At 43.2% G+C, this 144,179-nt stretch overlaps 1 protein-coding gene across 2 annotated transcripts; it reads left to right on the forward strand.

The window, feature by feature from the left end:
- The first annotated feature begins 15,766 nt into the window (after nucleotides 1-15,766).
- Nucleotides 15,767-54,130, forward strand: BCL2L11 (BCL2 like 11). Of its 2 annotated transcripts, none has more exons than XM_063123916.1 (4): nucleotides 15,767-15,900; nucleotides 17,326-17,750; nucleotides 33,589-33,701; nucleotides 48,280-54,130. In XM_063123916.1, the coding sequence occupies exons 2-4, from the start codon at nucleotides 17,345-17,347 to the stop codon at nucleotides 48,367-48,369; spliced, it is 609 nt and encodes a 202-aa protein (XP_062979986.1). In that variant the 5' UTR covers nucleotides 15,767-15,900; nucleotides 17,326-17,344; the 3' UTR covers nucleotides 48,370-54,130. The 2 variants fall into 2 exon arrangements, with proteins under 2 accessions (XP_062979986.1, XP_062979987.1); XM_063123917.1 differs by having other exon boundaries at nucleotides 17,326-17,735.
- Nucleotides 54,131-144,179: the final 90,049 nt, after the last annotated feature.

A 144,179-nucleotide genomic window follows, 5' to 3' on the forward strand; every position in this document is an offset into this window, starting at 1 on the left:
GAAGCCTTAGAACAGAACAGCAATACACTGTCAATAATATTGTAAGTCACAGAATAGTTTCCTTTTGATGAGAGAGCACTGGAATCTTACAGTATCTTTATAATATTTGCTTTATTTACAAAAAATAGTACTGGACTAAAGTACTTGACACAGCTTTTTCAGCACTTTTGGCGAGGTGGGTGAAAACCCTCCCCAAAGATTATATTCCCTGGGAGAGGAGTTGCAGATTTTAGGATGAGACATTAGGCAAGAGTTTTTATAGAATCATAGAATAGTAGAGTTGGAAGGGGCCTATAAGGCCATTGAGTCCAACCCCCCGCTCAATGCAGGAATCCACCCTAAAGCATCCCTGACAGATAGTTGTCCAGCTGCCTCTTCCCTCTAGTGTGGGAGAGCCCACAACCTCCCTAGGTAACTGGTTCCATTGTCGTACTGCTCTAACAGTCAGGAATTTTTTTCTGATGTCCAGCCAGAATCTGGCTTCCTGTTACTTCAGCCAGTTATTCCGTGTCCTGAACTCTGGGATGATCGAGAAGAGATCATCTTTATGTTCTTTTTAAACTAAAAACACACACTCATCCACTACTTAGCATGTCAGCTTCTGTTCCTTTTGACAATATGGACCAGACGACCCCACAGGAATAATGCTGCATCAGTATCATTCCTAGAGTCATTCTTGGGATGTGTGGGAGATTAGCCTATTGGACCAATGGCCTAGCTCTTTTTTTAAAATAAAGGGGAAAGAACATTGTGTCAAAATGTACATTCACTCCCCACACAATAGCTGCCCATCTCCCAAACTTTGTTGGTATTCCTCACAATACATGGGAGGATGAATGGTTCCACAAAGGTGGTAGTGATTCCATAAAGGTTCCCATCCCTAGCAAAAAGAAAGGAGAGCCTACTGGAAGCAAACACACGCTCCCTCACTAAGCAGCAAATCTTGAATAAGTGCTTCCATTCCAGCAAAGTGTACCTCCACCCAATTCCAAAAACTCTTTGTCTCTGGACTCATCTACACCAAGCAGGATATTCCGCTATGAAACCAGTATGAAAGCAGTATATAAAAGGCAGGAGCTACACTACTGCTTTATAGCGGTATTGAAGTGCACTGCAGGATCTATACTACTGATTTATAGTGGTACTGAAGTGCACGGACAATGGTTGGGGCCCATGACACATCTATCCCAAGCAAGATATGACACTATGAAAATGGCATGAAAGCGGTATATGATATGTGTCAATGGGCCCTAACAGTTGTCAGTGCACTTCAATACCGCTATAAAACAGTAGTGTGGCTCCTGCCCTTTATATACCGCTTTCGTAGTGGAATATCCTGCTTGGTGTAGATAAGCCCTCTGTTTACTTCAGGTAGATGTTTTAGGATACTATTAAAGGGCAGCAGATTGTTTTCTTGCTCGTGGTGGTTTTTCTAGATGAACATGACAAGCTTTGCCAAGTCATGATGTCTTTTACTGATTCAGGAATTTCTATTGAACATATTTTAAGTATGACTGTTTTCTGGGTGTATTTTAGTAGGCCCAGTTTCTGAAAGTTTTCTGTAAATTTTTTTGCTGTGATCCCAGTGACTGATGAGAATGTTTTGTAACCTTTTCCTGTTGCCATAGTTCTTTAACTTCCATGGCCAGTAGTGTATTTTTTCTCTTTTCCTTTTTTTCTACAACACTTTTGTCATTAGGTTGTATTATTATTATTATTATTATTATTATTATTATTATTATTATTATTTCAAGTTTGCGACTTCAATTTTCTGCAAGAACCAACATGTCTTGACCTCTCTCTACTTATAAGCCTTATAACACTGGTGATGGCCTTTTGGTGGTCCATTATTGTAAGTCCTTCTGAGTAAATATGCTTTAGGGTGGATTCCTGCATTGAGCAGGGGGTTGGACTCAATGGCCTTGTAGGCCCCTTCTAACTCTACTATTCTCATTCTATAAGAGTGCACTCTAAGGTACTGAGCCAGTAATATTAGGTTGTCCTGTGCCTGCCACAATTTACCCTTTTGGAGTGGGGAAGGGATTATTTTTTCCAGATTTGGTGAGTGGAGGAAATGTCCATGTAAATCCAGGTGCACAAACTTTTTGGCTGCAGCAGCCACATCAGGTATCTGTTGGTATGGTGGGACTTGCACATGTGCATGCACGTTCACATAGAACTCAATCTCACACATGCACACCACTCACTCATACTGTGCTTGTCTTGTATTCATTCTAATATTTTAAAACCTTCAGCTTAAGATGGGGTCGACAACATGTGCTGCTCGCCTTCCCCTACATACACCAAATCACCCCCTGAGCTCTTCCGAGGCCTTATCGGTCATTCCATGACCAATAGAGTGTCATTAGGTAACGGCACATAAGTGGGCCTTCCCAGTAGTGGCACCCATCCTCTGGAACACTCTCCCACATATGGTTTGAGAGGTGGAAACTGGCAAGCTTTATATGCCTCTTGAAAACACCTTTGTTCACTCAGGCTTTCTCTGCCTTTCACTCATGACACTGCTCTGTTTTGCTGCTTTTGTTGTAATGTTTTTAAAGTATTTATGGTTTGGACTGTTTTATAGTATAATGTGTTTTTATGTAAACTGCTCGAAAATCCTGGGATGTCAAGCAGTAAAGAAGCTGCTTAAATAAATAAATAAAATCCATTGGGGATAATCTGTCAGGGGCCAAGCGCTCCTATGCCCCCCTCACATCCCCAAACTACCACCACTCACATCCCCATCTGTCTGTTTCTTCTCTCACTTACAGACACACACCAACTCACTCACAGCTTTAGCCCTCCCCTTCCCTCCACAGCAGGGGAAAAATAATGTTCCTATTATAGAAGCCTTGTTCCTAGAGCATCCAAGGAAGCTGGCAGGAACCTTTGGGCACTGCTTTCTAGGATGCTCTAGGAATGAGGCTTCTGTGGCAAGAAACCATAGAGTCTATTCCTACAGTGTGTTTCCCTCTCTCTTTTTTCATGGCTGACTGTAGCCTGCACATTTTGGACCGCTGAGATACACCCTAGAAAACAGGAATGTAAGGGACACTTGTGATAGGTGCTGGAGAAGTGTAAACGCTTACAATCTGTCATGATATGACTAATAGGCTGTTGCAACTCCCAATTGCTGAGTATTTGGGGATTCCATAGAGGAAGAAGCTTTGAAGGGGAATTCTGCTTTCTCATCATGCTCAGCAATCTTCAGACTTGAATCATTTGGACTCATACTGATTTTCTCTCTGTGTCTCTCTTTCATCTTTATTCCTGTAATACTAAAGTCATTTTCATAACTTGTCTCCTCCCCTTCCAAATCCTAATGATCAAAAACTGAAGGAATCTCTTTCTGAGCGAACATGGATCAGGTCGAAAGATCACCCCCTCATCTGAGAAGATGAGCTCAAAATAGAATTGAATTAATTGAATGGCATCTTGGAACACTGCAGCGGTCAACTCTGAAAAACATGAAAATATTATAGGGCAGTCAAATGTATGGTGAGAAAAATTGGTGGATTTTGCTTCCGTACCAAAATTCAGCCGCGGCTTGAATGGTGTCGTGGGCCATGCAAAAACTGATCACTACTTCCAGGAAAGGTAGGTGGCAGAAGGAAACCAAGCTAGACGGAAGAACGTACCTGCTGCTGTTGGAACAGGTATAAGCTACCAATTAAGAATCTATCAGGAGTTACATAATTTTTTATTATTATTATTATTATTACTATTATTATTAGTCAAAGCTGAACTTTGTCTAGCCTGTTTCGGTCTTGTTCTCTCTTTCTCTCTTTTTCTCTCTGTCGTTACGCTGAGTCACTTCCTTGTCATCATTCAATCTGTGCCTTGCCTCTGGGTCACTGAGTTACTCTCATGACTGCATTTTTAATCCTTACTTGATTCCACCTACATTCAAGGCCTTGGCATAGTGCCCTGTGATGGTGCCCCTCCTTCATCAGGGGGCCCATGAGCTCCTGACAGTGGCAGCAGCAGTGGTGTTGGGCAATGGCAGCAGCCAAGTGCTGAGGACTGGATGGCTTGAAACCACTATTTCCCCACAATACCCCAGAGCAATACTAGCTCAGGGGTGCTCAGGGGCATTATAGGACATTTAAGTGGCAACTCCAAGTCACCTGGCACTCAGCAGAGCACCTGAAAAGGGGCTTCCAGAGTAGGCTTCAACGGTGCCGTAGGATACTAGGTGATGTCAGCCTGGCCTGCATTGATACAACTGCTAAGCAGTGGCTGAGTAAAGGGAAATAACTATTCGATGCAGGTACAGTCATGTGTGCAGAAGCTTCTAGGGAGTCTGGTGTTAACCAATTATATCAATCAGTTCATGCTCGGGTAGGGTAGCCATGCATCATACTTTACAAAGGACATTTCTCTATCGGAAGGTCTGTTAGCTGTAGGCAGGACTGAACATGATGGAATAATAATTGTTTGACACAGTTTAAGACAACTTCCTCTATTCCTAAATAGCATTAGTTACTCTCAAAAGGGTTATGTAGGAGGACGGCATGCATCATTTTTGTACTGTTCAGAAACTCTTTATATCTGCCTTCCCCCACCTGGTGCCCTCAAGATGTGTTGGAATACAACTCCCAACATCCCCAGCTAGCACATCTGGAGGGTACCAGGTTGGGGAAGGCTGTCTTAGATACAAGAGTACTTCCCTCATCATATTTTTCCACTACATGGACCATGTTCAGTAAAATGATGGGAGGAAAATCCAGAGTTCTCTTCAGCTCTGCTTCCTAGAGCAGGGATGGGCAGAAAGTAGGTCTCCCAGATGTTTTGGACTTCAACTTCCAGCATTCTTGACCATTGGCTATACTGGCAAGGGCTTATGGAAGCTGAAGTCCAAAACATCTGGAGATCTAACTCTTGCCCATCCCTATCCTATAGCGTAAGTAGGCCTTCTACGGTGGGCAGTAGCACCATAGGTAGGAGTGGAATGGGCATTAATCTATTGACATTTACATTAATAAAAGTTCAGAAGTTGGGAAGAGGTATTCTTTCAAAAAAAGTCCATACTCTTGCACACTTCTAATTTTAACTAATTAAGTTACAACAACTTAAAACACATTACAAGGGCAATACTATACATGTGTACTCAACACAATGCCCCACTGAGTTTAACGCAGCTTACTTTCAGAAGTGTGTGTATAGCACTGCAGGTTAACTGACCATAGCCTCAGTTTTAAACCAAATCCAACTTCAGCCTTCAGCCTGAAAACTTCCTAAATATAAGCCATTCAAATTACTGACACAGGAAATTCAGTATTACAGGGAGTTGGAGCATTGCTTATGAAAACTGTTATCCTCTCTTGGGGTTGAAACATGGGGTTGACCATAGTGATTGGTGATACTGAGGGCATTTTTACTTTTTAATCTGTGGTGAATCTTGACTCTATTTACACAAAAGTCAGTCACCATATCACAGTGTCTTTCTATTCCATAATTTCTAATTGGTTTGTAGTGGATTAGTAGCAATGCGCAGTGAGCTGACATTACTGGCGATGGGGAGGGAGAGAGATACTGCATAAAAATGGTTTGGTTGCCCACTGACTACTCCTTGATTTTTATTCCTTGCAAAGTGAGGGAGAACTTTCTTACCTGCGTTGAGTTGCCTTTTAAGGTGTTACAGCTATCTGTAATAACAGCTCAGTACCATTGGTCTACCTTACAGGGCTACTGTAAGATAATGTAGGTGAAGTGCTTTGAACACCTGAAATGTAAATGGTGTATAAATGCTAAGTGTTATTGCCAAAACCTGGACTTCTTGCAGTACTAGTATATACAAGATATATAATGCTCAAGAATAGTAGAATTTTAAATTTGTAAGGACACCCCTAACCAGATTTTGAATTATCAATCCCTACTGCTTCCTTTAATTCTTTTAGTTCAAACTCCATTGGAGATTCATGTAAGGTAGTCATTTCACAGCCAAAGTTCTTTAACTTTGTCCAAATGTAACCCCTTAAACTTGGTTGTCCTGCATACCACCAATCACTGGGTTTACTTCGGGGTGTTAACAATCCTTTGGGGCCACTTTTAAAACCCCACCCAATTAGAAAATGCAGACGGTGGTGTTTGCATGATTAAAGTAATTTCATTAAAGCAATTTCTGCTAAGCCATATTACACCACAGCTTCTTTCACCTTTTCTTGGACCGTGTTCCAGTTATTAGGTTGTCGTCCTTCCCACATGCCTAATTTAGCCTTGCAATAGGGATACAAGCCTAAACAAGCTAGTGGTCCAAGTGCAAGCTTGCACAGTAGCATTTTGGCCAGAACAATTTCTCCAAGAACAATTTGGACCAAAGCGGCGCATTGCAAATATACCAAGGGGTCTCCTATTTCTTCCTGCTTTTCATTGATTAACAATCTCCACCTTTCTCTAGTTTCCAACTGTAAGCCATGTTTCCTAAGAAATCTTAAAAGAGTCCACTTTGTTTTTACTCCAGCATCAGCAGATGCCTCATGGACACTAGTGACCTTACTGGAGTTGTTCCATTTCTCCCCTCTCTAGGCTTATGGACTTTGTATAATCCATAAAACTTACCCATGAATCCCTTAGTAGGACCAATCTCCTTAGCAATTGTAGTGATATCGGCAGAAGATAGAGGAATAATCGTAGGAGTGACTCCTTTTGCACCATCTCCTCCCAACTCTGGTTGTGTGGTAGATTGTCGTGTCACCACCGCCATAGATGAACTAATATGATTACAACATGGGCCATCCCAATATTTAGGATCGTCACAAAGTGAAAAATCAAACCCATCACAATGGTCTTCGCTACTCTCGCTACCTGTAACACAAGCTATCTGTTATTTAGCATGTTCAAATTTTCTCTCTAAGTTCTTCGTTTTAACCTTACACCCACAAGATCCTAGGGATGGTAGGTCTCCAAGATTAATCCCAACATAGAGGGGACGGTGCGGGGTTTCCGGTAGCTATTGACATGCCAGGCATGCTTCTGCCCGCCAACCCACAGAACTTACCAGAGACCTCCGCATGCACTGGGGAGCCACCCGGCCTCCTCTCTGAGCTCCCCACCTTGCAGCCATTCCCTGCCACGCCCTCCTAGCTGCTGTTGACCCCCCCACTCACCTGTGGGACTTACCTGAGGCTTCTGTATGAACCACTTTTGCAATGATATGTTTCAATGCCACCGCCTGCCCCCCCAACTGTGTTTATATATGCTGCTGCTTAGCAACACAACACAAAGTCCTTAGCTTGGAACCTCCAGCATGACATGCATTGCTATGTGCCACACATTGGTTTAGCCTGTCATTTATATAGATGTTTAGCTGAAATCTGCTTCCTTGCAACTTCCACCCATTCATTCTTGTCCTGCCCTCTGCTCCATCTTCTGCATAACAGACCTTCGGATACTTTAAGGCCACTCCCAGGTCTCCCGTTAATCTTCTCTTCTCCAGGCTAAACATTCCTAGCTCTTTTAACTTGGTTTCCAGCCTCCTCACCATCCTGGCAATCCTCCTCTGGACACGCTTAATGCACTTCTTAAAATGTGCCCTCACTGGACGCAATACTCCAGATTAGTAGGACCAATCTCCAGCGCAGAATAGCTGTCTTCAAGTATTGAAAAAGTGCGTAGAGTCTACACGAGAGGAGGGGGAAAGGGACAAGCATACTAGCTCTGCCCTGGCATGCCCTCATCACCCTCCAAGTGTAGAGAGCAACTATCTGCAGCAGGGAGCTTCCTCTATCCATGGAGGATCAGATCTCCACACAATTTAGAACTCTGGAAAAAATCAGCATTCAGTCGTGTGGAGTCTCCACAGATAGACAGTCGCTCTCTACACATGGGGAGTGACAAGGACAGTTATTTGGGCAGGGGTGGTGTGGGGACTAGTAAACTTATCCACACTCCCGCTCATCACCTGTGGACCCTACATGCTTTTTCAACTCCTGAAGAGGGCTTATTACTTCTTGTGATTGGAATACTGTGCTTCTGTTAACACAGCCGAAGACTGCATTTGCCATTTTAGCAGTTGCATGTCTTTCAGATATCTCAGCTTGGTTGCTTCACCGTCATTTGAAACTTAATATGGCAAAGACTGAATTGCTTGTTTTTCCTCCTAAACCTTCCCCTCATCTCTCATTCTCTCTTACTGTCAATGATGTTACGCTCACTCCGGTCAAGGAAGCTCGTAGTCTTGGCTTTATATTTGATTCCTCGCTCTCCTTTATTCCTCATATTGAGGCAGTAGCTAAATCCTGTCGTTTTTTCCTGTATAATATTGCCAGGATTCGATCATTTTTGTCTGTCTCTTCTGCCAAGACTCTTGTTCATGCACTGGTTATTTCTCGGTTGGACTACTGCAACCTTCTTCTCACTGGCCTTCCCTCACATCAGTTCGTTGGTTTCTGTTCACCACTCTGCTGCTAACATCATCTTCTTGGCTCGCCGCTCTGACCATGTTACTCCACTTCTGAAATCTCTTCATTGGCTTCCAATTCACTTCAGAATCCAATATAAACTTCTGTTGACCTACAAAGCTTTTCACTGTCTAGCTCCTTCCTATCTTTCCTCTCTCATCTCACACTATTGCCCTGCTCGTGCTCTTCGCTCCTCTGATGCCATGTTTCTCACCTGCCCAAGGGTCTCTACTTCCCTTGCTCGGCTTCGTCCATTTTCTTCCGCTGCCCCTTATGCCTGGAACGCTCTTCCAGAACATTTGAGAACTACAAGTTCAATCGCAGCTTTTAAAGCTCAGCTAAAAACTTTTCTTTTTCCTAAAGCTTTTAAAACTTGATTTTGTTCTGACTTTTATACTGTTAGTTTTACTCTACCCTGTGCCTGTTTGGTGCATTCTCTTCCCCGCCTTATTGTTTTATTATGATTTTATTAGAATGTAAGCCTATGCGGCAGGGTCTTGCTATTTTATTGTTTTACTCTGTACAGCACCATGTACATTGATGGCGCTATATAAATAAATAAATAAATAAATAAATAAATAATAATAATTGCATCACACTACTGGCTCATGTTCCCACATATCCCACAACAATCCTCCGGTAAGTAGGTTTGGCAGGTTTCCGAAAACCTGCACACCCTGTCTGGTGACACCAGCACAAAAGAAACGTGTCTGTGCACCACGGGAAGTGAAACGTCTCACAAAACCATCTCGAGCTCTCTTAAAACGCTATTGTATGACTCTCAGCAAAATCAGAGGTGTTCAACATCTTCCAGAAGTTTTGTAAAACTTCTTGATTGCTTCTGGCTTTTCACGGATCATCACATCCTTCCATTCCAAATTAATTAATCCAGAATCATGGTTTCATGCTAAAGGGGAATTAGAATCTCTCTCCCTAAAATAAATGTGCAGGATGTGACTCACCGACACCTTTTCATGTCACGTTGTTCACAGGATGGCTTGGTAGGCTTTGGAAGAAGTAACTTCTCCGGGTTGAGGGTATGTGTGTATGTGCTGTGGTACGACGTGACAGCGCTTTCCACGCAAAAGATTCGAGAAGAGCAACGCGAGGGAGAAACTCCGCGTTGTCCAAGGAAAGGGCTTCTTGATCGTAGGAGGGGGAATTGTGGAGCCGAGGCGAGGGCGCCTGCTCTGGGCTTTTCCCGCTAACGTCTCCCAGCTTCCTGGCGGGGACTTGTTGACACCGGCTGGCTCGTCCTTTCCCCTCCTGCAAACACACACAACCCGCTTGCTTTTGTTTAGGCGGCAGCGCTGGCCTTCTCTCCTCAGGCGCGGCTCCGCCCCGCAGGTGACTGGCGCACGAAGCCGGGAGTCCCGCCAGAAGCAGGCAGAGTCCCGGGCGGGCGCCTTCACCTCAGGCGAGCGGCGCGGGCTGGGAGCAACGGCAGGCAAGTGGCCGGGAGTCCCGGTGGCTTCGGGCCTTCGCTTTCTCTTCCCCAACCCGGAGGAGCCGCGGCCTGTGAAGGCGGCTGTCGCGGGAGCGGAGTGTGCGCCCGTCGGTCCGTCACTTCTTCCTTCTCCCCTCGGCTTTAGCCGGCTGCCGAGTCTTTCTGGCTACCACCAAGCCGGCTTCCTGAGGCGCCTTCCGTGCGCCGACTTTCCCGCCCGCGCTGCATGTGGGAGGGGAAACCGGGTTGGGGCCATCCATGATAAGGCGGGACGCCGGGAAAAGGGTCGCAAAATTGGGTCAAATCGGAAAGAGAGACGGGTGTGCGTAGATTAAAATGGAGCGAAGTGTGAGGAGCTGCGCGACGGGGCGAAGGGATGAGGCGAGGAAAGGGGAGTTGTTTTCTTCTTAAATGTGACATTTTGTGAGGAGAGCCCTTGTGGGAAGAAAGAAGAGGGGGGTGCGAGGGACAGCCTCTGAAGCAAGAGGGGCGCTACGTGATCTTGTGAGGTGTAGGGATGGAGTTGCAAGGCCGGTCCTACCATTAGGCGGACTGTGGCGGCGGCAGCTGCCTCAGGCGGCTGTTTTTTGTGTCAAGAAAGGGCAGCAAATGGTTACTGGTTTAATTTATTACTACAACCGTCTAATATTTTTTTAACTGCCAGAGCCGGGTAGAGGCGCCTGTGGGACTTTGTGCCTCAGGTGGCAAAATAGTTTTGACTGGGCTTGGGTATTATTATGGACCTTGAATGTGCCGTTTGCTGCTTTGACTCACGCAGTAAAAGGTCTTGGGTATAGGAGGAAAGGAGGTGTCGGGTTTTTAGGTTCGGTTTTTTTAGGTTCGTTGGTTGGTTTATTTAAAGGCATTTGTATCCCGTCTTTCTAGTCCAAGGTCTTCGAGGCGGCGCTGCAGTGCGGGACCGGGGGGTGGGGAGAGGGAGGGCGAGCGAGCTTTGTCCCACATGTAAGATTTCTAAAATATATGGGATGGGGGGCTACTAGATGAGCCATTTGTGTGGTGGAGTGGGTGGGGGTCTCTTGGCCCACCCCCTCTATGGCGCCTATCCGGCGCTGTGGTAGCGTTGAGGTGGAAAGGCGAGGAGGGAGGCTTGATTTGGGGCATGCTGTGCCTGCATGGTGAGTTCGATTTGAGTTAAGGAGTTGGCTTGGATGATAGCCGAGAAGGACGATTAAAAAGCAGCACAGATTACCTGTTACGTTTACAACGCATCATTTGCAATGCACGTTCACTCAAAAGTAAGCCCCGCTGTGTTGGTTGGGTGGTTAAAAGGGTGCTGTGTGTTGAAAGGGTTGGGACTGGAACGGATCTAAGTGAGTAGAATGAGTAATGCATTGAGATGAAGCAGTTGGGAGAAATTGCCTCTGTCATTAGGCGGAGTGTAGTAGCTGCCTCCGGCAACACAGTTTGGGCATCATTAAAAAGCGTCTGTCCTTTACAGCACGATTCTATGCATGTGTACTGAACAGTAAGTTCTATCGCTCTCAACAGGCCTTACTCCCAGGTAAGTGTGCATAGGTTCCAAACCTCGTGTATTATTGCATTTTTAATAGGGGAAGGAAGGAGCAGCGATTTTCTGCCTCAGGCATAGAAATGTCTGGGACTTGTCCTGCCTGCCTGTCTCTTCCCAACTCCCTCTCATTTATTTATACTAAAAAACGTATTCCACCAGCTAGTTTAGCTATTAAGTAGTATTGTTGTGATAAAGGAGTGCGAGTATAATGGTTAAAATAGAGTAAGGTGTGACAAGGTGGTGGAGAGGGAAGAAGGATTTAGGAGAGGAGGGTTCCCCCCTCCCAAGTGTTACCCACAGAGTAGCTGGAATGAAAGGGTGGAGCTAAAGCTAAGTCAAGGAACTTTATACTTGTTCTCAGGTATGGAAAGGATTACTTGGGGGGTGGGTATTGATAGCAGATGTTTGTAAGATTAGGAGAGGATCTATCGGTATGGCTAGTTAATTTATGTGGCAGGAGTCACCAGCAGTCCAGAATATGGCCTGAGGGCACATGATGCAACTACCTCTGTGAAACTAAGCGGGTCTAGTCAATGACTGTAGTGCCACCAGGGTACCTTATATCTGCCACCATCAGTTCCATGATAGAAGGAAGATAGGATACAAATATACTAAATAAATAAATAATTCAGACTATTCACCTTCTGCTTGGTAGGCACCTACACCTGCTCCCTTTTCTATAGTTAGTAGATTGTTAGCATAAGAACATAGGAAGCTGCATTATAACTGAGTCAGACCATTGGTCCAGCTAGCCCAGTATTATTGACACTGACTGGCAGCAGCTCTCCAAGGTTTCATGCAGGATTCTCTCTGCACCCTACCTGGAGAAGTCTGGGATCAAACCTTGGCCTTTCTACATCCAAAGTAAGTGTTCTATCACACTGAGCTATAGCCCCTCTCCTTTTCTTCACCTAGAATTTAATGTGGTACCCACCTGAATCCGTCATCCCTTTGTCCCCGCAGTGTCAACACACCATATTTCCCCTGCCTGCTCTCATATCTATCCCTCCTTGTGCCACATCATCTCCAGTCCCATTCATCATTTTCAGTAATCCATGCTAGTAAATCCTGGCTATAACACCCATATGATAATTAATTGAGGGAAAAGGCACCTGGACTTAATGATATCCCGTAACATATCAGCACTGTGTTTGGATAGGCAGGTGGCCAAGAATACGCCAGTAAAAACAAAAGAAAGGCCAACAGGGTTGACTGTTTATAGGCCTGTTACTGATAAGGGATGCAAAAGTGTTTGTACCACCTCTCCAAATATGCGCTAGTTTGAGAAGCAGAAAATTAGGGCATCATTTTTATCTTTTACATATGTATTCTGCCTATCCTTCTAAGACCTTAGAGCAACACAATTCTGTGAGTCAGGTGAGATTGAAAAATAGATGAGGCCAGCCCTCAAGCTTTATAACTAGGTGGGGGTTTGAACCTATATACCTGAAACCCAAACACCACTGCACCACATTGGATTTCATTTCAGAAAGATGTGTTAGGTTTGGCAGTGGATCGGGGGTTCTATGTGGAGGAATGTGGATGTAAATTGTGAACCGCCCAGGGAGCTTCGACTGTTGGGCGGTATAAAAATGCAATAAATAATAAATAATAATAAATAAATTGTGGGACCCACATTTGAGTATTTGAAAGGGTTTGGTGGAGTACTGGGGGTGATGGCATGATGAGATATTGCATGTTTGGTTGGAGAGGAGAGGAGAGGAGAGGAGAGGAGACTTATTACCCTGCCTACCCAGACAATGGCTGAGTTCAGACAACTCCCTAATCAACTGTTGTTTCCTATTCTGTTCTTATTCCCCCCCCCCAGTTGATTAGCATGTTGTCTGAACTCAGCCAATGTCTTCTCCAATTTGTAACCTTCCAATGTTTCCCCACCACTTCTTCCATCTTTTTCTTAAAACAGAAATCCTTTTAAAGAGGGAAGGATTGAATATCTGTATGATATGTTTTGATTGGTAGCACTAGGAATTGCCCTCAGTCTGGAAGTACAGAGTTGTGGTGGGGATGGGACAATGATGTGTAATCTGTGGGAGCACAGCTGCAGTGCTTTGAAAAAAGCTTTGCAGACATTTCTTCCAGGCATTTTAGTTCTTCAATTTTTATTGTCTTAAAATTGTTGTGTTTTTAGATATTTACACTGCTGCTGATTTTAACTTTGATCTTATACTGTAGTTTTAATTTTAAACTTTAAAAGTTTTGTATTGTGTTTTGTCATCTTGTTGTATTTTATGGTTGTAACTGTTGTGAAAGTTCTAGAAAGCTTTGGCTATTGGGCGTAAAGAAGTATAATGAATAAATACTCATAGCGCATGTGTGGTGGAAATGAAAAGTAATGCCAATGTGGTAAGGACTGGAGGGGGTGTTGTGGAGCAAGAAAGGAAATGTGGCAGGTTTTGTGGAACTTAAAACTGGATGGGGTGGGAGACGTAACAGACAACTTGTGGAAGTTGGAGTCAAAGGGAATACACTTTGGGGATCTTGTGTAGGTTTGGTAGGTATGCTACTACTTTCTAAAGCAGAATACTGGCTTGATTCACAAATAATGACAACCCAGAGTACGGCCTAGTTTGCACATAATGACAACCTATAGTATGGGTTGCGTATGGGCTAGTTCGCATGTAATGGGTTGAATCATGGGTTGTTGCTTTGTGCGAGCCTTGCTCTATGGTTTAACTATGACCTGGTTTACACATAGGATGAGTTCGGACAACATGCTAATCAACAGTTGATTTCCATTTTGCTCCTATTCCCCCCCTCCCCGGTTGATTAGCGTGTCATCCAAACTCAGCCATAATGTCAACCCAGAGTACTGGTACCAGAGTACTGGTACCATTCCTAGGTTGTTCATGGTTAACAACTCATTGGTTCATATGTAATGACAACTCAAGAGTATGGATTGTTGTTGAATTGTGTGGGGTATTACGTGCGAACCCTGTGCTATGGTTTATGGGTTGTTAACCACAAACAACCCAAGAGAATTCACAGTTTGTTGTTGTGTGGTGAATTCTGGGTTATTCGTGGTTAATAAACCATAGACCCTGTTTAGACATGCTAAGCCATGGTGGTTAAGTATTTTGAGCTAAACATCATGAACCAAACATACCTAACCATGGTGGCTACATAACTATGGTTTAAACATGCTCACTAACCATTTGCTGCAAAAGGATTAGTGGCTTAGCATGCTGTCTGAACAAGCCCAATGTTAAACCATAATGCAGGGTTCGCACTTAATGACAACCCCCGATTCAACAACAACCCATACTCAAGCCTGGGTTATCATTACGTGCGAACCAGGTCAGTGTCTTTTAGCTGTAGAAGGACCTGTTTGCAGGAATGAGAGGACTGCTGTTGCTAGATGCTGGTGGGATGAATGGGGACATCTGTGTGTATCTGACAATGGCAGTGAGGACAGCTTGACTGTGCTTGATGGGGTGAAATGGGGACTGTAGAGGGCATGCTTTCAGATAGGTAAATAAAGTGTAATAATCTGGGTAAGGATGACATGTGTTGGGGGCAATGGGGGTTGGGAGCAGAGAGTGAGGAATTGTGGACAGAAAGGGAAAATGTGTGCCCCAGGGGAGGAGGTTGCACTATACATGGTAATGCAGACTGTTTTAAACCTGCGATTTCAGGGCGGGAGAAGTGGGCGTGGATGCTCCGCGTTAACGGGGTGAAGAACCTTGGGGTGTGGGTTTGCAGGGACGCTCGGCAAAAGCGGAGTGGCGTCTAGTGTTTTAGGTAAGACGCCAGGACTGTGGGGGCAGTAGGGAATGCCGCGCGACGCTGCTGCGTCCGTGGCTTTGCATCTGACGAAGCATGGCGCTCTTGCCTGCGAAAGGTGGTACCACGCCGCGGTCAATGTGTTGCCAGGCTTTCGGGGAGGGGGCGTGCCTCTAGACTCTTTGCTATTTTTGCTGCCATGATAGAAAAAACAAATTGGGGATGTGGGTCGTCGGGTGACCGGGCGGGCAGGGCTCAGGGTGGAGGCTGCAGTGCAGCCGGTGGCGCTTCTTGATCGCCGCGGCTGCTCCAGGAAGCTCCTCAGGACATAGATAGGGAGGGGGCGGGGGCGGGGGCGGGCCGTGGCGCTGAGCGGGGTTGCGGCAGGCCGCGCGGGTGCGCGCGCGTGTGTATGTGTGCCTCTCTCGTTCCCTGGCTGAGTTTGTAAACACTGTCCTCGCAGCGCCGTGGGCGGAGCAGGGCCACCCTTGGCGCGCCCGGATTGGCCTCGTTGCCTCAGCCAATGCTTTTCACTGGTGACGGGGACGGCTCCCTCTCCTCTGCTTGGAGAAGCAGTCAGAGCGCGGCGGCGGTGCCCTCCTGGCTGGCGAGTGTTGTGTGTGCGGGCGAGCAAGCGGCGGCAGCGGCGGCAGGGAGCTGCTGTCCAGGCGCGCGCGCGCGTGTGTATTGCCTTCAGTCTCGGTCTGCGCGCGGAGGGGTATCAGCCGGGGGGACGTTTTGGAGTTGCCTCGGGGATGACTCAGAAGCCATAAAGCGTAAGTAGCGGCCGGGGGAGGGGTTTGTGGGCCGGGGTCTCCTGGTGTGTGCGCCTGTGTCTCCACCCTCTCTTCTTTTTATCCCCTCCCCCTTTCTCTACTCTCGGTCTGTTATTCTCTTGCCGTGCACTCGCTCTCCCTTTGTTGGGCTTCATGTGAGAGGGGATTCGTCCTGCACGTTCCTGGTCGTGGCTCGGTCTCACCCGGTGTCGTTTGGCAGGGAGCGCCCTCCAGACCCAAGAGGAGTAACTTGGACTTGCAATTGAATTTCTTTTCAAGTCACAACAAGGGGGTGTTTGGCCTGCCTGCCCCCTCCCCCGAAAGCGCCTTCCCGTATATAGGCTTCTGTATGACTACCCCCTCCCACCTTTTTGTTCCCTGCTTGTAATGGTTTTGCCAACTTTGTATGTTCGCATCGAAAAATTGGCATTTTTTCCCAACCTGTTGTTGCTTTTGTCTGCCCTACGGGGCAACGATGGAACGTTTTGCTTAGTCAAGTCACAGTATATATTTTGGAAAGAAAGAAAGTAAATAGAGGTGAGTTGGAGCAGGGGTGGGAAGGGTAGTGTTTCTTCGTGCCGTGCTACTGGAGTGACCTGCCGTGGTTCGTTTCTTGCTGTCGCTTTTTTCCTTTGACTTTGCCACCCTCAAAACAAAATCTAATAACAGACACTGCAGCTTCTTGGGAGGTTCCAAACTGAAACGTTTTCGTGCGTCTTTCTCTTTCCGTGTAGCTAAGAAGAAGGATTTGGGGGTGGCAAACCAACTGTAAAAGGATGAGGGGAGGAGGAGTTGAACAGAGGAGCACTTGCAGTGTACAAACTCTATTGTGACGCACTTTACAACTGATTGCTCTTGCCAAGCCTTCCAGACTTGCTGTGATCAGCATATTCGGTAGAACAATGGAGCGAGCCTGGCCGACTTCCCCGTCCTGCACAATCACAGCATCGACTCCTCACTTAACATTTCAACACTGTATCTGATCGTCCTGCCTAATTACTTGGCGAGGGGGTTGAGGATTTGGGTTCAATGTTCTTTGTTTTTCTTTTTCTTTCTTTCTTTCCTGTTTTTTTTAAGCCAATTGAACCATCTCTCCTCCCAAACATGACTAGACTTTGAACACTGCTCAGCTGGCTAGCAAGTTCTGCCTTAAAACTTTTTGTTGTTGTTTTCTTTTCACCAAGGCTTTTTCTGAGTGATGTTGGACTGGATAATACACCTTTAACCATATTTGATCTTTTACTTTTTTACATTTTGGCATGTAGGTTAATTAGTACTTGAAATTCTGAGGAGATGTAAAATGCAAAATGATTAGCATGGTTAATATTGTAGTCGTGATTTCATAAACTCAGGTACTGCAAGCCATTCTTACCTTGTTTTACATGTAGTTTGAGATTATTTTCTTCTTTTCCCCCCTTTTTTCAGGGCGGAAAAAAAAGACCAAATGGCAAAGCAATCTTCTGATTTAAATTCTAAGTGCGATAGAGAAGGTGGACAATTGCAGCCTGCTGAAAGGCCAGCTCAGCCTCAGCATCTTCGGCCTGGGGCCCCTACCTCCTTACAAACTGAGTACCAAGGTAATCATTCTGGCGAGCGGGACGGTTCATCACCCAGTAGCCCTCAGGGACCATTGGCACCACCCTCCAGCCCCAGTCCGTTTGCTACCAGATCCCCGTTATTCATATTTGTACGAAGATCCCCACTGCTGTCTAGATCCTCCAGTGGGTATTTTTCTTTTGACACCGACAGGAGTCCAGCACCTATGAGTTGTGACAAGTCCACACAGACTCCAAGTCCCCCGTGTCAAGCCATCAACCATTTACTAAGCGCAATGGGTAAGCAAGACCATGGTAAGAAACTTTTCCACTCTTGTTATGAATATAACTTCCTTCTACCCACCTGTCAAGCCTGGGCTCCTTCTTGTGTTTTTGTCATTAAGTTTGAAGGAATCAATGAATGTATTGTAGTAGTTTTTTTTAAAAAAAGAACTGTGAGCCATCAGGTCCAATATTCCTTGAAAATATTCCAGAAAAGCAGGAACTCACAATATACTTGGCCATATACTTGAGAGGAGCTATGATACTTATACTTACACTCCTTTATTTAGAGTAGTCTGTAGGGCTATTTCAAAGAAATAAGGCCCAAACTACATGACACTAAATATATAACCTGTAATGTGAATGTTTTTAAAATGTTACATATTACGTTTCAAATGGAGGTGATCAGGGTTTAACCCTTTCCTCCTGTTCCAGTAGAAAATCACACCCTGAAGCTGCTGTTAGCCCTGTGAGGAAAGTTCCTATTGGTGCCAATGGGAGCTTCCATCCTGGGCTTAATAGCAGCTTTGTTGATGGGGTCATCCAGACCATGGTGACAGAGCACCCCTCCTTCCACACTGAACCTGATCAGGCATGTGCCAGCTAATTAACATTTTTTAAAAATGCCCCAAACAGAAGTGATGTAGAGTCCCATGTAGTTTGGCCCTAATTTGAGGACGATAGCCCAAATACCCAACCTTTGAATATGAGGTTTTTATTTGCCCCACCCCCCTCAGCCATCAGGACATGGCAGCTGTTTTGTTGCATTCCTGGGACAGAATGCCCCTGGGAACAATGCTATAGGCAAGTTATTGCTGGAAGCACCAGCAAATTCTGTGGGCTTTTTAGGAAAAGCAAAAAAATGGCCATCTTGTACTTGCCCTTTTATGTACTCACCTGAAAATTCTTGGTACTCATCGGCCTGAACATTGCTGAATCTTCTCCCCCCACCCCCGCACACACTTTAGGGGGATATTTTGCCAAGCTTCACATAGTACTGAAATGCACATGTGATTAATATTAGTTTACCAGTGTCCAGACCAATATGAAGTTAAAAGTCTGCAATATTTAATGTGGAATGCAAATCTGAAACTGACAGTGTGATGTACAGACCACTTAAGGCATATCTCACTTTGTTCTACTTTGGCTGGGTAGGCATAAGCTGTTATAGTGCATCCTGTTCCCTGTGGTTTAACATGGTTGGTTTCCTGCTCTTGAGTGCTGAAGTGTCCTGAAGGAAAAGGTAACATCCTCTTTCAGGGATACTTTCAGTAATCTAATTTTTGTGTTATACAGCACTGAACCAGGAGTATGGGAAGCTGCTGCACAGGCATATTTTTAAGCCGGCAGACTTGCAAGTGCATAAATACCTTTTAAAGTAGTTTAGGGATCTTAGTAGGCATGTTTATCTTTCCATTTTTACCATGGTAACTGAAGGCACTTCCTGAAAATTCTACCAATCAGAATCTAGGGGAAAATCCCATACTTTTTAATATTCTCTTTGGTTTGATATTTTAAAATTTATTAGGGCTTAGTTTTCTTGCTTCACTGAAAAAGTAGAACATAGAACAGATTTGGGAAAATGTCTGTGCAGCCTGTTGTTTAGGTAAATAGGACAGTAATAATAAACATCAAACCAAGAACAGTGTGTGCCCTGCTTGCAAATAGTTTTACTATTGCTGCTAAAATGTGTACAGTACATTAATCTTTTTTCATGATAGAGGCTTTGTTGCCTTTTAACAGTTGACTGACAGGTATAAATTCAACAATTCTACTTTTCCTGGCATGGAGATGATTTCTTTGGGATCTCTGTCTACAGCTGTTAAAAACAGAGGAGCTTTTTTTGGTGGTGGGAAGAAATGCAACACTGCTAAAGAATGAAATTAACAGGTGAAAGGGGGCTTTGTACAAACATAAATTACCAAATACTTCTAGTTGTATTGACATGGTTTAGTAAACAGTTTAACCAGAAATGACGCTACTCTTGGGATTTATTTGGTATTTTTTAAAAAAAACAATTTATTTTCTAAGGCACCAGGGAGTATGACATCACATTATAAGAAGGTAATAAAATTTCAAGGATACTAAATAATCAAGAATTGACCTTACCCATTTAAATTGTGTTACTAGCAGAGTAGTACCTATGGTCCCTGAGAGAGTGTCTCTCCCCACCCCGGGCTGCAGACACTATTATGACCTTTGGAAGAGGAATCCAAGATTGGATCGTTCCCTCTCCCCCACCTTCTCTGCCTCACAAAGCACTGTAACCCCTGCTCTTCCAAGATGATAACAGCAATGTTGGAAGAGCTTGAGAGGAAAATGGGGGTGGGAGGGAAGGGAGGAGAAGAATAGGGCAGGATCCTAAAGTTCTTTGGTGCCTGTCCTGCTAACAAGGAGGTAGGTCAGCTAGATGAGCTTCTCAGCTCATCTACTTGAAAACATAAAGAGGAGGAACATTTTCACCTCTGTCCTTCTCCCACTATGCCTGACCTGCCCAACGGACATAGGATAGATAGCGGGCTCCAATCTTGAAGCCTGGTGTCTATTGAGCAGCAATCCCTTAGGATTCCACCCTAAATAACAAAGCAACCAAAAATCTGAACATTCTTTTGGCAGATGGACAGTAGAATTTAACAGGCCTCCCATGGAGAGAGAAATCCACAGTCCTGGAACAGCTATCAAAGATGCCACTCTTTGCTCTGGTCGCATAGATGACTTGGCTGATCTTTGATCACTACACAAATTTGTTCAAGTTCTATCTACTGGTGTTATTGAAGCATGATCCTGTGCATTTTATTTGGAAGTAAGAGCCATCCATTTTAATGGGATGTACATTCTAGTTAGCATAGAGAGGATTGCAGCTTGAGATTGTTGTCCTGAGCTGAAGAGTTTGTCTTGCCTTTTAAGGGTTCTTCTGTTAGTTCAGCCCTGGTGCATTAGGGCAGACTTCTATAGATAGGTGCAGGGAACTTTCAGGGGAGGAAAGCTCTTCTGTGATGTCACTCCTGCCTCCTGCATGTATTCTAGAAATAGGGTAGGAGAACAAAGTATGCATTCGTTAAGCCAGTTTCTTACCAATATGTGATATATATATACTACATAAGGTTTGAATGGTACTGCTTGTGGCTTGCAGCCTCTGGTTGGAGTCTTGGGAATTCACAATTATATTTTAAGTGTAATTTTCCAGATAAATTAGGAAATACGATGGTAAAAACATTTGAAAAAATGAAAATGGGGAGGTGGTTTTTTAAAAATTCTGCAGGTGAATTTTATGTTTTACTTTTATGAATTCTAACTGCATATCATATGAACACAATCATTTCAAACTAACACTACTGTAGAGCAAGTACAACATGTCCATCTGCTGTAATTTGAGTTTCCTGAGGATAACACACACACAGCTCAAATCCAGCTAAGATGTGCAAACTGGTCATGGCCCAGTGGCTTATGATAAACTCCAAGTCCCCCCAAGTCCCTTTTATAAAGCAGCAAAGGAGGTAGTTTTGGACCTCGGTTTCAGCTCTGGTTGATAACTGTTCTTTTGATGGTTTTATAAAAGTTCTCAGATTTTCCTCTCTGCATTTAAGTCTGCTACTTGCTTTTTTGTAAGTAGTGCTGCTTTAATATTAAGGGTTGCTCATAATTGTTGTTCGCCATGTATGCATGACAGATCATGCAGAATGACCCATTCATAATTGACTAGGCAAGTTAGCCACATTAGCTGCTATCAAAAGTGAAGTTCAGTCCTATAATAATTTATGATGACCATTATCTATAGTGAAGAATTGACTTTTATATGTTTTTTCTCTTAAAGACCGATTTCTGAAAACCTGTATTTTTTTCCCAGCTTCAGGCAAAGTTTACATCTGAGTTTACAGTGGTGAAAGGGAGGGGGAAGTTTTCTGCATTGTGCAGTTTATATAACCACTTCCCTTTCTTCATATTCCAGGTGAAAGTTGATTTTATGTTTGACTTGTTGTCAGTAAAAGTCCATTTGTTTATATGTCTGCACTTCAACCAAGAAATAGTATCAGTATTTCTTTAGATAGGATGAGATAGCTTTGTATATTGGAAATTCTCTTTAAACAGTAAACTCAAATGTAAGCATTGCAGTGCAAAAATCTGTGCACAATGGTGGCGAACGTTCAAAGTAGCTATTGTAAAATGCCCTCTAAGAAAGTCAATGCAAGTTTCATAAGCTCACCAAAAGAGAATGCCTGGTTGAGACCAGTGGTAGGTAATCCAGTGTCCTCCAAATGTTTTGCGCTATAACACCCACGATTCCTGACTATTGGCCATGCTTGCTGGGGCTGATGGAAGCTGTAGTCCAAAACATCTGGAGGGCAGCAGACTCCTATTCCTGGTTTATCCAAAAATGCATTGAGTGATCTTTAAATTAAGACAACACATTGTTAATGCTAAGTTACACACTGATATGCAACACTCCAATATGTTGGAGAAAGGGAATAAAATCCGTGCTGCTTTCAGTTCTTGAATTATTTTTTAAAAAAAACACCACTCCTATCGGATGGATACTATTCTGTATATGTTCTCCTCTTCCTAGAAGATGTTAAAACTTCCTGCAAGCTGATTTGAAAATTTTGTAGTAAGCAAAGATAATATTCTCCAAAACCTTGGCAGCTAAACAGATTGATTGTGTAGAGTTTTTATGTAATAATGGTGAGTGGCCTCCAACATTAACATTTTGAAGGGAGAGTAGAAGTGCAAATAGCTCCTGCATCCTCTTTTTGCAATTCTGGTGTAACACCCAAAGAGGGAAGCTGCTTATCTCCCTGTGGTGATGTCCGCAAGCCATACCTTCATCTGGTGCCCACATCCCTTGAGTGGGACAAAATGTGCAGCTTTTAGGTGTGCGTGTGTGTGTGTTATACCTCAAGATCATAATGTCTGAATTTTCACCCCTAAAATGTTGAATTTAGTCTGGGTAGAATCTTCAGAAATGTGGTTCATTCAGATTAGAATCCATGAGAAAGTAGTTTTATACTTACTAGATTTCTCCCTGTTTTTAAAAAGTAACATATTCTATGATACTGTTGTTGTTGTTGTATCTTAAATTCTACTTTACAAGGGCCTGATTCTCATAAGTCTGTATCTGGGCTGTACTATTTTAGACTCCAGATGAAAACACTCATGATCAAATGCTTCTTCCATATTAAAAAAAAATACCCATACATAAAAAAAACTAGGAATCATGGAGAAGTTTAGGACTCTTATTCCTGTTAACTAATTTTCTCTGTTGATGGTGTTGTTTTTTATTGTGGAGGCATTGAAGCCTGAAGTGGTAGAGCCCAGACACAGGCAAATACTGTCTTTGAGGCAAGATCTAAATAGTCACAGTACAGCTCTAGGTAGTGTGAGCTTTATTGTTATAACTCTGCTTTAAATATAAACACTGTTTTTCACTGTATTGATAAAATAACTACTTCCAGTTTGATTGGGGGATGTAGCTTGCATCAGATAGTGTTGTTGTAGTGTTTTCCTTTCTCACTCCTGGGTTGCTGCTGCTACACTTCCTGGAGTTCACTAGAGGTCCTTCTGACTCCAGTCCAACATGTGCTGGCAGTTGGAAGTAGTCACAGTTTTGCTTGCTCCACAGGCAGCTAAATGACCTTTCTGCCAACTCTCTTACCATTTCTTACTCCTTTTACCGTATTGTGCTGTGGAGAAGAACAGGGAGGAGATGTGCGAGGCAGAAAGCATGGTTAGCTCAACTAGCTTAATAGTCAGCCCTTGGCTCGCAGAAAAAGAAAAATACAAGTACTCTCTCTTTTTTATCACTAGGACTTTTATACTCTAAAGAAGAAAATATATGGGTTTCTTAGGTATGCATTTGGGACATGGGAAAAACTGATACATATTGCTGATATACTTAGTAATGCTGGATTAATTGAAAAATGAGATGTCTGTTTGGGTTTGGAAACATAAAATATAGGTCATGTTTAGGATTTAGGTCTGTTCTGGAATGTAGTGAAACTTGATATCCTTCTGTAGTTTTGGTGCATATAACAGAATATTCTAATGCAATGTTGCAGTTAAACAAACATAGTTATTTGTTGAAGTAGAGTGATACATAATATATTACAGACGTTCTAGCATTGCTGTGAAAATTTGCATGTGTTAAATTCTGTGGGGGAAACCTTGCCTCAGTTTATGAAAAAGATGAGGACACTTAGCACTTGGCTTGAATAGATATAACAAATCAATGACTACCGGTGTTTAATAGGGTTTTAAATTTGACATGCAGACTCCATGTCAACCTCCCATAGTAAAGAAAAAGAACAAAACGAAAATAGCTATTTCCAGAAAATAATGCTCAAGTGGCTGTAATTTTGAGCCACCTTATACTATTCTCTTCTTTGTGCTTTCGAGCTTGCTTCAAATATTGCTTGCAGAGGATTTTAAAATACCAATTAAGAGAAGTGGGTTGTTAGTTTCCACAGCTCTTAGTGATTGCTTTCAGAAGCTTGGGTGTGACCCAATATGATTTATAAAAAGTAGTAATTTAAGGCTGTTAGCCATTTGTGGCAAACAGAAAATATTTTGGGTCTCCCTTCCCCCCGCCCCAGCAAGAAATAGGCCAGGCTAAGCTAAATTCATTACATATCTGCAAGGATTGGGGGGAATTTTCTGAACTTTAATACAATCATATAAATAGTTTACATCTGTAATGCTTCTATGTTGAAGAGAGAGACCAGCACATAACTGTACAGTTTTTGATGAAAAATGCGTATTTGTAAAAATTCTGTCTGCATGGTATGTTGTAGTTTTAAATTGTATATGAGGTTTTTCAGTGTAGGCTAGTTTCGCTGATACTGTGCTATCGACCTCAAATGTTCAGAAACTATGAGTCAGGCATGGTACAATATTTGTATATTTGGTTTCTGTGTTGCTTAAAGGCACTCCAGTCTTTTACAGCTCTTCTCAGAAATTGTGTGATTTTAAACACTTTTTGATCAAGTGAAAGTTGACATTCTCTCAGTTTCCAAGTAGGGACTTTAAACTAAATATTGCAGTCATTGTGATGCAGTGTTGTGAGATTCTGCAAATGCTGCTAAATAATATTTTGTGAATATTATGAGTATTTACTTTTCCTATATCTCCTGTGATTTACCTAGACAATATCTTTCTGAGATTGGAAATAATTCTAAGTGTTAGCAAAGGCCAAGTAAGCAATTCATTCTAGAAGCATAAAGAGCCCAGCTGCATTACTCAAGACTGATGACCTATGGCATCACATTCCAGCAGCTGTTCTGTGTGCTGTCTTAAAATTTAATGTGATGGCTTGAATTGTCAAGTACACATGGACAGTGTACTGAGAATGTTGGAGACTGTCCGATAGCTCGTATTTTTCTTCCAAGTAGCCAACGCACCGATGGCCACTGGTTTTTCTTAGGTTTTTAATATGATTGTCAACTATATATCATGTGTTTTGTAAATTGGAAGGATGATTTTAATTGTTATATTACTGACTTTGTTGTAAGGCACCTAGAACTCTTCAGAAATAAGGCAGGGTATTGATGTGTCACATAAACATTTTCAATGACTTTGGGTACACACTGTACCTGAGAAGAGATGTTCTGCACTGTTCAAATAGAACAAGTAAGCAGTATATAACTTTACTATTGGAGATGCTCGTGTTATGTAGATAGTGCCTGGTGGGTGCAGAACACCTATGCTTCCTTCCAGAAGCTACATTTTATTTGGGAATAAATATTTTTGGTACAAGATCTTGTAAGCTATCAAATTTTAAAACAGCTTTGTCTGTTCCATGTCAGTCTGTGGTGTGCAAATCTGCCAATCCTATTGATTTGGAAATCGTACATTAGCTATCATCATGAAAAAAATGTTTGCCACCTTAGAGACCTGTCTTAAAGCAGTTGTGGTGATGTGGGAGTAATATCTTTGCATCGCCAGTGTAATGTCTTGCACTGTACAAATGAGTTGATAGTGCCCTGTCTTGTGCATTTATGCTGGCACTTCAAGCTTCAGGATTGAACAGTTACACCTGAGGCAGGTTTTTGAGTTTTGCTGCCAGTCAAAGACAGATTTATATTAGCTAATGAATGCTGAGATGTAGTTGTGATTGCACTAATTATTGCAAGACTTCTTGATATTATGAGGTAATTACTGAACATACGTGCAGATGTTTTTAATTCATATACTTTTGCACAAAAATGCTTTCGCAACTAGCAAATTGGGATAAGGCACAACTAATGGTGAAGGTACAATTTGTTATTTTTAAAATGTATAAGTAAACACTTTATAAGTTAATTTAATTTTGATAGTCACTGTTGAATACATAATGCTGAACTAGATAAAAGTTTTCTTGTGCAAATGCCATTCAAATTAATTGGAGCTGTGCTAGAGCAATTATGTAACAGACTGTTTTTATGAGAGTTTGACTGTCATTAAAGACTCCACTGGATATTGTAGTAATGTTTTAATATTTTCTCTTTGATTATCTTGAGAACTACTGACTTCTTGTCTAAAGCAAAATTTAGGCTCTCAAGATTTTGCCATGAACGTCTTACCTAAAAGGGAAAAGTGGTACATGGGATGCCTGCTGGGCATCTTTGCTTTACAGCAATGACTTAAAATAGGTTTTCTTCAATAATGATGAGACAGCAAAACATACCTTGTATTGTTTGAATATGACTTCAGTAAAGTGTGTTTGGAATGGATTATCTTAGATATGAAGGTTGAAAATGTATCGCTACTTTGCATAGCTAAATGACTTGACACTCCTGATCTTTTTGATCTTGCAGTACCACAGAAAGTCCTTTATGAAAGCCTCAGTTTGATTTCACTGTTAACCACATGAAACATTATATTAATTTCTTGACTTGTAGAACCTGTCATTTGAAGTCAGTATAGGTTTTTCATATGTACAGTCCCTTAGGTCCCATTATGTGTTTTTATATTTTTTTGGTAGTAAATTGCACAGTTCTGCTTTTGTGTGCTTATGTGAAACTAACATCTTGTTAAGTTTTGTACAAAGCTTGAGCAGGTGGCTCCTCAAACATCTATCTTCTTGGGGGTCCTCAGTATGTTGAGTCTTGGGTAACCTGCAGAACTTCCACTTGCTAGTTCTGAGTATCTGGCTTAGAAGTAACTTTCTAATTTAGCTCTTAGCTGAGGAGAAAAGCACAGTTCTTCCCCAAACCTTTATCACATCATAGATTTTCCTCATTCCTGACAATTGTGTACTTTCACAAATAGCCAATAGCATGAGAGTTCTTACATGGAAGCCGTTAAATTGTGTGGGCACTCAGTAAACCACTGATATATGTGCAGCCACTCATGGCTAATTAACACACAGAGGTCACACAGTTTTCAGCACAGAAGTGAGTACCGTATAAAAAAATCTTGTCTTCTGTGAATTGGGCCCTTTATTACTGGAATATGTAATACATTCAGTGTGAAAAGGCAGTGCTTCTTTTGTCTAATTAATATGTTTGTACCCACAAACCTGTTGGCTACTTATAAATAGATTGAGGGCTGGTAGGGAGAACGCATCTAAAGCTACACTTTATTTGTCAGGCTGCCTAGACACCTATCTATATGTACATTCCCACTGGCAGAAGGAGGAATATTGTTTGGGCCAAGGTTATGCTAAGATTCGGTTCTGTTTAGATGTCACCTTTCACCACATTTGTGGCTCTGTTTAGTGCCTGTCAGCATTGCCAATTAGAAGTTTCTGCTGCAAGCATCAAAATGTTTTGGCTGGCATTAGGTGTTGATGTGTGTATAACTTACACTCTACATTGGGTGTCAAAACTTGCCTGAGTGGCATTTGCAGTCTGGGGTTTTCTTAGGATTAGCTTCATACTGCCATTGAGTGAAATGGATTTGGTCTGTTTGGAGTAGGAATTTGTGTTTGGGGAAGGATATAGATTTGATCCTCTGTTGGCCTGGACATGATTTTTGTGCTAGATCGATGTGTCTTTTCCATGTCTCCTACATTTTGAGAACTGTGTTGATTTGTAGAGGGGTGTGATTAGTTTGTGGTCCATCTACTCTTGCACATGTTTTGAGGCTTGCCTATTCAGGTATACGTTGTGATGATCAAGCGGAGTGAAATAACTGTATTTTGGCTGAAGAAAAACGAAAAAAACTCTGGCATTCTAAGATACCATTTGTGGAGCATTCCTCCCGGGATACACTATAGCAAAACAATTTTTGTTGGTTGGTTCCTCCATTTTTGTTTTTTAAAATGACTAGAAGATTAGGAACTGAGTAAGCCATTATTGCAAGGACTTTGCGGAATGAATTTCAGCAGCTAAAAAAGCAACTAAAATTGAGCCTGATGCAAACTCTGTTTTGAAAACTGATAGGGTCTTTCACTACTATAATGTGACTATAATGTGAAAACAATACATCTGTAAGCCAAGCAAATGTTAGTTTGGCTCTAAAATAAATTTTCCATCCAGATTGGAGCCAGGCACATTTGCTTAACGTTTTCACTGCTCTGCTAGCTTTTGATTGTTGTGAGATTGGAAGCTATGAGTATTCCCCTATGATACCGTTATGGTTTTAATGCCAAGTTTGTGGAATATTCTGTGTAAGAAGTGCTGTCATGCTTGCTGTCATTGCTTCACGTTTATTGAAGGGGAGAAAAGTCAGGCCAGGATCATAGAACTGAAAAGAACTCCAAAGTAATCTTATCAGAACCCCTGCAGTGGTAGTACTGTGTTGATGGAAATAATTTCTGGGCTACATCCAATGTCATGTGAATGGATGTCCTTTTCGTCTCCTCCCCCTGAACACCTCTCAAGTCTACTCCAGAGGGTCTCCCAACTGTCTGTAGCAAATGAGGGGGCACAGGGGAGGAGGGGGAATCCATTCCACCAGCAGGGTCTGTTCCACTGGTGGATGGACACTACTAGATACAACTCTCTGGTAGATATTTGTACAGTTGCTTCAAAACATTGTTATTTGTGGGGCAAAACCTCATTTCACTCTCCAAATTATATGGAAGTTGTACAATGGTTTTATGCTAACATTAATATTTGCTGCTTGCTACTTGCTCTGTTAGGGAAATTTATGTGTTCCTGTACATTTCCATGACAGGGCAAATAGCAGCTTTAGTGGGGGAATTTTTAAATTGAGGAATTGGCCTAGGGACAACGAGTTAACCAACCTTCCCTGCCCCATAACCTCTATGCAAATCTTTCTCATATATATTGCACTCCTACAGCACATTCTCCCTCCCTCCCCCCTCTCTCACACACACTTCATTGTGTGGAAATAAGTGGCAATCAATGACATATAGGAAAGTTCTCCTGTTTTATTGCATTGTATGTATTTTATCAGCTTTGTTAGGAATTGTTACATTTTAGTGACCCAGTTTGCACAAATGGGAGAGAGTGGACACACTCCTGCAGTGCATCAGCCACTTCCACTTTGAACTAACAACCTACAATTGGTTGGGTCATAAGTTGTTAAACATGACATGCAAACCCAAATGCTGGTTTGTTCGAGGGCAAAACAACCCAGCAATTAACCCATGGTTCATCGTTGGATTAAATGCTGGGTTGTGTAGCCCCAAAACAACCCAGCACTCCAAGTTCACATGTCACGCTCAACAACCTACAACATTGCTGATGTAGGTTGTTGATTAAAAGCAGAAGTGAGGAGTGCACGGGATGCAGCTCACTTGTTCACTCCTGCTCGTGCATAGCAAATCAAGGGTTAATTAACCTATGAAATGTTGTTATGTGCAAACCTGGTCATTGCTTAGATCGCCTTAAGTACTTATTGAGCAGAAGGGCAATCCAGAAATATATCAAACAAATAATGAGGATAGTTCAGCTCCTTTCATCCATGCACTCCTTTTGCACTCAAAATCTTTTGCACCACAAGAGCCAGGTGTGCTGCTGTCATGTCTCATTTGGCCCTAAATTTGTACTATGTTGTGGAATATTTTCTGTGTGCCTCCGGAGACAGCTTCATTAATACTATCATTATAGTTAACACAGAGGGGACAAAGCAATTGGTCAGTTTAAGTAGTCACCAAGTTGTTCCCTAATTTTGAAGGGCCAAAATTGTATTCGGGATTGAATTCATTTCTGATTCACCTCATACTTATTGACAAACGCAGTAGTTAACTACTGGGCTTAATTTTCAGGCAAAGTATAGACTGTTTTTGTTCATGTGGCAAGATTGAACTAAGATGGGGTGGCAGGCAGAGGGGAGGAATCAGGTAATACTTACAATATTAGTTGATGTCTTGAAATGTTACCAACTATTGCCAGTGGGAAAGGTTGTGATGTGTTGCAATTATATTACATGCATTCCCATTTGAATACTCTTCTGCTGTTTCTCAGATCAGCCTTCTAAAGTGCAAGGTTATACATCTATCATAAATCGTTGTTTTGTTTTGAATTGGTTTGTCCCTTCTTATCTCATTGTCCACATGCAGTAAATCACTGCAAAGAGCAAGAGGAAAACTATTAATATTATTATTATTACACTATCAGTGTAAATGGCACTCTACAAAGTATAAGAGGAAAGGTTTCTGCCCTGAGGAGCTTATGTTGTTTGTTTATTTATTTATTTATTACATTTCTATACTGCCCAATAGCCAATGCTGTCTGGGCAGTTTACAAGCTATTCTGTCTAGGGGAATGGATAATGCAATCTGTTCTACACAGGGAAAACAGAAGAAGGTGAGGTGAAGCGAGGTCAACAGGAAATAATATGCAATTGAAATACTTGCACATACATGCTTAGATACTTTACTGCAGTCTTCCCTAATCTGGTGCTCTCCAGATGTTTTGGGTGTCAGCTCCCTTCCACTCCAGCCATCATGGCCAATGGTCAGGAATGCTGAGAGTTGCAGTCCAAAATGTTTGGAGGGCACCAGGTTGGGGGAGGCTGCAGTAAAGCATGGAACTAGGGGTTGTGCCTAAGGCGTCATAAAAATATGTGCTTTGAGGAGAGGTTTATAAAGGACATTCCAAATCAGTGGTACAATTTCCAGTGGCTTGCTACAACATATACTTGTGAGTATACTTACTTGAGACTAGGTGCTTGAAATGACACATCTGTGCTTCCACTCAAATTTACTTAAAGAGAAGCACAGCAGATTCTTCTGAATCCCACGGGGACAATCCTTTCTAGATTCAAGCACCATGCTGTTACTTTTTTCCCTTTTGACTAAATATATTTGAATAGAGATAGCAATGTTCAGCTCAAATTGGCACATTGCTGTGCATTCTCTGGAATAGATTTACTTGAGAGAAGACAGCAGCATGCTTCTTGAAAGATCACAGCAGTACACCTTGTAAAACTAAGGATAACATACAAGCGTTAGTACCTCTTTTTTGATGCACTAAACTTGGTGGATGAAGATATATTTGAAAACTACTACTTTCAGGTGTACATGCAGCTATTTCTGTTGACCGTCAGCCAAAGGTTGAACAATGCAGTTTGATTCTGCTTGTATGATTGTATACTGCCCTGACAGTCCTGTCATTGAAATGTGAGGGTTCTCCTACAAAGTCTTTATTAGTTTGGTGCAGTTCAGCCATCACAAGGAAAACCCCTTACACAGATAGTTTTGACAAAGTCAAGAAATACATCTTTGTTGTTTTTCAGAGCCTATAAACCTCTCCCTTTATGAAACAACATACGTGTACATGGCAGATGAATTTCCTCTTCTGAGATTATGAACATAACCAATAAAATTTGTTTCTACCTGAGGCCTGTACCTAATAATAATAATAATAATAATAATAATAATAATAATAATAATAATAATAATAATAATAATTTATTTCTTACCCGCCTCTCCACTTGGATCGAGGCAGGGAACAACAGTGAATATAAAACACATTAAAAACATGACTTCTGCCTTTTAAAATTCCTTACTGTGTTGCTAAGTTGCTAATGGCCATATTTACATTCTCTTCCCTTCACACAGGTGGCAAACAAGCCAGGATTCAGCACTTAACCTTAACTTCTTGTAAGGTGTGAACTCAGAATTATGATTACATTTTTGCAATTAAAACCTAGCTTTAAACCAGGATTTGAGGTTGGGTTACAATTCCTGACTTGTTTGCACACGTTTAACTATAATTCCTGATTTACACATCAGTGATGGATCCTGACTTGTTAGTTTACTCACATGAAGGAAGGAGCAAATGTGGATTCATACCACTCTTTGACTTAGACACTGTGGCCTTAGCTAGACCGGGCGAAATCCTGGGGCGAACCCCGGGATCACCCCTGTGCATCCACATGACGCACAGGGGATCCCGGGTTCAGGGAGGGATCATCCCTGCCTTGCCCCGGGATCGCGCCCTCCCCTTTGGGCCCGCTTTTTCCATGGTCCCAGGCTAAGCCCGAGACCGTGGAATGTGTGGCCTGTTGCCGCAGTTTTACCCTGCTCTGCGCAATTCCTCACACGGAGCTGGGAGCTGCACCCATCGGGGGTAGGGTGAGGGGAGCAGGAAAAGTAATTTTTTAAAAAAGCACCTACCTTTGCGCACAAGCGTTCCTGCTTTAAAAATTAAAAAAATGGCAGACACGACGCCTCTCCCCCTGAGGTCGTCGCGCCTTACATGTAAACGGAGGAGGGATCTCGCGATAATCACATCACAGGATCTTCCCTCCTCCGTCGTGGATTAAAAGGTAGATCTAGCTAAGGCCTGTGACATGTGAACTTGGTCAAAGACTTAAAACAACAATATCTAGTGTGTTGGGCTTGGATGAGAAAAAAACTAGGTTGAGATCACTGTTTGGCTAGGAAGCTCGGGTAAATCATTCTCTCTCAGCCAAACCTGTGTTCCACTGGTGATGTTAAGGTTAAACATCACTCTGAGATTATTGGAGGATGGGCAGGATACAAATAAAGGGTTTGTATTAGGGCCAAAGTAAATATTAAACACAGAGCTACCACCAAAAATGCAGCTGCATGTCTAGCTTTCCTGTTCTCTTCCTTAAATTCTAGTAGATTTTCTGCATTTTCTGTGCTCTAATTCAGTTACTGATGCTGCTACCATTAGGGGTGAGGGAACATGGAATGTCATGACGTGCTTTTATATAGTATTTTTACATAGTGTTTTTATACTGTTTGTTTTATACTGTAGTTTGTTTTATACTTTGATTCATGTCTGATGGTTTTAACTTTTGTGAACTGCCCAGAGAGCTTCAGCTATTGGGCGGTATAGAAATTAAAATAAATATATTAAAAAAATTAATAAATGACATCAGGACACTTGCTTGCTGCAGATTTACCTTTGCTTCGTAATGTCTTCCTTGGGAGATAATACTCCAGTATTTCCATTGTCTTTTTACTTGTCAGTGTCTGATTTTATGAAGTTATTTGTAAATCTGTATATTGGTATCTTTTGCTGGCTTCTCTTGAGAGTTTGATCTATGCAGCTGGTGACACAAATTGGAAGTTTTGAAAAAACAGTAGGTTACATTTAGTGCGTGGTTGGATGGGTAGGTAGCATATGAAGACCCATTTGTATCCATGAATATTGCTTTACTCCATTTATTGCTAGTCTTAAACCAACATTCTGACCTAAAAGGTTCACAGATTCACTATTTCTTATGCTGGAAAATTTAAATTTTACGAAGACTTAGTAAGCAAAGAACTGAGAGTTCTGATGCTGTGCTAATTTTAATGTAATACATACAGTAATTACAGGTTTCTTGGCAGCTTGTTCAGTGAAATGTTAAATTTTCTTGGTACCTTTATTAAGAGTTGTTATTCTCAGTCTTGTAATTTGGACAGAAAAATGTAATAGAACCTTTAGATGCATGGGGACATTGGAGGATGGGTGGCGAAATACTGTTCAGAAATTTTAAAATGTATTTTTCCTATATTGCTTTGATCCAGCTTCCAACTGGCAGTCACAGCCAATCCCAGAAGATATACGGCCAGAAATATGGATTGCACAGGAATTACGGCGCATTGGAGATGAATTTAATGCTTCCTACAGTCCAAGAAGGGTAAGTTTCAATATCTTTATTTTTCATTTCTTTACTTCTTCCCTGTATGCTGTAACAGAGAGCTCTTTAGTTTTGCAGGGGAAAGGACACACAGTGAAGGTGTGCCAGTCCTTTAATAAAGCTCTCAGACTTTACCCAGGGATGCCGCACTTCCATTAATCTGCAACTTACATAACCACTCACCTATTTGAACAGTTCACCTTTTCTACAGTATAGTATTTTTTATTTAGTACATTTATCTCTCCACCTTTCCTCCATTTATAGTTGTTTCCTATACATGGTTTATCCTCAAAATGACCCTGTGAGGTAGGTTAGTCAAAGAGATGGTGACTGGCCCAAGGTCACCCAGGTGAGCTTCATGGCCAAGAAGGGTTTTGAATCTGAGTCTTCCCAGTCCTAACCACTACACCACACCTATGGGCAAGGTTCTGGTTGGATTACTATATTGCAGGCAGAAGAAAATAGATGCATTTGAATGATTGCAGCAGGGAAATAAACCATCGTGGCTTCTGGCCCCCACCCCCATGTGTGCTGCATGTGCGACCCCCCATTTGCATTATTCCCTGGTTGTTCAAATGCAGTACAGAGGGGGAAACTTCGTACCCACCCTACAACCTTTATTGCACCTTGTGGGTTGGGTATGACACACACATGCTGCGCCACACACAAGGGTCAGACGACATGCCAACCTGAGCTACAGCGTGGGGAATTATACAAATGGGGGTAGGGAGAGAAGCTGCAATGGTTTCCTCCCCTGCTGCGATCGTCTGAACCCAGTGCATATTATTTATTTTATTTATTTATTTATTACATTTCTATACCGCCCAATAGCCGAAGCTCTCTGGGCGGTTCACAAAAATTAAAACCATAATAAAACAACCAACAGGTTAAAAGCACAAATACAAAACACAGTATAAAAAGCACAACCAGGATAAAACCACGCAGCAAAATTGATATAAGATTAAAATATAGAGTTAAACCAGTAAAATTTAAATTTAAGTTAAAATTAAGTGTTAAAATACTGAGTGAATAAAAAGGTCTTCAGCTGGCGACGAAAGGAGTACAGTGTAGGCGCCAGGCGGACCTCTCTGGGGAGCTTATTCCACAACCGGGGTGCCACAGCGGAGAAAGCCTTCCTCCTAGTAGCCACCTGCCTCACTTCCTTTGGCATGGGCTCACGGAGAAGGGCCCCTGTAGATGATCTTAAGGTCCGGGCAGGTACATATGGGAGGAGGCGTTCCTTCAGATAACCTGGCCCCAAACCGTTTAGGGCTTTAAATGTCAATACCAGCACTTTGAATCGGGCCCGGACCTGGACTGGCAGCCAGTGAAGTTGTAAAAGGACTGGCGTAGTGTGATCTCGCCAGCCAGTCCCTGTTAGTAAACGGGCTGCCCTGTTTTGTACCAGCTGAAGCTTCCAGACTGTTTTCAAAGGCAGCCCCACGTATAACGCATTGCAGTAATCCAAACGAGAGGTTATCAGAGCATGGATAACTGTAGCTAGGCTATCTCTGTCCAGATAAGGGCGTAGTTGGTATATCAACCTAAGCTGATAAAAGGTGCTCTTTGCCACTGAGTTCACCTGTGCCTCAGATGACAGTTCTGGATCCAAGAGCATCCCCAAACTACGGACCCAATCCTTTAGGGAGAGTGCAACCCCGTCCAGGACAGGGCAAACATCACCTCGCCGGACAAATATGTCAGATAGAGGGCCAAAAATACATTTCATAAATAAGTTGGTATAGACAGGAAGTGGAATTGACATTCATAACTTAGTGATTTGCAAAAGGCTCAGCTTTGTACATGTTTCAGGCTATGAAGAAGGAATTTACCTGTGTTAGCATTCCACGTGTGTACTTTTGATTAAATCAACTTCTTATGGGTGGTATCCCATTAACTTCTCCCCCACTGACAGAGCAGCTTCTGTCAGCAGAATAGAAGGGGCAATTCATCCTTCCCCCTGCAGCCTCCTGCACATCCTCAAAATCAGCTCCAGAGGATTGGGGGACCTCCTGGAGCAAATCTGTGTGCATGAGGGGAGTAGAGGCAGGGAAAATCTTGTTGTGCAAGTGGAAATCTGCTTATGTTATGTTGGATTTCATCCAGTGTACCAGCTCAGACTTCTTGTAGCATTCACACACTGTTGGTGCATCCACCTGGGCTGCTGATTGCTGTCATGCTAGTGTTGCTTGAATATGGGCTGGCACATGTAAGTACACCTACGTGGGATAGAATTGCCATATTCTAGAGTCTAGACTGTTTGAAATTTCTGAGCACTTTACATGTTTATCCTGCAAACCCTTGTCTAGAGAGTTGATTTTAAGACCAGCATACAGATCCACATAATCTTTTTTTTTCTGTGCCCCCTTACTTTGCATTTGTTAGAAACATAACAAGCAGATTGGCTTAGAAATAGGAAAGTGTGATTTTAACAGAGTAGGCCCTGCTGGGAATTGAGTGCTGAACATAGTAGCTTCAAACTTAGCAGGAGGTCATGCAGAAGTCAGCTCAGGCTACTGAACCAGATGGGTTTAGTGAAGTACAGTTCAGCACCTGGGGCTAGGCTGAATTTTTCAAATCAAACCTTTAGAAGCTATGTTCAAGTTGAGTAGCTCCTATTACAATCTGGAGAAAAGTAAAAATGGAAACATGTTTAAACATGAAAACATAAAAAAAAAAACACCCAGCAAGCTCACCACTTGCATACAATCACTGGGCCAAATTTCAGTGATTGCATGCAAGTGGTAAGCTTGCTGGCTTTCAAAATAAATGGCATACCACTCATCTGGTGATGAGATGGTTTGGTCTCATCCCAGTGGCTGAGTTTCTGAATTATTTAAAGGTATATCAAAATCAGATCTTCACTCTAATTTCCTTTCAGCCTAGATTATGCTGGTATTGTTTTAAAATATTACCCATAAGTGCATTTGTGCTGCAGTAAAGTTTAGTACTGAGTGAGGCAAATAAGTCATAACTAAAGCGACTAGGGGTGCAATCCTGTGCGTGTTTAGACAGAAAAATGGCTGGCTGGGGCATACTGGGAGTTGCAGGTTTGCTTTTGTTTTGCATAGGATTTGCGGCATAAATCTATTTTCAGATATTTTAAAGACAAACAAAAAAACCACGCAAGATTTGATTTACAGTCTTAAACTCCTGTTCTGATTCACTTGGTTATTCTTGCATGTTTGTATTTGGTGTCTGAGTAAATAAATTGCATCATAATGTAGACATATCTCCCTTAATGGCCACTACTAAGATATTTGCTGAAATCCAGAGCTGTGTGCACATACCAAAGTGTGTTTGTTGGTTGTCTTTCAGTACCTCCTGACAGAATTGCCTAAAACTGCTTTCTAAAAACTCCCCTAACTTTGAAAAGCAAATTAGGATTGGTTTTACTGAAAAACAGCTGTGGGAGCTTGTAAGTTTGATCAGAACAACTGGAATGGGGGAGAGGTATTGATCCTTTCCTTGGGGGCTATTTTTCCAATCAAAATCATCCCTAGCTGCTTTTTCTTCTCATTGAGGAAAAAATATGGGAACATATCTTCTCAGGCCTGGGTGGGAAAATAGCTGGAGACTACTATGGTTAGAAAAGGCAATGGATTCAGCCCCTCATTCTGCCCTGCTTAGTCATCCAATCGAATTCACAGCCCTCCACTGCTTTTCAATTTTGATTTAAGTTGGGAGATTGCTTCTGTGTCATACATAGATAGTTTGGCTTGGCCCTTGGTCATTTGGCATGAGTGCAGCTGAAAGTAAAACTAATAGAGAAATTGCAGGATGGGAGGAATTGTATTGCTAATACTTGTGCGTCTGTATCATAGCTGTTTACATAGATTTGAATTGGAGTATTTTTGTAAAATCACTGGAGGAAATACCAGCATGGCCAGGAAGGAAGGAAGCTTTTCTCTCTTTCCTGTTTTGTAATGTTTCTGATACTCTGGCATGCTTTGTAAGAAGTTAGTGCCTACGTAGCGGGGAAACAAGGGAATGAAACTATTGAGTGAGCTCTGTGATAGGTCAATTTAGACCAGCCTTCTCCAACCTGGTACCTTCTAGATTTTTTGGATAACTCTCAGCATTCCTGACCATTGGCCATGCTAATTGGGACTGCTGGGAGTTGAAGTCCAAATCATCTGGAGGGTACCAGATTGGGTACAGCTGACTTTCAGATCAACAGTTTTAAAGAGTATTAAACCTCAGGTTTAAAAATCGCAAACAATTTTAGTGGTAGAACTAGAAAGGTTTATATATTTATCAACTGAGGAAATAGTAGGCATAGCTTGAGAATGAGTGAATTTCTTTTTTCTTTCAATGGCATATTCATCTGGTGGTTGATCTTCAGTGCATGTTGGATTTCATAGGCAGTATGCCAAAAGAAGTCTTCAGTTGCAATGAAGGGTGCACAGGTTTACTAGCCCTAAAAGCAGCTTTGCACTGAGAAATTAAGCAGGTAAAGCTTTTCCTGGCCTGAAGATAAAATGGTGAGGAACACTTGGACCTGCTAAACCTTGTTGTGCCAGGCTGCTATGAAAGGCAGAAGAGCAGGACCAGTAGAAATGTTGGCAATCTTTATTATAGGTCAAGGTATGCTTGGTTTTTAGATAAAGTAGAGGTGAGTCACCTTTGCATTGGATACATACACAAATGCCTGTATTTTCCTGTGAAAATACAATGCCTTTAGGCATTGCTGGCTACCTACTGATTACTAGTGCTTTTGGTGAACGATAGTGGCTCCAAATATGTGAATTCCTTGCCACTGCAGTGCAGACTGTATTGGTGTTTCATAATAGTTTATTGTACTGTGCTACTGTACAGAAACATAGGGATGGCACTGCACATTTGTAGATAGGGCAGGACTTTGGCTTCACTCTGTACAAGTTCAGACATGTCTACTCTGCAGTTAATACAGTCTGATTCTTCCTATTTTACAAATAGTGAGTAGATTGCACTTTGGTCCCTTTTGCTGAAGTGAAACCATCCTTCAAAAATGTTTAAACTTTGAGATTTATTTTTCTCTCATGCTCATGTGTATAGCAAGCTGCTCATTCCCCAGGTTTATTCCATTACTTTTGCATTTCTCTTATCCTCTCTCTCTCTCTCTCTCTCTCTCTCTCTCTCTCTCTCTCTCATATGAATGGTGTATTTTCTATCCTTAGGCGCTGCTGGCAGACCTAATAACCTTACTTGGAAGTTCACATGTTGTCACCACAAACTGCTCTGTGGCAACAATAGTGACACATTCCTCTTTTCCTGCAGGGGATGTGAGAGATTTACAGGCTAGATTTCTGTTAAGGAATTCCCATGTTTGCCATCTAAAGTGAACGTATGGGGGAGGGATACATTTGCAGAGGAGAAGTGGCAGATGGGAGGGGATGTTTTAGCTTTCCTCCCAATTCTAGTATGAGCCCGGGAGAAAAGCAGCATGGATCATGGGGGAGTGAGGGAAGGAAGGAAAAGTTAAGCTCCCATCTACCACTTCTCCCCTCCAGATGCCCCCATATTATTTGAACTGCTTGTTAAAGCTATGTGAATGATATACCATTTTTTCCAGGCTGCAATTTTCAGCTTAAGAAATATTTCCTCAATGCTGTTTTGCTTCCCGTTAGTTATTTGTTTTGGCTAAACTTCTCTGGCTGTTTAGTATGTTTTATATTTAGCTCCTTCCCGTTTTTCACGCCTTTATTTTGGACTATGTAGCTTTCTTGTTCAGCTGGCAAAGCATCACACACCTGATTTGTCACACACAAAAATAACGTGCAGAAAGGCCGTTCTATAATGAAATGTTGCAATGAGTCATTTGGTTTACTAGGTTTAATACAGCCTTTTGGTTTCCTCATTCATATCAGGGAAACTTGAGTAGAATGCACAACTAAATGTTACTACTGATAACAATAGTAAACTCACAAGAGACTTCAGAAAGTGTGAGTGGCTGTCAAGGTCTGTTTTTGTTTCCTATGCACCTGCTTCCCTGGATTGAACTTGCAGATTGTTTTGGTTTGGGTATTTCTTCATTCCACAGTTGTGCCAATCCAGGCACTTGCAAAACGTCATGCAAGTGGAGGCGATCAAGTCACAGAAGTTTAGTCTTGGGAAAATGCTTACTTAAAAGATTGTAGCTATCCCATTATGCAGCTATCCCACTGTGGTGTATGCATGTGCTTGGCACTGCTATGGCACCTTTAAAGTACCTGTGCTTGGCAAAAGTCTATTTCAGCTGAGATTCAGAATGCTTACTACAGTATTGCATAGAATTGTAAAGTACAGGTAACTCTATTGTAAGTTTCAAAATGTACTGCACCAATGTCTCAGGCAAATGATATCTGCACAATAGTTAGGGTTTGGCTGACACTCCTTTCTTGCAAGCTGTTCTTCTGACATTTGTGCCACCTGCTCTTGTTTTAGCCCCATCACTCTATTATATAAAGCAAGCCAAGTAGTTTAAAAGATGTGACTCACTGAAGATTTCCTCCTAATCTGGACCATAGTTTGGGGCATACTCTGACCTGAATTGTTAGTTAGGTCTTGAAAGGAGCAAGATTTTGCTCAAACTCCTTTGTGTTTTGATCAAGACTGTAAACATATTCAGGCGTTTGGAAATTGAAACAGTGGAGGGGATATGGAGATGTGTGCACTGGCCCTACCCCCTTCACCCCTGACCTCTCTGTGTTGAGGAAGGTCTGAAGAGAAGTTATAACTATGGCCATGGCTAGACCAGGCCTATATCCCAGGATCGTCCCTGTACATCCAAATGACACACAGGGGATACCAGGAGCAGGCAGGGATGACCCCTCCATTTGCATGGGATAATCCTTAGGTCTAGCTAAGGCCTATGTTTGGCTGAACGGGATTACAGCCCTCCATATGCTTTGGAACCAATTATGCAGGTTTCCCAATTGCATGGAGAGCTAGAACTGCATTCAGCCAAACATTGTGGAGTAGTGGTTAGAGTGTGGTACTGGAACTTTGGCGATCCAAGTTCTAGTCCCCACTTGGCCATGAAGTTCACTGGGTGACTTAGGCTGAGAGTCAGTGACTGGCCCAAAGTATCTTACAAGGTTGTTGTGAAGATAAAATGAAGAGGTTGAGGACTGTGTATGCTGCCTTGGGCTTCTTGGAGGAAAGGGGAGATATAAATGCAATAAATAAATAGAACATGGTTACAGCCTCTTTTCAGACCTCCATCAACATGGGGGAAGGGCATGTATCCCCATGATCAGTTTCTGAATGTCTGTATAGGGCTCCTCTCTAAGCCCAAAATAGTCCCTGCTTTTGGCCTCTGCCTTTCTGTGTTGTAGAGCAGAGGTGAGCAGAAGGTAGATCTCCAAATGTTTTGGACTTCAACTCCCAGAACCCTCTGCCAGCATTACCCACCCCTGTTATACAGAGCCTTTGAACAGCTGCCGTTTGGATCACACAGGGAGGGTTTGTGACGGCTAAAAGGCCACAACCTTTGCATACGTGCCCATGTACAGGACAATCTGTGAGTGGATTTTCTTGACTGGGTGCAGTCTTTCTTCTAATTTGAATTATCTGCATGACTACAAGACTGCTTGGCTTCAGCCATGCAAATTCACTTTTTCTCCTTCACTAGGGCTTTTGGCAAATCACTCATCACATTGCCTGAGGGATCTTAACCAAGAAAAAAAGTATATTAGTTGGTCATAATCTTATGAAGCCTTTCTCGCCTATTTTCCTTCCTTCTATTTTTCTGTACAGCTTCATGGTACTTATTCCCAATAGAACTAGAATTTGCAGTGTGGTCTGGCTTTAATGAATTGCAGGCTTTCTTTGGGATAATAACGAAAAGTGTACCTCATTCCTCTTCACTTCTCAAGTCTTAAGTTTCCGTTTTTCTCCAGAGCTTCACCTCCCTCATCTAAAAGACCTGCAGCTGCACTTTGTGTGCCTCCATTTGTGCTTCATCTGTTCTTAGTGAGAATCAGGCTTCCAAATATTCAGTCAGCTGGTTGCAAAAGCCTTTTCAATTGGTGGCTCTTGTTGACACAGCTCTTTTCATTGGTAAAACTTTGTGCATATATGATGCTGGTGATTGGTGGCGATGGGCTGTGAGATTGTGCACTGCCTCTCCCAGAGAGTTTCAGCTACTGGGCAGAATTAAATAATTAATTAATGGCATAGATGTAATACTGTCAGTTGCTTAACATATGTTAGATGGTTCTTGCTGTCATAGCTCAGATTCCCCTCACTGTGCTTAACTGTAATTGATAACAGTGGGATTGGTAGACCGTAGTTTCAAATCATGGTTTACGCATGAGCCATGGTTAGTTCTAATCCTGGTTAACATTGGTGCCAACAGAACCGTGTGCTGGGTGGAGCATGCTGGGAGCTGTAGGATGGTTTTCTGTCTAAACATGCATAGGATTGTGCCTGAAGAGAATTAACTTACTCCTAGCGAGTGTGCATAGAATTGCAGCCTAAACTGCCTTTCTCTACAGGTTCAGACTTAATGAACGTGTGTTCTGTTGTTGTTTGCACTTGTGTGATTATATTCCTGGTGTTTGAAGTCAGGTAGACTGGAGATACTGTCCTTTTATCTACATTCTTAAGACTTTGAGATGGAACTTTGGGATAATGTTAGGGTTAATGAGACTGGCTCCCCCATCCTTGTATATAACCTCCAAGAATTCCTGGGTTTGTTAGATATTAATAACATTTATATCCCACCGTCTATGGAATTCAAGGAAGTATACAAGATAGGCTTACAGCCAGGCTTTGACCAGAGTTGCTTAGCTTCATGAAGGTTGCCTTATCATGTGCTTTCAGACCGCAAGGAAAGAAGACTGGAGGAGTACAGAAAATCCAAAAGAATAATCTGAATCTCTTGTGTCAGTCTTCTGAATCAGGCAGCTGTGGCTATTTGAATTGCATTTTCTTTATATGTAGCTACACTTTCCATTAGGTATTCCCCTACAGAAGTAGTGGCTTGGAATTTTGGCTGGGTTCATGCATGTAGAGAGCATGCTCCCCTCCTGTTTGCATGCACATACAATTATGTATTTATTTATTTATTTATTACATTTTTATACCGCCCAATAGCCGAAGCTCTCTGGGTGGTTCACAAAAATTAAAACCATGAAGAGCATAAAAACAACCAACAATTTAAAAACACGAATACAAAATACAGTATAAAAAGCACAACCAGGATTAAAACCACACAGCAAAGATTGATATGGGTTAAAATATGGAATTAAAACAGCAAAGTTTAAATTAAAGATAAATTTCTTTAATAAAAAACAGAGAAAATAAAAAGGTCTTCAGCTGGCGACAAAAGGAGTACACTGTAGGCACCAAGTGAACCTCTCTGGGGAGCTCATTCCACAGCCGGGGTGCCACAGCAGAGAAAGCCCTCCTCCATGACACAGATGCTCCATGCAAGTGTCTAATTTGCATGAATCTTCTCTATTGTTTGAAAAGGAAGATCACATTAATTTGGTGTTTGTGCAGAACACAGATCTCTCTCTCTCTCTCTCTCTCTCTCTCTCTCTCTCTCTCTCTCTCTCTCTCACACACACACACACACACACACACACACACACACACACACCCCTACACCTATGTAGAGGTGGAAAGGGGACCATGTAGAGAATGAATCCCTGTTGTCTAATCTGAGTCTTTCAGATGAATTTGTTTTCTGTGTGCCCTATTAGGTGTCTTTGCTTTTTGAAATATTATTTGCAACACGATAGTAACAACAACAGACAAACAAACAAAGCAAAAAAGGGTTTGGTGGAATCACCATCTTTTTTGGCATCCCATATGGTAGACTTCACGATTAATAATTGGGGAAATAATAACATATTAATTCTATTCAGTCTTTGATACTCAAAACAGACTTGCCTTGGAAGGGAGTACAGTCATTCTTTCCCCTGACTACTTAAAATAAAGCGTTTATATTTTTGAAAGTAAATTTATGAAAGGCTAATTTTGGAACAATCCCGTATGTCTAAGATAAAAATCAGAGGCTGTTGTTAGAGTGCCTCTACAGGAATTGCGGGCACGAAACTGATTTCCTCCCGTCTTGTTATGTAGAGATGGAGAGGAAGTGCTGAGGTCTTATCGCAGTCCCATTAGGTGAGTTGGGCAAGGGCATGGCCAAACTACAGCAGCTGCTGCTCTCCTTCCCTTGCTTGGTCTCTGGAAATGTCAGCCTACAATCTCTATGCTAACCTTTGCTTGGCTTGAAAACTGAAGGGAAGTGTCTCATTGCATGTTAACAGTTTGGCATTAGGTGAGTTGCACCTCCTTCTGGGGGATGTTCAAGTGCTATACTTTGGTGTATTTCCCAATTGAAACAAATACCAGTTCAGTGATGTAAGAGAATACATTGTGCCTCTGGTGTTAACAGGGGGGGGGGAAGTCTTGTAATAGATTTACGTGTAATAGATTTACTGTGGTATCTGATATAGTGAGCTCTAGGCCATGAAACTTTATGCCACAATAAATCTGCTAGTCTTTATGGTGTCACAAAACACTCTTTGTGTTTGTTGTAATACAGTTATCCCTCTGAACCTGTCTTCGCAGGTTCCCTCGTGCATGTATGATGCACGTTTGTTGCATGTGTCCATGACATTTTCCAGTTTACATACGTAAACATCATATACCTTAGAAACGTAACATGGCCTATAGTATCTCAAAGTAATGTTTTCTAAATAAGTGTAGGGAAAAAACTGGCACGGTCATCTTACCCAGTTAGCCTCCTTGTTTCCCTTCAGCATGTAAGCCTTGGCCAAGGTTGAACGCAGTCAACATGTTAATATGTGCCTGCCATGCTTTATGTTACGTGGCTGCATTTCTTCTAATATATCTGCTTGCATATATTTATACCCAAACTGAACCAGTGGGTGTTTACACAGGTGGAGTCACTTGAGAATAATTTAGAGGTTCACTAGTTCATTAGCTCTGGCACAGATTGCCTATAGCTTTATTTAGGTTCTTGGCACAAACTACATCAAATCACTGGTTTCTCAGATAAATTATAGCTACCAGATTTCATCCTTTGGGAATCTCTAACATTTTGGGAGTCAACAATTTAGACAATGACACAATTATACTCCAAGAATACCATTCTGTTTTTGGCTTCTAGTTTTTTTTCCCTTTTGCGTGCGCTACCAGATCTCATAAATTATATACCATTTGTTTCTTGTAACAAACCTCATATTAAAGTTAGTGGCAGTGAATTAAGCAGTGTAGAAAAAGATTAAATATAGCGACAGTTGCTCTAGACCCACTGTTAAAGCCGCCCAAGCATTTACTTCTAGTTACCAGCATGCAGAAAACTGTGAGCCAGCCCCTGTAGGCAAGTGTGGTTAGTTTCTGACAGAGGCATGAGCTTTTCATGAATGTTCCTCTCTAGGGTTAGACTAGAAGGTGAAAGGATAAAATATCCCCATACAAAGTATGGGGGAATCAGTGTAGATTTGTTTGTAGGAAGGCTGAAAGCATGAGTCTATACAAACACTTACTCTGGTAGTCAAGGTAGTGCCTGAAAATTGTGGTGGGGAGTGGAAATAGAAAAGGGAGAAGGGCAAATAGTCCTATACATCCAAGAAGTTTCATTTAACTTGAATAGAATGTTCCACTTACACCCTGCATGATTACTAAGGCCTTAGCTAGACCTAAGGTTTATCCCGGGATCGTCCCTGCCTGCTCCCGGGATATCCTGTGTGTCATTTACATGAACAGGGATGACCCCGGGACAATCCTGGGATAAACCTTAGGTCTAGCGAAGGCCTAAGGACATTAACTCATGGACTAGATCTTAAATGCAGTTACTTGGAAGGTTTTGTTTAGGATTAAACTGTAGCACCGTTGGTTATATCCCACCTTTTGTACCAGGCCAAAGGTTATAATAATGTTTCTTATAAAAGAGAGGTGGGGAATGCTTGGCCATCCAGATGTTGTTGGACCACAGCTCCCATGACCCACCCCTGTTACAACAGAACACTCCTGAAATGGCCTGCAGCCAAGTGTCAATACCTATTTACATAAGGTAACATGAAACATGCACATTTTGACCTGGTTTGCACATGGGTTTTAAAAAACAATGGGTTGTCATTACTTGTGAACAGACATTTTATTTTTATTTTTTACTATTAATGCTGCTGTTAAGATGTTTGTTGTTCGATTAACTGCTGGGTTATTTAGCCTCCAAACAACCCAGTGGACTGGGTTTAGATGTCATACTCAAGAGCTGATTGCTGGTTGCTGATTAAAAGTAGAAGAGGAGAGTGTGCTGCATGCAGCCACTTTATGGTGTGTTTTTACAATTAATGCTCCTGTTAAGAGCAGTATTATGTAAATACTGAGTGCCTAAAATATACTATATACACTATCTTGGTAACCCTTATAAAAGTTCTTTGCAAGGTAGGCCAGTGTTATTACCCACCCCACATGTTACAAAACAAAAACATGGTGAATGTGTGAAAAGCAGAGATAATGGGTAAACCAAGGCCACCCCTGACTTGAGTTCATGGCTGAGCTAAAATAAAATCTGGGACCGCTAACTATGGTCCCTCCCCTATGTATGTAAACCATTTCTAAGACATACAGTTTGTACTGGGATATATGTTAACAACTAGATGCTTAAATTAAAAAGAATAAGAATAGGCTTGCCAAAGGAAAGGGGATACGGAGCAAAAGAGAGCACATTTTCTTGCATATTTTTCTCTTTTTTTCTCAAAGGCAAAATAGTGGTACTCATATATTTATGAACAAAGTCTAATATTCCCATTAATATTTACTGGCCTTGCAATTTAATTAAAATTGTGTCACGTGTGTCTGGAAATGTTTACCCACTTCCACATATAGTACTGTCTTAATACTATTCACCCAGGTAGGTCTTTGTACACATGGATCAGAGAAAAAATCTAAAAACACACATTTCAGGGTTTTAAAGTATTTTTAAAGAATTTAATAAAAAGCAGCTTTATGCCTACAACTCCCAGCATGCCTTGGGTGGGAGGCCAGACTTACTGGCCTTTGGCGGCCATTGTGATTCCTAAGGTCAGTCTCGAGCAATCAACCCAATTCCACATAAAAGAAAACAACTCTCCCACCCCGATCACGCCTTGGGTGGGAGGGAAGATTTATCAGGCCATCATCTGGAAGTGGCTCGCCATCCTGGGCCTAAAGGGAGAGCACCTGGAGAGAGAAAAGAAACTAATTTGTTTTAAAGTTACCTCACAGGCCTAGGACCAGACTAACTTGCAGGGTTGCCATGTGGGTAAGAGAGAAAAAAGAAATGGATTTAATTTGTTTAAAGGTTAACTCACAGGCTACTTTAAGATGATTACCTCGCAGACATATATCTTAGGGTGCCCGAGCAACGCCAGGTAGAAACTTGAAATTTGGCACACTGATAGCTCTGGCTGTACAATGTACCAGAAAAATCTAAAAACATGGAATTTTGGATTTAAAATATTTTTAAAGAATTTAATAAAAACCCAAGGCTTATGCCTACAACTCCCAGCATGCCCTGGGTGGAACACCCAAGAGTCTTCTCTTGCCACCAAACTATGACTCCTGGTCATGACCAGTACAAATTGCTATTATTCCTTCAGGACATTCTATAAATAAAATTTCTTAAGCAAGAGTTATTGAAAATTGCTTTATCCTCTATGTGGTTCCATAGCAGTGGCATATGCCACCAGCACCATAATGTGGTGGGTTGACCATTTAACTAAAAAAATTAAAAAGTCCAATGGTATGTCGTCAAAGCACAGGTATGTCAGATAAAAGGCCCAAGTCACCAGTGGCCTTGACCATCCTGGTTCTCTGCTAAAACCTTTTACATGCAGATATTAAATAGTAAATTATGCCAATAAAGTATTCTGTGTTCTGGCTGCTTTCCTTTTTTCATAATAATAGCTCCTGAGCACATGCATACAACAGTTCCCTGTGTCCACTGAGATCCGCTTCCCTACTATATGTTATTCAGATATCTGGGCAATGCTGGGACTGGGTATATTTTGAAATCATGTTCTTAGGTTTGCATCTTTTTTAGCTAGTAGTGTCCTGATTGTTTTTGAAGTTTAGATGGCTGCTTCGGCCAAGGCATGGTGGGAGGTGTAGGCATTTCAGGTAAAACAAAAAATGTGGTTTATCCTGAAGCTCTGATTTAAAATACAGTTCTTATTAACACAATTTTCCATTTATTCTAACAAAACAATTTACTAACTCAACCAAACTAAAAAAAACAACCAACCTAAAGATGAATAAGTTGCAGAGGAATTTATTATTTATCATATCAATGTTATATGATAAATAATAAATATGCCCAATATTAATATATATTATACTAGCTGATATATATTAATATTGGGCAGTATCCTATTTGGCACTACCATAGACCATTCTGGCTGCTTGTACTGCTATCTTAGCTGCCTGCAATGCAGGCATAACAGTGGCACTGTGTTGCGCTTTGCACTGATGTAGCTGATGCAGTTCCTTATCCTAAGCACTTGTGCGCCAGCGCAGCAATTCCTGGGGATGGCCTATAAATTTGCCAGACAGGAAAGCTTTGTGAATTAAAATAATCTCTCATTTCCTCTTACAGGGTTTCTTGGATTACCAAGCAGTAAACCATCAGATCATAATTCTGCGCCTGTTGCATTACATCGTCCGCCTCATATGGAGAATGCAGTGACTAATGCTTCAAGAGGCAGTTGGAATTGTGTACTTGTTTCCAGCAATAGCAACCATGAACAGTGTATCTGGGTGCAGTTAACAGGTCCTTCCTGTCTTTAAGGAACATCCAGCAAATTAAAAGGAGCTGGAGGACTCCGTGTCAGGCAGTGTTGACCCTTTTTGCTTTGAGAAAAGCAAGTTACAAATTCCGATGGATTTTTGGAAATGGACCACCTTTTTAAGAAGCAGAATTTCACATGAGAGTAGAGCTGACATCATTTTGTTGTTGTTGAAACTCTTTTTTTAAACTGTATAATATCAAGTTTTCAAGAAAATCATGTTTGGAAGCATGTAGGTTGCTCTTATATCTCGCAACAGAACTGACTGAGCCAGCTACTTTGTAAAGCTGCATTAGATTTTATACTAAGGAAGACTTACTGTACAGCTTTTTTAATATTCTCAAGCAGTGAGAGACCAGACTCTGGTAACAGGTCCTCCATTCATTCCAGATCAAGAGCACATAAATAAAAGAAGCTGGTGAAGGCAAAATGGAAAAGGTTTGAACTGGCACTTTTGGTTACTCCAAACAACAAACACACACAAAAAACCCAACAGCCTCATGTGCCACACCCATCTGCTCTGCAAGCATCATTTTGGATCTCTTGTTGTGCAAAGCTTCTGCTTCCTGCAACCCAGAGGGAGAAATCTTGAATTTGCTTGGAAAGTTAAGATTAAACTGTGAACATTTTAATGGTCCAAATAATGACACCAGGTTGCCTTCTACGATTTTCTTCCTATATTATTTGTATAGATAAACATGTATATTCTAGAACATATACTGAAGCGTGGGATGGGGGTGGGGGGCAATGTAGCAATAAGTCATTGCATGTGGGTGAAAGCAGTTCCTACACCTGTGCAATATTGCCCTGTGTTGTTACAACTGGGTCCTACTGCATAATTCCAGGCACTGTTTTGATCCTCACTTTGGTATTTTACTATTGTTTAAATCCAGTTTTGGTGTCTTTTTTTTTAAAAAAAAAAAGGGACTCTGGATTTTGTTATTGCTGCCTTTGTCCTTAAAGTGTATTGAGAGATGACCTAGCAACCATAATGTGGAATGTATAAAGACTACTGACTCGCTGCATGGGTTTGAGGTCAACAGCAGCACAGTATTCAAATTAATCAGAGGGTCAAAACTCCAAAAGACAAAAGTAGGATCAATATAGCTCCCTCATGTTTTGTGACTTTCTTAATCAGGGCTATTTGTAATGTGCTAAGGAAAGAACAGAATTCTGAACCAAGGTAATCCACTGCAAGCAGCTAAATTGTGCAACCTTAATCAATTGTGCAAATTAAGCAAATTGTTTCTGTAAGCCATAGGGGAGGGTAAGGATAGTGATTCTCAAGCTGTGGACTGGGGCACTGTAGTGTGCCAGGGGTGCGGCTGAAAAATAACCCACCGTGTTGCAACATGGATTCCCACTCTCTTACTCTGCCAATATATGGGAAATGACTGAGGGAAGGAGTTGCTAAATCTCTGATTCAGCCCATTACAAGAAGGATGCCAACCTATTTATTATCAGAACTGATTGAGAAAATAGATATGTAAAAGTGAAACATGGCTCTAATTTTAATCCAAGAAGGAAAATTGGCATTGTTCCCCAGTATCAAAATTGTGGGTTACACTGGAAAGGACCTAATCAACGTTCTGAAGCTCCCCATGGAAATCTTGCCCAGCTCTCCTTTGCCTGCTAAAATTTCATCAGACATTGCGAAGACACTTTCAGAATTATCCTTGCATCCAAAAGCGCTACAAATTTGCTTTCAAAAGAAGAGCTGAAATTCTCAGGATACTGAATTCTGCACCCTATACAAAACCGATAAAAGAATCAGGGCGTGTGAACAGCCCTAATCTTAAAAGCTAACCAAAAGACAAAAGAATCAAGAGTCCACTAAAGTAGCTAGTAGCCAGCATTTAGCACAGATGTGAATGTTGACTTCCTTTTTATTAAAGAAAGCTTTTGCTTCTGTGAAATCCCTCATCACACTTCCTGATTTATTAATAATATAGATACTGTCTACTCAGAGGTCCCACTGAATTAAGTAGTGCTTACTCCCAAGTAAGTGGGCATAGAATTGCAGCCTAAACTGTTTCAGTCTTTGCCCGTTGAGATGTCAATAATAGTAGTAAAACTTTTTTTAAAAAACAAAAACTTAATAGGTGATGCATTTGAAGAAAAACCAAATCCGGAAGTGACAATTTTATAGGAAGAAAACCAAACAAACAAATTAACCTGTGCTGCACCACATTATGGTAAAGTGGTTCATGTATGGATTTGAATTCAATTTTTACTTTGCCATGGGAGGTAACTGTAAGATGAGCTTTCTGGAAGTGTGTATTTGTTTTAAAAGTCCTGTATTTGTAAGTGTCCCTTATTCTGCTCTCCCCCACATAATTTTATCTGGCCATTGATTAGTTACATGTAATGGTGCAGAGACTTTGCATGAAGTAGTGGTTCAGTTCGATCTTACTTGAAGCATGTTTCCAAATGCTACGCCACTTATTTCTGGTTTCACCTGTGCCACTGAAAATGTCGTGACTGCTTTCAAAAAGTTGCACTCTCTGTTGAGCTGTGTTGAAGCCATTCGAAGTGCTATTATATAATCTAGAGTTTTGTCAACTCCAACTCTACATTCTCTCTGAATTGTACCATATATGCTAGACTCCACTGTCTGCTTGGGATACATGGTTATTTCACCTAGCGTAGGAGCATCATTGTTCTATAGAGGTTCAGAAGACCAGCAGATCAGAATACATGTTAACTTGTGCCTAGCTGCCCGATAGATGAGATCGGGAGAACACTGTCAGCACTGGGAGAAGGAAAGGGACTATTATAATGAATCCCCTAGTGGTTCATTCCCAGCTGATAGTGCTGATTGACTGGCACTGCATGCATACTTCCCAGCTGATAATGGGAACTGCACAAACATCCCCAAGTTTTGGATCCAAAGCCATTCCCAACTGCTGCACATGGGACCTCTTCTTGTCCTTGTTATTCCAGATTCAACATGGAAAGCATATACAGAAGTTTCTTTCTTCCTTTCTTTGTATGTGTAGCTCTTGATAGATCAGGCTGTTCAGCTGGAGGCAAAAATGGTTGCAAGGCTAACAAGGACATGCTGTTGGCAGCTTGTAGGTACATTATTTTCTCCTTTGCTACCCTTTGGTCAACAGTTTTATGTTTAAATTTGTTTTGTTCCTTTAATCCCAAGCAAAAATTTCAGCATCACTGATAGGAATTTGGCCTGTATTATTGCATGTTACCCACAAAAGGCTGGTTTATTGAAAAAGGCAAGGAAATGGATTTCAACATCTAGCATTGTGCTGCTTAAAGTGATACTGTGCAATAGGGACTTTTCATGGGATTCATAAAGCCAGAGAAACATAAAGACGTCCTTTCTGTTCCAGCTTTAGCAAAGTTGATACACAGCATTTGAACACAAACCCACTTTTCCTGGTTGGGAGGTTGCCAGTAATCTTGTCTGTACAACATAGGAATTTAGGCATCCCATATTTCAATTTGACCATGTTTTCAGTGGGAATGATTAGAAGTCTTGTTTAGAGGCCCAATTCTAAAATCTTATCTGGGACTAGAAATTATCTTCCGCAATTCACCAAAGCACATTTTAGAGTGTAATCTTTTCTCGTGCTTTTTTATTCAAAGCACTCTAGTTTTAATTCCTTTTAATATAAAATCCTCCTATAGTCATATGATTAGTGGTTGGGATCCAGGGATCCTATGCATGCACCTAAAGTAGGAGGACTCCCCTGTTCTTTGCTGCTCCTTAAGAGTGGCTTTTTAGGGTGGGAGGGCTTAGAGAATTAAGGAGCTGCTGTGGGAAGGGGCCACCGGTGCATAAGCAGCAGCTTAAGTGCGGCCCTTTGGACCCCATCCAACCTTTTCTCTCCACTTTGTTATAAGGCTCGGCTGGCCCAGTGCCTTGAGATGTGTACACATTCATATGTGTTAACTGCTAGCATGGGAGTGCAATTAGCTTGCTGCCATGGCTTCAGGCAAATTTATTATAAGCCTAATAAATATTTTTAAAATTCTGTGAATTATAACATAAACAGTAAATGACAAGATATTGGCACTGTGTGGCCCAAACCCAAGCTCTCTTGTTTTTCAAGAAATCTCTACCAGACATTCTATATAAATATATACTCTATATCTATATACCTATCTTAAAATGCTAGATCAAACAAGACCCATTTGGTTTTTCATAGTTCAGTGCAGGTTTTGTGCCTTGACAACCCCACTGTGTCCACAGTAGACTTGTGGGTTTTTAAAAATTGTTTGTGTCAATTAACATAACTAACCTTTTTGTCTAGTAGAGGCATTTTTAAAACTTTTCTAGAAATCCCTTTAAAAAAAAAAGAAGTAGAAAGAAATCCTGCCAAAACATTTTATGAAGAATTTTCTTTGGTTGTGGAGAAACCAGATTCAAATTTGTTCCTAGAGAAATTGCATCTACGAAGACTTCTTCTGCTTTCTTTCTTTTTTTTCTTTCAATGACTGTAAATATTTGAGTATTTATTAGGTTAGAGCAATTGTTCTCATCTGAGCCAAATGTCACCTGTGTGCAATGTTCCCTCTCTTCTTACTATGTCATGTAAGATTTTTTTTGTATAGAAGCAAATTTCTCTTGTAGAATTGACCTTGTTAAATACTGTAGATTCCTTTTTTCTTTGTAATTAATGCACTCTACTGTTCCATAATGCTGTAACTTGTAGAAATGTATATTTATTTCCTGCTTATTTAAGTCCTTGTAAAGTCTTTTTTTCTTTGAATTTTACTTCGTATATATGGAAATAGTGATTGATCAGTTTAGAGCACTGTCTACTACTTTCAGATAGTTGATGCTATTTTAGGTATCGCTTAAAACCCCTTGGTTTTCTACCCCTCTCTCTTGCCACCTGTTCAAATATGAAGCGAAGGCAGGGATGGGGATTCAGATGTGTGATTGGGGAAGAATTGCACATACTCAAGGGTCCAGCATCTCATTTGTAACTTTTATTATGAATTTGTTCCAAATACATTTGTGGAGACTTAAGGTGGCTTACAAAGAAATTTTTACTTAAGGCAACATGCAGTGCTCTGAGCTAGTCAGTCTTTAAAAAAATGATTAATGTGTCCTGAGAACTCACATGCACACACCATGTGTATACAGAGAACTCGGCTGGCCTCAGCATCCCATCTCAGAAGTAGATTTATGTAGAGAATACATTAGATGCCAATTTTCACAACCTTATTGGTGCTTCCTGTTACTTCCTTAAACCGTGCTTGCATTAAGGGTTGTTAAGACCTCATCCCTTGACCTCAGTTTACGTAGCACAGAATATGGCTGTTACCTCATGAACAAGAAGTACCTGCAGTTTACTGAAGAACTACTAAATTTTTAGGGGAAGAGTGAAATTTTGCACCCTGGTTTAAAGACCACTAGTTACTGTATGGCAGCACCTCGTCATCAGGTACAAACATCTATGTAGCACTGATCTTGTACTGATTAATCACTAATGTGTTTGATAGAACCCAGCATATGTAGCATTTTTATTGCAGTTTCCCTGGCTTACTTGTGTTTTGCACTGATGAAATTGGACAGGGTAATTGCCACTTTACTTGTGCAATACTGCTGTAAATAACTGCAGATCTTTTTTTAAGATGCAATCTTTTATGTTCTTAATAATGAATTTTATATGAATAAAACTTTCAACTATTCATTGTGTACTTTATTTCTCTTATTTAAAGCAGATCTTTTTACAAGGTTTCTTTTCTTTTTTTACAATTACACATCCATGTTTAAACACACAAAGGTATGAACTGGACTTGAATATTTGGTTGTTGTATTTGCATAGAAGTTTTAAGTTAGCATACACCTCTTAAAATGTGCATAATCAAAGAATTGTTAAGATGAATCATTCAACTATCAGGTCAGTTTCCCAATGCCACCTCTAATACATCTAGATTTAGGCACATGCAATGGGCTGATAGAAGCAAACTTCCCAGCACCTCCTCCCATGGCAGCCCTCCCCTCACCTGAGGGTGAGAGGGCAGAATCCCCCACCACCACCAAACAACAACAACCAGACAGGCACCTTCTGTGAGCAGAGCCCTTTCTTTCATCCACAGAATGCAGAGCCTGGATCCAATCCCTACTATTCAGCTATTGTTGGAACCTCCTATACAGCAGGGCAACTAAAGCAATCACAACGTCAGAGCGTCTTCCATCAGAGAAAAGGGTAACATCATACAAGTTCTTTTTAGTGTTAGGGTGAAAAGTTGATTTAAATTGGAACCTGAACAAGGATTACAAAATTATGAATGCTGTGGAAAGACTGGGTAGAGAGATTTTTTTTCCTCCCTGTCCAATAATATTAGAACTTGTATTTTAATTTTTAATTTGCAATTATAACAAAACAAAAAAGGAGACGGGGGGGGGGAATAACAACTGAAAAAAGTAAATGACCAAAAAAAATATCTTCACAGTCCCCATTCAACACCATTAATAGAAAATAATACTAGAGGTGTAAGGGCCATCCAATTAATTTGTTTAGCCGTGGGGTTGGGACAAAACAAAGGAAGTACTTTTTCCACAGAGAGCATAAATAACAAGGCTGCCTAGATGGTGCCAGGTAGCCACCGTGGTTAAAGAAATCCCACCCTTTCTTTGCTGCGGGGTGGCAGTGGCTAATCCTGATGCAAAGAAAGTGGGATTTCCAGTAGCCATTCGGCCCATCTCCTGCCCTCTGCCTGGGTGGATGGTGACCACTTGGGTCACCATCCCCCCCTGGAATGCCTTTGCTGCGACGCCAGAGCGAGGTTAGACAGTGGAGATGCCATATTCGCCTCGGTCTGGCGAAAAAGTAGGGGAAGGTCCCCAACTTTTTAAACTCGCAGCTTTGCAGGAAAGCCCTGCAATGGCTGCATGGTGGCTGTTGTGTCATATAGCCGGCGCAGTGCCACCACGGGGCTTTCGGAGCATTTACGCGGCTCCAAGGAATGCACTAGCACGAGAGATGTCATCCACTAGCTCAAGACAGCTTTAAAAAGACACTGGACAAATTAATGGAGGGTAGGTTTATTAACAGCTATTAACATGATACCTTAATGGAAACTGCCAGAAGAAATATGCTTGCTGTTAGTAGATGCCAGAGGCAAACAATAGGGACTGGTTCTCATCTTAACAGCCTGCTTGTGAGTTTTCCAGAGGCATGGACTGGCCACTTGTGTTAAAAAATAGTGAGCCAAATGGACTTTTGGGCTGATACAGCAGGCTTCTGCTTATGTTTTTAATATCTAAGATCTGAAAGTGTCTCCAATGAAGTCACTGTATTAATAATTACAATCAGAGCGGGGAACCGCAAACATTTCACACTTTCCATTTAAGCCTCATTTGTTTAATACATTCATATCCTGTCTATTCCACTTAACTGAAGTGCTTGGTGTTTTGTTTTGTTTTAACAATAAACAATTTATTACAATTCTAATAATGGTAAAATCATTTATCAAGGCTTTTATTATAAATACATCCTTGAAACCTAACCGAATACATCCTAACCACTAAGATCCCTGTGCTCATAGTACAGCTTGAAATTTCCTGATATTAATATAAAAGGACTCTTTTGAAAAATAAGGCAGGTATAGCCACAACCATGCTAAAGAGAAGGAGGAAACAAAGGGCAGGGATGTGGGTTGGATCCAGAATTACCCATGCTTAGAACTGACCCATTGACATTAATGGGATGTAAGTTATTACTACCTTAAATCCTATTGATTTCAATGGACTACTCTTAAGTATGACTACATCTGGAGCCAAGTGCATGTCTATGATACATAAAGTCACAGACGCATCGGATGTTTTCATAGGATTCTTCTTTTAAGAAAATAGGAACAGCCACCAAGGGTCCATCTAGTCTAGCATTCTGTTCATACAGGAAACCCACAAGCAGGACATGAATGCAACAGTATCCTCCTGCCCAAGTTCCTCAGCAACTGTTGTAAACCGGCATATTGCTTCTGATACTAGCAGTAGCAAACAGCCATCAGGACTAGTAGACACTGATAGCCTTATCATCCATGAATTGGTCCAATCCCCCTTTAATACCATCCAAAGTGGTGGTCGTCAATACATCTTGTGGAATGAATTCCACACTTCCACTAGGAACTGTATGAAGAAGTTCTTCCTTTTATCTGTCCATCAATCAGCTTCAAGGGATGACCCCACGTTCTAGTATTATGAGGGAGAAAAATGTCTCCCTATCCACTTTCTCTACACCATGCATAATTTTGTACACATCTATCATGTCTCCCCTTACTCACCTTTCTTCTAAGCTAAACAATCCCAGTTGTAACCTTTCCATGTAAAGGAGTTGCTCCAGCCCTTTGGTCATTTTTAGTTGCTCTTTTCTGCACTTTTTCCAACTCTACAAAATCCTTTTTTAGGTACGGTGACCAGAACTGTATTCTAAGTGTGGTCTCACCATAGATTTGAATAAGGGGAGTATGACCTTGGCAGTATGATATTGGCAGATTTATTCTTTTCCTAATTATGCCTAACATGGAATTTTCCTTTTTCACAGCAGGGTTGACATCTACATTGTGCTGTCCACCAGAATCCCAAGACCTCTTTCTTGGTCAGTCACTGCTAGGTCACATCCCATCATTTTATATGTGAAGTTGGGATATTTTTTGGTCCAATGTAAATCACTTTACACTTTCTTAAATTGAACCTCACTGCAATTTAGCTACACATTCTCCCAGTTTGGAGAGATCCTTTTGGAGGTCCTCACAATCCCCATCAATGGCTACTAGTCCAGATGGCTATGTACTACCTCCAGTATCAGAGGCAGTAAGCCTATGTACATTGGTTGCTGGGGAACATGGTTGGGAGGATTGTTGCACTGTGTCCTGCGTGTGGGTCCCTAGTCAACAGCTGGTTGGCCACTGTGTGAACAGAGTGCTGGACTAGATAGACCCTTGGTCTGATCCAGCATGGCTCTTCTTATGTTCTTAACATGCTACAGTATTGAAAGGGTGGAGAAGGCCCACATCCAGTAACAGACTAATGCATGTAGAACCATGTAAGTTACCCCATTGGATTCCCGTACACTCACAACATCCTTCTCCCTGGGGAACTGCAAGCGCAAGAGCAGACATGTTGATGCCTGTGGCATTCAACATTTTCTAGACCAGGGTGGAAGAAAACAGCCTTTCACATGATTATTGGGGAGCAAGAAGAAAGAATTTTCTCATATTCCAGAAATAGACCACAGTGTCCTAATACTTCTATAAATGGATTAGTAGCAACTCTTACCTCTTCTGCATTAGAACTAAATACCAAGATAATTCTCAAGAGTAGTCCAGCTCAATGGAATCCAAACATGGGAGAATCAGCAACCAGGGGGAAAGCTTTCAGAATGCTGCCAGAGCCTGAAACAGATATGAAAGAGTTTAATTATGTTGTGACCACATCCAGTTTTGCAGTGTCTTGAGATCCTCTCATCTTCTTGCCTGCTTCATCTAAATTGAGTGCCGATTATGCTGTCCAGGTTGTTTAGATACATGTAGCTTGACTGTTGAATATAACTTGAAATGAATGCTTCTTACATAGATGACTACTAGCTATCCTGAGCAAGCAAGCCCCTTCATTTGTTTTGGTTACCAATAGTTTTTCATGTTTGAGGGATTTATCGGAAAGACCAACGTTCAGTAAAGAAACCTCTGGATAATTAGGAGCTCTAGTCTCAAGTAATGTTATTTTGATCTGCAGAGAGCTTCGGCTATTGGGCGGTATAGAAATGAAATGAAATGAAATAAATAAATCAGTACCGATGTAAACAAAAGGTTCATTATCACTCCATAAACAGAGGAATTGTTAATAATGCAAATTGCAGGGATTGTAAAGAGCTCTAAAAGGCCCTCTCCAAACTGGAGGAATGGCCATTAAAACGGCAAATGCTGTTTAATGTAAAAGTGATGCATCTTGGGGCAAAAAAAATCTCAACTTCACATATATGTTGAGGGGATCAGATGACTGACGAGGGAAGAGATCTTGGGGTTGTGTGGACAGCTTGATGAAAATATTGACCCAGTGTGTGGCAGCTGTAAAAAAAAATAAAAAATGGCACATTCCATGTTGAACATAATAAAGGAATTGAAAATAAAGTAGCCAGTTGGAATACTGTACACAGTTCTAGACATCACACCTCAGAAAGGCTATTGCAGAGTTGGAAAATGTGGAGCAAAAGAACAACTAAAATGCTCAAAGAGCTTTAGCAATTGTTGAATGAGGTTACAATGTCTAAGACTGTTTAGGTTACAAAAATGAGGTTGATGAGACACGATAAGAGGTGTACAAAATTATGCTTGGTGTGGAGAAATCAGATAATAGTAGAATATGGGATCATCCAATATAGGATCATCAGAACAAATAAAAGGAAGAAATTCTTCACACAGCACAGAGTTAAACTATGGAATTTGCTACCACAAGATGTGGTGATGGCCACCAACTTGGATAGCTTTAAAAGAGGATTAGCAAACTCATGGAGGAGAAGGTTATCAATGGCTACTAGTCCGGATGGTTATACACTGCCTCCAGATTCAGAGGCGGTATGTCTCAGTTATACCAATTGCTGGGGAACATGGGTAGAGGAGTGCTGTTGCAGTTATGCTTTACTTGTGGACTTTGCACAAGCAGCTGGTTAGGGATGTCCGTCACCAGGAAATGCAGCCCTTTTGGGGGGTTGCTGATTTCTGCAGCTCTCCAACTTGGCATGCAATGCAAGCCGAGCCACAGGTTTCTTCACAAAATCTGGGAACTGTTTCGTTGATGTTGTTTTAATGCGTAAATAGCAATATGTGCTAACAACAACAACAACAAAACCCCACATCATCATCATTATTATTATTATTATTATTATTATTATTATTAGTATTATTATTATTATTATTTATATATCACCATCAATGTACATGGTGCTGTACAGAGTAAAACAGTAAATAGCAAGACCCTGCCGCATAGGCTTACATTCTAATAAAACCATAATAAAACAATAAGGAGGGGAAGAGAAAGCAAACAGGCACAGGGTAGGGTAAACAGGCACTGGGTAGGGTAAAAATGCAGGTTGCTTACCTGTAACTGTAGTTCTTCGAGTGGTCATCTATGCATTCACACATATGGGCTTTGCGCCTGCGCAGAGACCAGACCGGAACCTACTATAGCTGAGTGGAACGTTTTTGGCGGGAACCCCTCCCCCCACGCTACCGCGCATGTCCATGGGGTTCCCGCCCTTACCTCAGTTTACAGGAGTCCGACATTGTGCCCCCATAAACATGAGTGTAAATAAAGTAAAGTACATTCCACAAAAACACTGTGTCATTTATAAGTCTCACACCACCAAGTGGGGATGGTGGGTGGGTTGTGTGAATGCATAGATGACCACTCGAAGAACTACAGTTACAGGTAAGCAACCTGCATTTCTTCTTCGTGGTCTCTATGCATCACACATATGGGCGAGTAGCAAGCTGACATACCTTTGGAGGTGGGTTGGTGCATCATCTGAAGATCTCTGAAAGCACTGTCCTCCCAAATGAGCAGTCCTGCCTCGCACGGGTGTCCAAACTGTAGTGCTTGACAAACGTGGATGGAGTGGACCACGTTGCGGCTCTACAGACGTCTGCCAAGGGAACACCTCTGGTGAAGGCCACCGATGTTGAAACAGCTCTGGTGGAATGAGCCGTCACAGGTTTCACTAACTCTAATTTAGAAATAGAGTAGGCCAATTCTATTGTCTCCACTATCCAGCGTGACAACCGCTGGCAAGAGACAGGGAGTCCCTTAGAAGGCTCCCCATAACAAATAAACAATTGCTTTGTTTTCCTTAAAGTCTCTGTTCTGTCTTTGTAAAAAGCAAGAGCCCTTCTTACATCGAGAGTGTGCAAGGAAGACTCAAGAGGTGTAGTTGGATTAGGGAAGAAGGCAGGCAAAGTAATATGCTGGGACAGATGAAAAGTAGACACTACCTTAGGTAGGAAGGCTGGATCTGTGCGTAGCACAACCTTATCCTTATGAAAGATAGTGTATGGGACATCTATCCTAAGAGCTCTAAGCTCACTTGCCCGTCTTGCCGATGTAATGGCTACTAGAAAGACAGTCTTTAAAGTAAGTAGCCTAAGGTCTGTCGACGCCATAGGCTCGAAGGGTTTGCGTGTCAGTGCTTGCAGCACAACTGACAGGCTCCATGGAGGTACAATACTTTTCACAGTTGGTATTGTGTTCTTAAGCCCTCTCAAAAATTTCTTAGTTGTTGGGTGGGTAAAGGGTGTAAACCCATCTATGCCTTGGTGAAAAGATGTAATTGCAGCTAGGTGCACTCTGATGGATGTAAGCTTAAGTCCCTGCTGAAAAAGCATCAGTAAATAATTGAGGATAAAGGCTAAGTGGCAAGATTCTGGTGTTTGATCTTGTTCTGAAGCAAAGTTCCGAAATCTTTGCCACTTTGCTGCATAAGTTTTCCTTGTGGAAGGCTTTAGTGCTGCCAATATAATGTGGTCCACAGTCAAAGTTCTAGTTCCAGAGGAGGAGTGGTTGTTATCCTCCATGCAGTCATCTTGAGGGTCGACAGATCTGCGTGTCGAACCCTGCCCTGGTGTCGAGACAGTAGCTTCGGTGTCGACGGGAGCCTGATGTAATCCCCTCTCGATAGCCGAAGGGCGTGAGCGAACCACGTCTGTCGAGGCCACCACGGAGTGATGAGGATGCAATTGGAGTTGTCCATCTGGATCTTGGCTATCACCCTTGTCAATAGTGGGAAGGGAGGAAACATGTACAGGAGATTTCCTCTCCAAGTCCTGGTGAAAGCGTCTCCTAAAGATTGCTCTCCTCTTCCTGCCCTGCTGCAATACTTGGCACAAATTGTGTTGTCTTCGGTAGCGAAGACATCGACAACAGGACGGCCCCAGTACCGAAAAAGGCTCTCCCGCACTTCGACATCGAGCTCCCACTCGTGGTCGACATGGAAAGACCTGCTGAGAGAGTCCGCAACGACGTTTTCCTTGTCGGCTACATGGATCGCAGTCAGGTAAGTCCTTCTCTTTATGCACCAGTTCCATATTCTGAGTGCAGAACGGTTCAGGGGGTGTGATCTTGTTCCACCCTGTCTGTTGATGTATGCCACCACTGTAGTATTGTCCGTTGCGATCAAGACATTTCGGCCCTCGATCATCTGTGCAAATGCTTTTACTGCATTTTCTACTGCCAGGAGTTCGAGATGGTTGATGTGATGCTCCCTCTGTGATCGAGGCCAACGACCCTGAGAGGTTAAAGAGCTGCAATGGGCTCCCCATCCTTCTAAAGATGCATCCGTCGTGATCGTTACCGAAGGCGCGTCTTGTTGGAATGGAACGCCTTCGAGAAGAGTCGACATCGAGAACCACCATCTCAGGGATGCCCTCACTTGCTTCGGTATCGAAAGGTAAGTCCGTCGAGCATTGTGCCTGAGATCGAAAGTCCTCAAAAACCAGGCCTGCAAGATCCTCATTCTGAGTCTTGCAAATCTGATGACTGCCGTAGTAGCTGCCATCAATCCTAACAGTCTCTGAATTGTCCATGCCGAAACCTTTCGGCGGCTCTCGGTATCGATGGCTAACTGCTGTAAGGTGTTCGCCCTGGTTGACGGTAAGTATGCCCTCCCGTCTCGAGAGGATAGGGTTACCCCTATGAAGTCCAATCTCTGCTGTGGAGTCAAAATGGACTTTTCGTGGTTGACCCACAGCCCCAACGAGTCCAACAGGTTGAGGGTGGTTAATATGTCTAACTGGAGCGCCTCGCTGTTGTCCGCTACGAGGAGCCAATCGTCCAGGTATGGATAAACGTAAATGCCTTTCTGCCTTAGGTGGGCGCATACCACCGCCATAACCTTCGTGAAGACCCTCGGCGCCGTAGCCAATCCGAACGGAAGAACGGTGAACTGGTACTGGGACGCACCGATCGAAAACCGAAGGTAAGCTTGATGCGACTTCCTGATGGAAATGTGGAAGTACGCATCCTTCAGATCCACCACTGCGAACCAAACTCCTTTTTGTAGAAGCTGCAGAATAGAAGTAACCGTTGTCATACGGAACTTCCTCGGGGTGATGAACTTGTTCAGTTGTCTTAAGTCCATGATCGGTCGAAGACCTCCATCTTTCTTCGGGACCGTGAAGTAACGAGAGAAAAATCCCTGATTGAGTTCCTCTGCAGGTACGGGAGAGATGGCTCCCTTCGATAGTAAGGTCTGTACCTCGAGCAGCAGAGGAGGGGATGGAGCCGTTACTTTCACGCCGGAAAAAGGAGGGAGGGCATCGAGCTCGATGGCATAGCCCGAGTTGATGATAGTGAGCACCCAGGAGTCTGTTGTAATTGACTCCCATTGATGGTACTGGGGTGCTAAGCGGTTCGCAAAAGGGAGTGGATCTGGAGCTAAAGAGTCAAACCCGCTGTTTCTTGCTGAAGTCGGGTTGCCTCTTGTCTTGTTGGTATCTGCCCTGGTAAGGCCTCTTCCTCTGCAGCTGTTGTTGTTGCTGCCGAGGTTGAGGCTGGTATTGGGGCCGATGCTGTTGCTGTTGCATCGGAGGTCTCCATTTCCTCGAACGGTATTGAGGCTGAGAGGGAAGAGTAAACCCCATCTTCTTGGCTGTTGTTCTAGCCTTGTAGATGGAGTCCAGCGTCTCATCAGTCTTACTGTTAAATAGACCTTCCCCATCAAAAGGCATATTTTCTATCCTGGACTTAGTCTCATTAGTTAAATTTGAAGATCTGAGCCAGGCGTGTCTTCTTAACGATATGGCCCCCATCATTGATTTTGAATGACAGTCCACCTGATGTCGAGCAGTGGACAATTGTTGTCGAGCGATTCCAGTAGCTTCATTCTGAAGAACTCTTGCTACCTCTCTTTTATCCTCTGGGAGGTGATCACACAAGTTACCTATCTTTTCCCAAAGGAAAAGTTGATAACGGGCCATAGTCGCCTCATATGCTGATGCTCTGATACCTAAGGAGGATGAAGAGTAGACTCTTCTACCAGTAATGTCCAGCTTTCTGCCTTCTCTGTCAACCGGAGCAGAATGTGCTTTCTGGGACTGGCCCTGTGCTGACTCAACTACTATTGAGTTCGGCTTAGGGTGCTGAACTAAAAATTGTGCACCGTCCTCTTGGACTTTATACAGAGTTTCCAGGCGTTTCGATGTTGCCTGGGTCGACGTCGGCGTCTTCCAAGTTAACTGCGCTGCCTGCTTTAGCGCGTGCGGGAGAGGGATCGCTATCCTCTGGTTCGTGGTAGTCTGGAACACATCGTAGATACGATCTACTACAGCCTCATTAGCTTCCTGGGTCTCTATCCCCAATGCTCTGGACATTCGCAGGATATGGTCCGAGAACCTAACCATGTCGTCTGAGGGGGAGGAAGGGTCTCTATCTTGGACCTCATCCTCCGGTGACGGAAGAGAAGGAGCGGCCGACACACCCGATTCCGAGTCCGAAGGATAATGTTCCTCGGGTGACGATACGGTGATTAATCGTAAATCATCCGTTGATACCGCAGGAATCGCCACAGTCGACGCCGACGGTTGTTGTCGAGGTGTCGATACCGATGATCTTTGAGGCGCTGGTGATGGAGGCAAAGGAAAACGACACACCCTAGTTGTAGGCGGGGGAAGATCATAGTAATCCTCCCGCGGATACTGTTGTTCCTGAAAATACCTTTGGGGGCGGTATCCCTCCCATTGGTATTCGTCACCCCTCGCCTGAGGATCAGAGTAGCGAGAGGCTGCCTCCCAATCACGGCGTGGTGTTAGCCTTGGAGATGGCAACAATGGAAGCTCTCGCGGTCGAGGGGGCTGGTGAGAAGACGCTGCCGACATCGAATCCCTCAGTTCGCCCTCTGAAAGGCTAGGCGGACGAGTCGGTACCGCTGGTAACGAATGTGGTCTCGATACCGAGGGTGGTCTCGACATCGAGGCGGCAGATACCGAGGGCGGTTTCGATACCGAGGCAGTGGGAGCAGCGGGTGGAGTGGATTGACTCCTAACCGGCTCTACTGGAGGAGGCGATGCTAAGGAGGTTCTCTCCGCATCCCTCTTTCTCTTCTTTTTCTTCTTCTTCTCAGTCTCAGAAGAAGGAATTGGAGTTCTGGCTTTTTTAGAGTCCTTTTTAGCCTTTGAACTCAAGAAAGACCGACCAGGCGTGAGGGGTATCTCAGCCCTATGAGCTCTGGTCTGCACTTCAGTGCTTTGGTCTGATGATTTGACCAGTGCGGTCTTAGTAAGTGCCGTCTTATGAGTCACGGACTTATGAGCCGCAGTCTTCTCCATTGTCGGGGCCTCCGCGGCCTTGAGAGCCTTCTCCCAAAGAACCGAGCAGAGTCGATCTGCTCGATGTTTCCTGGTCTGTTTTGTAAAGGCCATACAATGATGGCAGGTCTCGACAACGTGCCCTTCACCTAAGCACAATATGCAAAGGGAGTGTCCGTCCGATGGAGGGAGCTTAGCCCCGCACTTTACGCACTTTCTAAACGGTGCTTTTAGTGCCATACAGGCCTCAAGCGACTAAGTCGCTGAGGAAAATCTAAACTACAAAAAACTATTTTTTTTTTATTTTTTTTTATATAGGATAGATAAAGGAGAAGAAACGCCGAAGCGAGAAAAAGAAAACAAGAAAGAAGAGAAAGAAGGTATTTTTAAGACACAAACGCTAAGAGGTTGGTTCTATGGTCTATGCACGATGGCGGACGACGAAGAACTGAGGTAAGGGCGGGAACCCCATGGACATGCGCGGTAGCGTGGGGGGAGGGGTTCCCGCCAAAAACGTTCCACTCAGCTATAGTAGGTTCCGGTCTGGTCTCTGCGCAGGCGCAAAGCCCATATGTGTGATGCATAGAGACCACAAAGAAGAACTAACAGTATAAAGTCAGAACAAAATCAAGTTTTAAAAGCTTTAGGAAAAAGAAAAGTTTTTAGCTGAGCTTTAAAAGCTGCGGTTGAACTTGTAGTTCTCAAATGTTCTGGAAGAGCGTTCCAGGCGTAAGGGGCAGCAGAAGAAAATGGACGAAGCCGAGCAAGGGAAGTAGAGACCCTTGGGCAGGCGAGAAACATGGCATCAGAGGAGCGAAGAGCACGAGCGGGGCAATAGTGTGAGATGAGAGAGGAGAGATAGGAAGGAGCTAGGAAGGAGCCAGATTGATTGACCTAAAATTGATTGACCTAAAATCCTCAATCAATGCAGATTGAGTCAGGGCAGGTCGTGGGAAAATGAGCTGAAGTCCAGGCAGCCAAGCTGATGAAAGCTTGGCTATTTCCACTCCCTGGACGGATTCCTCCAGCATTTGTACAGGCGGTTGGCTGCGGTGTGAACCCAATGCTGGACTAGATAAGCCTTTGGCCCAATTCAGCATGGCTCTGCTTATGTTAGTTGGTGGGGAGGGAGAAGGAGATTTCAGCAGGTGTCATTTGTATGGCTGCTGAAATCCCCTCTTCATCACAACTCTGTAGGAGCCCTGCCCTCTTGACCAGATACAAAATAGGGCAGGGCTCCTGCAACTTTAACTGTTGTGATGAAGAGGGAATTTCACCAGGCACTGCATGCATTCAAATGACACCTGCTGAAATTCCCTTTTCTATGCAACTGTTAAAAGATACAGGAGCCCTGTCCTCCTTTTCATATGGTCACCCTACAAAATGTGTAGCTCTGCCCAAAATGTGCAAAGGCATGTCCTAGCTGAGCTATAAGCCTTCTACATCTATGCAAAGTCTCTGGTGGAGGTGGGGGCATTCTTCTAGGGTGACCATGTGGAAAGGAGGCCAGGGCTCCCATATCTTTACCAGTTGTATAGAAAAGAGAAATTGTATGCATGCAGCACCTGGTGAAATTCCCTTTTCATCAGAACAGTTAAAGCTGAAGGAGCCCTGCCATCTTCTGTATCTGGTCACTCTAGCTATACAAATGACACCTGCTGAAATTCCCTTTTCTATACATCTGTTAAAGATATAGGAGCCCTGTCCTCCTTTCCTAATTCTTCCTCATTTTCAATGGTGAGGGAAGGTCAGCAGGTACACACTGAGTGTGACCTTTTGGTGCTGCTTTCAGTCTGTCAGCACCATTCCATCCCTAGACAGTATACCAGCCTTTCCTAGAGGTCCCTGTTTAGTCATGAAAGACCTGTTCTCAATTCAGATACTTTGCCCCCACCTCTACTCAGAATTTGGCAGTTTCTCATGGACATACATTCCTGGGCCCAGTTCTGAATTTGTGGATCCAAGATCCTTGTCCCTGCTGCCATTGTTTCCCTGCACTCAACTACACACGTGTAGTATCGCAAGGGACCATCTGCGTGTGGGTTGTATGCTCTGTACTACATGGAAGTGCTCTCTGGGAAGAAATCGTAGCATGTCAAGCAGTCCTTAGGCAGATCTTTGTCTTCATTTGAGAGCAGAGTAGCTTTCTCCTCCCAAATAGGAAATTAACCAGGCACTGTTGCCTTGATGTGAAACTAACAGCGTGACCTCATCAGAGGCCTGTCAAGCAACTTAGCAAAGTTGTTTTTGACTGTTTCTAACCAGTCTTGGTCTGTTCATAACCATCCAGAGGGCAATGAGAGGTAAGAAGGGGGGGAGGGAAGCCAACCACAGAGCTAAACCACCAACCTCCAAAATTAATTTGTATTAAGAACATAGTATCTGGGGTCAATCCTTACTCTTGTAAGTTTCGCATCAAGGCACCAATGCCTAGTTAATTTCCTGTTTGAGAGAAGAGAGCTACTTTGGTCTTGATAAAACAGATAAATGAAGACTACGTTGAACTAGATGGACCTTTGGTCTGAACCAGCATGGCTCTTTTTATGTTCTTAAGATTGCCAGTTATTGTAATTTGGTACATATAAGCATCGCAACTACCGGAGGATATGTGATTCTTCAGTCTTTTACACAGTTTGCTATTACTTATCTGGAATCTTGGAGTGCCCAGTCTCTAAGGATTACCAGGAGGCTTTTATTGTTCATGCGCACTGCCTCATTAATGGAATTTGCCAGAGTCCTGGCATTGCTGTCTTTCAACTCATAACCCTTCCATGTTTTCGCACAACTTCTTCCATCTTTTTTCTTACCAGAAAAACATCCACTGAGGAAAAGATGGAAGAGCTGCAAAATGCCTTTCGATTTGTAGCACTAAGAGCCCTCCATCTAGAAGCACCTTACATGAGTGTGGAGAGCTGATGTTACATGCAGTGAAATAAGGTTCCTTGATCAGTACTTTTCCTTGGGGGGGGGGGAGCTATGGGAAATTAGTATCCTAAAATTCCCCATTCATCTACAGGCCACAGGGGAAAGCCTCCTAATCAGCGTACTGCTTGACAGTTTGCAAAAGTTGTATATGCTGGCAGAGAATTTCTAGATGCGGACACACCGATAAATGGCTCACTCTTCCAAGCAGCTGCATTTTAGTGGGAGAAATAGAGAGAAAGAGATAGGGTTTCATTCGGCCTGTGTGCACTTTGCTGAATCAGCAGGCTGTCTGAGATCTGGCCGTGTTCCTTCCTTCATCCAGGAGACTGCAGCGGCTTCCTGTGCTCCATTATCACTTGTGCAACCTGCCAAGTAGCCATGATTTTAAGGCCATGTGTGAAGACGTGGCCATGTGACCGGGTGAAGAGAGAACGGGCGAAGAGAGAACGGGCTTCTGGTTTGTCTGAATTTGGGGGGGCCTGTGAGGCATGAATGCCCCCACAAGTTCTGACAGAATGGAAAGGAGACACCATATTGTATAGCTGTGCTTTTCAATGGATTTATACATGGCACTCTTGTGACTGCTTCATGTGGACAGGGTAGATGAGTATATATGGGTCCATTTTTCTGGTTCCTTTTTCATAGTCCCGAGAGCCAAACAAGGGATTCACTTGATGGGTAACCCTCACACCCCAGCCTCACATAGCTATAACGCTTAGGAAAAATTGGGCCCAACGTATAATTTTGCCTTTTAATTAATTCCAAATCAAAAAGGCTTCTGGGCCCAGGCATACGGACGCTTGTAACATGAGAGGTGGACTAGGTAAGGTGGCTGCTTATGCATCACCAAAAAAGAGGACACAGACTTACATTTAATTTGCATGTATTAATTTGTATCTATACATGCACATTTAAAAATAATTATTATAATTTAAATACAAAATAGATCTCGACATAGTGGGGAAGACTCTGTGAACTGCTAACTTCTGGGGCAGCCTTACTCAGTCTGCTGTCCAGGCACTTTTGGTGGGCAAATTCCAGGCCCAGCTCTTCCTTCTGGTGGTTCTTTATCTTTAAACCAGACTTGGACTGGACAGCCCTTCAAATAGAGGACACCCTCAAACACATGGCTACCCTAGGACCTGATTGCCTCAGAGATTACCCACAGGGATTGCTGCCCCTGGCCCCAGGTGACTTTGTGAGGAAGCAGCAGGGTCGGCCTGGTCTGTAATGGAAGAGGCTCAGGAAATGCAGAGGCCTTGAAGGCCCTGACAAGGAGATCATCAGGTGCACACCAGGGCCAAGACGTCTCTCTGCAGCCAGCACCCCCTCAACCAAGGGTTGTGGCCCTATCTGGAGAGGACAGGCCTTGCCTCTATTATCCAGTACTTGTGACATCTAGGCTGGCTGTAATGTGTTGTAATGGGGCTGCTATTGAAAGTGGTCCAGTAACAGCTGGTGCAAAATGCATCTGACCATGGACAGGGGTGAGACAATTAGATCATACAATACCTACACTGAGCCAGTTGCACTGATTATCGGTGTGTTTCCGAGCCCAATTTAAAGTGCTGGATTTGACTTTAAAACCTTAAACAGTTTGGGTCCAAATAACTTGAAGGGTAGCCTTCACCCATATCAGCTTGCCCACACTTTAAGATCAGCAAGAGAGACCCTTCTCGTTTGCCCATCTGTGAGAGCAGTTAGGCAGGTGACTACACGAGAGAGGGCCTTTTCCATAGTGGCCCCCCACCTCTGGAATAAGTTGCTATTGGGGATCTACCAGGCCACATCACAGAAGGCTTTTAAGGACCTGTAAACTAGGTATGGTAAATTTTAAGTGAAATATGTCTTTTTTTCCTCCAGGCTTTGTATTACTGTATTATTGTATATATGCATGGATGCTCCCCTTGTGGCGTATTTGCCTTTGGCCAGGACAATAAACTTGATTGATACTATTTTACTCTGGCCTTCCCTTGATCCTGTTTCATCAAACTGGATTGTAGCTGCAGTTGTCTGTTGTAAGTTTTATGCTGGTGTTTGTTCATTTTTAAAATGTTTGCTGCTGTTGCGGTTTGTATTGTGTTTTGACAGTTTTTATTACAGCAGCAGTTTTTATTATGTGTTTATTATGTGTTTATTTTTGCCACCTTGGGAGGGTTCCAGCCAAGAAATTCTTTAAATAAAATTTAATGAACCAAGACGAGACCCTCCTATCAGCCTTTTCTCTTTTTTCGCATTATTTACTGGGTAACCCCAACATGCATGTTTCTAATTGTATGAGTATGGGCAGGCCTTGGCCTTTCAGCTTTGATGATTCAGGATTAATCCACCGCACCCACGACTGCCGGATCGGTTTTTGGATGCCAGATATATTAATGTCATTTTTCCTGATTAATTCTGAGTCGGACACAGTGGGTGGGTGGGTGGAAGCAGAGGTCTGCTTGTCACTAGTCTAGATTGCAAATTACCACATCCTGACTCTGTTCACTCTTATTGTTTTTAGACTTTACATGCAGTAAGGAGCAAATGGAAGGAATCACATTAAGGGTGGGTTCACTGTTCCCCCCTCACAAAAGAAATCCTCCTAAAGGCTCTTCACATGCTTGAATTACAGACGTAGGCTCTGTTATAGGCTGTGTTCATATGAAATGCCATGGTTTCTTACAGAGTACCTTCTCGATCATCCCAGAGTGCAGGACACGGAATAATGGGCTCAAGTCACAGGTCGCCCCATTCCAGCTGGACATCAGGAAAAACTTCCTGACTGTTAGAGCAGTACAACAATGGAACCAGTGACTTCATTCCTGCACTGAGCAGGGGATTGGACTTGATAGCCTTATAGGCCCCTTCCAACTCTACTATTCTATGATTCTATGACCTAGGGAGGTTGTGGGCTCTCCCACACTAGAGGCCTTCAAGATGCAGCTAGACAGCCATCTGCCAAGTATGTGGATTCCTGCATTGAGCAGGGGGTTGGAGTCCATAGCCTTATAGGCCCCTTCCAACTCTATGTATCCATAATCATAAAACACTTCAACTGAGAAGCAATATAATGTGGGAACCCCTCCTTTCATAGGCTGCATATGGCCAACCAGTTTTTGACAGTTGTTACAACAGCATTTGTGTTCCATTAAGCCCCATCAAGAGTGATTTCATGACCCCAGCATTACAGCACTTAGTGGGAAGGGCAAGAACAGCTGTGATACATGGTGGAGAAGGCTCTCCATGGCCAAGTGCTCACATCCTGCAGGTGCTGAGCAAACAGCAGCAGCAGTTCATGTTTATACATCAAGAACTCTTCATGACTACAGCCGCTATTGCACAGATGTCCTCCTAGTAACTCCGATTAGCATTATGATCTACGGAAGAAGCAGAGGACAAACTGGGCGGTCTGCTTGACTGGGCCCAGAAGGCTTCACACATTTTTAGGATTACACCTTCAACAGGTATTTATTTATTTATCCATTACATTTATATCCTGCCATTTTTCCTCCAAAGAACCCATGGTGACGTACATAAGCCCCTCCTCTCCATTTTATCCTCACAACAACTCTGTGAGGTAGTTTGGGCTGGCAGTCTGTGACTGGCCCAAAGTGACCCAGTGAGCTTCCATGGTCGAGTAGGGACTAGAACCCGGATCTCCCGACTCCCAGTCAAACACTTTAGCCACTACACCACACTTGAAGTCACAATGCGTGACTTAGAGAAAAATTTGCTTGGAAACATGTATCATGTAGGTACACTCAGAGAAACTAAGAAGAATATTGGGGCACCTTAAAGACTAACAGATTTATTGTGGCATAAACATCAGTGGATAAAATCCATTTCAGCAGATGCACCCAAGAAATTCTATGGCACCATACATCTCACAGTCTTTAAGATGCCACAGGGTTCTATGTTGCTCTTGCTGCAGCAGACTAACATGGCTACCCCTTCCAAAGTTGTGACTCATCAGAGATCTAGAACTGTTGGGCATACTCTTGGTGGCAAACCCACGGTCCTCTCCCACCCCACTGCTTATGGTGCGAAATGGGCCTCATTTTAGACCCCCAGTCACTCTGCCTCAGTATTCTAGTTTTGAAAATGGGGGAAATACTTATCTGTTTCACAGAGTTCTTGACTTCAAGAAAGACGAGAACAAGGTGTGATTGGTCCATTGGACCAGGGACATTGATGGTCTTTCAGCCCGAGGGACATATTCCATTTCATAGAAGCTCTCAGGGGCTATGTTCCAATGCTGGGCAGGGCTGAAGGCAAGTGGGGGTGGAGCAAAAAATACTAGCATATTTTTAAGCCTGCCTTCCCTCCAGATGTGTTGGACAGCTGGGAATTATGGGAGTTGCTGTCCAACACATCTGGAGGGCAACAGGTTGGAAAAGGCTGCTTGAAGCTATTACTGCCAGTAACTAAGCATTTAAACCTTTTAGAATGGGTGGAAAAACAATGCAAGAACAGTGGGCCAAAAGGGCATAGGGCCGGGGAAGGATATGTGGCTATATGGGGAACCCAGGGGGGATTCCACACGTAGTACTGAGGGCGCTTCCATGCGCCCCCAGTGCGGCCCCAAAGCGATCGTGTAACTTGCCTGGAGAAGAGACGAGGAAGAGGCGTCCTTGCCGCCGCCACCCACCTACTTCCTCGCCAGCCGGGTCGGAGAGCTCAAGCTCTCCACCCCGCCTTCTTCCGCCGAGCTCTCCGTCCTGGCCGGCGAGGAAGTAGGTGGGTGGCGGCGGCGGCAAGGACGCCTCTTCCTCGTCTCTTCTCCAGGCAAGTTACACGATCGCTTTGGGACCGCACTGGGGGCGCATGGAAGCCCCCTCAGTACTACGTGTGGAATCCCCCCTGGAGAACCCCGGGACCTGAAGTTCAGCACCCCTGATCTTGACAGCACATTCTACTCCAACCAGAAGCAGCTGTCCAACCTCTCAAGAACTTTGCCAGCCCTGTTACCCGAGATCCTGAGCGGAAGATGCTAGACCCCTGAACATTCCACATGTAAAAGCACGTATGCTACTCCTGGGTTATGGAGTTACCACAGCTATGAAAACTCTTTTCTTCGGCCAAACAAGTTTTTGGAGCACAGTGAAAATCTGCAACACCAGCGAACAGAAGCAACGTTGCATGAGTTATTACATCGCAGAAGCAACCATCATACCACTTCCAGCTTTTCTGGGAAACAGCAACAACAAAGCTACTTGTAATAGCGTGGCCCAATCAACAGTGGCAGGTTTAGAAGTTACCCTTCTCTGCTTCTAAATTTTGAGCCAAATTTCACCTTTTCTCGGAAGTGCAACAAATGTCAGATCTTTTTATTGCTATTGTGAACATTTTGTTTTGTTGTTATTTTGTTCATTTTCTGCTGTGACTCATAGTTGCAACAATAAAGACTGAATGACCGACAAACTGAAAACAACAACAAATAAATTGCCTTTCTTCAGCCGATAAGTTCTGCTTCTAATTTAGGCCACAACCTAAGATGCACTTAGCTGGGAAGTGAGTTGGAATAGCTGTTACAGTTTGGAATAGCAATGTCAGAGGATCACACCAAATAAAGGTGATAATTTGTTCTTGGAGTTTTTAACATAGTTATTAGAGGAAATAGCCAGGTTCAGTCAGGGTGCAGATCTAATTAACAGCTCCAGATGCACTTGAGAGCCTTGGGTGCAAACAGGGGTCACCAGGGGGTGGGGAATCTTGCCTAGTAGCCCAATGGAGCCAGACACGTTTCCTTTTTGGCTTTTCTTGTATATAAAAAGACATGCATGTTCAGTATGGGTAGTACTAGTGGTTGTTTTATGCTGGTAGGGGCTCTGCTGTTTTACACTTCTGGCTACTTAGCCAGGGAGTGACTATCTGTTTATGAGCCAGTAAAGTTTGCTAAGCCCTTCACTTTATGGATTCAGTCTCCCTTATTCAACCATTTCTGCTGGATTCTCCAGGGCAGGCATGCATTCGGACACCAGCTGGGTCCCTTCCTGTAGGTTAGAGATCTTGCCATTGCTATGCATGCCCTGGTAACCTCATGACTGAACTCTACTGTAACATGCTGTATGTGTAGTTGACCTTGATACCAGATTAATAGAATCATGGGGCTTTAGGCTTTTAAAAGGAGGGTATTTTTTTCTTTTATACTGCTGCTGCTACACCACCAAATTTTGGCAGCAAATTAGGCAGCACATTCACAGGGACAGCAGGGGGTCAGTGGGGGAGAGGCAAAAATGGTCAGGGGATTCACATGCGGCCTTCAGGCTGTGTGTTTCACACCCCTGTGCTGAATGAGCAAACTGCTGAGTGACCCCTGTGCTGAGTGATAAGAGCTTCACTGGTTATTAATTTGTCTCTGCGCTAAATTCAAGACAGGCATTCTTAACTTTAACACCCTATTCCAGGAGTACACAACCTTTTTGGTCCCAAGGGTCGCTTGTGATGCTGGTTTGAGGGTTGGGGGCCCGCATGTACATGAGCACACTCAGATGCACACATATAAGATCTTGATGTTTTCCTTGTTGCTAGCAATGGCAGGGAAAGAGCAATCTGTATGAGGACATCTAGGAGAGGGAGTGGAGAACACAGGCAGCGCTGAAACTGGGGGGGGGGGGCAAGGGGGAATTTAAGGGCGATGGGAGCATCAAGGCATATGGGGGCACAATAAAGGCCTTAGAGGTTTGTGCAGGTTGTGCCCTGCTGCCCTAGAGTCTGGCTCTAAGTTAGCCAAGGGAGTGCCTGCTCACATAAGAACCTCTCGATCGTATGAGGTTCAGTCACAAATCTATTGTGGTTGCCAACTCCATTGGAGGTCAAACAGTCTGTAACAGCTTCTATGGAATCTGTTACCATCTGAGATTCACCAGATCCAAGAGTTTGGCCTCTACGGATAGATAGCACTATTTTTATTTAGGCAAGTATTTATGTTTAACATTAAGGAATTTAATTCAAGCTGTGTTTTATTTCCCCCTTGTTGGTAGAGAGAAACTGCTGATCCAGTTGCTGTTATGCCTTTATTATTGTCAGTTGGCTGGATCCAGATTTAGCCATATTTGGAGTAGTCCCACTGAAATCAATGGGACTTAAATTAGTCTTCTACTCTGACTAAAAGTGGATTCCACCCAATGATGCAACATAATTAAAGACATTTTAATTGATTAAATTTTATTTGATTATGAGTTGTACTTGATTAATTAATCAATATAAAAATTAAATTCGCTTATAGGTAAAAAGAACAGTATTTTCAAAGCAAGATTTTTTTATATATATGATAAATGCATGTATCCTAGCAGGTATCACCTTAGAAGAGGCATACCTCCTGTGTCTGAGAGAAGAGAAGATGCCTCTTTTAAGATGATTCTTGTCATTTGCAGTTTTTATAAGCACTTGTATTTTTTTTAAAAGGTGGCTACTTGCACTTCACCCTAAATGTGGAAATATATTATTACAAAATGTGTCATTACAAAAAAAAAGAAGGCAAAAGATAATACAGATTTGCATAAAATTTGCACATTTTAATTAATGCATATAGATGCAAATTTAGAAATAATGTTGATAATTTAAATAGAATTATAATGTATCTTGTTTTAATCCCCAGCATGTACTGGGAACCATTTTCTGATTACCTGCCCAGGTACCTGCGTTTAGGTGACATAACAAGCTGTGCCTGGTGACTAATTTGAGAAATAGCCCCTGCCCTGACTAAGGGTGCAATCCCGTGCATGTTTAGACAGGAAAATATCCTACAACTCCCTGCAATGATGGAAGTTGTAAGACTTTTTTCAGCATAAACATGCATAGGATTGCACCCTAAAAGTCTTAGGTAGAAGTTTGATACAAACCACCAAGCCAAAGGCCAACAACTGTCCTAACTACTGAGAACATGGGCTCTGAATTTATTAAATAGGAATGCTTAGAAGGTTTAAGAATGAAGCAAAATCCAGACTAGTTCAAAAGTAAATGCTGAGCTTTCTCAAGAACACATGTGGGAGGGGGAGGCAGCATGATGTTTAGTAACATCTCAGTCATCAGCGTACTGTCTAGGTCTCTAATTTGCAACATGTGGGGCAGGCCTCCCTCGAGAGCTGTGGGCAGTTGCTCTGAGCAGCTGGATGTGGGGGCAAGGTTTCATCTCCACCCTGGCTGAAAGAGCTGTGTAAAAAGAAAAACAAACCTGACATTCAAGAAATCGAACACAGCAAACCTCAACCCCTCCCTGAGGGATATTTATTATCACCCAGAAACCAAAATGCCTAATGAAACTCTTTTCAAAAGAAATGCATTAAAAATTGCTTTCATTTAACTCCACACCCCTGCTCAGGCTACTTCCAGATCTGAGTGCTGAGGAGACAGGCTGCAACCCTATACCCGTTTAACCTAGGCATAAATCCATAGGACTCAGTGGGACTTACTTCTAAGTAGACATGTATAGGATTGCACTGTAAGGCTGCACCCCCTTGCATGATTCTAAGAGAGTAACACCTACTGTACTCAGTGGGACGTCCTAGTAAACATGCATAGGAGTAGTCAGGATCTGATATTTTCAATTAAAGATATTTGATACACACTTTTTGTTGTTTTGTTTTTGACAGGATGGATACATCCTTATTCCCTTTATGGAGCTTTTAGAGAAAATAGCTGGATCCCTTTTCCCTGGAATGGTTGGCTGGCCCTTGCTGTAGAAGTTAACATAGGTCTTAAATGATGCAGGTAGATATCTAACTATAATATTGATGCCATTTGCTGTTTTAGCAGTGAACGTTAGGAGTAGAAATGTAGCAGTCTAAAAATGATACACAAAATGTTTGTCCTGCTGCCTTTTCTTTTCCCTCTTTTCTGTGCTAATCATCACTACATGTTTAGTGTCTTTTTATGCATTTTATGTTAGATCATGAAGGCTCACTGCTTTGTAATAGATAAAATACTACTAGTTCTGGTTTATTGCAGCCAAAGAGGATAAGGAAATGATGGGAGGGGGAGGGGGGAAAAGTTGAAGCAGAATTCTAGAAAGTAGAGAGTTAGAGAAGTAAATAACAAGAAAAAAGCAAAGTGTCTCTCTCTTGCCTTGTGCAATGAGATGACTCCCTCCCTCCTGTCTAAATGAGTGTGGCTGCAGACAATCCCAAGAACTTTCTCAGGTCATTAAGCAGTGTGGGGGGAGAGACAGCCTGGTGGTTGTTTTTGTTCTTATTAGAGGGCTAAATTTAAACAAGAGAGTTAAACTGTATTCTGTGCTTGTTAACAGCAGGAGTAAGTGACTAAGATACACTAAAACCACTGAATTAATAAACTAAGGGTGCAATCCTATGCATATTTAGAGATAGAAAAAAGTTCCTATAAGTCAGCCATGCTCCTTAATAGATTATCTACATTGTTAAATCTAGGTTGGCAAGTATTTGCACATCCTTTCTTGCAGCACTTCTGTACATGTTTTGGGGGGCTGTCTATAAGCAGGGAAAGCCCCGTGGTGGCTGTGAATCGATGCTGCACCAGTTATATGATGCAGACACAAATCTGCAGCCACTGCAGGGCTTTCCTGCGAAGCTGTGCTTTGGAAAAAGTCAGGGACTTACTCCAACTTTTTATTGGGAGCAAAGACTGTAAGACTCTTCCATCATCTAACCTCATTCAAGGGGCAATGGGGGGGGGTCCTGGTGGAAGGCAACTGGTGATTGGTCACCACAAACCAGGAAAGGGGCAGGGGGCTCTGGTAAATGGATGACTGCCAGAAACCCTGCTCTCCTTCCTTGATGTCGGGATTACCCAATGCCACGCCGGGTGAGTAAAACTGCAGGGATTAGAGGGGAGGCGGCGCCAACTCAGGCCTTGTATAGTTCCACACTCATCATATCCTGGAGGGTTTGAGTCAGCTGGCTAACATGAGCAGGGTCATTCTCTCCTGCAAGAGGATTCAAAGTATCTCAGATCACTTTAATTTTCAATGTTTCCTGGCGGGAGTTAAATTATTTCATTTACACATCGTCTATGTATTTTCTACCAGGAACCTGTGTTTAGTTATTCAATCATTTATTAAAGCTGTATTTGAGTCTTCAGGTAACATTCCCTTGATGTTTCTCCCTTGCAAGACTATGCTCCTGGTCGCTCTAACCTTGGCCAGGCTGTATGCTTCCCTTGCTTACGTATTTCATAAAGACAAGGGGGGCATCTATATGATGATGCTTTGGTAGCTGATTCCCTCAAAACCCCATAACGTCACTGCTGCGAGGCGGAATCAACACAGCACTGGTGGCCATTTGGTTTGTCAAGCCCACCTCCTGTCCTACATTCTTGCACTTACCCTGCACTTGGATTCACCTCTAGCAATGCCCACTTGCTTAACCTGAACCAAGGCCATCACTGACAGACGAAGGAACATGGTGACCTCAGGGGAACTGAAAAAGTCACAGTAAAACGGCACCGCGAAAAAGCGCAGTTTGAGTGGGAAAAGCCCGATACAGCTGCAAGCTGACAGTGGCGTCATTTAAATAATGCAGCGCCACTGTGCAGACACGATGGGGTATACAGGATGTATAGACAAACCCAAGGTTGTACTTCATCCCCAGACTCATCATTCATCCTGAAGCTGGATTCAGACTGCAAAACTCTTCTTGCCTTCTTTTTGTCCAGATCCCAAAGACTTCCAAGAAAGAGAACTGGAACATTCGTGGTGGGTTTGATCCAATGGAGGGGGACAGACAGGGGGGGCAGGGCAGAGGAAAAGATGGGGAAGTCCTACTGCATGAGCAGACATACACATGTGTGATGTTGGATCCAACCAATATCAGGAAGGCCCTTGAGTATTAAATTAACTGCACCCATGTATATCATTATTTTAATTATCTTTTTGTCTCATTCTGCCAGTATTCTCCAGAGAACAAATTGCCTAACCCTTGACACTGCTGAGAAGACTTATTGAAGCCATTACTAAAGCTTATGGGACACTGGGATTCCCTGAGAGTATTTATTCCCAGTATGCTTCAGGAGTAGTCAAGTGTCCATACTTTCACCAGGCATTATCAGGTGGGCATCTCGATGTTTGTGGATACAACCTTTGGCAGCAAGATGCTGTAACCTATGACTAATCTTATCTCCCTTTCAAAACCATACAATTCCCATGCAGTTCACATCATAAAAGCAATACAAACATATTAATAAAAGCATATAAAATATAAACAATTTTAAATAAAGCTAATAAAATGCAATAAAATAAAGTTCCAAAATATTCAACAGCAGCAAATAAGCAAAAAGTTTTCAATTAAAAGCCAGGGAGAATAGATATGTTTTAAAAACCATCTTAAAAACAGCCACAGATGTGGCCAGCTGCATCTCTCGCAGGAAGGAATTCCATAAGGTAGAGGCCAACATTGAGAAGGCCCTTAGTGCCACCAACCATACTGATGGTGGCAGACCAGTGAACAGAGCTCCCAAAGATGATTTTAAAACATGGGCAGGTACTTATGGGGATAGGGGGTTCATCAAACAACTTGAATCCAAACCACTTAGGTCTTTAAGTGACTTTAAATGAGAGCTTCGGCTATTGGGCGGTATAAAAATGTAATAAATAAATAAATAAATAAATAAATAAATGTCAAAACCAGCCCTTTGAATTGGGCCCAGAAATGCACTAGCATCTAGTCAACTGGTACAGGATTGGTGTAATATGACCTCCTAGCCCCCAATGAGGACTTGAGCCACCAAAGTTAACTGAGTCGTCTTCAAAGGCAGCTCCATATGCAGTACATCAGAGTACTCCTGTTTGAATGTGACAAGGACACACATTATCTAAGGCCAGGCAAACATTCCTTAGATAGTGATGCACCTGGTATACAAGCTGAAGTTGATAAAAGGCACTTTTGGCTACTGTGGCCACAGTCAATGACGAGCCCAGGACCACCAAGCTACAAACTTTGTTCTTAAGAGGGAATGAATCTCTCCATCCAAATCATTAGTAAACCCCACCCAAAGTATACCTGTCTGTGATTCAGTACATGTTCCTTGGGAACCCGTCCTGGGACACCTGCTTTTGTATGTCCCAGTCATTTCAGGGTTCCCTCCTGATCCCAACACAGAAATTGATCTTTTGTTCTTACTTGTAAGTTTCTGTTCCTGACATACCCTTCCATACTCAAGGAGCTTAAATTTTCTCCTTGAGACTAGTTTTCTTTGGTGTTAGTTGAGCATTCGTAGGTTCACCCCATTGTCAATTTTTCTGCTCCTCTAATTGGACTGGCCCCACTATTCATGATTTAGCCATTTCACCTTCTTGCTCTGCTTGTTTGCGAGACTACCCTGTATGTCTTTGAGTTTCCTTCTCAAACTGTTCTTCTGTCTTGTCATTACTGGTTGGAAGAGGAAGACTCTCCCTTGGGAGGAAGTTGTCATTCTGTTGCTGCCTCCTTTTCCCTGATAAAGGGATTTCCCAAGCGTTTTTTGCATGTAAGAACAGAGCTTCATTGGGCCTTTTTAATGCCCTCACCTGGTGTGTTTTCAAAGCTCTCCCACATTCACTCAACAATAATCTATGTCTAGTTCCCTTTGATATTACAGAAGAAACAAATAGGACGTGCAAAAAACCGTTCAGATTTGCAGCCATCCAGCCAGCTAGCTATGCCTTTTTCCAAGATACTCTATTCCATTCCCCTCACCCCACCATTAGGTTTTTTGTGCAACCCACAACAGTCAATATTCCGAGGCCATGGACCATCACTGGGCTGCTTTTACAGGGAGGGGGGGGAGAGATTGTCCTCTTAGAGTTTTTTCCCTAAAGATTTTTCCTACTTCTGAAAATCTTCAGGTTACCTGGAGCTTCCTGATATGTCACCAGAACAGACTGAATGCTGCTGTTTGGGTATTTGCTCCTGAACTTCAGAAACAGAGGGAATAACCTTTTCTGAGGATTCATCCGGACAACTTCCAAACCATTCCACAAACCATTGCTTGTTGTAGAGTTTAGGGGATGGTTTGGAAGCCACCACCACCACCTATACACCTTGCCAGGTTTGCATGACACAGAAACGCCCGCTATGGTGAGGATCTTTAGGAGTAATGGTGGGTGCTTCTTTTCCTCTGCTGACCAACCAAACCCAGTCTGTAGCATTTGAACAAGGGAGGGTCCCAGCTAACTTCCAGGTCAGATGTGACAGGTATGTTTCTTGCAAAGAAGCAAATGCATAAACTCTGATAATGAGTGTAAAAGGAGAGCTTGCTTTCATTTCCTGCACATCACTGAAAGTATGATACACAGCATGTGATGAAAGAAAGAAAGAAAGAAAGAAAGAAAGAAAGAAAGAAAGAAAAAAAAGACCTTGAGCTGATGTTTAAATCATGAGATTCTTCCAGTGTGGTTTTTCTGTTTACATATACCTTCTGTACACAACATCAAACAGAGACATAGGGACCAGACCCTGCAACAAACCCAGATGCTAACTCCAATATTTACTCAAGCAAAAGTATTTGGGGATATAATAGCATAAACTTCAATATCAAGGGTTCATTCACCCACTCATCTTCCAACATGATGCATGCTACCATCTGCCAGGACAAGCAGGCCAGTCTCTACACAAAAGAATGATGGACACAAATCAAATTTCAGAAATGGTAACATTCAGAAACCAGTGGGAACACTTCAACCTCCACGACACTCTTTTGCATACCTGAAAGTGATCATTCTTCCAAAAAAGGAACCTTAAAGGCAGTTCACAACATGAAACAGCTGAATAAGAACTTAGCAAGAAGTTAAATTCTGTCACTTTTGGCTTGAATCAGGATAGTGGTTTCCTGCCTCACTACAAATATTAATTAAAGCTAGAATGTCTTGTTATCAATTATGTTGTGAATGGCTACTGTGCTTAGTTTGCATGCTCAAATTTTAATGTAATTTTCACATACTGAACTCTTTGCTACAACAGTCCATCTGACTTCAATGTTTATATTTTGTTCTCTACAAACGTATGCATAATACACCTGCCAAATAATGATAACTCTTCATGAATGTGAAGAAGTGGACTCCAGCCCAAGGGTGGACAGAAGGTAGATCAGGATTTGAAATAGATTGGCAAAGGCAAAGGTTTCTGATTCTCAGCTGTTTAACAATAGCAGCAACAAAATGACACTCTCCATAAATTATACTGCTGAAATGAAGAAAGCTCTGTGAGTGCATGCGCGCGCGCGTGACTAGAAGTGGATTTTTGTGTAGAAGGATTGTGAGTTCAGTAAGCCCAGATTGTGAGTCCAGTAAGAACACTAAAGGAGCTATCCAAGGCACACCTTGGATAGCTCCTTTAGAGTTCTGACCAATTCTGACTGAAACTCAGAGAGGATTCACCGCTCTACTGACATCAGAGCCATCAGCTTCCACTGGGTTCAGGTATTCAAAAATGCCTGGGCTCAGAATTCTTTAATTCTAAGTGTAGGCCCTCAGCACAAGTAAAGTTCCCACCACCACCATGCCACAGGTGGAGGAGACTTCCATGGGCAGAGGATATGGCAAAGTCCTCTCCTCCTCCACCCCAGGCAGTTGCAAGAGCTCTGCAGCCTGCAAAACTCTCCCACTGGGCACTGAAGATGAGGCCACCAGCAGTTCTGATTGCCTCTGCTTCCCTTGTTGAAGTCGACACCAGCAGCAGAGAGAAACCTGGTCTTATTGGCAAGCACTACTGCAGTGGCCACCCTTGTCATTACCCTTCAATGTCTCTGGGGTTTCTTTGGAGCATCGTTCCAGAACGATGCTTCATTGGGAAACCGGATGCATTGTGGGGGGATTAAAATGATGGTGCTTGCTGGCGTAACAGTTTTTTTTTCCTGCTGCTTGCACCTGCTTCAACAAGGGAAAGAGAGGGAAGGGGAGACGGGGCAGTGGGCTGAGGGCCCCCTGTCAAATGCCCGAGGGTGCCAGCTCTGATGCCAGGCCTGTGCCCACCTTGCTCTAGCCCATAAAAGCTTATGCCATAGCATATTTCTCAGTCTTTAAAGTAAACTAAGACTTCTTTCATACAAATAGTCTCCCCTTCCAACCCCTGCAAAAGAAAACCACATGCATAAATGAGTACTTGCAAACTTTCTGCTGTAGGTTATTCTTATTCTTTTGACATTTTCTACTGAATGCAGTTGTGAAAGGTAGTGCTCATTAAAAAGTTATGAAAGTGTAGGCATGGGTGTGTGCGTCGTGAGGGGTGGGGTAGTAGCCTTTCTGGCAGAAAATTGGAACTGTTCAGTAATTACCTTGAACTTGAATCAAGAAAAAAGGGATCTCCTCAGCAGCATGTGTGACTCAGCACTGGGCAACGAATGATGTCCTTTAGACTAAACGAAATGTTAAGTTTAATTAGGACTGTAGTTCAGCATCATGTAATAGGGTACTTCTGAGAGAGCATTACACATTCTTCAACAACTTTTCCTACCTCATGGGATATGCTTAAGATGGTCAATGCTTTATGAAAGCAAATTGGTCGACTTAGTTTAGCATTCAGGGCCTTTATACAACCATCTTGTAAACCAGCCTTTCCGAACCTAGTGCCCTCCAGACGTATTGGACTACAACTAGCCAGCATGGGTAAGCACTGGAGTGCACACACAGCCATTCTAACAAAAAATGGCACTGATGGCACTTAAGGCAGCTACACAACTCCTGATATGATGACTATGTCACTGTCTCCATGTTGCCATGGGCAGTGTTGTCTCATCCATATCATTCTTTTACACCCATTAAGACATGCTAGTTTGCTTCTTAGTTTTTTCCAAGGTTTATTTTTCTTTCGTTAGTGTTTTTGTAATTTGGCATTATCAATTTAAAGTTTTAAAAAGTTAAATATTTAGGATCATAGAATAGTAAAGTTGGAAGGGGCCTACAAGGCCATGGAGTCCAAACCCCTGCTCAATGCAGGAATCCACCCTAAAGCATCCCTGACAGATGGTTGTCCAGCTGCCTCTTGAAGGCCTCTAGTGTGGGAGAGCCCACAACCTTCCTAGGTAACTGATTCCATTGTCGTACTGCTCTAAAAGTCAGGAAGTTTTTCCAGATGTCCAGCTGGAATCTGGCTTCCTTTAACTTGAGCCCGTTATTCCGTGTCCTGCACTCTGGGAGGATCGAGAAGAGATCCTGGCCCTCCTCTGTGTGACAACCTTTTAAGTATTTGAAGAGTGCTATCATGTCTCCCCTCAGTCTTCTCTTCTCAAAGCTAAACAAGCCCAGTTCTTTCAGTCTCTCCTCATAGGCCTTTATTTGCACGATTCCATTTTAAGTTTCATATTACATAGTGGAATGGTGCAGTTTCTATTTATTTGGTAACTTATTGTGTAAGTATTTATTGATCTGGTGTCGTACGATTAGTATGTCCAACTAGGACTGGGCAGTCCCAAGTTCGAATCCCTACTTAGTGATCAGCCTAAGCTTAGGCAGTGAGCTTTGTGACTATCTCTTGTCCTAACCTACTTCCTAAAGCTTCCGTGAGGTCAAAATGTGGGCGGGGCAACCATGTATGGTGCCGTGAACTTCTTGATGGATATAAATATAATAATTGAAGAAAGACAAGGGGTGGAGGAAGCAGAAGCAAAATTCTAGATAGTAGAGAAATAGAAAAGGAAGTGGGGGAAAGGTTTTTAAAAGCAAGTTATCCACTCCCAGTGACATAAGCCCCTGGGATGATTCACTCCCTCATGTTTTAAGTCTTGCTGCAGGCAACACCAAGCAGATCATCTGGGAAGTTTGTAAACAGGGAGTGGTAGCCCTGTGATTCTTTTTGTTCTTAAATTTAAATTTAAGCAAGAGAAATAAATTTAAATTTAAACAAGAGAAATAAAATCTATCCTATCTTTGTTAACAGCAGGAGTAACTCTGGGCTCATCTACACCAAGCAGGATATTGCACTATGAAAGCGGTATGAAAGCAGTACATAAAAGGCAGGGGCCACACCAAGCAGGGTATAGCACTATGAAAGTGGTATATGGTATGTGTCAGTGGGCCCCAACAGTTGTCAGTGCACTTCAATACCGCTATAAAGCAGTAGTGTGGTTCCTGCCTCTTATATACCACTTTCATAGTGTAATATCCTGCATGGTGTAGATTAGGCCTCTGATTAAGATTCATGATTAAAAGTTGCAGGTTCTAACCTATAAAGCCATACCCAGCTCAGGATCACAATACCTGACGGGACACCTTTCCCGACATGAACCTACCTGCCATACACTATGCTCAAAATCTAAGGTCCTCCCCTGGATGCCTACTCCTAGGAAGGCTCAGAAGACATCCACAATGGAGAGGGCCTTCTCTGTGGTCTCCCCGCCCAATTATAGAATGATCTCCCCAATGAGGCCTGCCTGGCACCAACATTGCTATCTTTTCGGCACCAGGTCAAGACTTTTCTCTTTTCCCAGGCATTTAGCAATATGTGATGAGCTTAATCGATCCCAGGCCTGTTTTTAGGCTCGGCTGACAGCTTATAATTGTTTTTAGATGTATGTTCTTGTGTAAACTGTATGTTTTTATGGTTTAAAATTTTGTATATTGCTTTTAGGTGTTTTAATCTCATGTAATCTGCCCAACAACTACAATGAACATTATCAGTTATAACATAAAGAGCTATTCCCAGTTTGTACTAATCTCTCATCTCCATCCCACAAAGGCAATCTGTGTGCATCTGGATTTTTGCCTAGGCTGCATACCACACATGTGGTTCTTGGGGTTCGACCCTCCATATGAAACTTGGGAGACCCGTGTTGCTTCCCTGTGCTGGACCAAAGCCATGCATACAACACCAGAGATATAGCTAGTAAGTTCAGCTCAATATGTTTGGGGATTCTGAGGCCAGAGCCTCATCCCCTCTCCCCATTAGTAGAGGGGGACCACAGCTCTAGAATTTATTTCAGAGCAGGGGTAATGATGGCATCTGGCAGAGGAGTGTGATAAATGATGGACTGTTCTTGCTCTGGCAAGTGAATGCTGTGATAATGAGGCTTCCAAGTTTTCATATTGTTTGGAACAGCTTGGCATAGAGCAAGTCAGAGATTGAGGGAAATAAACAAACAGAGGCCGAATCCTTTTTCTTTCTTTGATGGAGTCCCTATTTCGGTCTGGCAGATTACATGGTAACAGTTATTTGCAAGATTGTTTACATTTCTAATGAGAGGCAAACATTGGCATTCCTCCTGGTCGAAGAGCTATTGTTAAGAGTCAAGATGTTTTACAAGTTTAATCTATCGATTCAGAAGTAAGCACCACTGAGTTCAATGAATCTTACTCCCAAGTAACTATAAATAGGACCGGAGTAATGTACCATGAACTTAATCGTGAGGTTTATTTATTTATTGGATATCTGTGTTTTATAATGGAGTTTTAAACTACAGTATTAGTTCCTTTTAGTATAGAAAAGCATATATCTAATCTATATCTATATTTATCTCTCTATCATGTTATCTCTATCTCTAATCTCTTGGGGTGTGTGACTATGGCTATAGGGGCTGTCCTGATGAACCTCTGCACTTCAAAATTTACCACTTCACACCCTCCCTTAGAAGGTTATCTGCACTGTCAAATATAGGTGGGTGGATGTCTGCAAATCCTTGTCTGCAGAACCTCTGCACAAATTTGGATGTTTCCACACTACCGTTATTACAGAGATCTATAATAATGTCACACACTTTGGCAAGTGTGTTCTTCTTCCTCCTCGCCAGCATGAATGGGAAAATCATTATCAGATTGCTGGGAAGGAGAGAAAGGAAATAAACTGCATTGAGGAAAGTAGCCTTTCTTCTTGGCTTGGGAGGAGTCCCCCAAATACCCATTCCCCTAGGAACCATACAGGGAAATAGTACTGCTTTTCCCCTGCCTTCGGCAAAAAGTGGTGCTTTTGTAACATCATCGACAGGGCAAGGACTAACATACTTAACTGGCCTGGAAGGAAAGGGTCAATAATGAATTCAGAGGTGAGCAATAACCTTGCACAGCTGCTCCAACCAATTCATTTGGTGGGCATTTCACTAGAAACCTACAACGTTAACCACTTCTGTTTCTGTTTAACAGCACATTGTATTTAAAATATACATTTGAGATATATGACTAAATGTTTCAGGAATGGGTTTCAATAGTTATAGAAAATACACTTTGCCTTTTCAACCACACTAAAGAAATTGTCAGCCAAATTTAAAACCTAGCTGCAAGTAAACAAAAGGGAGAAAAACAAGACAAAGTTTCATTTTTCACCTCAAAAACAAAGAAAACCACCCCCGTTTTCTGCTCAGTAACTCCCAAGAGTGCTCATATAAACAGCTGTGAGTTAAACAGCAGTGAGTATATGACCTGTGTCACATTTCTGTCTGCCCCATTGTGTCTACCTCCGAGTGCCTCAGACCCCATTGTGTTTGATTTCCCCCTCAACAGTTTCACTGCTTTCTGGAAAATCACTAGAGAATGTGAAAATAAACTAATATGTAAAAATACACCCCTCCCCCCATTCAACATTATTGTTTGAGATGGGGAGGGAAATCTTCCCACAGATATGAGGATAGTCTTAAAATATACCCCCACAAAAAGGTACATCAGGCTCACCCAGTACAGTGTTCAAATTAATGGGGGTTAGAGGGAGGGGGCAGTCCCTTTATGTTTTGTGATGCCGCCCCCCCCAGCTACTGTTTTTGTAAGGCTATGAGAGACCAGGATGTAGCTAAAATTAGGAAAGTCAGGGGTGGGGCATGTGGATTTAATTAAGGGCCTCCTTACCTTTCCCCTCATAAATTTGAGCACTGACTCAGCAGCAGCAGCCCAAGTAGCTGATCTATGACGAAATCTGTGCATTTATCTAACAGGTTTAGGATGTTTGAAGTGTTTCACCTACATTACCTCAGAAATCTTTGCAACATGGTCTGTATTACTGTGTTACATATTTCAGTTGGAGGGGACTGAGGTGGAGAGAAAGAGGTTTGCCAAAAGCTACCTAGAGAATTTATGACAGGCAAAATTCCAATCAGGTTCACAGCTCCTTCCCTTGCACTACCTATCAATATTTCCCTTAATCAGTATCCATGAATAGCTATCAAATTACTTAGGACCGAGAAACACATTCAGCAGAAGAACACGGTAGAGTCTGTTCTGGGACAGTACGATTTTAAACTGTGAGGTGTGTGTGTTTTGGATTTTAAAATATATATCCTGTGTGTGGAAAAGTAACACCTCAAGGAGAAAGGCTCTTGCTCTTTGATGAGCTAATTTTCTACATGATAACGCAGGGTTAGACTTGAAATAAAAGGGGCAGGCCTATTTGTTTAAAACTGGATCTGCCTTGATTGCACATAAAGTAGAGCTGGGCTGATTTTTAAGACAAAAGGGACATGTTGGGGCGAGGGGTGCTAAAGCCTTCCCCTCATGCCCCCAGTTTCCCTCCTCACAGTTTGTTCCAAAGTGCAGCTGAGGATCAAACTACACGTTATGTTAATTTTCTAGTGTGTAGCTGAGGGTAATTTTTTATTTTACTCTAGAACAGTGGTTCTCAACCTTCCTAATGCCGCAACCCTTTAATACAGTTCCTCATGTTGTGGTGACCCCCAACCATAAAATTATTTTCGTTCTTCTCTGCACAATCCATTGTCATGGGATGGTTTGCTAATGAAAATAATACATAACAATAGCTTTAATAATACAAAAGATGATACATGACATAGTTCAGTCAATATTGTTTCCTAAGACCATCGGAAATATGTGTTTTCCGATGGTCTTAGGCGACCCCTGTGAAAGGGTCATTCGACCCACAAAGGGGTCCCGACCCACAGGTTGAGAACCACTGCTCTAGAACAAGTATGCAGAGCCCTAATTTGGATCAATTAGGGCTGTCCACAAGGAGGGGAGGATTTTGAGGGGAAACCAGTGTGTGTGTGTGTGTGTGTGTGTGTGTGTGTGTGTGTGTAGGAAAGGTTTACTCCTTCCCTCCTGGTGTGTGGTAGTCCCAATCCAACTCAAGGCTGTGTGCACCTGCTCTAGAATAAAATATAAGATTATTCTCGGCTATATGCTAGACAATTAACATAATATGTAGTTTGACCCTGAGAGAAATATGCAGGGGAAAGGAAGGTCAGCAACAACTGTGGGGATGGTTGATTTCATGCACATGTCCCTTTCACTCTAGGAATGTGACACCCTCCCCACACCCTCCCCTTTATATATGATAGAGGCAGATTTTGGTTCAAGCAAATGGCAGTGCCACCAACACATCTAGTTTGGCCCTTTACACACTCCCACAGGGCTATGGCTGAGAGTTTTGACGAAATCTGTGGGAATTCCATGGCCCTATCTAAATGACCAAGCACCATCTCCTCACAAAGGCCTTAATTGTTTCTGAAAACGCTGGCTGCGGCAATTGTCTTGGAAGGCTTGCACTGACACAGTCCACCAGTGTCAGAGCCAAAACTGGAGGCCAAGAAAGACAGAGATAATCCCAGCTGGGTTCCTTGAAGAGGAGTTTCCCAATCATCAAAAAGAAGTCAAAGAAGAAGAAAGTTAAGCCAAGATTCAAATCACATTTTTTTAAAAGAAGAAAAATAAAACGCAACATGCCTGTGAGCTCTTTAATATGATTTCAGTAACACAGGAATTTCTTTACTATTTTCCTGGTGCATTGTCCAGAAAGGGGGAAAAAACCACCCCACAATCTGCAAAGCTCCCCAGATAATCATGGGTCAGTCACTCTCTTCCAGCTTAATCTACCTCACAGAGTTGTTGTGGGCCTAAAATGAGGTGGCTGGTTAGGAAGAAACATGTGTGCCACCATGAAGTCCTTAGAGGAAAAATGGGATATTAATGTAACTATAATGAAAAAAATATTAGTAAAAGCTATGAAGTACTGGCAGAATATTTCACCAATATTCCTCAGAGTACCATATAACATTCTAGGGGTTCCAGCAAAACATGTACTCCATTTTCAATCTGAATAAAATATTAAAATAGGCTTGCTGCTCCTAACTTTTTCTTTATCATACTCCCATTTAAATCTACTCTACACCCTATTTTACTTTAAATTTTGCAAATTGTTCATTAAAAACACACACTGGCAATATTTATTCTGATGGTGATATTTGGAGAATTCAGCCTCTTTGGAAAATGGTAAAACACAAAGGAGGAAAACGCAAGATCTGGGATTCATATACCTGCTCCTCTTTCAATGCGATATATGTCATTATTTACCAGCAATGTCTTTCTATGAAAATAATAAATGGACACAAATCTGACATCAGAAATGGAAACATACAAAAACCAGCGGGGGATATTTTAATTCCCCAAGACACTCTGACTGGGTTCACACCAATGTGTTGCAAAGTATGCCAGGCAGCCTTTGAATATTCAGAACCATGGACTGTTTTAGGGTTGTGGGTGATTTGTTAACCATGCCAACAACCCACCCTTGCCAGGTTTGACTGACATGATAATTAGTAGTTTGAATATCCAAAATAAGCTATGGTGGGCTATTTGATTGTGTGAATGGGTCCTCCATCATTGACTTTAAGGTGATTATTCTTGAACCAAGAATACATAGAACAAACTTCAAAGACCAACTACAATGCAAAACAACTGAACTACAAACCTTCAAGAGATTCAGTTGTATCTCCTGTTGTATTTTAAATCACACTACATGTGTTAGTTAGCTTACCTATGCAACACTGTCTGTGGGGCTGTCTTGACAAAGGGAAAGCCCCAGAGTGGATCCGTAGTGGTGCTAGGTCATTTATATGACACAGCAGCCATTGCGGAACCATCCCAGGGCTTTCCCCTGAAGCTCGGAATTAAAGAAATTGGTGACTTACCCCGACTTTTTTCTCTTGAAATGAGGCAAGACGGCTTCTGCCATCTGTCGCCTTGCTCCAGAGCTGCTTCGGAGGTGTGTGTGAGCAGATGGCGAACCCTGATTGGTCGCCAACTGCCCGAACAGGGAGGAGGGTCAGGCCAGTGAGCTAAATGACCACTGGCCTGCCTCTGCACTTCTCCAGGGTGGGGAGAAGCCGAAGAAAAGGTAAAAACACACACCCTGGGACACGAGGAGGCATGGGTGCCCCAGTGCATGGACACAAGCCATTCCTCCTCGCCTGCAAACCCCGCGCTGGCTTCTTCACACGGGGATACTGCGAAGGAGTGCAAATGCAGGGGTTTGAGGGCTCGTGGCACCAATGTGTTGTCATCAAGACGGGCTCTGTGTTATCATCCAATGACTGTTTTGTGCATGGCCACTATGAATAAGGTAATTATCATTGTCTGTACTTTATGCATTTTATTTTCCACACTGTTTATACTTGTAAATCAGCATAACACCTAGTGCATCCAAAGAAGTGGAATGTAGCCCAAGAAAGATTTTGCCATAATAAATGTGTAACCTAGCCACAGTAATACATGCACTGGTAACTTCCTGATTAGAATACTGCAATGCACTCTACGTGGGGCTGCCCTTCAAGACGACTCAGAAGTTGCAGCTAGTGCAAAATGCAGTAGCTAGATTGCTGACCAGAACATCTCATAGAGACCATATAACACCAGTCTTAAAGGAATTGCACTGGCTGCCAATACATTTCCGGTTGAAATTCAAGGTGTTCGTAATGATGTTTAAAGCCCTAAAAGGCTTGGGACCTTGATACTTGAGGGAGTGCCTCTCCCTATATCTGCCTGCCCGAGACCTGAGATCTGTCAGAGAAGCCCTTCTCTGTACCCCACCAATGTGAGATATACACTATTGTGGTCATGGGAGAGGGCTTTCTGTGTTGTGGCACCCTGGCTGTGGAATGGCCTCCCCCTGGAGGCCCGACTGGCATTGGCTTTATTTTGGTGCCAGGTTGAGACATGGTGTTTTAACAAAGACCTTGATGGCTAAATCTACCAGCCTGCACAATGTCTTGTTTTAATTGGATTTTACTATTTTAAAATTTCATATTGGTTTTAACATATTAATGCTTCAATTTGTTTTAGAACTGTATATTTATTATTCTATTTTATATGTATGATTTTATCTGTACACCACCCTGAGACCCTTGAGATATAGGGCGGGATAGAAATGTTTTAATAAATAAATAAATAAATAGTCTTTAAGGAGCATAAGACCTTTTTGGTCCTACTATATTTGTAGGTTACCCTTCTCCCCAGTTTAGGGCAGCATATATGGTTCTCCTTATGTCATTTAATCCTCCTGTAGAAAGAGCAGAGTCACTAGCTGCTACAGGCACCTGGAGGTTTCTATACACATGGGCGAGTTTGCAAGCTCCTGTGCGAACTGTCTGTAAATTTTGACAGCAAAGGACTAGCTGGTGAAGTGTGTTCTGCAGCAATGTTTAGAAAGATTTCCATGTATGGGTCATTTGTTTACATAAACAGCAGCATGCTGCAGCTTAACTAAACTGTAAAAGCTGGACAGAGAAAGGAGCAAAACTCACCTAGATGTCATGCAAAAATACCCCTCTTGGGTCCCCCCATCCTGTGATATTGGAGATAGTGCTACTTCTGGATATTTCATATCTACTTAAATTTTCTGCAGGAATTCTACGGCAATTACAGAATTAGTTAGTTATTGAACTGTGCAAGCTTGGGGACGCTTGGTACAAGAAGGTATTTGCCCAAAGGTCTGAATTCTGTGAAAAAAGGCAACAGACATAAGGGACTGCTTAATGTTAAAATAATTATCCTGAGCACACAAAGGGACTAGAAAGCAGGGCAGGAAAGGAAACCAGTTCATCATTTTGATCTTTGCCTCTCTGTTCTTCTTATGCCTCTCACGTGAGTCATTTTTCTATTTCAGTCATCTGCGTTCCTCATTTCCATCTTGGCAGGTTAAGCCTTGATTCACTCTCTAGCATGCATCTTCCATTTCGTTGTCTATGCAGCAATCAGAACCAGCCCTGGTGTTTTATGGCCAGATATATTTCATGGTAAGCACCAAAAAGATGTGAAAAATGAGATCGTTTTGAGATGCACATTTCTTACCTACTGACACTCCTCCTGCCTTCTATTACACCACAGATAATAGATGGCAGCAGATGGCTGATAATATCAATTTGCGGTTTGGAACAATGTTCTATCAAGATCGCTAATATATGAGCATTAAAATGTTATGGGTAAGTTAAGTGTCTGTTGTATCTAGAAATTCAATTAAGCAGGAGTACAGTTTAGATCAGAAGTAACCCCCAGGCAACTGCCTTGGTGCCCACTGAGACATCCCACACCTGCCAACTTTTATTTTTAAAAAATATTATTATATTTTCTTACTGGCATTGCTTCAAAGCAAAGTGTGGGCCTCTCACTGCTGCCACCTTAATTTTCCACAAACACCTCTGAGCAGGTTACTTGTCCTTTGTGATTAGAACATAAGAAGAGCCCTGCTGGATCAGACCAAGGTTCCATCTAGCCCAGCACTCTGTTCACACAGTGGCCAACCAGCTGTTGACCACAAGCAGGACATGGTGCAACAGCAGCCTCCTACCCATGTTCCCCAGAAACTGGTGTATATAGGCTTACTGTCTCTGATACTGGAAGTAATACAAAGCCATCAGGACTAGCAGCCATTGATAGACTTCTCCTCCAGGAATTTATCCAATCCCCTTTTAAAGCCATCCAAACTGGCGGCTGTGTCAATCCATGGCAGCCATTTTATGGTTGTGCCCAGGGCAGTTTCTCAAATTTTCATAGACCCAAAATGTTGATGACCCTTAGTTTAGATGACATAATGTGGTGGCTGAAAGGATCACAGTCCTATATAGCTGAGTGATTATGCTGTATAACAACTAGGACTGTACCAAAAATAATTTTCAGAACTCTCACCCCAGAGGCATTTTGATTCTATCCTTTGAATATAACTTCACCAGCAACACTAACACCATTTCTGTTTTCAAAAAAGTTATAAGTTTTTGACACGAACTGGAAGAGATGGAAGGAAGAATAAGAGAAGATGGAAGTAGATGGTTGGAGCAGCTGGGGCGGGGAAGAAATTTTGTCAAGGCTGTTTCACATGTTGCTAAGTCTGTATACAGAAAGTTCTTGTGGAACATAATGAAGAATCCCCTTGTTAAATTGTCGTATGCAATAATTTGTAGCAAACCGCACACAAGTGTCATCATTACACTGGGTAAATTTTACTCAATGGACCTGAGAGATAACGAAAGACACATTTTTGAAGATGAATGAAATGAAAATGAAAATATTAAAGATAATCTCTCTTTGTGGTCACGATCCATCCATCCATCTCCATAAAGATGGAATACTTTTACTTTTTTGCCCTAGGCCAGGGGTGCCTAGTAATTACATACACCTCTCAGAGGTTGCTCCTGCTCCTCCCCAGGGCCATGTACACAGGATACTTGAGATGGATTGAGCCCAGTAAATGCCCTTCTTTTGTTTCTTAAATTGTCACTTATCTCACATTTACTTCAGTATCCTCAGAGGCATGTATATACGTTTTTAAAAATATGATATTGACATTGATTTAAGTCGAATTACTTAGGCTGCATTGCAATCCTATACATACTTACCTGGGAGGAAATCTCACTGAACTCAAGACCAGTCCATAAGCCTGGGCCATATAATATAGTATCAGTTTGAATGTCTTGCTTTTGATATATTACTTTTTCTTCACTTGTTGTAAATTCTATTCCTTAGGGTTCTCCCTGAGAGGCAGGATATTCATTGATCAAATAATCAAGTAGGTAAATATAAGCCACTTCTAGCTTGAGGAATTAATGAAAAGCAATTACACACAATAATGTTGAATGATTAACCTAAAAGATACTCCTATACATGTGCAGATACAGATATGTTAATATGTACCCTTCTCACACAGGAATGTATTTGGGTTACAAAAAGTTATGTTGCTATATATGACCTCTGTGTAAAGAGTTCTTTGATTATCCAACAATAGCAAATAACAGATGGTGTGCAGTGACTAGGATTTCCTTTTTCTTTGCTCGTCTCTTTGTCCTAAGCCAACACGTTTAGTTTTCCAAAACATTGGTTGCAAATCCCTGCCCTGAAGATCTCAAGTTAAAAATACAGAGAATGTTTGATTCATGACTTCACTGCAAATAAGTACAGAGGAGAAAGCGGGCGGGGAGATACAGTTGTTCCTTCTGTTTGTTTTCTTATAGAAACAAGGGCCTGTAAGGGCCAAAGGATACATGACATAGAAGAGCTGGGAGCAGAAAGGGATGCTGAGAGAAGGGCGTAGGGTTCAACCAGGAATCTTTTCGGATACAATCCTCCAGGACATTCTCCTCCATAAGCCCCATTGATATTCATGGAACTAAGTACTGTTTCTTACACAGGTGAACTTCTTAAGACAGGAAGGTGAAACCTTTCTTTCTGTTGGTGGCTACCCATCCCCCACCCTCTACATCACTTTTAAAAGAAGCTGCAGGGCCCCCTGAATTGAAATGGGGCAGGGTGTGTGTAACTCCTTTCCACTAACTGTCTCTGGAGAGGCCACCAGTGAGGGAGGAAGCAGCAGCCAGGCACCTCTCCACCGTGCCTGGGTCCAGCTCCAGCTGAGAGCCCCCTCCCTCCTGCTGTCAACTGTAACTGCTGAACTTTGCAACTAAGATTGTAGTGCCTGAATTTGCTTTCCTTTTCCCCCTCCTCCTCCTCCTCCCTCCCAATCCCCTTTCCTTTTGTGTCATGTCTTTTAGATTGTAAGCCTGTGGGCAGGGACTGTCAAGAAATACTTTTGTAAGCCGCCGTGAGAGCCTTTTTTGGCTGAATGGCGGCATAAAAATCCTTAAATAAATAAATAAATAAATAAACTTGACCGTGGTGTATCCCCCACCCCAAGTTACCATTAGCTGAAAGGAAAGATAGGCACCCATATAACGCCCCCCCCACTTGCTCACTCATTCTTTTTCTCAGTGAGGTTTTCAGCAGCTTCAATGTGTGCATGTAATTCCTGCAACTTGGGCCTAATCTACACCTGCAGCCCTTTTGCAAGAGAAGAGGGCTGTTTCCGAATGTTCCCCGCTTCCGCGATCGGCACTCACGGGGCACACACGATCGATGTTTACTGCAATGACAGGAGTGTCATTGTGGGAGCATGTGTGCCCTGTTATGGCGGTTGTGCATGTATATCGGTAAAAGTGGGCAGGGTTAGGGAGATGGGTAAAGGACGGAGGTTTTTTTTAAATGACTCATGAGTAAGGCACACAAGCACAGATGTGCAGCAACACATGGGGGGATATGAATTCTGTCAAATATGCTCTCCTGTGTAGAGATACATTTGTATTAAAAAACAACAAGAACATTTGGTGGTAAAATACGCCGATACCCATTCAAAACCTGTGGCAACAATGGTGGACAGGTCCACTTCCGCACACCTCCAATACCCATGGACACACCCCTCATAGCTGATTGGCTGTTCGCTGAGCCCGGAACTTGCGGCAAACAGCAATGACCTCACAAAAGGGGAGGGGGCGCACTGCAAATGTTCTTCAGAATAGACAGGAGAAAGCCAGAAAAAAATAGACAAAAGCAGTCAGGGATATTCCGGGAAAACTGAGAGGTGGAGCCAAGATCACTGTGGGAGCAGGTGAATGTCATGTGCCCCGTTAGTGATGATTGTGATATAATCCTCACTGAGAAATGGCTGGTGTAGACTCCCCCTGGGAATGTGTGCATGCAATTTCTGCAACTGAGAACTAGGAAAATTGGGTGAAGAGGCAACGAGGTTCACTCCCCCATTGTTTACTTATTAATTCAAAAATATTCTTGTTCAAAAGAAGCTTGCGAGGTGGCTAGCAATAAAGGAAAATAATACAACTCAACATTGGACTGAAGTCGACAAAATACATTTAAAAATATAAAACAAACCATAAAAACCACAATAAAATCAGCAACAAAAGCAGAGAATCAGGAAGGAAGAATAAAGTAAACCAACCATTAAAACCATGTTGGAGAATGGAAAGCATCTCACACTGCAGCTAAAAAAAAAGTGAAGTAGGCATCAGCTGAGTGTCTCTGGGGGAGAATTCCACAACTGGAATGCCGCCACCAAAATAATGCTATCTTCAGTTGTCATCTGCCTCAGCTCTGAAGGTGGCAACAGCCAGAGAAGGATCTCTGGCGGAGGTCTTAAGGAATTCTAACCTCTGGGTTCTGGGTAGGGCACACAGCTGTTGGGCCAGGGAATTGATACCCACTGGCAACCAAGCCAGATCATTGAAGAGTCAGTTAGAAAAGCCACATACTTTGTTTTCATCATTTTTAATTTTACAGGAAACCAGGTAACAAACCACTTACTGCCCCATTACAAAATACAAGGAGGAGAGATGGTTCAGCCTGGTTCCCAATGCACAGAGTCCTTCTTCACTTACTGAGGACAGGATCATGCCCAAGTTACTGATTCTGGACCAGGGCTAATGCCACAGAAGTGCTTATGAGGAAGTTGATCCTGCTAATTAACAGCAATCCCATCCAACCTGGCGACCTTGAAATACATTGGGCTACAGCATGCTACCTGGGATTGATGGGAGTTGTAGTTCAACACATCTGGGGGCTGCCTGTTGGGGAAGGCTTATCTACAGACATTGTATTTGCACTATCCATTAAGCCCACAACAAAATGAATTGCTTCAGAAACAGAAGTTCCTAAAATTACTTTTTAAATGCATGAACCCCAGATATTAAAATTGCAGCAGATCACATTTCTGTCACTCTTTAACAATAACTTTAATTCCCCCCATCCCTGCCCCCAGGATCTCTTTTGGCCTAAAGCTAAAGAAGGGAGAGGGAAACCTTATCTCAGACAATGTTTGGATAAAAACACCAGTGACTTCATCATCCCTGAATATACACCCTTTTGATAAAAGTGTTTGGAAGAGGTCAGGTCAAGTCAGCCTACTGGTCTAGCCAGTTTGGTCTCTTTTAAGTGCAGCTCCTATATAAATGCTGAATGCTAAAATTCATGAATAGCCATCATTCAAGGGACGTGGATGTACTCTCTTGGCAGTTCCCGTTTGTAGACCTGCAGCACACTGTCTAGACAGGAGTCTGTCTCTGTTTACACTCAGCACCTGTGTTTTCCAAAACAGACCTTCGTGCTCACTCGCTTTCATTCCCTCTCCCCCCCCACCCCGCGTCCTCGCCAAAATGCCACCTTATCTCTCTGCGCCATCTTCCATGTGACCTATAAACTAAGATGGAGCTGGGATTAAGAGCTCCCTGCTGGACAGCCCCGTTGTCAAAGCCACAAGCCCCATTAACTTCAACGGAGTCTGAACTGATGCCGTGCTCCAAGACGCTGGCCGCCTTTGTGTGCAAATTTGTCATGGGCAGACTGGCCATTAACTGGATGTAACCAGAGCTCATGGGGCTGCAGTGGGCCGGCCACCTGGTGCTATTACCAGCCCAGAAAGTGCCCTCTGTTATCGGCGGGAAAGTGTCACCTTGGTCCTTATGATTGATTGGATTTCTTTGCTGGCTCATGGTTAAAGTCAGAGGGCAACAGAAAATCTGAAAGGCATTATTTGTGACTCCTGGGATTGGAAGATGACCTAGGGTTTAAACACCCATGTTATTTGTACAAGTGGGCGAAATTCCACAGGCTCATGAAAGGGAGGCCCAGAATGGCTGCTGCAGGCGATATCAACCCCAAAAGGAGTGAACTGCTGGGCTTTCAAGTTTATCCCAGTCTAGTCTCCCTGAGTTTGTAACATTTCAGATTATACAAAAACAGTGGTTGAAACTACAAATGATTTACACACACACACACACACACACACACACACACACACACACTTTTATCAATAATTTCAAGCTGACTTACAAAAAATGAAAACAAGTAAAAAAAACAAACCTGTAAAACGAAAATAACTATCTACAAACCAACCAGAAGCTGAAAATGAAATTAAAATACTTAAGACAGAGATAGGTCACACAAGGTGTGAGAGCCACTTATGGCACCCCTGTCCTCTGGTGCAGCACCCACTGCACTGCTGAAATTCAACAGCAGAACACACACAAAAACCCCTGCAAAAAAATCTAAAGTTTGCCGGCGATTGCTGTGGAGACTTAGAAGTCTTTTTGCTGAGGATTTGTTTGTGGCCACCAAATTTTGGCAGTGTGGCAGCAGCTGGAGTGTGGCCTGTGATGGGGGTGGCTGGAGGGAAGTGGCCACATAATATAATTAATGTGATTTTTTTTAAAAATGCGAAGTTAGTGCCAGGCAAGCTGCAAACCCCAAGCTGCAAACCTGTTCATTTAGAGGGAGTGCAACGCTATCCAGAACTGGCTAAATGTCATTTCCCTGCACTAAAGAACCATCTACCCATAGGATCTCCATCTTCAGTTTATTGGCCTTCACTCAGCCCATTACTGAATCCAAGCACCAGTTCAGCACTGTCATAGCTTCACTTGACTCAGATGACAAGAAGTAGAGCTGGGTGTCATCAGGATACTGATGGCACTTCACTCCAAATCCCCAGATAACCTCTTCCAGTGGCTTCATATAGATGTTAAAGAGTATGGGAAACATGATGTTAAAGAACATGGGGGACAACATGGAACTTTATAAGTCCCTATAACACAAACACCAAGGTGTTGAACAAAGAACCCCCTAGTGTAACCTTCTGAAAATGACCCTGCAAGCAGGCATAGAACCACCGTGCCAATAACTCCCAACTCACAGAGCCAATCCAGAAGGATACCAAAGCTGATAATATCATAAGCCGCTGAGAGGTCCAAGAGAATAATTCTGCCCTATTTTACAGGGTTGTTGTAAGGAATACAGTTAATTTTAACTGATTACAATCTTGTTATGAGTTGACAAATCAAAGTTTATTTTGTGGGTTTGGGCTTGTTTGTTTTTCAAAATTGTTACCATAATTTTGTTTTTTACTGTATGTATTATGTCTTTTAGTATGTAATCCGTTTGAGCTTGTTCTTGGATAGAAAAGTGGATATGATGGATAAATAAATACATAAAGTATTATCAAAACCACAGGGCTGAAAGCAATCAGAAAAACACCCACGCCAAACCCTGGCTACAAAGCAGCTAACTCCACCGCTCCGCTCTTGTTCCTTTGGTCTTTAACTGGTGTTGGGACCCAGCCTAAGGTGACACGAAAGAGTAGTAGCACAATCACAAGAATGAAAAAGGCTCTCCAAAAGCGTGTTTTGGGTTAAAGGTGAGTTGCCCCCACATCCGAAAAGCCTGAAAAATACTGGATAAATCCATGGAACTAAGGCCCTTTCTACACCTAAGGATTATCCCAGGCAAATGGAGGGATCATCCCTGCCTGCTCCTGGGATCCCCTGTGTGTCATTTGCATTCACAGGGATGATCCGGGATGATTCCTGGAAAAAAGGCAGGTGTAGAAACGGCCTAATTCTACATAATATGCTACGAATTGCAGAAAGCAAAAACAAACAACGGCTCACTTGAAACAACTCCAGCAAATGTGCCAAGCAGCTGAACACTTGCATTACATGCAGAGGCTCCCAGATTCAAGACCTAGCACATCTAATCAAAAGCATCAGGTGATGAGACAAATCCTTTTCTGCCTGTGATATTGGAGAGTTATTTCTATTCAGAGTAGACAATACTGGACTAATAGTGAAACTTCGAATAAGGCATCTCTCCAAGAAATACTTTTACTAGTGTGAAACATTAAATGTTCTGATGATCTCAACTAAATATTGTTCATAATTTTGATAACAACTTTATTTCAAAATAAAGTATTTGTTCATGGGGGAAAAAGAGAGAAGAAGTTGTAGTCCAACATATCTGAAGGGTATAAGTTGGGGAAGTCTGGTGTACTAGCTGTATGCTAGTTTAACCCATGGCTTCCCCACCCCCCACTCCATTCCCATTCCTAGGAATTGTGTTCACTATGGTTAGAGGCAAGAGCAGGGGGAAATAAGCACTAATCACAACTTCAAAGAATACAGCACGGTAACAACATGGAACAATGGCCATAGCTAGACAGGGTGAAATCTCGGGGTGATCCCCGGGATCATCTCGGGATCTCACCCTCCCTTTTAGGCTGGATTTTTCCACGGTCTCGAGACCGCGGAACGTGTGACCAGGCACCATGGTTTGTCCCGGCTCCTCACGATTCCTCACAAGGAGCTGGGACCCGCGCACAAGGCGCAGAGCTCCTCAGGAGCACTGTGCCCATTGGGGGTGGGGTGGAGGGAGCGGGGAAAGTAATTATTTTTTAAAAAAATCACTTTGTGTGCTGCTGTCCCTTTAACAACAACAAAAAATGGCAGGCACGCCGCCTCTCCGTCTGAGGTCGTCGCGCACCGTGTGTGAACTGAGAGGGAGATCTTGCGATCAAAAAAATCGCAAGATCTTCACCCCTCTACCTGCTAGACCTAGCTAAGGTCACAGGGTTAAAATAGTACAGAAGTCAATCAGTAGCAGTTCAAACCTTCATGATGCAATCCTATGCATGTTTAGACAGAAAAAGTCCTGCTGGCTGGGGAGTACCAGGAGTTGTAGGACTTTTTCTGTCTAAACATGCATAGGATTGTGCCCACAGTCATAAAAAAAACCCACCAGCAGCAGCACACATGTAAAATCTCTGAATAGGTTTCCATCACTTTTGAGAATGGAAGGAGATTCTCCTCACGTTTTAAAATACAAATTTAATTTCTGACAGGAGCTCATTTAGCTAACTGTGCAGTTATGACTCCTATTCATAGTAATTTAATCCACATAAATATCCAACAGTTGCATTCATTGTCAAACCAAATTTCATGAATATTTGAACCTGCTCGTCATAGCAAGCCTCTCTCTGTGGCTTATCTGTGTGAGCTGTCTCCATCCCCCTGTGCCTCATGGCCAGGGCCATGGGAAGGGAGGGGGTTGTCATGTAAATACTGGGAAGGTGGCATCCCTTTCAGGATCAGAGCAGGACCCACACATTGTTTTGGGGGAGCTCAGTACAAACCTGTGACAGAGGACCCCTCCCACATACATACAACACGTCAATCCTATCCCTGAGTCATGAACGAAAGATTTCTATTTTAACTCAAAAATGTCATTGTCTGCACTTCTGAAATTACACCATGGCCCACATTGGGGCTTTTCTATTTTTACAATACCCCCAAACATGCCTCCCCATGTAGGGGTTATTGTTTTTCCTCTCTGGCACACATTCAGTATTGGCAGACCATACTGAGATGTGCTGAGGAAGATAGGCCTTGCTAAGGAACATCTTGGCACTGGCTAACCATGCCAAGAATGTGCTGACGCAAGAGCCACAGAGAATACAATACAGTACTGAAGGCATCATGATCATGCGTTTCCTTAACCCTTATATGGTATATTCATGCTGAACACACACTAACAGCACCTTCTGTGCACGAGGTAATCATGCATTAACATGCTGTACGCAACAACCAATCATAACTTGTAAACAAGAAATGTAACCACTTAGTTCTTAATAAAAACCAGGACGGGGCCGCCTGTTTGGGATGCCTCATCTTCATGCAGTTGGACTCCTTGCCAGTTATTTACCACATCCCCCACTTGTGCTATTTTTTTTTAACATCTAGCATACAAAACTTATTATTTTGTAACTTTTGTGTTGAGCCTATGAAAGATATTATACTGTTATCCTGTCTTTACATTTGTTTATTATAATGTACCAACGCAGCTACAAATATTTTATAAGTGGACCAGTTGACTTCAAAGTCCTATGTTTCTGGCATTTTTCAATGCAAAATCATGAATATCTCAACGAAAGCATTAGACTGGAGTCCCATGATGCATTTATTTATTTATTACATTTATATCCTGCCTTTTTTCCTCCAAGGAATCCAAGGTGGCATACACAATCCTCCTCCTCTCCATTTTATCCTCACAGACTGAGAGTCTGTAACTGGCCCAAAGTCACCCAGGCCATAGCTAGACGGGGCGAAATCCCGGGGTGATCCCTGGGATCATCCATGTGCATCCACATGATGCACAGGGGATCCCGGGATCAGGAAGGGATGATCCCTCCCTTGCCCCAGGATCTCGCCCTCCCCTTTAGGCCTGGTTTTTCCACGATGAGATCGAGAAGCAACAATTGAGGCAAGATTTTTGTGAACCGCCCAGAGAGCTTCGGCTATTGGGCGGTATAAAAATGTAATAAATAAAATCTATATAAATAAAAATGAAAAAGACCGTTCGTTACTGTCGTTATATCTCCGAAAGTTCTTCACCGATTGCTTTGAAATTTTGACACAGCGTTGCGTTCGAATACGCGAGCGTTGTTATGTAACTATGTTCTCTATGGGGTCAAAGGTTTGTCTTAAAATTGAAGAAATAGGCCTCCTCAAAACCAGTCCTGCTGATCATTGTGACATCGCCAACCAGTAGGCCAATCCACTGCCTCTGCCTTCTCTCCTATTTGCATGTTCTCTCCTATTTGCTCTTATAAGTCATTGTGATATCGCCAACCAGTAGGCCAATCCACTGCCTCTGCCTCCTCTCCTATTTGCATATTCTCTCACAATTGGCTGAGTGAATATAGATGTCACACCTGTGACAGTTGCACGTTCTGAAGAAAGGTAACTGCCAGGAGTTTCCACTAACCTCCTCACCGTAAAAACATCCTTTTTTAAAAACCAAACAGTAGGCCAATCCACTGCCTCTGCCTCCTCTCCTATTTGCATGTTCTCTCCTATTTGCTCTTATAGGTCATAGAAGCAACAATCTTTACAGGACCTTTCAAAGGTGAAGATGTCCTCATTCCTCGCATTCCTATGATTCCAACAGATATGCCATTTCAATTTAAGAGATTGCAATTCCCAATTCGATTGGCGTTTGCAATCACCATCAACAAAGCTCAGGGCCAATCTTTAGAATTGTGCGGTTTAGATCTAGACACAGATTGCTTCTCACATGGACAATTATATGTTGCGTGTTCTAGAGTGGGCAAACCAGACAATCTCTATATCTACACAGACAATGGAACAACTAAAAATATTGTATATCCACAAGCACTGTGAAATTAAACATAGTAGAAACATCCGCTTTGTCTTTTCTTTCTTTTCAATTTAACCAGACTGAGCCACAGCAACGCGTGGCAGGGTACAGCTAGTAAATAAATAAATAAATAAGATGGTTGAACTATTAACTACCTATTAACTGAGATATCACCTGATTAACTCATATTCATAGCAGGCCTCTGCCAGGCTCAGACTGCATGGAGCTTGCTCCAGCTCCTAGCCATATGACTAGTTTCTTCCTGCTAGAGGTCCTCTCAGAGTTGCTCCTAAAGCAACAGTAACAAATACTGTTTTCCCACTGCCTCCTTTTGTCTCTTTTCTCAACAGAAAAAAATATGTTAAGAATGAAAAGGTGTAATTGCTGTGCAATGCCTTTTGCTTGGTAATGCTAAAACCCTTCCACCTCGGAGCACCCAGATACCATTTTCTCCCCCAAACTGAGATTGGGAAGCAAACTGGGTGTGTGTTTTACTTTTCTGATTTGCAGCAGAAACTGGATTCTCACAACGCTGATTGGCCAACCCTTGTGTCAATCACAAAGCCACCTCTTTTGCACAGATTTTTAATTTTAAAAAGTTTTTACAGTGGTAATAGATGGAGATGTGGTAACAGAGGGACATGTGCCCATATATGGTGACATTGTAATCCTGTCAAGGAAAATTGTAAGAAGATAATAAATAGCATCAGAGAAATTACAGGCTAGGATTTGCAATTAACCTCAACAACTATACTCCTGGGTGATATTAAAGATCAGATTCCTAGAGGTTTAGTGGCAATGGTGAATTAATAGCGGGAAGGATTCTCTTAGCAAAAGCTTGGCAATCATGCTGTCTCTGGTACAGTGGAAAAAGAAGATCTGGACTATCATGGTGATGAATAAAATAACAAGTTATAAGTTCCTATAGTAGGGAAGAATGCACTCCATTTAGAATTTCCCATAAGTTGGATACCATTTATTGGAATAGGTGATTTAGCAATAATAGTTATATACTATATATTGTTAAACTAAAATATTGTAACTGTCTTGAATGATAGTACTGGGAAACATCATTTTTTAAAAAAAATATAATGAAAAAAATTGTTTCTAAGGATTGCAGCTAATTTCTGAAATTCTGAAATAAGCAGCATTTGCAAGTAGAACTCTGTTTTTCTGGAATAATGTTAACCATCTGTCATCTGATTTTCCCACTGGCTTAGATAAATAGATAAAACTCAACATTCATATCTTAATTGGTTTTTAGTCACATAAAGGACTACTTTAATGAGTGAAATGGACAGAACATTTATAAAAAAAAATTGAGAGTTAAATCATGGAAGATCCATAGGAAATAACTAAATGAGTTCCAATACACAGTTTATCTGGTTGAAGCACAAAGAAGTTTTTATATTGACTGGGTTCAGTTGACAAGATAACCAACAGTGGGTTAAACAGTCAATAGTGAATTATTGTATTGTCTGTCAGGACTTTTTCACACCATAGTTGATTATTCAGCCAAAATAACCAATGCAAATAACCAAACAACCGTTGGTTATTGTGTTGAGTATCAGGCACCGTTGACTATTTCGTTGCACAGAGTTAGTTATTTTCGGTGACTACAAAGTCCCCTGGAAAGAGCGACCAAAGCAGTGGCTGCCTCTCTAGTCCAGCTGGCAGAACTCACAATGGCTGATGGGATACCAGCAGGAGGAAAGAGGGCAGAGGATATGTCAATCAAACACACCGTTGACTAATAGTCAACTCAATGCTGCCCTTAATCCACACCACAGTTTATTATAATCATGCCGTGTGGGGAGTCACCCTCAATAATCAGCTGTGAAGTTGACTATTAATCCACCTTTGACTATCGTGTTGTCCGAACACAGCCATTATATTGTATACTATATACAAGAACAGCTATTTGAATTAAATATCCCCTAATGAAAAACACATTTCAGCTCGAAACACATCAGGATTTGTCAATGAATTCTAATTTTTACAGCTATTGTTTCCTTTTGATCATGACAGATCAGACTACCTTTTTATCATGCTAGTCAAAGCATGTAGCCATGCTTTGACAAAGTGCATTTAAGATTAAAATTGACTGTGCAAATATAGATTTATTTTTGTGTTTAAAGCCTCCCAGTTTGGGCACTCTGCAGGTTTCTTAACTAGAGTTGAGTATCTCTGATTAATGTTACAGCCCTCTGAAGAGCAATTCAGCATTCTGTAACAGACACTGTTAGTTTTCAGCCTGGTTTGATGTTATTGACCCCAACAATAAAGTACTAAAATCAGGTATTTCTACTTTATAGCCATCCTGGGCAAGACTGTATTACAGACAGAACCCTCTGTGACAGCAAGATCCTGCAGCAGCATCCTAACTCGCCATGGTCTATTCTTGGGGCGGATTTAATTTATGTTGCTAAATCTGATCTGATCAGCACACTATATCAAGGATTTTCTAAAATGCCCCTGCCAGGACTTATTGCAAAATGAAACTTGTCTGTTGGAACGATTTGTAAACGGATTTTGTAAAGTGCCATAAATCCAAACGTTTGCAGCATGCCGTTTTTAAAGGCACCTTGTGGTTTAATAGATGGCCAGCTAAAGAAGCTGGAAAGAGATAATTCTCTTCAAAATTGTTCATGGTAGTGAAGCCCTATATTGTGTGAGAAAACTAGGCTCATAGCAGAGGCTTCTTAAACAAACAGTGGGAGTTAGGAAAACATACAAAGACAGGAATAATAACAACAACAAGAAGAAGAACAACGGGGTTTTCCTTATAACCCAAAGTGAACTGCCTTAGGTTCTTGAAAAAGAATATGCCAAATTAATTCCTACCCCAGTTCCAGTTTAAAAGGCTGTCACCCCTTAACCACAGTCAATTTATTATTATTTTTCCTGATTAAATCTAAATATCATTCCCTCTAACAGTGAACTCATGTGCTTGAGTGCCAATCAGTTTGGAAGTGAAATGGGGCCACCCGAAAATAAGACAATGGCTTCTCCATACATGAAGGTTGTCTTAGGTACATAGAAGTACATAAGTTTGTGAATTAAAAGAAAATAACATTTAAAACAACAACTGCCTGAGAGGAACCTCTGAGGTTCTAGATGTTGATGGCCATTTCACCATTTCATTAGGGGAGGATCTAAAGAAATAAAAATTGTGGAGTCTATCAACTATGTTTACGTCCGAAAACAGTTTGAGACACTTAGTGTTTGTGTGTTAAGTTGAGAACAGCCACATACCACTACCAAAGAAAAGAAAACAGAGAGTAAGGAAGAGAAAGAGCTGAGTTGCTTAAGCCTTGAACAGCTTATAATTATCCTGAAAGGGGGAAGGGGGGAACACTATCTCCAGAACTGTGTGCCCCCTACAACCCCTATAAAATACTCAGGCAATGCGGGGGCTCTGGGCAAATTTTCTGTATCATTTTTTTTGTTCATTTCATATTATTTTATTTATTTACAATATTTGTGCTCCCTATCTGAAGATTTTGGAGCAGTGAACCAATAGGATAAAAGAGTACAAAACAGGATAAAAACACCATTAAAATTACATCTTAAGATGCAAGGTTCAGATAAAAGCAATTGTCTAAATAAATTAAGGATGCAATCCTACGCATGTTTAGACAGAAGCATGCCCCAGCCAGCCAATAAGACTTTTGCTCCCAGCACTAAGGAATAAAATTGGCCTCACCATATAAAATGAGCAAGGGAACCTTTTTCTGACCAAAAGCTGCATTCCCTCATGGCTTAACCTCTGGAAGCTCCAGTATCAGAGGCAGTAAGCCTGTATATACCAGTTGCTGGGGAACATGGGCGGGAGGGTGCTGTTGCACCATGTCCTGCTTGTGGGTTCCTGGTCGACAGTTGGTTGGCCATTTTGCTATTTACTGTTTTACTCTGTACAGCACCATGTACACTGATGGTGCTATATAAATAAATAATAATAATAATTGTGTGAACAGAGTACTGGATTAGATGAGCCCTTGGTCTGATCCAGCAGGGCTCTTCTTATCTTCTTATGCATGCCAGCAGTGGGTGGGGCCAAGACAAAATCTATCTCAAATGGGAGCTTCTTTTTTTAAAAAAAGGATTAACTGCTGCATGGGGGCGGAGCCAAGGCGGTGACCTGGATCCGAAGGCATTGTGGGTTAGATCCAGCACATTGGCCAGCAGTTTCTCGCCCATGCCCTAGCTCAGGTTTCCCCAACCTGGTGCCATATAGATGTGTTGGACTACAATTCCCATGTGTCGGACTACAATTCCGTGCTTGTGAAGGAAGACTGCCCCAGCTGCATCGGGAATTATGCACAGAAACGCTTCTTGCGCAGTTCCCTAGACCAATCCAGCAGCTGGGGCTGTGCTCACATAGTCCTTTAGAAACAGCTGAACCAGAATCAGGAGTTGATGGAATTTCAGTTTTTGAAAAAAGGGCTTTATGAACACAGATGTAGCTGCTACATGGGTAGAATTATGATGGATCAGCATCTTAAGCTGCAATCCTATGCAAAATTACGTTACCATTGAGCACTGCGGAGCTTACAACGGTGTACACGTGCATAGGACTGAGCTGTTAGCTGATTAACCTAGCAACTCGAAGATAAGAACATGAGAAGTGACAAGCTCGATTAGACCAAGTCCAGCACTCTCAGTGGCCAACCAGCAACTGCCCCCTCCCACCCATGCAACTGCCCCCTCCCACCCATGTTCCCCAGGAACTGGTGCATATAGGCTTACTGCCTCGGATACTGGAGGTAGCACATAACCATCAGGGCTAGTAGCCATTGATAGTCTTCTTCTCCAGGAATTTATCCAATCCCCTTTTAAAGCCATCCAAATTGGTCCGAAGAAGTACTTCCTTTTATTTGTCCTGAATCTCCCACCAGTCAGCTTCATGGGAGGACCACAATGAGTTCTAGTATTATGGGAGAGGGAGAAAAATGTCTCCCTACCCACATTCTCCACACCATGTATAATTTTGTACACCTCTATCATGTCTCCCTTTAGCCTCCTTTTTCCAAACTAAACAATCCCAGCTGTTGTAACCTTCCCTCCTAGGGGAGATGCTCCAGACCCTTGATCATTTTAGTTGTCCTTTTCTGCACTTTTTCAGCTCTGTAACTAAACTTTAACTAAACTTTAATTATTACTTATTAAAGCTTTGCATCATAATGTTAATTTAATATTACGTTCAAGCTAAGAACCATTTATTGTTATTCTTAAACTGCCATACACATTGATGAAAGTATTTGTATCATTATCTATTAAAATATTTATACTATACCTTTCCATCCCCCTCAAGACCGCCACTTAATAATAAACTTTTTTTCCATTGTTCATTTACAGGCAGAACCACTGCTTGACAAAATGCTATGGTTTTTTTTTATTATGAGCTATCGGTGTTCTACTGATTATTTTTCAAAACTCAAACCCACAAAACCACATTAGTACAAGCAAAAGCAGAAAAAATATTCATATCCTCCAACTTTTAGTATCTCATTATTCATATCCTCCAATTTTTAGTATCTCATTTTCTCATTATGTGTACTGAATGCTGGTATATTCTGGGTTTGTACCTAACATTTGACCTATTGGGGTCGGCACAATAATATCTGACTTGCTTGGGCAGAAATTTGCACTCAGTTTTTAGTTTTTGGATACTGGGATCGAAATGGACTTATGTGCACAGATTTAGAACATCTAAATGTGCACTGCGTTGTGGAAAATTAAATGCCATCGCAGCCCATAGAAATGACCCACTCATTTCTTTACTTAATGTAAAGTAAATGAACATATTTTTCCTCCTATCGTATTTTGGTGGACATTAATATTATTTGTCTGAGTGATAAATATGATCCATCACTACCCACTGACAGGTCTTCATAAGTCTTGTGCCAGGTGGGGCATACAGATGAAAGTACAGATGAAAGAGGGAACGCAGTGCTTATCCTATGCCAAGGGGTAGAGCGCCGACACTCTGCCCACAGGGAATCATGGGTAATGGTGGCATTTTTGTTTACCAGAAGTTCAGGCTCTAGTCAATTGTTCTACCTTAATGGATGCAGCTCAAAGAATTAGAGCTCCATCCGATGAGCGTTTTATTGCATGCTCATTACTGGGCACTCACGAATTTCTCAGAGGTCCCTCACATGACGTCGTCTGCCTCTCGCGCACCTTCTGCCCCTTCTGGCCTCCCTTGCGCAGCAAGAAAATCCAGAAAAAGTCAGGTTGCTGCTCTTTCCTTGTGTGTGTGGGAGAAGCAGCATGATTATAATGCCCGACTGAATAGGCCTCATGCTCCTTGTTTACTTCCTGTTACACGAAGTAACTGAGCGACGACGGAGAAGTGACGGTAGCCAGCGTTTCTTCCTAGGTGTGATGGAGCTTTGAGCCTCAGGAAGAAGATTCCAGAGGGGCGCCATTGTCCTGCCTCCAATTTCTATCTCTGTGGGTCATTTTGTAATACGAGTTCCATTCGGAACAAGAAGGTGCCATTTCTGACCTTCGCATGAGGACATGCTTCAGAGGATGTTCTAGCATGGCCAGGTGTCCTGCTTTGCAGTTCAATTTTAAACTATAGAAATTATTTATAAATTTGCAGCTATGCTTCTAGATTAGCAGATGCAAATGTTATACAAATTGGTGTCCTCTTTTGCCCTCTTTTTGGGTGATGCCATTCCTCTCTTTTTGGGGGTGATGTATAAGTGGCCACACGAGGTTTTTCAAAATGGGAGTACAATGTGCGCTAACTTCGGGTTGCTTTCTTTTCAACCAGACTCTGCATCTGGACCTTTAACAATGGCTTGAGAGGACACGTTTCATGGCATGGAGACAAATTCTGCCTCCTGTTAATTGCTGTATATCAAGGCACGGCTACAGAGGCAGGTTGAAAAGCTGGCAATCCTATGTGAGCATCTGGGCCCCGAGTTAAGTGGTACTAGCCTGCCTGGTCTGAGTTCATCCAAACGGTTTACATCCAAAGGGCAGTCCAAAGTTCATGGACTGCATGCTACACACAACCTAGCCACACAACCACTACACACTGCCGTCTATATCATCAGCCCTAGCGTTTAGAGACCACATTTCAAGTATTCAAAACACTTCACTAGAATTCTAACAAAACAACCCAATAAGGTAGATCAGTACCTTTATCCCCACATTGAAGATAAAGGGATATGGCTGAAAGAAGAGTGGCTGCCCTAAGGCTACGTAGTTCAGGTTTAGGTGAGAAGAGAACAGGGGATCTCCCATTCACGCTTAGCTACTATGGCACGCATCAGTTTTCTTCTGCAGCTCAATGACTTGAAAACCGGCTCCACAGTTTAGTCCACACATTTATTTACCAGTTCAAGTGAAGCAACATGGCAGGACAGAACTTGGGAACTATTGTAAACATCTCAAAGACAGTTGAGAGCTTCATCTCACGTACCTGTTTCCCTCAAATTATCCCTACAGCGCTAAGTTGTCGCCGTTGTTGCTGCTGCTACCAGACGGCTAGATCCTTTGCATACCTGGAAATGGGTTTAAGGGGGGAAATGCAAAAAAATCATTAAAAATCAACGATGATCCAATCTGATTCAAATTTGGTATGCTTAAAGCTCTCCTTAATATCTATTACTGTGCCAATTTTGATGTCTTTATCTTTAAAGCTTACACAGATGTAAGCATTTGTTTAACTTTTCTTCAAATCCTGCTCCTGCGCCCCAGTGTCCGCTCAGAAAACAACAAATGATACGCTTGAAAACTAGTAGCAAAATAGTGCAGTTCTTTTGGTTAAGAAGTGCAATTAAAGCAGGATGCATGGGAGGACTTCACAATAAAAGCAGATTATAAACTGGAAAACTTTGGAGTCCTTTGCACACAATTCGCAGTGATTGCACAGTATAACGCTGTATAAAGCTCTGATAATACCAAAGAACTTTATGTCAGGAATATTCACTTTACAATCATGTAGGTGTATGATTGTACTATGAACATGCAGATTGGCAATGCAACTGCACATACAAATTTATTCCAAAACACACCATCACAACCAGTGCTTGAATGCCTCACCACTGGCCTCACCTTTTGTGACAGCCCCTTTAAACTACCGTTTTTAGAAGGCTGTGTGTGAGTGGGTGTGATTTGGGAGGAGTCAGGGGATAGGGCTTGCGGATTTCATTAAGGCCCCTTCCTCTCCACCCCACCCATTACCGAAGCATTGACCACAAGATGCTGTGAAAGGCCACCCTAAGCTCCAGCCCTGCCTCTTACCAAGAACATGACAGACGCTGAGAGGAATGGGTTAGTCACTTGAACTTGAAGGTCATGAGGTCTTTTATTGGAACAGATAGAAGAGGGTTGTTTATATTCTAAAGAGAGCTTCTTTGCAGTTAACAGATAGGCCCAGCTTCAAGTCTATCCCCCACCCTATGAGCTTCACCTCTGCCATTAGCCCTCTCATTTCCTGTTTCAGGACGCACACACCACATCCTGTATGGTTTTTCCCTCTGCCAAAATGACCTTTAATTTTCCTCATAGAACCTGTACTCTTTGTTTGCATTATATAACTAACACTTCTCTTCGCCAGTTAGAATGTTTGTGAATGTCACGTAACATCACAGTAGATTAGCCAATGGCTAAGGGAGCAGGGTTTTCACACAAACAGGCAACGGAGAACTGAGACCGAAGGTGGTGCAGTGGTTAAAGGGTCATGCTTGGAGCTGGGTTTCAATTTCCCCGAATCGTGAAGCTCACAAGGTGATCCTGGGCCAATCATTCGCTCTCAATCTAATCTACCACATAGGGCTGTTGTGAAGATAAAATGGAGTAACCTTAGAGTGGGATAGATCTCCTTAGATTAAGTGGGATATAAGTGCAGGAAACAAACAAACACATTGGCACATTGTTTGTCCTACGATATATAAATACCTACTTCTTAATGACATGTTGTGCAATATAATGACATAGTTTACATTCTAGCCACTTTTAGGAAGAAAGAGTTTGGTGCATGTATAATTAATTTGGAGGCAATAAGGGGGAGACACTTTATTTTGGAGCTCTGTGTGTGTTTGTGTGTGTGTGTTTCATGCCGTTCAGAATACTGTTGTAAAATTGGACGTTTTGGACAGGAGAGGGTTAATGAACCCAGAAAGTGCCTTAATAGTCCTGGCAAAATTGCCAACTGGCTTTCTTTTGTCAGTGAGTTTGGCTGATTGCTCTGAACAGCTGGCCTGCTGAATGGCTAGGAAATACCTGAAAAGAGGATACCCCCCACCCCTTCCAGCACAACAGACACACACAATCATGGCTGGAGATGTTGTAATCTAGGTGGGTTAAAAGAACAACAGACTGCAGTTTGAGTCAGAAGAGAATAAGAAAGTCAGAGAGACACAAAGAGCTAAGCTTTAGATTGTAGGTGAACAGTATTTTGGGGTGTAATCTCTTTCATGACAGCTGACGTGTAAGAAGTGAATTTGGGCTGACTGTTGGGAGTGTTTATGTCTGTGCCTCCAACTTATGTTCTATCTGCATATTTGTATTTATTATTATTATTATTATTTATTTATATAGCACCATAAATGTACATGGTGCTGTACAGAGTAAAACAATAAATAGCAAGACCCTGCCGCATAGGCTTACATTCTAATAAAATCATAATAAAACAATAAGGAGGGGAAGAGAATGCACCAAACAGGCAGTATAAAAGTCAGAGCAAAATCAAGTTTTAAAAGCTTTAGGAAAAAGAAAAGTTTTTAGCTGAGCTTTAAAAGCTGCGATTGAACTTGTAGTTCTCAAATGTTCTGGAAGAGCGTTCCAGGCGTAAGGGGCAGCCGAAGAAAATGGACGAAGCCGAGCATTAAAGACAAATATTACAAAACCAATAAGCGTCCAGTGACCTCCTTCCAGACGGAACCAAACTTTGATGAACACTGCACCCTCGGAAGTCTCATTGCTCAGAGAAGTGGGGTGAGCATAATATGAATCTAGGAGCTATTTCAAAAACTAGGAATATGATCAACTACCACATTTGGGGAAACTGCTGTTTTAAAAATGAGCTTTCACCAACATGCCCATTGGGGAAATTTGCAAGAAGGTTTTGTTTTGCTCGGTTTTTATGCCGGCCCACCAAAGCTCTGTGGAGGCATCTTACAGAGGAAAGCAAGATTCCTCATCTATAAGGTAGACGCATGCAAGTGCATACACACACACACACACACACACACCCCTTTTTAAACCTTTCCTATCCATTTGAAGAAGAGTGATAGCACTTTTAGCATTTTAGATCTTTGGGAGAAAGTGCAAAAGTTATTTTCCCCACTATGCCCCATGCGTCACATACATTTTGGGCAGTTTAGCCCAAACTGAACTGCACACAGTTCACCAACCTTCCTTTCCACCTACCAATCAATCCTAGAACCAGGCAACTAGAAATCACCAAATTCCCTTTCTCCAGCACCTGGCAACACAGCAGATCACACGAACTGAAATGCTGGCAGAATTCCGGGTTTGCAACACTAGGAAGTCCTTTTGCAGAGGATGCAACAGTAGTAAGTGCTCTGTTTGCCCAACGGTCAGGCTGGCTCAGTGCCTCTTTGACAGGAGATGTAAGAGAGATACTGACAGTAATGGAACTTTCTATAGGCTGGGTTCAGCCCAGGTGAAACAGACAAGAGTTGTCGCCTGATGCACAAAATCCCCTAAGGCTATTTACATACAGGGCTGGAAATGACCTAGGTGAAGGTTCTCACTGATGAATCCAGCAGCCCCAATGCACTCCTTGTCATGTGTAAACAATCCTGGGGATCTTACACATAGCCCAAGCTGAACCTCACCTTTGTTTACAGAAGGTCTAGTTAAGAGTCATCTTGAGTATGGTATCCCTCATTGCATTTGCACACATTCTTCTTTCCCTCCCTCAATTGTCTCCTCACTGTCTGTATTACCTCTGTAAGCTCCTTGGGGACAGGAACATGTCAATGTTGCCTACATAACTCTGTAAGTTGACATCTGTCTTGGTGCTGCTGCATAAGAACATAAGAGTCATGCTGGATCAGACCATGGGTCCATCTAGTCCAGCGCTCTGTTCACACACAGGCCAGCTGGCTGTTGACCAGGAAGACACTAGTCGTACACAAGTGCAACAACAGCCTCCCACCCATGTTCTTCAGCAACTGGTGCATATAGGTTTACTGCCTCGGATACTAGAGGTAGCCCACAGCCATCAGGACTAGCAGCCATTGATAGCCTTCTCCAGGAATTTATCCACCACCCCTTTTAAAGCCATTCAAATTGGTGGCCATCACATGTATATAGAGATTCTTTCACTTTGCATAATTGTATACACAGGTCACAGATCTTGCTTTTCTTGGCATAGATTTTGGGGTTACTGTAGCAGAGAATTTCAACTTTCCCCACCTTCTCTTGCCTTCCTCTTAAATGCAACATATAGAGTCAGGATCATGGGTCCTAGCTTGACTTGTCAGTGGGCCAGAGAAATCCCATTCAAAACCACCAACGCTTCAACCTTTTATTTTCCAGATCTGATAAAATGTGACTTGTCAGAGGCAGGTTCAGCTCGTGAGAGATAATTGCTATAGTAACTGCTGCATCACATTACTTGCACATAAGCATTCTTCTGAAGACGGGGATCTTTGCTGAGGACTTTGGCTTTGTTGCATATCTTTAAGGATGGTTTAATTTTAATGGTGTCTCAAGTTGGGAATCTTGCCCTTTTAAAAAAACAAAAACAAAGAAAATTGCTAGCTATGGAGACTTGCCACCTTAAAGGATTTGGAAACCATTAAATCAGTTTCTTCTTTTCTTAAGGCATCCATTTTTCCAGCTCACTCAAGAGAGAAAGAAACGAGGTTGTAAAATATAAGGAGTGGTTGGGATTTATTTGCTTTCCTACCCTCATCATGTGTCTCCCCCCAGTTTCTCCTTTGTTTCTGATCCAATAAGCCCACAGAATTGTGACCGCAGTTTTGCAGGGGGTGGGTGAGTGAGGAGGTTAATAGATGAGTGTCTTTTATTTACAACAGACCATAAAACCACATTGTGCTCTGCAAAGACCATGACAGAGAGGGTCCTTCTTTCCTCCTGCCACAGCCTTGTAGCCTATCATGTGCACAACTGTGAATATCCTGCGCTTCCGGACCAAACTTGACATTATCTGGTCAAATGTCATGGTTCCCACCCCAACTTTGCTGAGATAATCAAGCCCTGCCCAAGACATTTTAATGCCTGAGGTGAAGAACAAGATGGCGCCTCCTCCCATTCCATGTACAAAAGCCAACTGGGCTGGCAGCTGTGAGACACCATCCTCCACTGCACCTGAAGGCAGCAAGCTAGCTTAGGGGATGCAGGGCAGGCTGCATGACACATAGTTATCTCCTCTGAGACCTTGCTGCCTCCTAGTAGCTGCCGCCTGAGGCTACTGCCTCACTCTGCCCAATGGTAGGCAGGCCCTGGAGGTAATGACAGTTCAGAGCAGCCGTTTACAGGGGAGGACTGGAGGGTGGGAAGCAGGGGTGCTTAAGGCCCCCCTGATGCATTTGGGGGCCCTCCTGCTCATTCCACGGAGTGGAGCCCTGGGCATCTGCCCCCAAATCCTACCCAGAGTGCACCATTGTATTCCCTCCACCTCCACCCTCATCTAGACTCACTTCCAGCTTTCATTGGTGGAAGTAAACTGCATGGAGGAGGGGCATTTGCAGGGGAGATGTAGAAGGCAGAGGAAGGATTGAGCATTCTGTTTCATCCACTGATTCTCTTGTGCAAATGCCCCCACCTCTCAGCCTAGCATTAGCATATAGAGGAAGCCAGGTTCGGAAGCCCTCCTCATAAGTAATTTGGCCTGTAGACATCCACATTACAACACAAATTCTGTCCACATTTTCTGTCCCAATTGTAAGAGGAAAACTACTGGATATTTTCCACTGGTTTCCACAGAATGACAAGCCACGTGAGTTCATTTCCCCATGGTGCTTGCCGTTGCAAACCGGCCGCCATTTTAAAAGTGCATGGCAGGGGCACGTCGTAGCTTGTCATGAGGTGTGAACCTGGCCAGGGCGAGTTGTGGGGTGGTTAACATTTCTATTTAGATAAACTTTAAAAACCCAGAAAATCCTGCTCGGCCAATCACTGTGGCATGAAGGTGGGCCCTGGGTGCAGCGCATGGTTAGGCTGTCACTGTCAGCAGGGAGGGCGAAGGGACCAAGGCAGCCAATCGGGGGGCACGAGGGAGGGGGCAGGCTCACACCACATGCAAATTTCGGAGGGTGGATTCACTATGCACAAGCCATATTTGCATTACTCATGAGGCCCTCTGTGGCGAGGGAATGTAGGGCAAAAAAGCGGGAAAGGAGCAGGACTACTAGTACCCATGGCGACATGGGCTTTACACTAGTCTATATAAGAATACAGTAATGTAAGGCTTATTACTGAAGATCTAAGAGACCAATTTTTCTCATTTTTGTTTTAAATTCAAGCTTGAGGAGTGTAGACATGCAGACAATTTTGAAACTGTGAAAAAGTTCAAAATTTGAGCTTCAACAGCAAATACTTTGTTTCTTGGCTCTGTACCAAACAGTGTCCTATTCCTCTGGGAAAGGAAATCCCACATTACCCTTCATATTTCCATCACTGTCGCCACCCACAACCAACATGGCAGCCCTGGTGAGTTCTGCCCAGGCTTTCCATGTCGTGTTTGGCTGGAGATGGGTGCACTCGCTGAGGAGCCCTGTCTGTATGCTGTCCGCACTGATGCAGGCACAGGAACAACATCGTGTCCTCCCCAGGTTCACTCAGGCCCAGCCCAGAGCCCAGCCCAGCTTGGCTTAGAGAGGAAGGTCCCCAAGAAAGGAGCCACCATGCTGGATGAGAAGCTGGAGCTGTGCTACAAGCAGGCCAGGCCTAGTGACAAGAAGCTGAGGTAAAGCCATCTGAACAAGCAAGCAAGCAAGCAAGCACAAAGTAGTTTTCAATGGGTGGTGGTAGTGGGGAGGCTAATGAAAGAGGAAAACGAGTTTCAATACCCCCCCCAAACCATTAGCATTGGTGGTGGGGAATAATTCTCTGCCAACAGATGCACAAAGAATTCTGGGAACTGGGGTTCTGGAGGTAACGTGCTTTTTAAAAAGAACATCTTTCCCCCCCTACCTTTGCCAGTTCATTTGTAGTCAGTTGGATAGAACTTCCATATTTTTATCCAATCATTCTCACACTACTAGTCCCATGGCTTCATGGTGTTTACACTCATTCATAAGAATGTAAGAAGGTCCATGCTGCATCAGGCCAAAGGTCTAATGTAGTCCAGCTTTCTGTTCACACAGTGGCCAACCAGCTGCTTGTGGGAAGCCCATAGGTAGGACACAAGTGTGATGGCACCTTCCCACTCATGTTCCCCAGCAACTGGTATATAGAGGCCTACTGCTTGTTATACTGCAGGCAACGTACAGCCATCATGACTAGTAGCCATTGTTAGGGTGACCATATGAAAAGGAGGACAGGGCTCCTGTATCTTTAACAGTGGTATTGAAAAGGAAATTTCAGCAGGTGTTATTTGTATACATGGGGAACCTGGTGAAATTTCCTCTTCATCACAACAGTTAAAGCCGCAGGTGCCCTGCCCTCTTTTAAATTTGGTCACTCTAGTATATCTCCTGCACTTTAACTGTTGTGATGCAAAAGAGATGGATAAGAGGTGGATAAAATCTCTAAATCAGCCTTCCCCAACCTGGCACCCACTAGATATGTTTGACTACCACTCCCATCATCCCCAAGAGGGCACCAAGTTGGAGAAGCCTGCTCTAACTAATCCGTTTGGTGACAATGAGCATTCAAATCTTAAATTTCTAATTAGGACATAGCTGGACTGATTTTGAGTATCACACATGGCCCTTAAAGCACCTGTGAGCTTCCTTCGCACTATCCATGCGTGAATAGTCAGGCGCAGGGCAGAAAGACCAGATCAAAGACGCTTTGTAACCAATACACATGCCTACATCCAAATTACCGATCTGTGTGTGTGTGTGTTTTTAACAACAACAACAACAACAACAACAACACTTGTAATTCATGTGTGACAATGCCCCTTTTTCTTAAACACAGGGGTTTAGATTGTAGACAGCTCTTCTCCAAGAATCCAGCCCCGGCTCTTCTCTTTGCGCCAAGTATTTATGCATGCTCTTTTTGAAGCTGAGCTAATTATCTTTCCTGGATGAGCCTTATCTAATTCAGAGCTGATGTCATTATGAAAACAACCATTTAATAACTCCAGCCACATCAAGTAAACGAACAGCGGGAGGCTGCAGCGGGTCCAGTCAAGGAGAGGAGGCAACCTGCTGCGCCGTCTGCTGTAATGAACGCAATTAGTCTGCAGTGGCAAAGGGGGGAGGACCGCGGCTTCTGCCGAAGATAAAACAAGCACGCTCTTTCGCAAGGCGGTAATCTCGCACAGAGCTAGGTAAACAAGCTGCTTAGGCAGCCCGATAAATCCACACGAGATTAAGCTCAGCACAGATGAGTCAGGTCCCTATTCACAAGGCTTGATTCCACTTCTGAGTTTTAATGCGGTACCCTGAAGTACTGATCGTCACGGGATGCCAGTTTGCACAAGCGCTCCATGAGAGTTGAATGGACTGAGCGGATGCTAAGCTCCATCACATCTAGGTAGAAACGCACGGCTCCCGTCACAGTTGCTCCGACGTGCTTCCTGAAAACAGGAAGTAACGAGGCCTATTCAGTCCGGCAGGAGAGAGAAGCAACCGGACTTTTTCTGGGCGGGTGTTGCGGCGCAAGGAAGGCCAGAAGGGGCGGAAGACGCGTGAGAGGCAGACGACGTCATGTGAGCAATCTGTGAGTGCCCAGTAACGAGCGTGCAGTAAAACGCTCGTCGGATGGAGCTCAGTGTTGCTGTGTTGCTGTGTTTTGATTAGGGATGTTCATCGCTGAGGAATCAGCCCCTTTTGGGGGCTCAACAGACTCCTGGCGAACACCTGACACGGCTTGCAATCGCAGGCTGAGCTGCAAGGCTTTCCCCGAAATCTAAGAACTTATTCCGTTCATTTTTTAAATTTACGTCAATAGAAATGTGGGCAATTGCAGGGTGCAATTTGCATGACTTACACCAATTTCAGCTGCGTAATTTATGCAAATTGAGGCAGGAAATTTCAGTTGAAATTTGTATGAATCACACATTTCTATTTATGTATTTTTTAAAAAGAAACACGGAAAAAGCTGTGAGTTCGCCTGACTCAATGCAGATTGAGTTGGGCCAGCTCTCAGCAAAACAAACAGAAGTCCAGGGGGCTGAGCGGATGAAAACCCTGCCAGCTCCTTCCCCGAGACAAATTCCTCCAACATCCCTAGTTTTTACTTCTTTTGTCAGTGGCTGGTGAAAGACTGACCTGGTTTGTACAACATAAGCCACAGTAGGTTGTGAGCCTTGTTTGTGTCAGCGCGGCTTATCGTGATGTCTGAATCCAGCATGGATGATTCACCCTGAGAACCCTTGCTCCACTCTTCACTGAACTGGAATACTTATATAGCACTGTTTCCATGTTCAAATCATTATCATCATCAACATCATTTACGTTCTTAGAGGCCTTTCTCAACAACAAAGAAGAGACAAGGTTTATAAGAAAATCAAAACGTACAAATTTTTAAAAAGCTAAAATAATTATATATTAAAACAAAACTACCCCATAAAACAACTAAAACATCAATGACAACCATAATCAATTCAATTGATGCATAGAACAGCTCATCAATCGCCATCCAATGCCTGGGAAAAGTGAAAAGTCTTAAGCTGGTGAAGAAAAGATGACAATGTTGGCGCCAGGTGGGCCTCACTGGTAAAAGCATTCCATAATCAAGAAAGGGGGTGGGAGGACAAACGGCCACCAAAAAGACCTCTTGTTGCCATCCTCAGAAACTAGCTCAGAGAAGTCTCTTGGAGGACCTCAGATGCTGACCAAAGGGTACAGGAGGAGGAGCTCCATTAGATATTGTGGTCTTGAGCCGTGTAAGGCTTTATAGGTTAAAGCCAGCAACTTGAATTGGGCTCAGAAACATATAGGCAGCTAGCAAAAGCAGGCCAGAGTTGGCGTTATATGCTCAAACCTTCTGATCACCATTATCACCACATTTTGCATGAACTTGCAGTTTCTGAACCGTCTTCAAAGGCAGCCCCACGCAGAGTGCATTGCAGTAATCTAATCTGGAGGTTACAACAGTATAGACGACTGAAGTCAGGTTATCCCTGATAGGAGCACACCTGGCCCAACTGCTGTAGTTCGTAAAATGCACTCCCCAGCAGTAAGGCCACCTCAGCCTCATGTGACAATGATGGTTCCAGGAGGTCTTCCAAGCTACAAAGTTGCTCCTTCAGGGGAAGTGCAACCCCATCCAGAACAGGGATGAGGTTGCCACTGCCATTAGAGTGGAGGGGGGAAATACATGATTTCCCCAGCCTTAAGGCCCCCAGCGGCATGGGGGGGGGGGAGAAACACAATTTCCCCAAGCCTGCGGAAATTGTGAATTTTCTCCCAATTCCCCCAACCCAAAAGGACAAAGAGTGTGAGCAGGTCAGGGCAGAACTGAGTTCCCCCCGGACCTGTGCCCCCTTTGTGCTTTGGCAGAATTGGGGTGAAAATCCACCAGGCACATCTGTTATGGCCCATGAGGGCCAAACGCCGAGATGTCTGCTGCCTTTGCGGGCCCAGGTAGATTTCTGCCCCATCACTACCCAATACTGGAGAATCCATGGGACTGACCAATATTTCCCAAGTTCCAGAGCAGACCATGCAATAGAAGCATTGCAATACAGTACCCCTCCCTCCTAGCTCAGACAGGTTATCATGGTCGATATTAAATGCCAAAGAAAGATCAAGGAGAGCCATACGGGTCTCTCACCAGACGTTGGTCATCATACGAGCCAACCAAGGCTTTTCTGAGCCAAAACCCATCCTGAACAACGTGACTTCGTATAAGGTTTCTCATTTCACATAATTATCTTGCAGTAACCTTACAACAATCCTGTCAGGTAGGTCAGTATTATTGTCCCAAAGGTACAGATGGGGCAAGTTAACGCTGAGAGATACTGCTTGCCCAAAGCTACCTGGTGAATTCATGGTTTAAGACAGGTGTCTACTGTGCCATCCATCCCTCCTACCCACCTATCTTCTCTGGCCTCTGTGTTGATTTGATCACCCGCCAATCTCACCCTCCGTCTTAGTCTTGCTGCTGCTCCCATAAAATGCAAACAGGCCTCAGGCCTTCGTCACCACACTAGGGGAGTCAACCCTCATGAAATCCTATATCAATAAGTTAGATTCAGAAAGGTCTTTTTGCTACATCTCTTCCAGAGCCTAAAGGCCAACTCACTCTGTCCACTTCCCCTATGGGGAAGTGTCATGCTGTCCTCCACCACAGACACACACACACACACGGTCATGGAGGGAAATGTGAGAAGCAAATAGGCTGTATATAGATACTGCTGACAGAGATTTTCCAGCCACTACGATCACAGGAACAGCTACTGGCTGAATCTGTGTAGAGTCCACTTCACACATTAACCTTTCCACACAGAACTGCGAGCACGAGCATGAGTAAAGAACAGCAGCAGCAGCAGCAGCAGAGGCTTGGAGGCAGGGGTAACTGACTGTGCAAATGAGCCCTGCATTTCTGTGATTCCTTAGAACAGCTGGTGTAAGTTACACCAAATTCCTGGGTGATGTTCACTTCTGTTTTTTGACTCGGGAAAGTGAATGAAATTATCTACAAAAGTCTCTTTTTTTGTCTTTTTTGTTTTGTTTTCGTATGGTTTCCTATAGGCTTGCTGCCACTTAGAACAGCAACCTGGGGCACCTATGTGCAAGTAGAAGTGCTCACTGGTTGGTATCCAAGAGCGTCCTCAGACGGAGGAAAATCGTGTTTGCTTACTGTTGCTTCTCCACCCTCATTACTTCCTCTTTTGAAAGAGGAAGTAAACAACGTACACTTGGCCCATTCAGTGGGTCATTTTGATCATGCTGCTTCTCCTGCACATAGCTGGAGTTAGCGGCAACTTCCATCTTTAAAAATAAGTCGGACTTACTGGGGTGTTGTTGGATTTTTTGTTGCGTGAAGAAGGCTAGAAGGGGCGGGAGGCACTTGGGAGGCAGACATCATCATGAGAGGGACCTGCCAAAATCTGTGAGTGCCCAGTTACGAGTGTGCAATAAAACGCTCATCTGATGGAGCTCCAAGTCTGCCATTTCAAGTGGCAATCTGATGCGCTTATGAGATGGACTGCTTCTCTTTATAAATGTGGATTACAAAGAGGAAAAAGGAGCATTGAAATCTAGAGGGACAAAGGGAAGAGCAAAGAAGGGAAGAGAAGAGAAGAGGGCTGATGTAGACACAGCTTCCTCCTACACAGTTCCTCCTTAGAAGTCAGGAAAGTCCTATGTATGAACATTTGATTTGGGAAACTGGCAGTCAGCTCTGAGATGACAGATAGACAGCAGTTACTACTAGAGAAGGCTTTTCGTTTTATGTCTCTCTGTTTGTTACCAGCAGCTTTTCTGATCTTCCTTCTCTGGGGAAAGTAACCTGGTAGAGGGAAACGAGCTACGAAAACAAGGCTTGAAGGAAGAGGGGGGAGGAAATAATGCCATGAAACTTTCACACACAAAAAAATCATGCTTGCTGTTTTGAAAGCCCCATGCAATTAATAAGCAAACAACAGCAGGAGCAAGAGCAATTGGCTGAGCCTCAATATAAATCCTCAGATAGCAAAGAGCACATTATATTATCTGAAATAAGACTCATCAATGGCAGGACGATGAAACGCACGACAGGGTGAAAGATAAGTTGGCTCCCAGGAGAACTCATAGAAAGGCTCTAAACCGAAGCAATTTGAATAGAAAATCCACCACAGAGCACAAGCAGTCACACGGCTTGCTTGGAAGCCAAGCGCTCGGTCACTGATCTGCTTTGTTGTTGAAAGCAGCCCGTCTCGAGCTGCCAACGCCACACCCGGCTCCGCTGGATTGGCGCTGCCCTCCGTGCTCCTTAGGAGTGTTGGCCCTGGCAGTCAACCAGGCCAACAAAGGGCTGGCAGGAGCGTTTTACCAAAGGCAGCCAGTCCCTCTCCCAGCCTGGCCCCGCATTCTTCCTCATCTCAACGCTGCTTTGGTGCAACCGAGGCCCATTCCCACTTGCTAGGGGCTGAGAGCCCTGGCTGGGGAATTCTGGAACACATCTGGAGGGCACCAGGTTGGGGAAGGATGGCATATGAGCTAGGGTGACCGTATCGAAAGGAGAACAGGGCTCTTGTATCTCTAATAATTGTATAGTAAAGGGAATTTCGGCAGGTGTTATTTGTATGCATGCAGCACCTGGTGAAATTCCCTCTTCATCACAACAGTTCAAGCTTCAGGAGCCCTGCCCTCTTTTGTATCTGCTCACTTCAGTATAGCTCCTGCAGCTTTAATTATTGTGATGAAGAGGGAATCTCACCAGGTGCTGCATGCATACAAAGGACACCTGCTGAAATTCCCTTTTCTATGCAACTGTTAAAGATACAGGAGCCCTGTTCTCTTTTCCGTATGGTCACCTTACCTAAGAGTTTCTTCAGACAGGCGTTTTATAGCACGCTTGAGATTGGCCACTCACAGATGTTCGCGGGTCATTTGATGACGCAGTGATCCTCCTGTGCGTCCCTTGCTCCTTCTGCTGTCTTTTTTGTTACAAAATAAGACTCCAAAAACCAGACTACAATGATATTTGGTGCTATTATCTGCTGTGTGCAGAAGGTGCACTATAAAACGCCCACTAGAGTGTTTGGGCCACATGATCACTTTTTTCTCCCCCCCCCCCCCCCGCCCCGTGTGATTCTGCTCATTCCTATTATGGAAGAGAAGCAGGAAGCAGAGCGACTGTAAGGAAAAGCAATTTCTCCCCATCTGAAAGCCCACTAAGACAGTGGTCCCCAACCTTTTTGGCACCAGGGACCGGTTTGTGGAAGTCAATTTTTCCACGGACCAGGGAGGCGGGGGTTGAGGGGTTAGGGAGGCACTAAGGGGTGGGCCGCCCCTTTCCTTGCCAGCTGCAGCCACCCTCCCTCCCTCCTCCTCCCACCAAGCATCAGCCCAAGCTGCAACCTGTTCCGCGTTCGGAGTGCCGATGGCGCCGTGTGCCTCCAGCCCATCCACGCGCAAGGCCCGCTCCTGCCTGCAAGCGGCGGCGGTGGCCAGGGTCGCATCTGCCTGGTCCCCGAGAGGGAGGAGCGGAGCTGCGGCAGCCTCCCCAGCCCCGCCGCCGCACCCGGAAGCCGCTCTCCCACAGCAGCTCTGAGAGATGCTGGAGGGGGCGGCGGGCATGGCTTTGCTTTGGCTAGGTGGGTGCCCAGCTGAAGCGAAGACAGGACGCTGGCGCGGGTGGGCGGCTTCAGAATGGCACGCCCAGAAGTCACTCTCCCAGAGTGGCTTCCGGACAGGCGCACTGTTCCGAAGCTGCCCACCCCCACCCCAGCGTCCTAGCTTTGCTTCGGCTGGGCAGGCAATATGGCGCCCCGCGCCCAGGTACGCTGGAGTGGGGGTGGGTAGGTGAAAGCAGCTCAACTGCGTGGCCCGGATCCTAACAAGCCACGGACCGGGACCAGTCCGTGGACCGGAGGTTGGGGACCCCTGCACTAAGACATTCGAGACCTCTTGCCAGTTGCAATAGACAGAGCATTGGAGTACATGGATCGTGTTCTGATACCCAAAAGCTTCTAGGGAATATAAACAAGTTTTGTTCAACCCAAGAGTCACAATGCAGTGAAAAACTCAAAAGGAGCCCACCTTCAGGGGGAAAGGCTGTCGAATGTGGAATAAGCTACTTGATGGATATGTTCAAACTTTCTCCTTACGTCAAATCACTTTCCCCCAAGATCTCTTTGATTTTGAAACATGGGTAGCCTTTTGCTATTTGTAATGTTAGGCTGTTGCCTTGTCTTGTTGCTGGCCTGACTCACAAGGTAAGCTTCCTTCCTTGTTCAACCAGGGATTCTGTTCCAGCACAGTTCTTATGAGTTCTTTCCAGGCCCTCATCTATACGACAGCGGGATTGCTCCTCATTAAAAAAAACCTGATTTTTCATTGATTCAAATGTAGGTAAAGAGCGTCACACTGCAGCAGCAACAGCGATTTATTTCCTGCATTTTTTATATAGTGAGTTATTAATGCGCACATGCGCATTAGCGCATTATCCCATATACTATGATAAAGAGTAGAAGCCAACGAACCTATAAATCTTATATGCGGCGCTTCACAGACTAATATAACACACAAACCAAGTGAGGGGGGGGGAAGAAGGAGGCTACAGAGGGAAAGGAACGAGGCTGGCTGCCTGTTTCCCGCTTTGTTCCCATAGCTGTTCCTGTCACATCATTGCTCCCCATAAGGAAATTCAAAGAAACAGACTCCACAAACTGGGAGGGGGAGGGACAAGGCTACAGAGGGAAAGGAAGGAGACAGCGGACCTCGTCTGGCTGCCCATTTCCTCCTCTTTCTTTTTGTGAACCGCCCAGAGAGCTTCACATATTGGGCAGTACAGAAATATATATATACAGGAATAAATTTGTTTCTCTGCGGAGCTCTGCAGAGAGACTTCAAACGAAAATCAGCGCGAACAAAGGAGGCAGCAGATTGGTACAAAATTGGGAAATGGACCAATCACATTATCCTACCCTCAAAACTCGGCCCACATGTCAAAATCTGACATAACTCCCCCAAAGATACATAGCCATAACGCGGTGCAAACTCGGACCCGATCTAAAAGTCGTGGCAAGTCGCTAATGTGAATATGCGCATTATTGCAGTTAAAACCCAGTGCTGAGGTGAATGGACGGCTGCGTCATGTAACCTAAAACGTGAATATGTGCATTTAGGTCGGGGTAAAGAAGCCATATAGACAAGCCCCAGGTTACATCAACTAAAAGTTGGGCTGCAGCATTCAACACTCGTTGTAATTTCTGGACTATTTTTAAGGGTATATGGTACATTTCAATAATCCAAGTCAGTTGTGCCCGCAGTATGAATCAGGGTGTGGAGAGAGCAAGCATCATGTTAAGCTAAGAAGTGGGTTAAAAATGGCCACCCATTTATTGGTTACAGCTTACACAGTTTGATGTGGCACAGGCAAGGATCCAGACATCAGAGAGCAAGTATGACAGCAACAAGACACATACCCTTCCCCATTTACAGGAGTAAGCACAGCTGGTGTGCTACCTGAAATTGGACTCTATGAGACCTGAATTGGACTGTACACCTTGCACAGGAAACAGATCCAGAGGTCCTGTGGATAGTCTCTTATTTTCAATGAAGCAAATAACTGATAACTCCTTCCCTTTTTGGTCTTATGGGCCAAGGATGCAATCCAGGCCACAATTAATCATCTTTAAATCCCGCTGGTTTGAAAGGGATTTAAGCAAATCGAACCATGGGCTGGGCTGCAGCCCAGATTTTCAAATGTTCTTGGCTTAAAGCAAGGTCCAAACTTCTGAAAATATTTCATACTTCTCTTTTGGCACCTAGATGAGTAACAGAATTTTCAACGTCACTCAGCCACAACAGCTCCCAATTTAGCTGTTTATTTTTATGTATTTATTTATTTATTTATTTATTTATTGCATTTCTATACCACCCAATAGCCAAAGCTCTCTGGGCGGTTTACAAAATGATCATGTTTTCAGTAAAAGTTTGTGCACCCAACGTTTAGGAGTTTGACCGGCCACAGTAAACTGTTGCGTCAAATCCGTAATGAAGTAAAATCTAGCATGTCCTCTTAATTCAGAAAGAAATAAACATGGTTGCCAATATACTACTTCGAACAGAAAAGTACCACTTGAAAGGGCAACCTTATTCCTACTTTGCTACAAATTCTACTGGCCTGTGGTACAATGCCATCACTAATGCCCCACAGCCTGCTGCTTGTCAACAGTGTTATTGGGTGGGCAAATCTTGAAGCCCAGATGCTTATGGAGAACCCATCAGAACCTAAGCAGAGCCCTGCTGGATCAGACCAAGGGTCCATCTAATCCAGCACTCTGTTCACATAGTGGCCAACCAGCTGTCGACCAGGGACCCACAAGCAGGACACAGTGCAGCAGGACCCTCCCACCCATGTCCCCCAGCAACTGGTATATACAAGCTTACTGACTCTGATATCATCAAGCCCATTGTGTCACCATTCATGCATTAAGTTCAGGATGGTCAAAACCAGTGCAAGAATTTCTTGCTTGGTTCCAATGTTCTTGAGAACCTAGTATGAAGCAAGAGCTCCTACCCCTCCATAACTTATTTGTACACTGCAGAGTGAACTAACACATAGAGGACACCAGACCAGAGGACCAGGTAAGCAACAAAGTATAGGGAGAAAACCATGGAGGACAAAGAACCTCTTGAGGACACCTGGAGAAAGGCTGCCTTTCTGTACAGAGGTGAATGTTCATGTGTGAAAGCATTTTTTGGGATTGAAATACATGTCTTCACCTCCTCCGTTCTTTGCTGCTTAAGAGTGGGCCCTAACAAGTTTTGACCACATAAACATGGATCCCATCCTCTTGCTGTTGCTCTGGGTAACCTCCTAGGCAAAACACATGCTTAATGTTCCTGAAGGTGCAGGCACATTTGCACAGATGGAAAAAGAGTGCCTCAGGCAAATATGCATTGCAGAGCCCTGTGGTCAGCAGCCACCAGGATGTAATAGGTGGAGGACAGTAGCCATTGATGCACCTTGGGAGTCAAGGTTGAAGCTATAATCTTCATTTAGTTCTTTTGAATGATGTTCGGCATGAATACAGTATGCTTCTATATCCATATTTGCAGAATTAAAGATAGAAAACCCAACCCAAATTGTTCAGGTGCTTTCACACTCCCATCACGGTCCTTCACGTGTGCAGCTCCTCACTTTATGGCAATGGAAGCTGGTGGCTCCAATGTCAGTGGGGTGGTGAATCCGCTCTGGGTTTCAGCCAGAACTCTAAAGGAGCTATCTGAGGTGCGGACGCACTTTGGATAGTTCCTTTAGAGTTCTGATGGGTTCTAAGTGAAACCCAGAACAGATGCACTGCCCCACTGACATTGGAGCCACCAGTCTCCATTGCTTTATGGAGGCCATAAATGGCCTCATTGAAGTTCATGAGTGTATTGTTGGATGGCCGGGAGAATTGTTTTCAGAAAGAGGTGCTTAAGAGTCCCCTGCTGCCACCAGCCCATGTTAACTTGGCTCATGGCCAGTGTCATATAGTGCTTGGAGTGTCGACGCTAGGATCAAGTAGACCTGGGTTCAAATCCTCCCTCAGACAGGAAGATCTCTCAATAATGCATTTAACAATCATTTCACAGATAAAATCTCTCAGATAAGAACCTATTTAGATGCCGTCTTTATAACAGAAGCTGAAGATGAGGTGTCCAGCAACTCCGTGAGTAGGATTTCACTGGATCAGTTTCAGTTGGTGGGTACTGAGGATGTGGACAAGCTGCTTGGACGAGTAAGGAGGACAACTTGTCCTCTTGATCCCTGTCCTTCTTGGCTGGTCACCCAGGGAGGAGATGCAGTTAGACTACAACTACCAAATATTATTAATGCATCTCTCAGGGAGGGGAGTTTTCCATCATGTTTAAAAGAAGCAGTGGTATGGCCGCTTCTAAAAAAGCCCTCCCTGGACCCCCTGGATCTTAATAATTACAGACCGGTATCAAATCTTCCATTTTTGGGCAAGGTGATTGATAGGGCAGTTGCCTTCCAACTCCAAGCAGTTTTGGATGATACAGATTTTCTTGACCCATTTCAAACTGGCTTTAGGGCAGGATACGGAGTTGAGACAGCTATGGTCGCCTTAGTTGATGATCTCCGCATGAGTATTGAGCAGGGGAGGGTGTCCCTGCTGGTACTTTTGGACTTTTCAGTGGCTTTTGATACCATCGACCATGGTATCCTTCTGGAACGCCTGACGGGTTTGGGAATCGGGGGTGCTGTGCTTCAGTGGTTCCAGTCCTACCTCTCAGGTAGATTCCAGATGGTGATGCTTGAGGATAGTTGCTCCTCAAAAAAGGAGCTGTTGTATGGCATACCACAAGGTGCCATCCTATCTCCAATGCTGTTTAACATCTACATGAAACCGCTGGGAGAGCTCATCCGGAGGCATGGGGCGGGGTGCTATCAGTATGCTGACACCTAAATATATTTCTCTATGCCTTCAATAACAGCATCAGCTAAGGATAGTGTGTCTCCTCTGAATGAATGCTTGGAGGCGGTAATGGGCTGGATAAGGAAAAACAAACAGAAGCTGAATCCAGACAAAACAGAGGTGCTTGCTCTCAAGGGCTCTGACCTAGGTTTGGAGGTGTGTCAACCAGTTCTGGATGGGGCTACACTCCCTCTGAAAGACTGTGTTCGCAGTTTGGGGGTGCTCCTGGAGCCGTCGCTCCAAATGACAGCCCAGATAAACGCGACAGCCAGGAGTGCCTACTATCAGCTTCGGCTGATATGCCAGCTGCGCCCCTTCTTAGAGTCAGAAGACCTAAAGACGGTTGTGCACGCACTGGTAACCTCAGGGCTTGACTTCTGCAATGCGCTGTACATAGGGCTACCATTGTACCTAGTTCGGAAACTTCAACTAGTTCAAAATATGGCAGCCAGGTTGGTCACCAGTACATCTAGGGGTGAGCATATTACCCCAACATTAAAATCACTCCACTGGCTGCCAATTAGTTTCCGGGCAAAGTACAAAGTGTTGGTCATTACCTTTAAAGCCCTAAATGGTTTGGGTCCAGGTTACCTGCGGGATCACCTTCTCCCATACAGTCCGCCCCACACACTCAGGTCCTCTGGGGAGAATTTACTTCAGTTAGCCAAGACTAGGCTGACATCAGTTTCCCAGAGGACCTTTTCTTCTGTCGCCCCTGGATTATGGAACGGCCTGCCAAAGGAGATTTGTAATATTAACTCTCTCTGTGATTTTAAGGCAGCTTTGAAGACTAGCCTTTTCCGGCAGGCCTACCATGATTAATGTAAAATCAAGAATTTTTAAAATGTGTTGATTCCTGTACTAATGTTGTTCCCCGCCTCGATCCAAAGGGATTGGCAGATAAGAAATAAATAAATATATTATTATTATTATTATTATTATTATTATTATTATTATTATTATTATTATTATTTCTTACCTGCCTCTCCATTTTGATCGAGGCGAGGAACAACAGTAAATATAAAATACATAAAACTGAATTAAGAACATAATATACATTGTTAAAACATCCTAAAAACATTCTTAAAACATCCTAAAATCCCCCTGGATAGGCCTGCAGGAATGACCTTGCGCTTGTCAACATCTCTCAGCCTAATTGTTCTGGTTGTAAGGATAAAATGGAAACCATGTGTCCTACCCTGAGAAATCCTTGAAGGAAGGTCAGAATAAAATGGACTTAATAATTACGACCGCAGCGTGGTAGAACTGTCCGTTACCTTGGAGGCCTCTTCCAAGATTTTAGACCTCCGTATTTTGAACCATTGTGTGTTGCCATTGTGCCCATTGAATTTAATCCATCTCACTCTGCATCTTTAAACTCACATTTAAAAATATCATAGGCATTCCATTTTGGAAAGGGAGCCGGCCAACAGGCCCTTTTATTGTGACAAGAAGTATGGCAGTTAAACGTGCAGGAATGCAACATAAAAAGAAATCCATGTTGTGGTGTTAGCATCCGATATTTCAGTGGAACAAATAAATGGGAAGAACTCAACAAATTAATGCCAATGGTGCCTTGCCGGAACCTGCTCTAGATGCACAGAAGGAGTCGTCTGCAGCTCTCCTATGGTATCGGCAGATAACATCATTATAAATGCTTCAATGCAAACTACCCTGCAGGAATTCTTTGATCAGCTGCAACCAGGTCAGCAATTCACTAATATACCCAGCTTGTCTCCAAACTCTTAAGACAGAATATTGGAAGGCGGTATTATTACACAACGAAAGCACATTAATAGAAAGGGACTCCCCCCTACTCACATGCTGCTACCCACTTCAAACGTTCTCAGTCAAATCCTCTCCTCCCACCCAGGAAGAGATGATTTCTTGCTTTGGATGCCTTTGATGTCAGTGTCGGTTCGCTAGCCAGCAAACACAGAGTGGGTTGGAGTAAGCAGAGGTGGGGGGTTCATAAATTTCCTCCCCTTGCCAGCAACCCTTCCTAAAGCAAAGGGCAGAATTAGGTCCAGGGCAGCAAACATGGCAGGAGTAAGCAATGCGTTTGCAGGAGAGATGCACTTTCGACCCATCAGGTCTCCTCTCCAGCTCTTCTCCCTTGCTGTCCTCCCTGCAGCTCACCCCCAGATTTGCTGCAAGAACAGAGCTGAGTTCACATGAGACATGTGGGCATAAGGACCAGTGGAGGAGTGGAGCCAGGCTTGACAGGGTCAAAGCACCAGGAGTTTTTCATTAGCAGGGACAATGGTGTCATCTGCCGTGTTCTTCAAACTTACCCGTTCCCTCTGACAGTAGCTGCAATCCTCACAGTGGGCCTGTTCGCACAATCATGGAGGGGGAAATAAGCCATGGTGGCTTATTTCCACCACTGCGTGTACTAGTCACATGCCACAGAGATATGCTTAATAACCTCGCCAGCGCAGCTTGCTGTACTGTGTGAACACAGCAAGGGTGACTTGTTGTGGTAGTTAATAAGCCAACCCAAAACCCTACAACAGCCCATAGGTGCTGGGTGGCTTGTTAACCTCAGCAACAAACCACCTTAGATGGGTTCGCCCGACATACTAAGCCATGCCGGAGAGGGTAATTATGCTAATCCGTCCAGCATACATGGTGGGAGAAATAAACCACCGTGGCTTATTTACCCCTCCGTGATTGTGCGAACCCGCTTAGTAGCTGGCAATGGGGGGTGGAGAGAGAAAGAATGGGTTGCTTCATCACTGATAAGGACAGAGAAGGGATGAGATGGTGTCTGCTTGCTCTGCCATTTCTGTCCACACGTTCAAACAAACTTTTGAAAAGAGCTTAGAGAGGCAATTGGTCTGGCCCCCACCCAAAGCAACAGCTCCATAGAATGGTGTTATTCCTAACATCTTTGGAAATATCTTTGTCAAGGGAGAAATCTTGTATTTACTCCTTAGCAAAGACATGCTGCAACTAACTGAGCTGCAGAATGAATGTTACATGGAACTTTATGAAATATTAAGAATTCTCCCTTGATAGAGCTATTTTGAAATGTGTTCAGAAGAATAGCAACCTATGCAACTTTTGCTTTTTGTGGTTGTTTCTTTACAGCTGTTTTTGATGCCCTGTTGCGTATTGTTGGCCCCAAACTCCCATCAGTCATTATAAGTACACATGACTCATTAAGCTTTGACCCTTTGCAAACAATATACAAAAGACAAGGGTGTCGCAAAAATGGGGGTGGGAAGGGTTAAGGAAAATTCGACACCTCCAATAGAAGCCAACTCATACTTTATACAACAGCGCTTGTCCCGTAGAAGTATTGCTCCACCTCTCTTCTGCTTAGGCCAACCACGATTTCATTTCTTGGTCACACTAGTGTGTGACAAGAAGAATGAATCCAGGAATGGCTTTATATATTATATATTATATATTTTATTGGGGATTTGATACACCAGTCAGCTTTCCAAGAATCCTGATGGATTTCAAGGTCCTATTGTTGGAGAGAATTAATTAGAAATTTCATGTATTCATGTATAGATACTATTCTAGGCTTTGTGCACGTGTGTAATGGATTTGCAATGACTAACAGCTAAAAAACACTCAATTAACAACGCAGTCTTTCCTTCCACTTTCAAGTTTTGTTGCAGATTTTAATCCAAACCCCCATAATTCTGGAATGTCAGGCTATGCAGAACCGGGGTTTTCCTTCCACGTGTCATGCTGCTTTGTTGTCATTTAGGGTAGAAATTACAAAAGAAGCCTTTTCAACAGAACAGAAGGAGACATTACATAAGAAACCCCAAACTGTTTGCTGACTGCAAACATAAACAAAGGACTTATGTGGTTCCCCGGATGTCAGGTCCTAAAAAGCAAAATACTTTCCTCTCCTCTACTTTCCTAGTTGGCGTGCAGTTCGCAATTTATATTTTTAGAGATCTACAGTTACATTATTGACACAAAACAAACTGTTAAGTGTGGTTACAGGCAGTCAAGTTTTATTTTATTTTGGTCCAAGAAGAGACACATAAACCTGAATTGTGGCTCCAGAAAACAAGAATTACTCTTAATGAACTGTCAAGAAAATTCTGGCTGATATACAATTTGGCAGGCACAGCAACCCATACTATATCTGCCTAGGAGTGCAGCAACACGACACTGGGAAGCTGTTTTACTAGATGAGTAATGAACTGCTGAGTGAAGAGTAGGGAGTAATTACTTTGTCAATGTGCATGTGTGTATAGTACACACACACACACATATGTATGTTATATACACACACACGCAAATGTATTATGGGTGTGAGAGCAGCCAGACTTACCCTGCTCCAGATGTGGAGATGCAGCTATGATATGCTTGGCATAACTCACCACTGGGCGTGTGCCTGCAAAAATGGATTCAAACTACTTTTACACTTCTAGGTCTGAGTCTGCCCAGTTCCTGGTCATCAATCAGGAAAAGGCTGTACGACCTAAGCTGTCAACGGTCACAAAGGAACCACTCTTGACAGTTCTGGTGGAACACGGATGTCCCAGCCAAAAACCCCTTCACTCGCACCATCTCAGCACTGTGAGTTAATGCACTTCTATTTGACGCAGGGGTCGGTTCGCATCACTCGCACTGCATTTACAACACGGTGTTATCTGATCGTCATCTTCTGTTCCTGCAGTAGTAACACCACAGTGCTACTGCATTACAGGTGCATCCTGCATCCACACATGTTGGATTGTTCTGAGCCATCCGATCTGTCCCTTAGGGATAAGGGACAGTGCTTGTTTTCAACTGCCTTCTTCATTTCAATACTGGCTTAAAAAAAAAGAATTGTATATTTGCAAGAAGCAAATCAGAGGAGCTAAAGCTAAGTGGTACAGGTTCAATTCAGTGCTGACCTAGGGCTCATCTACACCAAGCAGGATATTCCACTATGAAAGCAGTATATAAAAGGAAGGTGACACACTACTGCTTTATAGCGCACTGACAACTGTTGGGGCCCATTGACACATACCACATACCACTTTCATACCACTTTCATAGTGTTATATCCTGCTTGGTGTAATGTGTCATGGGACCCAACAGTTGTCAGTGCACTTCAGTACCATTATAAAGCAGTAGTGTGGCTCCTGCCTTTTATATACCGCTTTCATAGTGGAATATCCTGCTTGGTGTAGATGAGCCCCTAGATGTCACATTCACCTCAGGGATTTGTCTCCCATTAGCAAATTTGGAAGCCTGCAACCATATCGTCCGCTGGAACTCAGGGCCGAACTAGACATGAGCCAAACTAGACATGAGGTTAATTGTGTGGATGTAATTGACATGCATGGTTGGGGTTTTTGCTATGTAAATAGCAGCTGAGCACTGTGAAGGGGGCTGGACAAGGAGGGGTTTTTCTTTCCCTGCCCCAATGGGGGGGAAAAATCACCTCTCCGAATAGGAATGTTCAAAAGTTGTTGTTTTTTTCTGCTTGCAAAATATGCAAACATGCCCGAATGCGAGTGCAAGCAGTGGAATGTGTTCTCCTAAAATTTTTGCAATTCCTTGAAAAACACTCACATTTGAAAAATACTCAAATTTTGCTGGGGGAAATTTCAAAATTGCACATTTTCTATGGGGGGGGGGTTTCGGAAGAAATTTGCACAATTTTTACGATCATGCAAAATGAACAGTGATCACAAACTCAAGTGCAAATTGCTCAGTGCAGATGGATCTTCAGAGCCCTTATGACAGCCAAAAGACGTATACTATCACATTGGAAGGACAAATTCACACCTCCTATAATGCAATGGATCGAGGACCTAATAACATTATCAACTTTTGAATGAGTATTATATAGACGCAACTTGCAAGTGGATAAATATATGGATATCAGGTCTGCTTTTCTTGAAACCTTTGTATAACTCTCTCCCTTTTGTGGGGCGGATGGTACATACAATGGAAATGATTATAATTTTATATACACAATGTATGGTGGGTTCCCCCCCCCCCATTTTCACAATGTATTTTCTGTTCTGTTTGTTGATATTCATAATAAAAAGGGTTGTTGTTGTTGTTTTAAAAAGCGCAAATTGAAGACAGACAAGCATCAAGCAGATATTTAAAGAAACTTGGTGAATTTGAACATTGCTGTCTCTGATGGAGCTGTTTGCATTTCACGGAAAGCTCCCATTGGTTGGATTCTCTTCCCAGCTGAGGTCAGATCCAGCCTGGCTGCGATCCAGAGATAGAGCTATTTCAACTGCCTTTACACCGCTGCGCCTTCCTTATGGAGGCTTCCACTCCAGCGCCATCCTTGCCTAAACCAAACTGCCTCTAAGAAGACAAAGAGCCACATCACATAGGCGTTGAAAATGCTCAGTATCTTGTCAAGGATCATTGTCATCTTTGCCATCACTCCCACCCCACCTTCTTGGTTTCCTAGGCGAATTAAAAACAAACAAAAAAGGCCCAAACTGAATATCATGCCTTGACTACAAGCCAGGAAAGATGATAAGAGACTTTTTGCATTCAGTCAACTGCTGCAGCTCAAGTACCAGGTTCTTATGTTCATTTGGCCATCCATTAACAATACAAGGGTATATACGGCCGATTTCAGATACAGTGATTTTATATTTTCAAGGTTGTATTGTAATGGTCTTTACTGGCTGAGTGGGGATTAGAACCTGGATCTTCTGAGTCCCACTCCAACCACTACACCACACTGGCTCTCAATATATTTTCAGCAAATCCTAATCTATCGTATTAGTTGATAAATCAAATAAATCTTTATAAAATTTGATTCAAGGCAAAACAATTGTTCTTTGGGGGAGGGAAAGCATGCTTGCTTTGATTTTAAATGTATTGTGGCAGGGCAGCATCATAGAAGAGGTATCCTCCCTGGGCTCCCCCAAGGATGAAATTGCGTCTTCTACGAAGGTACCTGCCATTTGCAGTGTTTGTACACACTTGTACTAAAAAATAAACCTTTCATTGTGCATCTTTTAAGTCAAACACAGATTTTAAATGGATCAATCAGATTAACTCACTAAGGGTGCAATCCTATGCATGTTTAGGCAGAAGAAAGGTCTGCCTACAATTCCCAGCTGGGGAATGCTGAGAGTTGTAGGATTTTTTCCTGTCCAAGCATGCATAGGATTGCACCCTCAGCCAGAGATCCTATGTTCACTACCATAGAAGCAAATCCCCCTGAAAGCAGAGAACTTTACTTCTGGGTAAACAGTTTTAGGATTACGCTGTAAGACTGCAATCTGCATACATTCCTAGAACTAAGCGTCACTGAACTAACTGGGATTCACTTCTGAGTAAAAATGCATAGGATCGGGGCGCGTTACATTGCAGGCCTCGTTTTTCGAAAACTGCTTTTTCGTTCCACATGATGGAAAAAAAAATTCTCCTGCTTTCCAGTATTAGCGTTATTAATTTATCATTGCTTTCCTCTTCAGAGGAGAACCGCTCCTGCTGCCAGCTGACGAAAACAAAATGAAAGTAAAATAAATAAATAAGAGGTCCTGCCTTGCTTTTCAAGGGTACAGCCGGCGGTCGAGAGCATCCATTCCCAGAGGCTGCCTGCAGGTGCCCCATTAGCGGAGTCTATGCTTCTGTTAGCACGGAAGAACTGGAAGCAGAGCCAAGAACGCTCCTGAAGAGAAACACGCTCCGCTTCTTCCAGAAGGCTGCCTCTCCACAGTAGGTGACAAAGCAGAAGTCACCGCTGCAGGCAGCCCCTGGCGGCAGCCCCACACATTTGTTAAAAGTAGCAGGGGATGGACAGGCTTTAGGCAGGACTTCAACGGTAGGAGCAGGTCTTTGGAGGTGCTCGGAAGAAGCCTGCATGAGGACCTCTCTCTATGATAGGTGAGAATTTCAAGCACATGAGGTTTGGGACTTGGGAGATCGAGATCATCATCATCATCATGAGGTGGCGCTCCCTCTGAAGGAGCAGGTGCATAGCTTGGGAGTACTCCTAGATCCATCTTTGTCACTGGAGGCCCAGGTAGACTCCGTGGCACGGAGTACTTGGGGTCAGCTTTGGCTGATCCGCCAGTTACGGCCTTCCCTGGACAGGGACAACCTAGCCACAGTAGTGTGCATGCACTGGTAACTTCCCGATTAGACTACTGCAATGCACTCTACGTGGGGCTGCCCTTGAAGACAACTCAGAAGTTGCAGCTAGTGCAAAATGCAGCAGCTAGACTGCTGGCGGGTACATCTTACAGAGGCCATATAACACCGGTCTTACAGGAATTGCACTGGCTATCTATTCGCTTCCGGTCGGAATTATAGGTGTTGGTAATGACATTTAAAGCCCTAAATGGCTTGGGACCTCGATACTTGAGAGAGCGCCTCTCCTTATATATGCCTACCCGAGACTTGAGATCTGTTGGAGGAGCCCTTCTCCACATCCCACCAGCACAACAAATATGCTATAATGGGACAAGGGAGAGGGCTTTCTCTGTTGTAGCACCCCGACTCTGGAATGCCCTCCCCTTGGAGGCCCGACTGGCGCCAATGCTGATTTTATTCTGGTGCCAAGTGAAAACATGGCTGTTTAACAAAGCTTTTAATGGTTAAATTCACTAAGATGGCACATTGTTTTAACTGTTTTAATTGTTTTACTGCTTTTAAGCTATATATTGTTTTAACTTGGTTCATGGTTTAATTTGTTTTTAGCCACGTATATTTAGTGTTTTATACCGTATGCTTTTATCTGTACGCCACCCTGAGATCTTAATGATATAGGGCGGGATATAAATGTTTTTTAAATAAATAAATCATCATCATCATTGTATGTTTGTATTCTGCTTTTGTCTTCAAATGGAACTCCAAAGTGATTAGCCAGTGTAGCGTAGTGGCTACAGTGTTGGACTGGGACTCAGGAGATCCAGGTTCTAGTCCCCACTTGGCCATGAATCTCATTGGGCCAGTCACTGACTCTCAGCCTAACCTCCCTCACAGGGTTGTTGTGAGCTTAAAATGGAGAGGAGGAGGACCATGAAAGCTGCCTTGGGTTCCTTGCAAGAGGGGAAAAGGCAGGATATAAATGCAACAATAAAAAAAAAAATCATACAAAATCCAACAGTCTCAAATAAAGTATCAAAAGACAACAATATGGAAAATAATCGAACAAAGATACTACAATAAACCTATAAAAAACATTAAACTCGGAACATAAACATCAAGTCAGTTAATAAATTCAAAATGCATAAATATATTGAGCAAAAAAGGGGGATAATGAAAGACAACCCATATTTTAACCAGATGCACCCACTTAGACCGCTCCAGCAGCCAATATAGTAAAGCGTTTGGACGAACTATTAAAAGAGACAAATTCCCCCTCAAACCAGCAGGAATGAACTTGTCTCAGTCCTGGGCCCACTGCTCTTCAACATTTTTATTAATGATTTGGACGAGGAGGTGCAAGGAATGCTTATCAAATTTGCAGACGACACAAAATTGGGTGGGATAGCTAATACCCTGGAAGACAGAAACAAACTTCAAAGTGGTCTTGATAGACCGGAGCGCTGGGATGAAAACAACAGAATGGAATTTAATAGGGATTAATGCCAAGTTCTACACCTAGGAAAAAGAAACCAAACGCACAGATACAAGGTGGGGGATACTTGGCTCAGCAACATTACAAGTGAGTAAGATCTTGGAGATGTTGTAGATCACAAGCTGAATATGAGCCAACAGTGTGATGGGACTGCAAAAAAGCAAATGCTATTTTGGGCTGCATTAGTAGAAGTATAGCTCCCAAATCGTGTGAGGTACTGGTTCCCCTCTATTCAGCACTGTTTAGGCCTCATCTTGTGTATTGCATCCAGTTCTGGGCAACACACTTCAAGAAGGATGCAGAAAAGCTAGAGGGGGTTCAACAATGATGATCAGGGGTCTGGAAACAAAGCCTTATGAGGAGAGACTGAAAGAACTGGGCATGGTTAGCCTGGGGAAGAGAAGACTGAGGGGAGATGTGATAGCACTCTTCAAGTACTTGAAAGGTTGTCACACAGACAGCTTCATCACATCTAGTCAAATGCATTCGCTTCTTCTGTAGCCACTCCCACGTCACTTTCTGAAAACAAGAAGCAATTAGCCCCATTCAGTCCAGTGGGAGAGAGCAGCAACCGGACTTAATGAGTGTTTTTTTTTTTGCGGTGCAACAATGGCCAGAAAGGGGAGAAGATGCACGAGAGGCAGACAACGTTATGTGAGTAATTTGCAAGTGCCCAGTAACGAGCGTGCAGTAAAACGCTCATCAGATGGAGCTTAGAGGAGGGCCGAGATCTCTTCTCGATCATCCCAGAGTGCAGGACACAGAATAATGGGCTCAAGTTACAGGAAGCCAGATTCTGGCTGGATCAGGAAAAACTTCCTGACAGTTAGAGCAGTATGACAATGGAACCAGTTACCTAGGGAGGTGGTGGGCTCTCCCATACTAGAGGCATTCGAGAGGCAGCTGGACAACTATCTGTCAGGGATGCTTTAAGGTGGATTCCTGCATTGAGCAGGGCGTCGGACTCGATGGCCTCATAGGCCCCTTCCAATTCTACGATTCTATGATTAATGCAATAATTGCAGTGGAGGCTGGTGGCTCCGAAGTCAGCAGGGTGCTGAATCCATTCCAGACTTCCGTCAGAACCAGTCAGAACTCTAAAGGAACTAGCCAAGGTGCTTTGGCTAATTCCTTTAGAGTTCTAACTAGTTCTGACTGAAATCCAGACTTGATTCATTGCCCCACGGACGTTGGAGCCGCCAGTTTCCACTGCAATTATTGATCAAAATACAAGGAGCGACCATACTCAGAAACCCCCCTTTGCCATGTCACATGCAATCTCCCCTCCTGCACTCTGAGTTGGTACAACCCTGAGAATTTCAGCAAAAGGCACTGAACTGAGCAGTTAGCAGGAGTATTTACTATTTTATTACCCATGGTTTGGTATCTCCACTCTTTCATCCAAAGATTTTAAGAGTGGCTCTTATAACCAGTGGAACAGCCGAAAGCCTCAGCATAAAAAAGGCTAAACATTCTAAAAAGTGTGGGTACATAAAAAGGGCCTCAGGTGGTGTGGAGAAATCATCCAACTCAGCGTCAGGCGAGCCTCCCTGGGGAGAACATTCCAAAGCTGAGGTGCCACAACCAAAAAGGCCCTTACCCAGTCCCAAGGGTAAGAACGTAAGAAGAGCCCTGCTGGATCAGACCAAGGGTGCATCTACTCCAGCACTCTGTTCACACAGTGGCCAACCAGCTGTCGACCAGAAAGCCACAAGCAGGACAAGGGAGTCAGAGAAGGCCTTCTGATTATGATCTTAATACTCATGCAGGTTCGTGTGGAAGAAGGTATCTGCTCTTTTGCATTTCAAAAACGAGGAACGTGTATTTCTCTTTAAAAAAGAAAGAAAAAAGAAGCGAAGAAAGGGGCAGCTCAGTTTCAGAGGAAATGCGTTGTGTGCAGAAGGGTGCAGAAGGTCCCGTGTTTCATCCCTGGCAGGGCAGGGGAAAACTCCCATCTGAAATCCTGGAGAGCTGCTGCCAGTCAGCATTTTTTTACTGGCCTGACTCAGAGTAAGACAATTTCCTACGTTTCTAACGCTTTGAAAAATAACCAAGATTGTTCTTTTAGTTTGTAGGGGTTTTGCCTTAATATCCTTCGCACCTGATCATTTTCTTTTAAAAAATAAATCCACATCCCAGTTTAACTCTGCCTCAACCACACAATAGCTGGAGGAATGTCATGTGTTAGTTAAACCCAGGCGACTAATGCCCAATTTCCCCTTGCATTAGAACGGAGCATTGTTAATAATTTAAGATCACTCTGAAGTGTATCCAAACTCTCCCAACCAGGTGCCCTCCAGACATGTTGGACTACAACACCCACCTTCCCCAGCAAGCAGGACCATCCCCATTGGCCATGCTGGCTGTGGGGTGGCGGGAGTTGTATTTCCACATATGCAGAAGGTGCCAGGACGTGAAAGGCTGGGTATCATCTTTACTCCATGTATTCTTGTAAGAACTGCAAAATAGGTTATGCATGTAGAGTGATGGATGCATGGACAAAGGTATATCCGGGGAGTTTAATAACCAAGAGGGGAGCTGCAAATGGATCACCCTGACAGAAACCAACCCCAATTCTGCCCTTGCAATTCTCTCCACTTCGACAACATAGTAGTCAAAACACATCAGATTGAGGTTTTTCTTTCTTTATTATTTTTTTTCAGTTGTTCTTTTAGTATAAGCTTTGCAAAAGCCCTTTACACTTCAAGATCTGAGAAGCGTGTAGGCTGGGTGTGTGGTGAGGGGAAGGAAAGGATGTTATCATAAAGAAGAGTTGAGTGATTCATCTTTTCTAGAATCTGATCCTATATTTTCACATCTCAACGTGCCCTACAAAGAAATGTCATTTTATGGAAGAAATGGGATTCTAGAAAAGCCCAAATTAGCGCTACATCTGGACTCTGGGCAACTCCAAGATCTTGCTCTACTGTCCCCCTTTTAAGAGCTGTGATTCACAACCCTCCTAATGAGAGCTACATGTGGCTCTTACGCTCCCGTGGTTCCTATTTTTGAGGGACGCTTCCCCCTTTCTTTTCCTGGTAAATTACTGTCCACCGTATGCCTTCTAGAGAAATTTGGATGATGCCTTTGTGAGAGGTTAGAACTGCCTTTCTTCAGGAGCTGGCTCTTCTTCTGGGCCTCTTCAAGTTAAATTTCTGAGTGGGAGGGAACAGGTGGCTTTGTGTTTCAAGAGCACGTGCATGCAAAAGAAATGCCTGCGTGCATCCACATTCAGGCACCCTGTAGTACATAGGCTGCCATTTTACACTCTGCAGAGGATGAGGTTCACTTTTAAGGGTTAATTCAAACATCACGCCAGCAGAAATCCACTAGTGTGACGGGACTTTTTCCTCCTCTCCTCCCCCCATCTGCTCCAGAGGGTTTCCCAGTTTTGAATATATCTTTTGTCAAAAGTTGGAGGGGGGGGGAGACTCCTTTGCTTTTAAATCAGTGTGGGAATGAACCCCACCAATGGAGAAGAGAGTTCAGCAAGGTGAAATGATGGATGTGTGCAGGCTCTGGCAATGTGAGAGTAGGGGTGTCACAAGTAGACACAAGGGGCCTGACTGCCACCTGTGAAATGTTGTAGATTATGATGCTGTTGAGCCTTGCTCCACATGCCTGTTCTAGAATCGCAAGAGAAGGAGCAGACTCACATCGTCGTCGTCATCGTCCACATTTGTATCCCACCCTTCTTCCAGGAAAGTCAGGGTGGCACGCTTGGATAGACTTACCCTCCTGTATCCTCACAACAAGCCTGTGAGGTGGGTTAGGCTGACAGAAGCCTAAATGGGGATTCAAACCCAGGTCTCTCCGATCTAAGTCCACAACTCTAACCCTTGCACCACATTGCTCATTGACTCTACCAGAAGCAAGAAGGGCTTATCCCTTGCCTTTGCAGAAGTGGAGCAGCAGGAGGAGCTACCCTATGCCAAGGTGTCCTCAGGGCAGCCCAGAGAGAGTACTACTGTGTTTCCTACAGTACCATGCAGTTTTTTCTAATAGCTAAAAAAGAGCAGCTGATATTTGTAAACACTTTAGGCGCTCCATCAGACAAGTGTTTTCTTGCATGCTCATTACTAGGCACTCACAGATCTTTGCGGGTCCCTCTCACAACAACGTCTGCCTCCCAAGTGCCTCCCGCCCCTTCTAGCCTTCTCCGCGCCACAAAAAAAAACCCACCCCAGTAAGTCCGACTTATTTTTAAAGACGGAAGTTGCCACTATCTCCTGCTGTGTGCAGGAGAAGTCGCGGGATCAAAAGGGCCCACTGAATGGGCCACGCGCAAGTTGTTTACTTCCTCCTTCAAAAGAGGAAGTAATGAGGGATAAACGCGCGGGTGGAGAAGCGACGGTAAGCAAACGTGATTTTCTCCTGTGTGATGATGCTCTCAGTGGTGCTGCATCAAGGACAGCATGATGCGTGGCATCTCTTCCTCTCCAGGAAAGAGGAAGTTGATCCAGCAAGCGGGTCCATTTCCTTCTGTCAACTGATGGAGGGAAACTGCTCCTTGCCTTAGGATTCTAAAATAGGCAGAGGGGGAGTGAAACCCTCTTCCCTCAGTGGGAAGTCTGGGTTGCCACTTAAAGGGTTCAAAAAATTCTGATACCTCAGCCTGTGTTCCTGAGCATTTGCAAAGTGCCACTTTGCTGAGCAGAACCAAGTGCCTTTAGGACACACAGCATGCACTTCACATCTGACAAGCAGACTCAAAATATAAACATAAGAACAGGGTGCCTTTGAGAATGTACATAGTTTCTCCTGTAACAGGCATGCTATTTTCTTTTAAAAGAATACATCTCAGAAAAAGCAGAGTAATGGCAAATACATATGAACCGACCGCACAATTCCACCATCCTCGCCGGCTTTCTATCTT

This window comes from Elgaria multicarinata, chromosome 4, assembly GCF_023053635.1.
Source record: "Elgaria multicarinata webbii isolate HBS135686 ecotype San Diego chromosome 4, rElgMul1.1.pri, whole genome shotgun sequence".
NCBI classification, from domain to species: domain Eukaryota; kingdom Metazoa; phylum Chordata; class Lepidosauria; order Squamata; family Anguidae; genus Elgaria; species Elgaria multicarinata.

Excerpts from the sequence above, each read along its gene's own strand:
- BCL2L11 (XM_063123916.1), top strand. The coding sequence starts at position 17,345 with ATGGCAAAGCAATCTTCTGATTTAAATTCTAAGTGCGATAGAGAAGGT. Across the intron at positions 17,751-33,588 it reads AATGGGTAAGCAAGACCATG|CTTCCAACTGGCAGTCACAG; the intron begins GTAAGAAACTTT and ends GCTTTGATCCAG. Across the intron at positions 33,702-48,279 it reads CTTCCTACAGTCCAAGAAGG|GGTTTCTTGGATTACCAAGC; the intron begins GTAAGTTTCAAT and ends TTCCTCTTACAG.